We start from the raw sequence: 110615 nt of genomic DNA on the forward strand, positions 1-110615 counted from the left end.
GAACCTTCTCTTTTGAACATATCCTTTTTCATATCACGTCATCTTCAGTGGACTTCATTCTATTGGTTTTTTTTTTCTGGAAAATATGTTTATCATCACACCAGTTTGTATAACTGTGATGAGTAATAAATATACACTATACTATACTATACTCGTAAAATAGTACATATCATTCAAGAGCTTGTCGCAGATTGCACCACAGAGATAACATCACAAACAGTTTTTTTTTGTATCTATTCTAAAAACAAGTTCTCGTATCGAAAAAGATTAAATCAAAGGGGTAAAAATAAGTTATAAGACGATGCAATATATACCCGAGGATAAGGTGGAGTTTCCGGTTTATTCGATAAGATATTATATAATTGACTACGTAGACGTCTATTTCGGAACGGGTAGAAAGATCAGGGATCGTATATATCGAGTAACCTGTGAAACAGAGCAGACTAATTGCTCACATCAACGATCCGGTTCTCCGCGAACCACTTACAATTAATCCGTTGGTCAGTACGATGGATTTTAAGCCAGCGTATTATCGGCGATTTAAATACACGGGCCTCTTCAACGACGCTCTGTCGTGAAATGTCACCGATAGATTACAATCTAAAACCACGTCTTCAGTGAAGACGACCGGATTATCCTTGTATTACGCCTAACACTTATTCGTCCCCTTATAACACCGCTAGTCAAAAGATGTATATTATGATACTTTTTGAAACGATGTTTGGCGACTTTGCCACACGAATCCGAATAATCTATATGTATGTTCATGGTTTTTGAAGCCGTAAAAACCGTTACAATAATCTTAATATACATTGATGCCTAGTATGCGTTATCTAAGGGGGCTCTGTGTGAATCGATGAGCACTACGTCGTCACCATTGTGTGCATGATTCCAAAACGAAAAACGAGCTTCGCCTGCATGTTTATTTTTGTATTCTCGAGATTTACCAGTGGAACTTGACAACGGAGTCAGTTTGATAAATATAAATTCAATGCATTTTCGGCTTTGTTGCATAAGTAAATAGTATGCGTTCTCGTGAATCAGGAGCCAAACCTACATTTCGCAAGCTTGTTAAGCCTCGTTTTTCATTAAACTGCCTTCGAATAGCGAAGACTTGCACTAGGCTCGAATGGGTAACGCCTTGGTGCTTTGTCGTCCATATCACAATAACGCACTTCATATAATAAGTGGCGTTTCAAAATAACAATAACGATTGTGAATATTGGCCTTTTTGAAATCTAAGATATTTCATAACTGTTATGTCACATTTTGATAAATTTTGATAATCATTTTTGATGAAGTTTGCATTACGTCATCAACATATCGAGGCTAGACTGGTTGCCAGTCAATTCGATATTTAAATCCAAAATAACTTTATCGATTTTTGATATTATGTACTTTGTATCGTACTGTATTGTTTATTGTCGACAATATTGAGCAATATAAGTATCATTTTTCAAGGCGTCAATAAACTTTCAATTTATTTTTTGTTTTGTTTAGGCAACCGGTGATTTCTTTGACTATAGAATCGTGAAACTCGCTCCATTTCCAATTAATCGACCTCTATGGTTTTGACGAGATGAAACTTCAGTTATCTTTCGCCTCTGTATGGCAAAGATTCATTTATGTTTTGTGAATGTTAAGTGCAGTGACCTTCTTCCGATGTTTTCACAATATAAACACAGCGGAAAGACGTTAAACCAACGTAATACGTCATCTGTCAGAGCGTGCGTTGTGTCTTATCTTCCAGAAATACCGGCGACGAAAAACCTAATCAAAAAGTGTTTCCAAACAATGCCGAAAGTTATATTTGATATTTTTAAGTGACAGTCAAAGCGAACCAGCGGCTTTGTTTAATTACGATTCGACGATGCCACTTGCCCTCCGGTTCAAATCGAAAGATGATTCGCGTTGAACTTCTGCCATCAATTTTTAATTGAACACGGTTGAGAGAAGCGAGCGAATAGCGACAACATCGTCGCATAAATACTAGACACCGACTTGAAAGGGGAACAAATTTTCTACGACTCGATATAGCTCTCGATATAGACAGCGCCACCTGTGTGCGCGCGATTCCAAGATGAAAAACGAGCTTCGCCTGCATGTTTATTTTTGTATTCTCGAGATTTACCAGTGGAACTTGACAACGGAGTCAGTTTGATAAATATAAATTCAATGTATTTTCGGCTTTGTTGCATGAGTAAAAAGTATGCATTCTCGTGAATCAGGAGCCAAACCTACATTTCGCAAGCTTGTTAAGCCTCGTTTTTCATTAAACTGCCTTCGAATAGCGAAGACTTGCTCTAGGCTCGAATGGATAACGCCTTGGTGCTTTGTCGTCCATATCACAATAAGGCACTCAATATCATAAGTGGCTTTGGGTTCCATCAACTCTCCAGCTTTTAGATGCACCGAGAAATGGATGCATTAGCAAGTGCTATGGCACTAAACGGCTAACACTTGGTATTCTGGAAACTTCATCTTCTTGCGGACGTATTAAGTTTCTCGAAAACGATAGGCAGATTTGTAAGATTTCACAAATGTAACTGTATACAACAGGTCGAACACAGGTAGACAAAATTCAGGGCGGTGTCGGTTCAAATTGCATTTGATCTGGTCAGAGGATGACGCCCAACTAATTGAGAACCCGTGAACATATTTTCTGCATTCTTTGTACGCGATGAAGAAAGTGGATTTGGTGTTCACCAGTAAACGATGTCGATTTTAAACCACACTTTATTGTCCTTTGGCATAAAATCAACATGGCGGAATAATTTTTTGATTTGATTATATTTTGTATATTCAAATAGCGAATTCAATTGATTTTATATTCGAAACAAAATGTCAATGTATATGGTGTATAAAACGAAATGTATAAGGTGTATCGTCAATTATCTATAGCAATTTTCTTGTATGCATTCAGAATGATAACTGATTTAAAATTCGTAGCGTAGCCGTGTTAACCGGGTGTAGACTAAATACTACGAGACGAGTAGTACTACATTGGTTAACTGTTTTATTTGACGCACGAGCTTTCGCTACTTATGTATATGTAGTAGCTTATCATTCACAATCTCATTCACCTGATGGAGCTACTATACATAAGAAGCGAAAGCTCGTGCGTCAAACAAAATAGTCAGCCTATATAGCACTACATGGCCTCGTTGTTTTAATCAAAATTGAATCACTGTTTCGCTGAATTACGGACTCGGTCACCACGAGGGGGATAACTGTCTGTATTAATCATAGCGCGTTTAAATAATTAACGACGAACCTTGAAAGTTTCCGTAAATCGGGGCCCTTTACCGTTTGCACAATTTGCACTACAGCTCTGTTGAAATCATACGAAAGAAAATGTACAAATTCACCCTCTCGAGGGACGTGAAACATTGTATATTAATTAGCGTCAATTCGTTGCCGGAGTATTACGTTTTGTTTACTTCGATTTAGCCGGTATGGACGGTTCAATTACGACTGTGTATTTGGTCACCGTGATTGTTGTTTGGCTAACGTCCCGTATTGGCGTATGTCTAATTGAGAGAGCGCGCCCTGAGTAATTAAAGATTATGCGACTAATATGAAATCTCGAACTAATCACCGTTAACGCCGCAACTCGTTTGTTGGTTATTGGACGTTTTGATAAGGGCTTCGCGTTGGAGCTCTCAGGATGAGTTCGGTTATCATTCGGATCCGTCACCTCTCACCCCGCCGGATGATCTATTTCTATTTTCTGACGTTATTTCTTCCACCGTAAATGAGTCGTAAATACAGTTATTTTTCTTCTTTACCATCTTTCTACTAAACACAACCAGACAAATGGCACTTTCTATGTTTACTATTTAATCTAATGCACCAGCTTTCACTACTAAGTGTATAGTAGCTCCATTAGGTGAATGAGTCTAATGAAGCCACAATAGTACTATAGCCACTACAGTAGCGAAAGCTCGTGCGTCAAATGAAATAGTTAACCTATAGAGTGCTACTCATCGCGTTATATTCATTCTACACCCGGTTAACACGGCTCATCTTACGAATCGTTCTAGTAACGTTAACAAGTTGTATATGTGCTTCAGAAGCTGGGCATCCGTTCGTTGAATAGATGATAAATACGTCATTTCGAACTTTTTAGCATTTCAGATGAAAGCATTTCCAATTGTACAGTAAAACCTGCATTACTCAGACATAACCAACTCGGATATTTCGCTAACTCGGATCATAACTGAATCTTTTTCTGATTGCCTAACGTATTTTCCGACCTTTAACTATAACTTCGCTTACCGCGGACCAATTTTACCGGTCCTAGTTTGTCCGAGTTGGCCGAGGTTTACTGTATTATACTCGCGATTACGATACTCCCATTTAAAATCGAATGCATCTAACACGAGCTAAAAATGAAGCATCGTCTTTATCGACACGTGCTGGGCCCTGGAATCCGTGAAATGATCAGTAATATGTCGCTAAATCGTCTAGATTCACGAGCTAAATGCTTTCATAATAGAACACAGCAGCTATGTTGGGAATGTCTCCACTATTAATAAAAAAACGACATCAACGGTTTATAGAAACTAGCGCGACTAAGCCGGCGTAGAAAAAGCTAGACGGCGTAAAATATTTCGTTTCATTTTCGGTATCTTATTCCTTAGCGAAGAGAATTTATAAGGCAATTCGTTAATCGGTCATTTTACACAGACTGCTCCGAGATTTTTGCTAAATACTAAGAATGTACGGCTATGTATACTTTGGAGACCTTTTTGCGCGATATACCAGCAATTTCACTCGGTATTGGCACCGATTTGTGAGTACACGGACTTGTTTCAATTTGTTATGTATATTATATGCATCTCTTCGATTCGAGATATTACGCAAAACAATTTCTGAATGCGAATAGATTTTACAATCGCCGGAATCGTGGAGGCGACCACAGATGAGCTTTTTTACGTCTAGGTACATATTGACAATATAGAACGCTTTTACTCTGCCTCTTAGTGCTAATGTCACGGCGGTGCGAAATAAATCGGAAATATCGAGTTTCCAATGTTTGGATTTATCATCGATTTCGAATTTGCTTTATAAATGCGACTGCCGACCCGTCCTCCTCGGCCCGATACAAGCCCCTAATGTATCGTAATTTTCCAAAATCCGCGCGTCTTGGGACTGGCCAACGTCACAGTACGCAAGTAAACATTTAAACGGTCGTAGTTCGACGTGCGCGAGATCGTCTAGTGAGCAGACGACTCTTTCAAACTGAACGCATTAAATCGTTATCAATTACACTTATAAAATTGCTTGTGCTGTCCGGCGAATTGTCTAATGGCCACGAAATCTCAATTTATTGCCACGAATCTCGACGGGATTGAGCTGGCCATTACTTCAACTTTGGTGTCAGAATACCATTATTGCAGCTATTCGAAGTAGTAGCAAGTTGACTGTTTTATGTTTTCGTTTTAGTTTGATTCTGGTGGAATCGTTTCGTACTGTTCGCGTTGTGACGAAGGTTATCGTTACGCATGATCTTCAAAAAAATTCGAAAAAGCAATACAGTCCTACCACTGCCTAAAAATTAGTCATTTCACCAGTTTGGTCGGTCAGTAGATCCCAGATAACGACCATTTTGCGTCGATATACTTCTATAGCCTTTTTCGGACTCTTGGGCCATCGTCTTCCCTATTACCGCTGAAACTACTTTTAATCAGGTTACTAAGTATGTGCGGGGAAAAGTAGATAGTTTACATCGCAGTAAAAATATGAAGGCTAGATTCGTACACGTGTGTGCGCTTTTGGAAATAAAGTAGTTACATCTGCGTGCGGCATCGAGATGAAATGGCTGGGATTAATTCTACAATATGGATGACAAAGTAATCAACAATAACTAACGAAGTCGAATCAATTTGTTGACGAAATTACAACTTCCGAACGGCATTAGCCGAGCTAAATTGAGAAGTGGAAACGGCCATCGAGGACGGCATACGTCAAGGCCCTGTCAACGCGCACTGCAATCATTCTGCGAGTCGAGTTGATAAATAACCCAGAATTAAGTTTACGATTAACACACAAATAACGCGCGCGCGCTACGTCGGACAAGTGATTTCATAATATGTGCCTCGACGACGCGACGTCGCCGTGATTATTAGTTTCAACAAGATGATGTTAAACTTTAATCGCCAACCGACAATTAATTAAGCGCGTAAACCGGTATTTACGAGCTATCCACGCGCGGTAGTTTTTCGTTGATTAAAGTTTCGAATCGCCGTTGAAATTTGCGGTTTCCTTTCGCCGCGTACGTACCTAGATCCGCTATCGCGACAGCGGCGACGATTATCGCGAACGCAAACAGAAATTTCGAGCATAAAATAACCGCCAAACTACTTATTATCGTTGCAACGAGCACCTCGTTCTATTTCTGGGCGTCTTGTGTAATAAACAACCGCTTGGTGAATTCATTAAATTTTGTCGTTTGAAATCCTCTCGGAAAAAGTAATACGACTTAAAACCTACCTGGTAGAAAAAAAAACTGAAGAAACTGTCAGACGATAAACGTTCTGATCATCAACTGTGGGTTTTTACTTATCATGCTTTATACCTATTTGATCATTGTCTGTGTTTGGTGAATGGCTCGGCTAGATAAGAACAAAAAAGGGAAGATTCGAAAAAAGATAAAAGTCAATCGAAAGACATCAGGCAAAACTCAGCTCGATAATGGCAGCATCATCAGCATCACGAGATTCTTTAGTCAAAAGTCAGGGATTAAGATAAAAAATTGAATAGCACTCAATACTGCAAAGCGTAGTGCACAGAGTAGTGAGGCGAATTACCGTAAAAGCGATGTCTGGATTCGTAAAGTCATGTAATGTTGCAGGCCTTTGAGAATTCTTCGGTGACACACTTCACTGTCAAGGACGAAAAAGGACTCATATGCATATAAATACACTGATCAATCACTAACCATATGTCTGGACTGCATGGCCCCGATAACATTGTATATAGGTGAAAACCATCAATCTTAAAATTCATGGTCCATCAGGTTCTCTCTAAGAAATCGTGTGGCCAGATTTCCTTTTTATGAGTTCTATGATTACGTATAAGGGAAAACAAATGCACCAACGACGGCAGTTCGAACCCAGAGAAAATGGCTTCAGTCGGGTCGTTTCGTTATTTGCGAGCTATATCGAAACTTGAAGTAATCAGCCTGTGTTCAGTCTGATTACTCCGAGATTGAAAAAAGGCCAAAAATGATAGCATACGATGTTTTCATTAATTTGATGGACTGCGACGGGGAGTGCAAAAATATGATAACATATATAGTGTTTATGTCTTCAGTGATGATACATGGAAGATTTGAATTAGCGGCCGATTTCATGGTTAATAAGGCTATACATGACAGTATTGTATCATTGTGCCGAATTATCATCTCGGACTTTTTGGAATTTTTAACTACTTTGAAATCGTAAAGAATCTCTCGAGAGCAAGTCATGTTCGAACCTGGGGCCGGTTGCATAGTCATGACTTAGATTTAAGACCAGTTTAAGACCAACTGAGTTCTATAGCCAATCTAACAACTTAAGACCAGTCTTAAGATTTAAGACCACTTTTGGACTTAAGTCACGACTGTGCAACTGGCCCCTGGTCTGGAACATCGAAATTTACGCATTGGAAGGTAAACGCGTTGAATTTTCTGAATTATATTATCGCGTTATTGTGGATACTGGAATAACTGCTCCAACGCGCTTCCCGGCTATTGCAGACTAGGAATTGTTTAATACCATCTTTAAACGTCTGCCTGAACGCCCGCGCATTCAACGCTTCTTTCAAACGTCGTCGAAGAGCGAATACATTTTTAATGTATCTAGAAGTCGGGCATTATCCCGTATTTTCATGATACGGCGCACCGAAATGGCATTGAAAATGGCGTTTGTGTTTGAAATCATTTCCAAACGGCGCTGTGTATATCATTAGAGACCTACAACAATTTCCTAGCGAATTTTAAGATTATAATGGGCCTGCTTTTACCTCATAAAGCCAGGTTTAGCTAATTCAGTTGACTAGATGCTTGCTTAGCAGCCAGCCCGCAAATTAACATTCTTTTCACGATTCTAATTGGCCTATACGTATCTAGTTGAATCAGGTAAAATGTGCTCATGTTATTATTTTTAAGTGCACTTCTTCTTAGAATAAGCATGAGGTGATTTATAACCGGGAATCCCAGTTCTAGAGAGCAGTCGTCTTGAAGCTAAGTGCATATTCAATTAAGTGCATCTCGATTGTTAAAAACCGCAGACTCGGCATCCAGGATACCGTCTAAAGGTCAACAAAGATCAATTATTCATACGAACATAAAATATCTTCTATTTAGCTATGTATATTCTTTGTATAAGAGTGGATATATACGACGATGGCCTTTAGTCTATCGACAGATTGAAAATACCACCTGTACCTCAAACAAAATTAATCACGAGTGTATGTGCGTATTTAAAAAAAGAAGGAAATTCCGCCTGGCGGCAAAAGCAATGAATGCAATTTAAGAGTGGAATATCGTCGATACGACAACACCGTCGGCACCAACACACACACACATATACATATAACGGATAATTGCCAATCTGCGTGAGCAGTACAAAAACTGAGGAGAAATCCTTTTTATTAATTTTGATGAAAACCATTTTAACAGGAGTAAACATAGATGCGGCATCTCGATAACTATACCTGATCCCGATGGCAATTTCACTTAAGAACACGTTTATTTCATTAGGGCGACGAGCTTTGTTGATTCCCGGCGGGTTGAATTTCAGAGGTAACGCCCTAAACATCACACGGATCTGCGCCGGCAGTAGGTTTCCTTTGCACGTAACGCATAGGAAGTTGTTAGCGCACTAATTGTTCCAGCACGCCAGAAACAAAGCGCGTTACTTTTGAGCGAAAGTTCAATTCTGCGCTGACAATGTCCTAAATATGGTGTGACAAATGACAAAAAAAATATCGGCGGAGAAATACTTCGCGCGATGTTGACCGAGAGAGAAAAATTATTGGGCAATTACTCAGTCGGATTGTTCGATCGCGCTGTATAGGAATAGTCAGCGACAAGTCTGTTTGCCGAACGCTTAGTCCGCGTCACGGATTTGACGTGATTTTCCGACGTTTTACGACACGGCAATAAAACGCTTGCCGTCGTCGCGGCGTTACGTGTTGAAACAGCGTGACGATTGCGGACACTTGGCGGACAACGTGGCGGAAATTGTCCGTACGTTGAGAAAACACTCCGGACAATAACGCTATTAAATACGACCGACCCTCGATCCCTATAACGCTACTTGATCCCCGAAGCGTTGGCGTTGACAACGTCGCATAAAACAATGCTGTCGAGGGAAACGGCGTAATGGTCACTCGCTCGGCGTTTCCGTTGGTTTCAACCCACTTCCGGTCAGGTGAACGTTAGATCCTGACACGAAGCGATTACCATATACGGATAAATCGCGTAGTGTTAGAGCTGGACTCCATAATTTGTGGACTGAATTTGATCCTAGGCTAAAATGTCCCATTTTCCGGGATAAAAACGCCAATGGGGTTTTTTTCTACAGCGAAATCGAACGATATCAGTCGTTCAACCAAACCAATTGTCAAAAAACGCCCATCTCTATGTACGAAATTTCGAAAAAGATTGTAAAAATTGGTTTACTCAGTTCATCGTGACGTTTCAACTTTATTGGCTTTATATCTGAACTATACTGAATATACATTTATTTATCTATCTACTTCAGAAATAAATTGCAACAGTTCGTACATGAGGTTGTTATACAGTTGTCTTAGTACATTAGAAGTTAGAAGTTAACTTGACAAGTAATCTGGAGATTGTTCCAACATTTTCGACGAACGTTGTTGAGGCGATGTGTTTTCTTCCAGTTCAGTTTTCCGTCAAACAATAGACATTCAAATGATAGTTTCAATATCATTGGTATATATGCAAATAAGTAAGAAGAAAAAACACATTTGATTAAATATAAGAATATCTTTAAGGTTTAGATTTTAGTGAATCAAAAGTCTTCCCGCATTACTACGAGGGATATGTTCATTTTGATGGATCTCGAGTTTTCACTTTCCATAGCCATTTCAGAGAAAAGAATGCCTGTAGACCGCCCAACACTAAACCGGACAGCCCGAGCAGACACACGCATATAGCTAACATGTATCTGTCGGGACCTTTCTGTTTGTAAAAAACCATCTTTCTAGTAAGCGAATAATTCGATTTAATCCGTTTATGCTGTTCGGCGTTTACACATGCCAAAACGAAGCCAATTAGAATGAGAAACCAGTTCGCGCCAGAAAAGGCGGCCGAAAATCGACGCAGTGGATTCTTGGCTAGTTTCCACGACAAAAGTCCGGCGCCGGCTCCTGCGAACAGGACAACGGCGCACCACCATTGAACTCTGTAATCCGCCTCGTGGAACAGATCTTTGAATACGTTTGTCGAATCCTGGGTTATGGCCTTCCTGTAGCGAACGGTTTCGATCAAAATGGCGACGGCAATCATTCCGCACGCGCAGATCAGTTGCCCTAAGCCCCCGATAAGGATCCAACGGCTAGGATACGCCGGTGCCGGACGTTCCGTCTGCGTTATTGTGGTCCTCCCGTTGATAGGGTTAAAATTGACGACTGGAGCGTTCCTCGCGGATAGTTCCCCGTTGCCCAACATCCTGCTGGAAGTTAAAAAGATATCAAAGTATTAATCATAAACAACACATTTCATTGTTAAGAGCTTTAAGCTGATGTCCATTTGACTCTTCCGAACACTTTCACTACCCATTCATAGGGTTACGTACCAACAAATTCGACATGAAATGCGAAAATATCATGCGATAATGTATTGCAATTCTACGTACCTCTGATCACAAAGTGCCTGGTTTATTTTGAAATGTTCGAATGGTACTGTAAAAGGTTTTACCATCGTGACAATACATATGTATATATATATATATATATATATATATATATATATATATATATATATATATATATATATATATATATATATATATATATATATATATATATATATATATATATATATACATATATATTTATATGCATTTATGAGATCGATTTCAGGGCGAAGTGATGAAAAGCGTTTTAGGATATTCGCACGAAAAGAGCACTTGAGATTAAACGCGTCAACGGTGCCTATTTCCGTGGTACCGACAAGTACGTCGACAATTCCCATGATATCGGGATGAGATTTAATGAACACAATAGATACGTGTTCGGTTACCGAGCACCGGATCACAAGTACATGTATAGAGCGCTTTTATCTTTTACATCGCGTACAAAGTTAACAAAGTCTGTTGCATTTTTTTCTCGCAAAATCCGTAAGATCTGCACGAATATAATGAACACTAGTCGTGATGATGATGGAAACAGGCTCCGGTGAACGATCCCGCATTGAGTGCGCTGACCGAAATGAACTATGTACTAATTGCGGTACGATCACGTAATAGTAAAATGGTCAATCGGAACACATTATAACATGTTTCGGATTTGAAAAATGCAATATGCTTTTTCTATTTTGATTACAGAAGTGAACTAGATGAGGCCATGGTACGCCTACGCCCCAATTCCTCAGTTAACAGTCGGGTAACGCTGTCTACACCAATTGAAAACATCGGTTTATTGTAAAAGAAAGACATTATTTGGTTAGGAATGATCCTCATACTAAATATTATGTCAAACCTATGTACTAAGTTAACGAAAAATCGGTGACGAAATGAAGGCTTTTTCACAATTAACTAACCAATGGTTTTAAAGCAGATATATTCCATTTGCCCATCAGATCCTAACCAACGTCGGAGCAGGGGCATAAAAACAACTCCAGCAATCCTATCTCCACCAATTCTAAATTTACTTAACTTGAATATGTTTATTACTTCAAAAAAAACTTCACTCACTGTTGGAAATTTTACAAATTGAAATGAATTTTGAAATCAGTTCATTTGCGCGAAATGAATAGATTCGAATAATATTTTTCGGATACAAAATATTTGTTTCAGTGACTCGAAGGTACCGTATATGAAAGTTAAAAAAGAAATGACGCTAATTCGTTCTAAAAATGATAAAGAGAATAAGATCGGTATCTATTACATGAATACTGCGTTTATTTCCTGAATTACAGGAAGTGTCAAAGATACGTATATGAATGTATGCGTTCATTTTTGTTACCTTGGCAGTTTTTCATATTTGTACGTGTAATGCGTGACATATCTATCCAATCTATCAAATGATTAGATGGTATATATAAACCGGTCGCTCTCCGATACAAGTTGACAAGGTTCTGACAACTTCCATGATGGGGGCCACGCGATACTTCTTATACGCGTGTCTGTTTTTGGTAATATGGCATACGCAGGTACGTATATAGGGAACGTTTTGTGGCTATTTCACGAATACTACAACGACCCTAAGGATACTTTCGATTTCTGGAGTCTCTGTTCCACGTCCAGTACGCCACTATATACAGATGTGGTGTATCCGTGTAGTTCGAATGAATAAAATCTTAATTCAGTCTCATAAATGTAACTAGTTAGTGCCCACGGTGGATCTAGGATACTTAGAAGGGGTGTGTGTACTTGCAAATTAAAAAGGGCACTTAATTTGAAAAGAACAGATTTGACATTGCGAGGACTGCCAGCAAAGCAATAGTGGGGGTATTACGGCCCTACCACAGGAAATTGGAAAACAAGAATGGGAAAGCAAGATTTCTTAGAGGGCACATTCGAATTTTGTAAGGCCGGGTGGACCAGCCTAATTCCACCTTTGAGTACCTTGTACGTGGATCATGTGCAGTTGCAATATTGATAATTCTTCGGGTCGAGTTGAAAATTAGATTTAAATCAAGCATTCGTAAGTATGTCTGAACATCCTTATGGAATTACAGTATTTACAGCTCTGTTTAGACTCCTGCCATCTGTACGTATTTTCTTAACTTATTTGCAATCAATTACTGATACTGTTACTGATGTATGAAAAATATATACTTGATATTCACGGTGACAAATGAATTACATAAGATTTACATTTCCTATCCTACCGATGAATTAATTTCCGTATAATCACCTTTGTAAAAACCGCATACATAACGAAAATCTAAATCTCTATTTCGACGATTATTTTCAGACTCTCAAAGTCGTTGCAACGAACTCGTTCAAGGCTTCAATTTCTGTTGTCAGTCACAATGATTGTAAGTGTTTGAAAAAAATGATAATAAAAAACGACTAGTCATTGTGAATTGTAGCCGTATGAAGTGTATCTGTCTGTCAGATTCCCATACGGCAGCGTACAGTACATGCATTGAACAAATAACAGTATTCACGAAAAAAATCATTTCCGACGATAAACTATTTGTTAAACCATGATAAATGAAACTTCGTTGTAATGTTTTATTATGCAAGTAAATAAGCAATTTTTCAAAATGTCAGGCTATTATCATAAAATGAATTATGAACATTTTTTTCAGGGGCCATAACAAGAGAATTGAGTAAGTAAGCATGAATTGTATCTAATTTTTAACCGATTTTATATATATATCTTTTTATCCCGACATAATTCATCGACGTCGTTTTCGTAAATCTTCTTATTAGAACCAAAATTCACCGAGGACATCGTCGTCAACGATCTTTATCCAGAAGACGCGAAGACCCGAAAAACGATCGAGTTCACCGCGTTCAACAGAGAATGGACGATCGAAGTTCAAGTGAATCCGCTATTCGTCAGCGACGATACGTCGTTCGACTTCCGGTCGCTAAAGGGTCACGTGATAAGCAGCGAAAAGCCCCCGAGGGATTGTTACTATATCGGGGAAGTACGGGCCGGGCCGACTGAGGTCGGCGAGGCCATCGTGACCACTTGTTACGGAAAGGTTAACGCAATTCAATATTGAATATTTCTACTACCTCATCTATCGACTTACAAGTTGAAATAGTTCTATTTCTCATAAGCATAGAAAACTGGACCATCCTTCCTTTTAACGTTATTTTTTTAGTTTAAAATCCAAAGTCCACGTCCATTACAGGGGCGGATGCAGAGGGCAAACTCGATTGCCTTCCTAGATTTAATAGGGCATATTATTGTAATCATATGAGAAATTGTCTGCACTTGAGTCAGCGAGCCGCGCAGCGGCGACGCCCGAATTCCATCGGAAAACCACCACTTCGTTTTTGAAAGCATGCCAGGGGCAATTTTTTTCTCAGAGTTTAAAGAAAAGAAAAATTTATTACTTTGATTTTTGAGGGAACCTAAAAATTTTGACTGCCTTCCGGAAGGCATGGAAGGCAACCTGGATCCGCCCCTGCATTTCTATCGGTAAACTGTTTTTTTCCGTTTGCAAAAGGATATCCTGATGCGGAGGAGAGACACGTAGGAACGCAAAATTGATCCGTTCCTACATTGTCTCCTTAAAGTCAACCTTGCAGTATAAGTTTTCATGAACCACAGTTATTGGCATCTTCGCTTGCCAGTGTTTGATTGCCACCCTCTGAAGCCGTCAGGACAACACAAACCCTGGTCGCAAACCTTCGTTGGTCTATTACATCGCCCACGATTTTTTGGGCGGACAGGTTCCCGCTCAGCGCCCACCAGTCTATATATATCTAGCCAATCAGATGCGTGGTATTCATAGAACAAACTCGCCGGTAAAAACAATGCATCTGATTGGCTAGATATATAGAAATTCTAAACGGTGTGATAGACCAATGAAGGGTTTGTGGCCAGGGTTTGCGGCGTGAGCTTCGCTGGGTGGTAATCAAACCCTGGCAAGCGAGGATGAGTTATTGGCAAAAAGGAATATCACTAAACGGCTTCGGTTGCTCGGCGGGATAAGGCGTAATGCAAGTGACAAGCGGGTTCGAGTCGTGCTAGCTGCCTACAGTGTGCGGGCAACACTTCAAAGGCCGTTACATCCTGAGGTTAAATGAATAATCCAAAAGGGTTAGTCTTGGGACACCAAGATACGAACGAGGTTAAGCAAGATTTTAAAAAAAACAACATAAACGTATCATATTTGACATTCAATAGTTAGATAGTTAGTGACCAACTTTCGATCATGTCCTGAATTTGTGCCATACCCTTTCATCACTTATATATATGCTATCAACGGTGTAAAACGTAGTTTCCGAGACTTCTCAGTTCATTTCAGTTCCGCGCGATGATGATAACCAATCTGAACGACTACATGATAAATCCACCACTGCCAATAACCACGCCGAGGGAATACAAGAAACGAGACATACCAGATGCTGACCTTCCATCCCATACCGAACACGGACAGCACTCCACACGTGAGTTTATGGCCGCACATTATTATACTGCGACAAATACCCCTACCCCAAATCTGAGAGTATAATCACAATTAACACAGAAGTCATTAGCACGCGGAACAAACCCAGCTCTGTGCGCCGGACCCGATTTCATTGTCCAGACATAGTTAACGATATATATTGAGAAGAATCACAATATCCGTATGAGATGAATACGTAGAAAATTGCAGTTTATGATGTCAGCAAAAGACGGGAAGTTTTTGAGTAAATGAGTATTATTTGGAGCAACTTTTCGGCGAGAAACTAATAGCCATCATCAGGCGTACTTACCGTCTTTTGCCGAAATTATTCTCAGATTTTCTACGTAGGCCATGACCCCATGACCAGAAGAAGAAAATGTTTTCTATTCATTTCATTGAACTGTTAGTCTGGGTCTAACTCAAGTCTTGGTCGGTAGAAGTAAATATCTTCTATTCATTACATTGAACTGTTAGTCCGGGTCTAACTCAAGTCTTGATTGTATTGCTTTATAGAGCTATGACGAAGGTGATAAAACGGAAGCTGCCTTATTTTGACTGCGTGGTTAAATTCCATGCTGCAGAATCTGAGCCGCAATTTTTATTCAAATATTTGCTCGTTTTATCGTCACGTCATTTCCAAAATGGAATTCTTAGTGGCGTGAAGTTTTCAAATCAATTATGATTACCGGTGAAAATTTTCAAAATCCATTTTACAGGGGCCAAGAGGAACTTCCCAGACTTCCCCGAGGATTGGGATATTCACATCGGGCCGTTACCTAGTATTAAAGGCAGGAAAATGAACACCGAAGTCACTCTGATTGTCGACGAGGTAAGATGATTTAGGTTTTGGTTCGGTCTATTTTTCTGTACAAAAGTACATTTGCTTAGAGCACAGCAAAAAAAAAATAAAAATGTATTTATAAATAGTTTACACGGACATATATGGGATGAACATGGATATAAATTACAGCGAGGAGAAGATTCGTAGATGAGCCGTGTTAACCGGGTGTAGACTAAATACACAGAGACAAGTAGCACTACGTAGGTTAACTTGTTTATTTGACGCACGAGCTTTCGCTACTAGTGTATAGTAGCCTCTTCGGGTGAATCATCATCGTACATAAGTAGCGAAAGCTCGAGCGTCAAATGAAATAGTTAACCTATAGAGTACAACTCGTCGCGTTGTATTCATAAATTACAGAATACATTTTTATTTTTTTCATTTCCCTTGCGGACGTACAGTCATAGCGTGATGTTTACAGCTACGCTTGCCCCTTTTCGCGAAATAGCAAGGTTTATCAGGGGTTTCCTATTGCAATCGAAGAGGATGCCCGATTCACGAATCGAATTGTTCTCCATGACGGGCTGTAGCATTTCTGCAATACGCACGCCAGGCGCGTATTGCAGAATGGCTGCAAGATATGACGGAAAACTTTTCTTTTTTCAGACGTTCATAAACGACTATCATCACGCGTTCGGCGGAGAACGACAGGACGTATACGACTACATCTTGAATATGTTTGCTTTCGTAAGTTTTTCAATCACAAAATGAAAAATAGGGTTCGTCTGCGTTGTCAGTATGACCAAAATGCTGTCGATGTTCGATATTTCTCTAGGTGCAACTTTGGTACGTCAATCCCACGTTAGGGTTCCAAAATTGGGTGACGTTGCGTAAGATCATTTTTGTCGAAGATCAGTGGTCGATATACCTAGAGGACGGAACCGTGAGTAGATATGTAGCTCGATTTTTGCACGCAACTTCCAGTTAGAAGTTTCGGAATTAAACCAACCCCCTCCAGTATGAACGATAATAACTGAAACTGAACCTTTCGCTTTTTGATATTCTTATTTTGTCAGAAATATGGGCTGTTAGCGTCCTGTGAGTGGCAAAAACGCGTTTTCAAGGACAGTGGTGAATGGACCGTTGCAGCCATGATATCGGTGTATGTAGCAGAAAAGCTAATGGCCACCTATTTGATAATCTTAATGATTTTAGTATTTTTACTTATTCTAATGTATGTGAATGCTAGTTTCAATTCATTTTCACTTGAACTTTACATTTCAGACAAGACCAAATCTGGGGTGGCATCGGTGGCCTTGGTAAGCTCGTCTCGAAAGTTCAAAAAGAATTGATGATTTTTTTCACCATCGGAAACATATCAATTATTAATTGACGTATCTATTGAATTTCACGTTATAGCTTTTCCCGGTCGGGGGTGTCGTGCCAACAACGGAGGTAGCAACTGTCTAGGTGTAATGCATCAAAGTTTCCAGATAGATACATTAGCTCGTGCACTGGCGCACGAGCTGGCTCATTCGTACGTTTACATCATGTTTTCTCGACGTCTTTTCAATAAGAACAACAACTATTTCAAAAGTAGTAGAACTTTTACTCAGAATTTAGATTGTTCCCATCTATTCTAACAGTCTCGGCGTTCCGGATGATTATGCTCCACCCACCTCAGGTCTCTGCAAAAGCGGTAAGTAAAAGCGGTCGATTCTATACCGATCAAACGCGCCGATGATCGTTACGAAATCAGGATTTTCATCTGGAATCGTGTTTTGCGATATACAGGAATGATGGGTAGCGGTCTATACGAAGATAGAGAATGGTCTTGGTGTACGGTTCAGCGAATGGAGCAATGGCTTCAGTAAGTTAAGACAAACTTTCTGATTGAAATAGATCGTTGCATATTTGCACTCGATCAAAAATTATGACGCGCATAATCAATTAATGAGATACCGGAAACGCTACAGTGGCAAGCGAGGATTCAGTGATATTCCGCAAGGATCGCTAGCGGCGCTGGGTTACCGAGCTTTACAATTTCTTTCAACATTTCAATTCAATTCGAATCAACTTTTCTCATCAGTAAAATCCATATCATAAACCGATTGGGAAATCGTATCTTATACATGTGATGACCCGATTGATCATTTTCAAATTTCGAAGCCTAAAAATCGAGTTCAGATTCCATCGAAAATGAACTGATTTTCACTACGAATGACCCATTGTTTTGTGGCACCATCTAGTGAGTGCTGATATCCCATTATTTAATCATTATTTCAAACCTACTACATACGTAAATTTTTTTACATGACCTTGCTTTTGTCTTCGTTGTTAGTGTGAACGGGAGCGAATGCGTCCATTTCGAAAACTCGCCACGAGCCAATCTTCCTAATCTTCCGGTTTTACCAGGTACGTATCATCTGAATCAGACCCGCGGTGGAACGGGCCCCGGTCGAAAATTATTTCAAATTAGTTTCGTATTTTCCTGCAACGAACATCGAAGCATAGAAAACAATATTCGTGATTGTATGGTCAGTTTCACTGATGAACAACTACTTGCAATATGTTGGGAGGTCAAGCTCAGTTTTGTGAATACAACCACAAATGCCTCAAGTGCGAGATCGATTTCTGTTCTTTTAAACTTATCTTAGATCGACGATGATCCGGCATCGATTAGATAATATAATGTTTATTATTCATACCCATGAACCAAAGACCGAAAATACCTATTTGGTTCACATTGCAAGTTATGAAAAGTTGCTATTTGTTAAGTTTATTGCAAAAAAAAGATTATTTTCAAAGGATTTCTTTTCCTAAATAGTGAATGTCGCGTGGAGAGCGAGAGTAAAACAGAGCAGCACGCAGTTCGACGAAGAGGTTGAATTCGGAGGCTGGAAGGCCACAGACGGTAGCTTAGCACCAATACCATTCCAAGCTAACCCAGACTGTAAGTTTATGAAATTCGATTGAATTAGTGACCTTGACCGTGAAATTGTCTGCATACTTCATTCCTTATTCAAACCCGGAAAGCGCTCAGAACGCACCCAGATACATCTATTTTTTCATAAGGTTCTTTGTAAGGACTATGTTGTCATTACGGGTCACAAACGCATGGTTAATGCGCGTCCCTACGTTTCCCAAAAGCTAGATCCGCCGCTGGCTTACACCGGCGGGAAAAACTTCAAAGGCCGTCGCATATTGAGGTTGAATCATGTATGTATAAACTAGTATATCATACGTCTATGGTTAAATGGTGATAGTCTCGGTAAACAAAGATCCGACGTATACGTTAAAAACGAACAAACACATATTCTTGAATTTAGAAACGAAGTCAGCTTTCCTTGATGCCATAACTTTTGTCTCATAGATGGCGAATTCGTCGTGTTCACGGATTTAGATAGATAGCGATGGAATTTATCGATATCTAGATTTGATCATTATTATTCATTTTTCGCCGTTTTAAATCATTTCATTCATTTGCTTTTCATTCAACTGACACGTCACTCGTTTCTCGTTATTTCACAGCGCTGATCGCTTCGTTCACTCGCACGAAACTACAAAAGGATCCGTGGTTGCTGGTTGAACTGGACGATATTTACAAAGACAACTACGTCGAATCTGTGAGAATCTATAACCGCGTAGATTGCTGTCGTAAGTTTATACCTCGAAATATTGACTCGCAAAAAAGGCTCGCATACATTTTGATCGAATTGATTAAATGACCGAATTTTCGCTTATCGAATCAGGGTCCGTAGCGCGGAAACGCAATGCTACGCAAATACTTTTCATCGTGTAACCGTCGGAGTCGTTGATTTGAGCAAAATGAGATTTGTCTACTTCTAGCCGAACGTCTCCACGATTTCGAGGTCAGAATAGGAAACGACAGAAATTTCCTCTCGAATTCCCTCTGTGCTAAGTTCCAAGGAGGTAAAAGCCTGGATTATTGAAGAATATAGTCGAAATGATTTGCATTTGGAAGTTTTCTAGAGCGCCAGTAACGACGATTTCGATTTTCTAGCTGTACCCGGTGGTAAAAACGGGATGGCCGATATCCAATGCAGCCAGCCAATGAGAGGAAAATATGTCAGCATTCAGATACCGGGTCAACAGGAAATCATATCCGTATCTGAAGTGGCTGTGATGCAATGTGAGCGAACAATTGAATCTATTGAATATTGATTGTTAAACTTGTTTGCCAGCAAAATCGTTATATCGTTTCGAATTGATGGAGAGCGGTGTTCCAAGTTTCGAATCACCTGTTTTGAAAGTCTAACGTTGGTTTCCATAGACTAAAGTCACTGTCTGATATTAATGAAGTAAAAAACGACAATGTAATGAGAATTTGACATTCCGACCCAATTCTACGGGCCATTCTCAAAAACGGTTTTTGAAATTAAATTCTAATGAGCTAATAATGCCTCTAATGCCTTTGGTTTACTGCTGTAGGGCAGCAGTAATTGAGACACACATTTGAAACAATTTAGATACCCGCCCCCTCAACCAGCAACATCCAGTCATACGTAGGTGTACACTGGCCTAGATCGGGTAAAATCAACCAGACAATAATGATATCTCTCCCCTATAGGTCTCTACGAAATAGACCTCCAGTTTCATGGATAGTGGTGCTCGTTAATGACTGTTTCTAATTTCTTCTCAGATATCGACATTGGTTCGGTGAAAAGACATTTTAAATGCATCGATCAGAAGCCTATATGTCAGTATACCAGATACACCCCCGATGCGTGCAACGAATATTGGGGCAAGAAGGATTGTCAACAGACTTGCGGACACTGCAGCCGGGGCCTACCTGTTATACCATTTGATTCGAGCGCGAATGAACCCGGCACCGATGTCGGCATTTTTCCATCGTAAGGAAGAAATTGTTTCTGGTGTCATTTTCTGAAAATTAGGTCACTACCGCACAGTCCTATGAAAATGTATTGTCACTCGCCTTATCGAATGAATATCAATATCATAAAACAATCGTAAAATATTGTCTATATTGTTTTTATATAGACAATACTTTAAGATTCGTGTATGCTTTCGACATTACAGACTTCGTATAGAACTTATAAGTATATTTTGTAGATATGCTATGATTTATCGTTGTAATGTATATACATGTATATTGTTTTCGATTCCACGTTTTCTTTTGTCATTTCAAGCACGAATTATGGAATCCTTTATTCGCGATCACAGTGATGATAAAAGAGCATCCATATTTCAAATAATAAACTTTTGAAAAGCAGATTTCATTCATTCATTCATTCATTCATTCAAATTCAAGTTCAAGTTCATTTATTTCATAGAAAAGTTTGATTTTTTTATAAATGTATATTAAGATGCTGAAATAGATGAATGTTCCGTGACTGTATAATTTTTCTATGAGAGCCAAGCAAAGCCTAAATGCCCGCTAAAGCAAGCCCCCAGGGCCCAGTTGCACAATCGTGACTTAAGTCAAAAAGTGGTCTTAAATCTTAAGGTTGGTCTTAAGTTGTTAGATTGGCTATAGAACTAAGTTGGTCTTAGACTGGTCTTAAGTCTAAGCCATGACTATGCAACTGGCCCCACGATTGAAAGATATATTAGGCTATTTTACAGTGTATTCGATGAGGTCTTTTAGATTCGTTTTTTCACGATATTTGCAGGTGCGTAGACAACAGTAGAGAATGCTGGCACCTGTTGGCGAATAATCGTTGTCACGAGCCTCATATTATGGGTAGATGTCCGCGAAGTTGTGCAGGTTGTGCCGACTGATGAAAGTCTTTCGCTGTACGTTCGGGTGGTTGGAACCGAAATACGAATATAATGACAAATAAAGCTGTATCAAACCACAGCAAAACCTCATTTTTGTCTGTTTATTTTCGCAAGTCGATCGATGTCGGCGATGTCGGTGGATCGAATCATATCGGAAAGTATTTGAATAGATGGTTAGAAAAATATATAGATTTCAATACAAAACAGAGAACCATATCTAAAACAGGTTTTGAAAAAGACTCTTTTGAATCGACGAATAATGCATTTTATGGAAAAACGTGTGAAAATATTCGAAATATATATTCTGTATAGAAATATCATAAACATAATTAAATTCTATCTGGATAAATTACATATTATATGCTTATTAGAAAATTATGATAGGAAAATATAATATTATGTAAACTAATTGAAATATGACGTTTTCAGATTAGGGTATGAGGTATGAGTGAGTGAAATAAAAATTGAATTCATGCCTGCGAAGATTCAATTTTTATTTTATTTTATTCACTCATACTCATACTCATTACTTATTTCAACGCCATTGCTTCTGAAATTATCGCATCTAAATGATCTAGATATCAAAACTTGTTCGTGTTGCTTATTGTATGTATGGTTTAACAGATGTATGGGTGCGACGACTTAAATTTCGTTATCAACCAGATATTACCACCATTTCCCATCATCGCATTGCAATTCGCGCTCTAAGTTGAACTATTCGATCTTAACGTCCTGGCCGTTTGTCTAAGTTCGAGGATGCCACAAGTGTTTTGAAAGAATGATATCGATTGTATCAGCAGAGATGAGTTCTCACATTTCGACCTAGAAACATCTTCCGTACGCGATTTTACAACAATGCGATTTGACATTGCAAAGTCGTAATGTCATTTGAAGGTCATACAATTAATTATATGAAGCAGGTCAATAACAACATATCCTGTTTTCTTTTTAAGTCCTCATTTTCTGTCCATCGATTACAGTAATTTTCGGGTATTCCAATTTCTGAGGTTTTGTTTGTTTTTATCTTGTTAAAGTTAAATTTCTTCCAGCGATGAAGCGACGAAAAGCGTAGTTTTATCGAATGAATCGAAACAAAATAGACGGACGCGAACACTTTGTCAGCTGCGCTTATATTCTAAAAATCAGTCGAATTTATTTCCACCCGAACAAAACAACTACATGAATGAGCCTCGTGACCGTTGGGTCTTCACACTAATTATCCATTTATTGTACTGAAGATTTTGGAAATCATTCGTTAAAATGTATTCGTCGGTGCTGCCAGCAATTCTACTATTTCTCCTCGGTGAGTCTTGACAATTCTTTTTAAAGAACTTTATACAGCTTTTTAACTTAAAAATCGTCTTACTTAATGAAATGAAATAGAAAAATTCTAAAACATAATGACTAACATTTAGTTATCTCAACTATTTATTACAATCAAGCTTCCGTAGAAATTTCTAATAATTGTAAATGAATAAGATCAAATTTTCAATTTTTACTAATGATGTCAAAATCAGCAAAATTTTTATCAATCGTAGATGCATTTTCGTCGATAAATATCTCAACAAAAAGTCAATTCTTTTTATTTTTCGTAAATGGTGTCCTCGGGACGCCTCCGTAATAATAAGATGGATGAAAAAGCAATTATTTTCTTACGTGTGCATTCGCAAAACTAATAAAAAATGACTTTACTTGTGTGCGAACGTCAACGATGTCAAAACCTCAATCATATCAAAACAGATCAGACGATGATTTCTAGAGAGAGTTCGAAACTTGACCACTTTTTACTTTTTGATTTTTCAACAAAGATATTTGTTTTTGGATTTGAACAGAGTGGATTTTAAACTTAAACAGAACAGAGTGGGTTTTTTACTCTATAATCAGTTCTCCGTGTTTGAATGTGGCTTTTCTACTAACCAAACATAGCTTTTCCTTTTAGTTAAGTTTCTATAAACATTATTATCCGGTGGATGATTCTCATATGTCATCTTACATAGATTCGTCGAACTAATTAAGTGATGTGCATAATGCAAAATCATGTCGTTTTCAAAAAATTATTTTCAAGCTATCGCTCAATCGGTGAGAGGACTGAATGATGAAGCTAGATTAATCAAAAGATTGAAAGTAATGTATCCCGATAGGTCGGTGAGACCGGTCGTTAGCTCAACCGACAAGCTGATCGTCAAGGTCGGAGCTTATCTTATGAGAATAAACGAATTAGTAAGTTGAAGATTTCAAAATGCTATTCTAAAAATGTACATGTTTTGCTTCTTCTTTAAGCAATTATCAAACAAACCCCAAAACATCCATGCATCATGGATTCTGTATATTCGTCTATTTTAGAATACCAAGCGTAGTTTATTGTCGTTGAATGTTTGGATGAGATACGTAAGTATATACAGCAAGAAGCTAGGTCTAGCTGAAGCATAACCGTTTTCAAGGTCATGTACGAACATATAAGTCAATTATGCGTATTGTGTAGTCTACAGGACCAAGTTCCACAGTTGTGGGTTGGCGTTAACTCTGAGTTAAAGTTAGTTCATTTTCAAGAGTTAACGCTGAGTTAAATCTTAATTCAGAACTGTGGAACTGCACCCAGTATATTCACAAATAGAAATTAGTTAATCACTTTTATACTAAGAAAACCACGCCTAACCCGGACTTGGACCCGGACCTATCCCGGACCTAACTCAGACTTTTTACTAACTCGGACAAAATGAAATCATTTTCAGACTTCCTAACATATCTTCCTATCCTTAACTCCTAATTCGCCTACCTCGGATTGATTCTGCCGGTCCTAGCTTGTTCGAATTAGGCGAGGTTTACGGTATAGATCTAGTGATGAACATTTACATACGTGTCGTGGACGCGTGACAAATGAATTGTCTTTCAGTCGTTGTTATAGCCAGCGATAATACGAATGTCAATATCTCTAATTATCAGGGATGGCATGATAATTTCTTAACATGGGATCCAGCACGATTTGGTGGAGTAAAGAATATCCGTTTGCCGATTAAGGATATCTGGGTGCACGACGTTATCCTCTATAACGCGTAAGTATCTAAAAATTCTGCAAATTGATGTTCGGTCGTCAGAATACGGCGTAAATTCCGACTAAAACTCAACTAATTTCCTCGTATTCTAAACTGAAACTATGGGGGCGGTTTTTGTTTTTAGAGGTTACACCAAGAATGGTTTGGGAGGTCAAACGTTGGACACGGCGTCGCTTGCGCTCGTCAGCCATAATGGAGATGTCACGTGGATTCCACCCGCTCAATTGAACGCTTTAGTAAATACGACTGTTACGGAAAATGACGAAATAGATTGTGAACTCCGATTTGGGTCATGGACTTATCCCAAAGATTTGGTAAGTCTTGGTATTATATACCTCCAAAGGTTTGCGTGAACTTCGACACAAAACTTAATACATGTTATTAATTTCAAATTTGATGAAAGCGCTTTGGTTGATGAGATTTGATAATTTGCAAATCACTTTTCTCCTTTCTCAGGTGGATGTCGACTTCGTCACAGAAAATCCGGGCATGGAACTAGTGTATTATGCGGAACACCCTAAGTACAAACTGGTGAGCAGCACGGCGGTGAAGGTCGATAAAAAGTACCCCTGTTGCGAAGAGATCTATCCGTATTTGGGCTTCCACCTTAAACTTAAAGACAGGAAGAATTGCGCATCAGATGAAGATGATGCCGATGACGATGAATTGGAGTAACTCGTCACCAATTATACGTACACTATAAACACACCATACACTAATTGTATACAGTTGAATATTTGAATTATCCTAAAATTTCTTATGGAATCTTTTAGAATGGCGCATTATTCACTTACGTATAGTAGTCACATAACCCCGGTTCAATGACAATAGAATTCATTAGAAAATTACCCTGAAACCAGTATTCTTCAGAAAAACCATAGAAGTGCAAGTGAACCTATAACAATAGACGCTGGGTAGAGCGCGGCGCAAAATAATCTTGCAAAATTACATAGACTACAGATACAACGGACACCTAATAAAAGTTCAACGAAAGATATACATAGTCCTTTAATCTTTATTCACTGTCGGCTCAATCTCGTCTGGTGGATACATTCATTTCAACAAAGGCATCAAGCGGCGGTTTTGTAGGTTTCAAGAATTCGATCAGTGGAGTCATAAATACTCTATATGAAGTATTTATATTTCATAGATAATGGTTGTCAGCTTTCCGTAATAATTTTTACATATCCTACCAGTTATTGTTGATTTTGTTGATACTCAGAAATAAGGTTAGCCGAAAAAGGAAAAGCACCGTCGTCACCTTGACAACCAATTATTGCAACACTGTACCTGTTGTCAGGGTGACAACAATCAGCCTCCGAAGCCCCAAGATGTTGTCTTTCCATCAGTACCAAGAAAGTCCGAATGGCTCGCCGATTGAAGAAAATCGATTTTCTAGCCAACTTTTGACAGTCATCTCCCATACTATCAGGCTGGCCGGCCAGTGCATGGCGTCAAAGAAGCAACGACTGTCGAACGCTGCCAGTACACGTATGTTTGAACGGTCAGGGCGGATCCCAGAATTTGTCCAGATTCTAATAGATACGCGGATCAAAAGATTGTTAGAGACGATTGTATTTGCGGTGAGCCCAAGCCCTATGCTCTGTGTCAAACATGTTGAGCAAAGCAAGTGCAGTTCGTCTTGTAGTAACGAACGGTGTTGGACGTGGTTTTCACATTTGCCCCCAAGTCACAGAGAGGACTGTTGTACCCTGTTGGCCTCCTATTCCTAGAGACAGCTTCGAAAAATAGGTATTCCGCCTAAACGAGTGCAGAAGACGCGTTGTCATTTGAGGGGTTCTGGGTCTACTAATTTTCAAAATAACGTCCCCAGAGATACCAAAACATCTCCATTTTTGAAATTTTTTTATCAAAATTAGATCTCTGTTGAATCAATTTTCTGACCATTTTGCCAGAAAGTCGGGGTCCAGTACTATAAAATGCCTCATGGTGGAGATGAATTTCACGGCATTTTCACTTTGTTTTTGTAAGAACATCTTTAAAAAATGTATCCAGTTTTGACTTCAAAGCGTTCTTGTTTTTGAGGGACCGACGGTATCCAGTCTTCTTGAACGTCCCCCAGATCCGCACCCGGTAGGGCCGTACAGGCATTTGTGATAATATAACAGTAGGGAATGTAGGGCATCTTTTGGCGAATATATATTCGTTCTCGCGAGCCTCATATTACGGGTAGATGTCCGCAAAGTTGTGGAGGTTGCGATGACAGATGTCGTTCGTTGTACGTTCGGGTCATTGGAACCAAAGGTACGAAAATTTGATAAACGAAAGCTATCAAACCACAGCAAAACATCGTTTCTATCTTTTTATCTTTGCCAGTCAATCTATATCGGTAATAATGGTTGATCGAATTGAAAAGTGGTGGCACGAATGAATGAATTTGACCTTATTTCCACGCCATTACTTATGATGAAATTATCGCATCTAAATGATCGAATGATTCTCGATTATTACAAAAACTAGTGCGTTTTATTGAATGTGGTTTGATATGTAAGGTGCAATGACTTTAATCCCATTATTAGCTATGAATACTCCCATCATCGCATTGCACTTCGCCCCCGAAGTTGAACTGTTATCGATTGTGGCAGCAGAGATAAATTCTCACATCTTGACCCAGAAACATCTTCCGTACGCGATTATACAACAATGCAATTTGACATTGCAAAGTCGTAATGTCATTTGAAGGTCATAACGATGATAATAAACAAGTCAATGACAACAGATCTTGTTTTCTTTTATCGGTGCTCGTTTTGTATCCATCGAGTACAGGTAGTCTCGTGACCGCGGGGTCATCGCACTATTAATCCCAATTTATTGTTCCGAAGATCGTATGGAAATCATTTCTTAATATGAATTCGTCGGTACTACCAGCTATTTTGCTATCTCTCCTCGGTGAGTCTAAAAAGTTTTTGAAAAATTATCTACAGCTTTTGAATTTAACAGAAATCGATCTTCTTACCTTATGAAATAGAATAGAAAAATTCTTAAACACAATTTAGATTACTCAATTCTAAAACAAAGTTTAAATTATTCATTTAGAAAAATTTGTATAATTGCTGATTCCGTATTGGATAGGTTAAAAAGCAATTATTTTCTTACGTCGGCTTGACTTACTAGTTAGTGCATTCGCGAAACTAAAAAGAACTTCACTTGCATTGACGTCAACGATGTCAAAACCTCCAACACGACATAACAGACTGACGATGAGTTCTAGAGAGAGTTCGAAACGCGTCCTCTCTTATTAATTGTAGATTTTTAAATAAAGACTTTTGTTTTTAGATTTGTACAAAGTGGGTTTCCACTATATAATCTATTCTCCACGTTTGAGTATGGCTCTACTACTCAAACATAACTTTACCAAGTTTCTATAAACATCAGACCCGGTGGTTGATTCGTATATCTTTATGTCATCTAGAAAGAATCGTCGAACTAATGAAGAAATGTACATTTACCATTATGTTCGCTTTTTTGATAATTTCAAGCTATCGCCCAAACGGCGAGAGGACTGAATGATGAAGCTAGATTAATCAAAAGATTGAAATCAGAGTATCCGGATAGGTCGGCAAGGCCGGTCGCTAGCTCTTCCAACAAGGTGGATGTCAAGGTCGGAGCTTATCTTTTCAGGATAAACGAATTAGTAAGTTGAAGATTTCAAAAATTTAAAAGTATTTGCTACATTTCTTACATTTCTCCATTTCCCTATGGAGTGATTACTCCAAGAATAAACCAACCCCCGTCATTATAATCTATGAATCATCTATTCCATATGTGTCTATTTTAGAATACCAAGCGCAATTTCTTGTCGTTGAATGTTTGGATGAGATACGTAAGTACAGCAAGAACCCATAGATCTAGCCGTTTTCCAACGTCTTATACGAATATTCAAACGTTTTAAGTCAATAGTCGTTCTTCGCTGATTAAAGTCTATTGAAAAATATGAATTAGCTTATCACTTATATACGTACTACAGAAAACCTCACCTAACTCGGACATCATAACCAACTCAGACTTTTGACTAACTCGGACATTTTTCTGTTTTCTGAGCACATTTCGCTACCCTTAAGTCGGACTTCGTTTACCTCGGACCGATTTTGCCGGTCCCAATTTATTCGCGTAAGGCGAGCTTTGCTGTATAAATCAGATGGTAAATATCTACGTGTGATGGACGCGTGACAAATGAATTGTCTTGCAGTCGTTGTTATAGCCAGCGACGAATGGCCATATCATTGATCTCTAATTAACAGGGATGGCAGGATGATTTCTTAAAATGGGATCCAGCACAATTTGGAGGAATGAAAAATATCCGTTTGCCGATTAAGGATATCTGGACGCATGACGTTATCCTCTTTAACGCGTAAGTATTGAACTCTGTACAAATTGATATTTATGGCGTAAATTCCGACTGAAATTGCATGCGAGACACTGTGGTCCAATACAAAGTACTAATTTCTTCGTATTCTAAACTGAAACTAGAGGGCAACGATTTTTGTTTTCAGAGGTTACACCAGGAACGGTTTGGGAGGTCAGATGTTGGACATGACGGCGCTGGCGCTCGTCACCCATACTGGATATGTCACGTGGATTCCACCCGCTCAACTGAACGCGTTGGTAAATACGACCGTTACGGAAAATGACGATATAGATTGCGAACTCCGATTTGGATCATGGACTTACAGCAGAAATTTGGTAAGTACCGTAATGATATATATATCTTCAATAATCTGCGTGAACTTCGACATAAATTTCAATACACGCAATTCATTTCTTATTTGATGAAAGCGCGAGTTGGTTAATGAGATTTGATAATTCGCAAATAACTTTTCTCCTTTCTCAGGTGGATGTCAACTTCATCAGCGAAAAACCGGGCATGGAACTGCTGTACTATGTGGAACACCCGAAGTACAAACTGGTGAGCAGCACGGCGGTGAGGATCGAGAAGAAGTACCCCTGCTGCGAAGAGATCTATCCGTCTTTGGGCTTCCACCTTAAACTTAAAGACAGAAAAGATGTTAAGCCAGATGATGATGATGATGTTGACGATCAAATGTAGTAACTCGCGGAAATAGTTGAATATTTGAATTATCCTAGGTCTTCTTACAGCATCTTTTAGAACGGCACTTAAATTCACTTAATTGTCATATTTACCCGATATTTTATGGTTCAATTAGAATAGGATTCATTAGAAAATCGCACTAAAATCTACTCTTTAGAAAACTAGACAATGGGTAGGAAGATTTTATCTTATCCGTATAAAACGCCCGGTAGAAACTACACCTAATAAAACTTTAATAGAAAAATGAATATATGTAGTTTTTTTTTTCATTCACTGTCGGCGCAATCTCCTCTTGCTGATACATTCAACAAACAAATTGCGACATTTTTTATAGGTTCAGCACTCGTTTCAAGAACTAGACATTGTTCAGTGGAGTCAGGCACCGGTCGCCGGTCGCCAGTGGTGTTAAATAGTTCAGTTGTTGGCCCACTGGCCGCCACTCGGGATATGAAAGTGGTGAAAAACGTTTCCTTGAAATTCTCGCCTTAAAACATCCAATATATATATATATATATATATATATATATATATATATATATATATATATATATATATATATATATATATATATATATATATATATATATATATATATATATATATATATATAATAAAGAAAATAAAAGTATCTCAAAGAAAATAAAAGTATCCTCAGGAAGGGGTATACCCACCGAAAATTTGATGTAAATAAATATTTGTCGAATGACTTTTTGAACTGAATTGACGAACTGCACTGAATCGTAGCTATTCATCTATTCATATACTTGTATACTCTAAAACTACATGAAAAAATAAAGAAATCGAAATTCATTTTTCAAATTTTACTTTTATTCGTATTTAATGAAGATACCCGGTATTGTATTGTATAAGAGAAAGCAGGAGACGACGAATAATTAATACTCTGTCCGTCATCTCTCGACCATACAACGGGGCGGCTGCGCATACATTTCATTCATTGTATGTACATGTGTACCCAACAAATCCGAATAAACACAAGCAGAGACGCAAAATACATGTAGCTCGTCGATGACACATCACTGGATGAAATATCAACCGACCCCAGCAGGGCGAATATCGGTTTTCGTAGTTCGTCATTTCAAAAGACGGCCATCTTGCAATTTCAGCGACCCTTTTACTCTTTCGGGACTACGTATACAGTGGATCCTCGTTAATACGTTTCCTGTGGGCAAAAGTGAAATTGTCGTTTTAAACGGGTTTCGTTTTATCTAAAACTTGATTGATATAAACATGTTAGAAAGGGGGAAATGCTGGAGATCATCGTAATAAACGGTTTTCATCTCAAACAGAATCGTATTAACAAGGTTCAACTGTATAAAGAATAGATAGGATCATCGGCTGACTTTTCGTCTGCCGCCGAAACCGAATATTACGCAAAACTGGTCAACATACTAGAATAACGTAAACATGCATCGTCAACGAAGCATATATTTCTCGATTGGAGGTAGGGATCGATATTGTAGTATACTCATCGGTCAGTTCGATACTGTAGTTTTCATCGGTCAGTTCGAACCGATTGGGGTTTTTTTCAATGAGTTAGAACGTTCCTCCAATAAGATTTCTGACCAAAAAACGACGGCATATTCTCCGTACTCATCAATAATAAATACACATAGCTTACATAATATAAACGCAAACTAATAGAAATGACCGCTATGTGTACAAATCGCATCATATATGCAGTTTTTGAGACATACATTTAAACAATGAATATATGCATATTCAACTGCTTCGATAGTATTTGTTATGGACAAAACTTTATCGGAAAGTTATCAGGGGCGGATCCAGCCTAAAGCTGCTGCCACTTGAGCGGTGCTCATGTTTGTAGAAGTAATTAAAATGGCCAATTTAAAATTAATTGAAAAGTGGTCTCATTTCTTTCATGAATGATATTTCCTTAAACAGGTCGAAATGACATATTTTGTGGATGCATAGAAGGATGTATTTGGTGCCTCAAATGTGCTCAGATCGCATTCTCAGAGCCCTAAAAATTCAAAAATTTTCTCGACGTGCCCTTTCACAGCTTAGCAGTACAGGTACTAAGAAACCTAGATCCGCCCCTGGTTATTGATAATAGCAAAAATACTCCTCCTTATGTATTTATGATAAAAGGGAACCCCTACATCATTCGAGTTTTCGTACAACAGAGTCACCCAGGAGCCGGCGCATTGGCTCATTGGTTGAACCATTCGCGGGTCGATCTGCTGATGAAAGGGCTATAAGGGCTTATCATTGGTAAGTAGATTACGTAGACCACAATATAACGTAAGTTGCATCGAGCATGCAAGTAAAACATATATACATACTTTACTAACGTGTGCAACATTGAAAGACTCCTTAAAAACTGAAAGTGTCATCGTTTCCTATACATGCGAGTAAAACTAGCATCTCACGCAATTAGACTTCGTCATTCTAAGAACAAACATATCGTACCATAATTCCATTATTCTAAAATATATTACATTTTTTACGAAGCGAACATTCAACCGGAACTCATCGCTTTAAGGTACATTATCGACAACGGTACATAAGCTAAGCTTTATAAGTATATATATGTATATATATATATATTACGATATAGTTGTATAGTCTTTTAGTCCTAACATATAAATTTGCTTAAATGATAAAAACTCGCGCACTCTCTGGAAGCATAATATAACAACATTTCTACCATATAAAAATGTGTATTATGATGTGTTTCATATACGTAGTGATTGATGTTAACATTTCGTATCAAATATTCATTCTTCAATTCTACTCGTAGTTCACTTAAATGTTCTCTATGATCCGATAAACATGATGAAAAATCATAGAAACGAAACAATTTTTATGAACGTTTTTCCTAACGTAAAACACCATCAGTGTCTATCGCTATGAAACGATAATTTTCCTTACGAAAATGGACCGAACACACGCACACGAATAGTACACCAACTCGAATATAGTCGTATATTATCGTAAGCAGATTTACAAGGCCGATGTCAAAATGTCGAATACGTCAAAAATTATCACGAAATCGTCGATTTCGCATTAGCGTGAAAATACATTTCAGATATACTTTAGGCAACAACATGAGTAAAATACAACACAAGCGGAAATTCAATTGATACGGTAGATTTTGCTCTACTCGGTACAACGTACTAATCTCACGTGCCAGACGCTGAACATTTGGACATCGGCATCATGCAAGTCCATGCACCAACTAAGCAAAGCTTGTCTTGAGACAAGCTTACGTTGGGCTGCGACACGACGGACCCACACATCTGCAATTATCAGCAACTGGCGAGAATTTATTCCGTCCAACTGTTCGGCATTGCAACCCGACTCGACACTAGCGGAATCCTATGAGTTGCCTATGTCCTAGTCGGGTGTATTGCATTCTAGCCAGTCATACATGCGCATATGCATACGACTGTACCGAGTAAAGCAGAGTCTACTAATATACAAAAGTAGGTTCATCGCGTTACTTTATATATATATGGGGCCCTATACTTGATAACATATAAAGATCGAACGAAGGTCGATATCCACCTAGACCGAGATGTCAGAAAAAATAGACACGAGGAAAATAGAAGCACCAGGCTTTTAAGTTCTACCGTCGAGGAACGAACATTTATCAGTTCAATTCCTGTACAAGGTTTTACATGAAGAGACATTAGACGTTTCAATGCATTTAAAAACCTATTTACAATACGTCGTCAGACAAAAAAATCAGAGTCCGGCACAGAGTTTATAGAATTACCATTAACATAATTACGTCTTTTGTTTTTACAAAGCCAACAAATCACAATCAATAAATATCTAGTTATCTTTAATTTCATAAATACTATCATTATCTACTGTTATCATTATCATATCTTTGATAAAGATTCCTCACAAATCAAACTAACCGTACCAACAACAACTAATACATCGTGTAACGAACCGTAGCGCGACGATTTTGCGACGCAAAATGTTTTTCCGTATAAAAACGATCGATAAAATTCCGTCAAATAATATTACTCTCCGCAAATATACAGTTTTGCCTTCTCCATCGTAAATAATCGTCATTGTGATAATACATATCATACTGGTCATTTTAATTGCTGAATACTATAAAGACTGAGAGATCAACATTTATATCTTCCTCTTCTTAACTGGGTTCTCAATAATGATTTGTGCCCATAGATTTTTTGAAGTGATTTCTAATTCATGAGATGAAGGTATAACGATACATTTAGCAAATGACTTGTCCTCGTTGGGTAAGATATCTTTGCCTGTATACAGGAAACATTGATGCAATGTTAATTTTACTTTCTTAAATTTGTAATCATAAATGTAGCCTTTGTGCTTTGCGAGGCCTGCATACGTCATGTTCCGCTTATAAACTATGTTCAAATCCATCATACAAATCAAGACGAGCACCGTAAACTGACCGATTCAGTTATGTTTTGAAGATAAAATTCATCAATGAGAACCCAGCTTAGAACGTAGAACAATACTCAATAACAGGATAGCGTTTTGACGTTGGCGGAAGTCAATCGGACATCGCATTAGATTCGTAACTAATTCCGAGCTGATTAGACCAGTAGACGACTGGTTAAAGATCACATTGTTAACATTGAGAAAAAATACTGGCTTGCATTATCCGTTGAACGGGAACTACACTTAAAAACTAAATACGCCATGACAAAGTTAACACCTGTCATAACGAATCTCTTACCACTGCCCCATTATCAAAACTGGGACATCTAGTTCTAAAGCTTTCGTAAGTCCAGGCAGGGTATGTGTTTCTATACAGTTCGACAATATGTTACAATCTTCCTACACAGCAGACTTCTGAAGTTCTTTTAAGTACGTGAGTTTGCCGAACTTTGCAAACCCATCTCTCACGTATACAATTTCAAGAATTATGTTTTATGTATATGTAAGGGTAAGAAGTGGCTAACGTTTGCCCCCGATGATGTTTTACGTACTTTACGAATGGCCCCCCGAATGTCACGAAATGAAATTCATTGTCGCAATGCGCGCTATGTATCGCTATAAGTAGCACCTTGTAGAATTACTAATTATATGATAATAATATATGCGTGTGGCATGATATTGAAAATTATACTACATGTACATATTCTCAACTATGGCGAGTATTACGCAAGTGAACATTTCAGTAAAATACGTCGTCGCTGAGCCTCCCCGTTTTTTTTCTTTTGCGAATTAAAACATCTGGCAGTTTGAAAGCGATTAATGAAGAGCCACCTGGTGATGTAGATCGAATCATGCATTATATGCGTTGTCTTTTTTTGCGGATGGCGGTGGAAAGCAAGTCTGCAGCAGGCAAGTTTCTGGTCGTACGGGAAAAAAATTCGAAAACAAACTAGAAAAACGCTGCTGTTAGACAGAAGAAAACTGTAAATTTCTGAACGCCAAAATGCCCCTCGATTAATACTGACATATTACTTTCAAACTCTCAGGTGATATATATATATATATTATTTTTCGCTGGCCGGAAATGATAAAAACTTCTTCTTACTGCGGGTTGTACTTTTTAAGAAGACACATCTAGAAGGTACAATGACGACGGTTTATGGCGAACCACCAGGTTCCTCAAGTTTATGTATTGCATGGGTCAATTTCGAATATTCCACAATTGAATAAAGGTACGTTTAGTCGAGCTTACAATCCAACGAGCAACTTTACACCATACAGGCAACTCATGGCTATCGACAGCCTAGAGTTGGTGGGCAGTTCATAGTAGGCCCCTGGTGTGCATTGGTAACTTGCAGCAACTCGCATTTACCCTATCTATCCCTTGTCAAAACCATTTGTTGCACCTAATGGTTTTAACCATGCTATCGTACCTATCCTACAGCAGAAGTAGATAAAGATCGGAACTGATAGCAACAAGTCTTAATATACCGGATATTCTGAAGAATACCTGTCGTAGCCCGAGCAAGCAAACCTAAGCGTACCTTTAGGTCATTTGTATTTATATTCGCGATGTACATAGGAAAATATCGAAATTTAATCTGGTTGTTGTTATTGATTTCAACTGTACAAATGATGATGATACGAGTTTTAAACAACATTATCGATACTGCGATGATGATATATTCAGAGTTGTCAATGGCGTTATACGGCCGACGACGTCGACATTCGTCCGCTGTTCGATTGCTGTTGTTGTTGTTGCGGTTGATACTGGTGCGACCGACGCGGGTCCGGCGACGGATTCGCTGTCGAGCTCGCCTGTGATATGTCTTGATTCGAATGGGCGTCGGCCGTCAGACGATCCCGCGAACGCGACATGGAGCTGTCACGAGATCGCGAACCTTGCTCCGGGCCTGTAAAAAGTAAACTCGCGGTAAATATTTACGCATAAGATCATGGATACAAGGGCCCAGCACTCAATTCTTCTTTTGCAATAACTAAGACAGAGAATCCTCCTTACTCGTTACTGTCCAACTCGTTAAACCAATAAAGTAAATGGGATTTACCAAATTCATTTAGAAAACCTTCAATTTCCCCGATTTACAGTTCTGTGAAATACACATGTAACTATTTTCAGTTTACAGTTGATTAAACAATTTCTCTTACCCTATCTATACTAAACAAATTGGACCTAAATCTATATTTGCATGCTAAACTAAATTTAAGAATGGAAAGAGTTGGAGGCCATATAAAAATTGAAGACAGTATGGAACTAGGATTTTCATGCATGTCTACTAATCTAAGAGGCACACCTTTTCTAACTCTACTGACTCTTTACTAGGAGTATCTGCAAATAATTCAGGTGCATCAAAGTCAAACCAACTTCCTGCTTCGTTTGGGACCTACATGAGTCTCCATCATCTAATAGACAACTTCCAGTTGAGCCTTAGAAGACCAGCCTTCTTTAACTGGGTTAAGATTTGACCCAGCTTAGGTTTGAACTGTGAAAGCTGAACCGGAGGTACTGCCACATTAAAATAGGGATCAACTAATTCAAAAATTCAAAGATATACAGTTGACCTTGCTTAAGTCATCAAATGGTATATTACGCTTTTCAAGGAATTACAAATTGTAAAGAAACACACAGATGACTTTAAGCTACATGTAATGTGATATGACTTAGAAAGGTCAATGAAGAAGGAAATTTTGTTCATGTATCAAATGGATAATTGAGCTAGGACATTTTGCGATTCCGAGTATAAGCAGAGAGGAGGTTTGACACTGGATCCAGTTCCAAAGTGCGTGTACTTGGTTAACTTGACTCCAGAGTTTAGCTCATTTCAGATGTTTTTTACCCATCAGTTCACACAAGACTTAAAGAACTGGATCCCGATGCCTATACGATACTATTGAAATAATCAATATAAAGAATATACACCAATCAACACACACCATTCTTTCTACCTGATTTCCGTCGTTTAAACAGTCGTTTCAAGCTGCTGCCAATTGAACGTGATTTCTGTAGGTTGGAAGTCTGACCAGGAATATCTACATTATCTAAATCTTCTGCAAAAACAAAGAAAAATAACTGAATATAATTTTCCCATTTTACATTCATCATCATCATACACAGGTACTGTCCAATTTCTTGAAGATTTATCTCCGAAATTGGCAGTTGATGCATATCCTATAAAAAGGATGCATGTTTAGAATTCAAGTCTAACGTATTACTGTATAATAGAAAACCGTACATACAGTACAAAATATCAACAAATGAAAAAAATATCAAAATGATTACGGCAAGTGAAATTTGACCCATAGTGATATTTAAAGTTCAACTTTTAGGAGATTTTGTGAAATTTGACCCGCATTGATATCAAAAGTTCAACTTTTTTGAGAAATTGTACCCACAATGTTTCAATATCCAATATGAAGTACTATACATTTCTTGGATATAGGAACTGAAACCAGTTACAACAAATACAATTCAATATCAATTTCATAACACCAGTGTAATTAGTGGTGATGCCCGTTATTTCTAATACATTGTGATCTTTTGTTAAATCTAAACAGTCATTTAGGTGCATCTACTATGCGCTAAACAAATATATTGATAGTTAAATATTTTTGTAAAAAACTGATTTATAAGAATACACAAAGTGATCCGTAAGATGTATCTGAAAAGTAGCAAAGCACTTAAGCCATCCAGCCAGCCACATATGCACTTTAGAACCTTGCACAGCAACTACTTTTTAGTATTTACCCAGCTTTTGGATAATAAAGCTATAGCAAGACTGTTAACGCATCATCCTCCCCCGGCAGGGATTCGAACCTGATGGCATCGAGATTGCCACGGCACGAAACCCTGCCATAATCGACCGTGTGCGCAGATACATGCGCAGTTCAGATGATGTGATTTTTAGCCAATCAGAAATCCCGTTTTATTTTAGCCCGGGTTTTCCCATTTATAGTTCTTCCTTGAAATTTGCCTCAACGATTATACAACGAGCAATCTGATTAGTGCCGCCAGTTTTCGTTCGGAAAGCTGCGCATATACCTGCGCACCCGGTCTACTGATGCAGGGGTTCGTGCCGTGGCTGAGTGTAGCGATGCCATCAGGTTCGAGTCCCGGCAGAGGGAAGATGTTAACGCATGTGCAGCCGGTTTTTTTAGTAGATTTTCCTGCTTTTTCTGATATTGAGTGGGAAGCAGCATGGTAGCAGTTGGCTGAAACTTTCATGCGTGAAGATGCTATGCTACTCTCTTGATACACAGCGCATAGGACAGAGACAGAGAATACGCTAAAGCAGGGTTTTCAGTACCAAAATACGCATTTCATTTAATCGTTGTACACTGGACTTTCCGGCCAATATTGTTCAGAAACAGGTACCTAAGCTGCGAAAGAAGGTGAAATTATGGTGCTAGATTCATCAGTAACCTTTTACACATACTCCGATACATTGGGATATGACTGGTGTAAAGAACCTTATATAAAGTCAGATTTTTTCACGGCATGCTCTGGTTCTCATTTACATTCTACCTTTACCTCTTATGTATATTGGTCCATACTTTTGGGTTATAGATTGAACACGTTTGCCTCCACTGTGATAATACGGTGCCGCACCCCCTCCCCCAATTGCTGCACGAATATACTCGTAGCTTGGCACTGGAGCTATAACATAGTAAGCCTTTGCTCGCAATTGGCCAATGAGAAACAAGGTGCAGTTATTCACATTGCCAGCCAATCAGGAACTGTGTCATTCCCGTGTGCCAGATTGAAAATATCAGTAACCGTAAATCAGAAGAATCAGCTACGAATGTATTCGTAGTGGCACTGCGGTGACAGAACCGAAAGAACAAGTATATTCTTAGCTGGTCAGCGAACGTGTTAAGGCAGACGTTTAGTTGGTGCCATCAGGTTTTCATTTAGATTTGGGTAAGTAGAGGATTATTAAGAGAAGTAACTGAAAACCCTGCGACTAAAAATAGAAATCGATGAGCGTGAAGTAATGAATACACATAGCACTACAGATAAGTGGTACAGCCCAGAAGTGAGGTGCAATTAAATCAAGAGACACAACACATATGTTATGGTTAAGTTCTAGCTGATTAAATCTGGGCAGTACCGTGTATAGGTAACAAAGGTACGTTAAATAGTTATCGCTGTTAGAAATTGCTATGAATATTAATTGCGTAATATATGTATATAGAATCAATGACTTCCATACTTGTCGTCGTCGTTGTGTTAGCCGTCAAATACGATTGGTTAGAAAATGCGGCGCTACTGCACGAACTAATGTCAAAATCGCTGTCGGGGGACGGGGTCACTATCAAAACGGACAGAAAAAAGAAAAACAAGATACTTATATATAACAGCCATCAGCTACATGTTTTATGTATCTCGCCTTTCACAGAGGTGCTGCCTGAAAGAAATGTTTTCTTAATGAACCGCAGATTCCTGGCTGCTAGGACCCAATTCCACAGTTGAGACTTAACAAGTTTGCTCAAAAGTTGGTTAGAGTTAACCAGTGGATAGTTGACATAGTGACAGTTAAAAGTTCATTGTTACAATGAAATTTATTTGCCAGTTATCTAACCAACTTTGAGCAAACGGCCCCAGCTTTTTTATGATAAATTACACCCCATCATTAGTCAATAAAAACCTATAACATGAAATTGCGCTCCTGACAACCATGAAATTATGCGAATGAAATATTTTGCAACGTATCCTCTGCGAAAAGTGAGTAATTTTACATTATTTCACTACAAAAGAAAATTTAGTATCGACCCATGCATGAAATGTGCAATTCGACCGTTTACTGTTTCAATAAGATGCAAAAGAAATATGTCAATAATAAACAATCAAGAAAATGTACTCAAAAAATGTAATGCCGTAATGGATAGCTTTGAAAAGCAAAAAGGCTATCTGGTCCCGAGTGACTATGAACTTTTCAAAAAATGTTAAAGCCCCTTGAATGTTCGAAGCATATGTTTACGCATATTCGCATTCTTTTTGAGTTTTCACATTCATGTCAACACCAATCGCCAGAAAGTTTCTTCATACTTTCCTCGGTGTTACTTCGTTGCCTGACATCCGATAGACATGGCTAGTGTCTTCATTCAAAACAACCACGGCAGCTCAACACAGGGCCAAATTTGTACAAGCGGAAAACATGAATTTCGTGAAACCCTGTGAAAATGGAAACCAGAAACGATTGAAAACTTCAAGGGCTTAATTTACTGATGAGAATAATCAACTAATTCATTGTTTTATGTTGATTATTTCTCTTTTTATCTTTGTATCATTGACAATCATGTAACTTGATTATGACGAACAAAATACTAGTCACACCCATAGTTCATAACCTCTAAACTTTTGAAAACTACACATTCACGGCGGAAAATACAATTCTTCAATACATTACATTAAGTTTGTTTAACAAAATGTGGACTTGTCGCCATTTCGATACCGGTAACGAAAAAGGTTACAGCGTTACAGTGTTCATGCGAAAATATTGCCATTGTAACACAAATTCTTAGGTGAAACATCAAGTATAAGTCAGTGAATGTTCCAGTGAGTTACACAGCCACAATATATCTAAACCACAACCCTGATGTTTGATATATAGATAATTTTTTTTGTGCATTAGATAAAAGTTCATATTTATTTCCAAAAAAAAACCGATGTGAAATGGTGAATAAGGATTTTCCATATTCAATTCAAGGCTAGATATCCGCATGTTAGGTATGGACTTAACTATGTGTGCAAAGCACCCATTTCAATTTTCTTGATGCCAATGAAGCCGTTACAATGTTCATTTATACCAAGTATTAAGGGGTATTAAGGGCGAGTCGATGTGCACTACATCATCAATATTGGCGTTTCAAAATAACAATTATAATTGTGAGTTTTGGCATTCATTTTCTAATCAAATATATTTCATGACTTTTATTCTTATATTTGATAAATCTTTAAAATTTGAGAGGCTGTGCACTACATCATCAATATACCGAGCTAGACTTGTTGCAGTTCAATTCAATTCAATTATTGATATACTTGAATCCAAAATATCTTTATTGATCCTAAATATCATATAGTTTATATCATAATATCTATTGTCAGTATATGTGTTATTTCTCAAGGCATCAATAAACTTTCGAGTTAGTTTCTTTGTTTAGTGGTTGCAAAAACATAGGTTGCGCGAATAAAAAATAAGATATTCAAAGCACAGCAACAGGCTCTCTCTTGGGAGGGCTGCCCCTGATATTTGATATCTTAGTCGAGGCCGGTGAAGTTATTCTTTTCACGCTCAGAACGTGTAGCATGATTAATGTTAATAGCGACATGCGCCACCTAGGTGGTTAAACACACACTAGAATAGAAACAGTCGAACCTTTACTCCGGCGATCTTCACGGTCAGAAATATGAAAAAAAGACGAAACATTAATGATAACAATTACGACCGAAGCCATTCTATGGGCCAGCAGCAACATATTAGTATATTACAAGGTTCAAATGATCTTTTACTTTTTTTGGGCTATCACTGGAATTGTGCATAGGACAGAGAGGAAAAAAAAACAAATACCAATCGACTATGAACTTAGGTCTGCGAGCAGGAAGCAACATTACGACAACATATGAACTGACTTTTCGCGGACTGATTCTACGTTTAATTCACGGATAGTAGTAAAAAATCATAGTAAAACGCAACTATCAAAAGCTTCATGATGATTACATGATTTTATTCACACGTTTCACATCGTTTCAATTGATTTCGACTCGATTCATCCGAGTCCTTTTCAAGAAACAAATACATACAAAAATAGACATAGTATTATATTACTAATTGCTTAGATTATCATATATCAGACTTATGATAATCTAAGCAATTAGTAATAGAATACTACGTATATGTTTGTACCTATTCATTTCTTGGAAAGGACTCGGAAGAATCAAGTCAAAATCGATTGAAACGATGTAAAACATATAAATGAAATTATGTAATGATCATGAATATTTTGATAGTTGCGTTTCTACTACTATTAAACCTCTTTTAGATACTTTTTCCAAACTATAATATACTAACTTTCGTTTTGTACGAGTACATAACTGAAGCGTGCACGAATTACACATCGTCATAGATCAACAAAAAATGAAACAAAAGCATGAAAATGAATGTGGCTTTCCAATACACAAACGACAAAGTATTCAACCTTAGAAAAAATCTATTTCAAACGATCAGAAACTCTCTATATCAGTGTATAACAAAATTAGAGTTTGTCAACGGATGATAATCAAACAGCGTGTGATTGAAAAATTTACTGTTCCAGTTCATACAGTGGAACCTCATTAATACGGATCCTGTGGGCTAAAGTGAAATTGTCATATTAAACAGGTTTCGTATGATCCAAATGTAAATTGATATGAATATGTTAGCTGGGACATGCTGAAAACCATCGTAATAAACGTGTTTCATCTTTAACAGAATCGTATTAACAAGGTACAATTGTATTTGAATTCATATTCTCAACTTTTCCACCTTTCAACATAAAATTAAGCAGCAAATACATTGAGAAATTTCTTTGAATGGTAGGGCCTCGCTTCACAGTAGTGGATCTGACTGGAATATTTTTTCTAATGAATTTGTTTCACCCATGTAGGAATCGAATTAAAACTATAAATGAATCTTGGAAAACAATATCGCCTCAAGTAAATTAGTTCATGTTTTTGTACTATTCGGTGTCTGTATTTCAAGTAAACATACCAGTTGATCTCGAGCCGTACTGATCGGGAGGTCGTAAATGTTGGTCGTCGTGGTAACTGGCACGATCGGCACTTTGAGATCGAGGTTTCTTTTGACGGCTGAACCTCTTCCTGAGTGTGCTGGCTATGGACGAAGATCGTTTCGGTTTGTTTGACTGACGTTCGGCCGCTGAAATTAACGATGAAAATAAACTGTATTCAAAACTATTCTATATAGCAACAACTAACTCCAGCAAGTGCCTGGAGCTGAGATAGACATTGCATACCACTGGAACTAGTGGCAACTGGTATATCAGGTCCGTAGCATGGGGGAGGGGTAAATACTGCGCAGAAACGTTACAACTATTTACTCAGACCTTCCGTATAACAATGGAAATCGCTCTCAAGAGTTTCCTTGGAGGAGGGCACCAGACCCCGTTCAGTTCCAACCAAGCTAAAAATGAACACACACCCTCTTAATCCTCACGCTACCGGCCAGTATAGCGCTGAGATTATGAGATATATCGGAACTGCAAGATATCTTATAGTGGTAACTAACTATGAAATATCTCATAGCAGCAAGTGACTTTGAGATATCTCTCTAAATAAGACGAGAGAAATGTAAGTGAAACAACACTTCCAACCCAGTTCGAGTACCAGTAATTATACTTATAGTACATTGTTCAGCTCGGTTGTCATGGTTTAGTACATGTACCAGCATGCTAATATAATCCAGTACCGGGTAATCAAAATATACTGTACTAGTAAATAATTTTGTTTTACACGGATTAATAAACTCATAATAAGTTCTACAGCCATGAGAAATCTTCCCATACAATGCTTGTAAGGTTCTGATTCTGTTGATACTCATTAAATTCATCACATGGATATAGGAAGAATTTTCTGCAACATTTGTACCACATGCAGTTCATTACACATGAGACCAATCGATGCAATCAATTTCTAATGTAAGTTGTCCAATTAACATTAACCGGGTATGTCATACCAGAAATTGAATTATATTTTTCTATCTGGTTGCACAAGATGACAATCAAATACATGCACGCGGTTAAGAGTCCCAAAAACAATGAAAACGAAGGCATGCAAAATGAAACCAAATGGTAAGTTGATTCGAAAGTGGAGTTATTACATGTTGGGTGAAATGACTGGAAGTACGTGAAGTTTAAAGAGATTAATCTTCAACTTTGAAACTTAAGACAAAACCTGCAAAAAGCCAAGCAAATCAATTTAAAACTTGCTTCATAAATGTCGACTGTCATTCCAGTGTCCAAAACTAGCCCGCTGATACGCAGGTGAGACTAGACCCAGTTAATTATCAGCTTAACCCTTTCAGTGCTGACTTATTAATACTTTAAAGTGCTGGAGATAATTTGAAAATTTTCAAAAATTCCACCCTAGTGTGTTGAATAATGGGAATACCACTATAGTGCGTCTACACCGCGGCGCGGTGTATCGTTAGTTACTAGTATTTCACTATGTTTGACAGGTGCTGCCATTTTTCAATAGAGATAATTACTAATTACTAATACATCAATACACCGCAGTGCGGTGTACTAGCAAAATCCATCACCGATTCATACACCACACTGCGGTGTAGACGCACTGAAAGGGTTAATAGTATGAAGGAAAAATGCACCACGTTGCTAAGTAATCTAACCTTGCTCACTTGATGTTGATGACAAGCGGCCATCATCCTTGAGTTCTTCTGTTGGAGTACTTTGCGTCATCTAAAAGATATCCGTACATGAATATTCATCATAACTTCCCAAACTTTTCGTTTCTGTTCACAGCTACATTTACTTATGGCAACATTTTTGTAATAAATTCAATATCTTTGACACCATTGCATCACATACTCTTGCAAAATACATCCTGCAGCAGTTTGTTTTCATATTTCATCAAATTTAGGTTATCACCGGGTATAAAAAAAGTTAACCTAGCAAATGCAGCCGTGTACAAATAAATAATTATCAATGCGATAGACTACATCAACATTTCAGAGAAATACTGATACATACAGATTATCTTCAATTAATCAATTGGTTTGAAAACGTGAGAAACAAAAGTATAAAAATATGTTATTTCATTCTTAAAAACACATATTAATGAATACAAATGAATTCAACTCTTAGGCAGGTTAATGGGGAGGGGAAAGAATATTGAATTTGAAAAGGCAAAACGAGACAGATCGCACTGTATACGTTACCTTGTTTATTTGAAGTATGAACGTTACTAATGTATAGTAGCTTCATCAAGTGAATGAGTGACAAAGCTACTATACATAAGTAGCGAAAGTACTTCAAATAAACAAGTTAACTATGCAATACAATCTATCTTGTTTTACTTCTTCTACGCCAGATGGCTCCTCTACGAATCTATTAAATTTGAGAAATTTCGATTCGAAACACTCATTGGGCATCATTTCATTACGCAGTATAAATTTTTGAATGAACTAGAAACAGAGGAATAAATTATCATCGCACACATGTATTTGCAAACGTTAGTTTAAAATGTCATCTTTGAAACAGCGGGCAAGGTAGACCTCACAGCGACCATTCAAAATGTTGCCAATTTTTGGGCCCCCTTCATCTTGCATAAAAGTACAGCAAAAGTCGCTTAATCGTCATTGGTTAAGTCATCAGATTACTTATGTTGCCTCTATTTTTAGTTTAAACTTGTATTTGCAATTCAATTTGTCAAGCAGAAGTCATCAATTGGATAAGCCATCAACATGATGATGCGACCAAGGGAATTTTGCTGTTTCTCAAGTATGAAATAGGGCCATGACAATGATTTTGCTATATCCAGTGCTTTGTTAACAGTAACATTAGACTAAACAATTTTGCCTAAACATTTCAGGTACTTCTAGGTTTCTATTGTGTTTTGACTACATTACCAGTAAACCCTGGTACATATTTGAAAGCCACCGTCGATGGCTCAATAAACGAAAGGCCCCGTTAGTTTTTCAAAGTCAGACATCATAAACAGTTGATGCGAGATACCAAAGTACAGATTAACAATCTCACCTTTTTAGACGCTCTTTTCTATGAAAAACAAGTAGTGAACATACCGTAAACAAACACGATAATCATTAAAACGAGTAGAAAAACTTCGTGAAATTGTGTGAAAAATCAAGAACAAACTAAAATCTGACAAAGCTAGAAAAGATTGTGAATTGTCATAAGCGGATAGCATGGTTTTGATAATAGCAGATTTCGGGAACGTAAAAAAGAATTGATTGAAAACCAGACCTCGAGCTATCTACTTATAGAGATTGCGTAATCGAAAACACAAAAATGAACATTTAACTTCGTTTTTAACGAAACTCTACCTTAATTTCTGGAATTCTCACCGGGTCCTGATTGTAAGGAGGCCGCAGAAAAAATATACGTATATATGCGATTATTTATTGAGGGAAAAATGTGCAAATAGATTTATTTCACATGTATTCGATATTGTTGAAAACAATGTTTGAATAATGAAAGCATTAATTGATTCGCTACCTACCGAAAACAATCTTAACAGCATTCGTATTAGTCAATTTAAGAAAATCGGGTACATTATTCTATCGTTAAAATCTATCATTGTTGTTTATCAATACAGATATCAGATCTAATACAACAAGCCGTGTTAAGTTAAAAGCGTTCGGGTTACTTTAGAAGAGGGTTATTACATTGAAAGCATACGGTTCACTACGGAAATTAAATACAGCAAATACCCAAACACCCAACATAAAATGTAGCTACACTACTCATCAAATTACTCATCAGAGGGAAAATGTGATGAAATTGTAGAAAATTTCTTCAGCTGATGATAGAAATTCATCCACGAAGGATTAGTCGGCGCTATTGCATCCGCGTGAAGAATCGAAAAAAGCAACACCAAATGGTTCTTAGTGATCCGAAGATCGAAACTGAAGCAGTTATGTAAATCGCTTCATATCGATGGAATATGGTTAGGATCGGGTGCCCGATTCCAGGATCGATCACTCCAACTCAAACAATTTCGGTGGACGCGTGAGTGTCTCGACTCTGGAACTGGACGCGCATCAAAATCGGCGACTGAAGCGAAATGTTAATATAGATGCCATCGCTCACAAAATGTTAATTTTTCAAATAGAATCACGAAAGTCATAGACGGAACAGTTCTACTGCTCGTGACGAAGAATGTTGGAATAGTTACAGAAATGTTTAGTTTCATACAACATTGATATAGTATTATAGTATTATGATTATTATAGATTTTACGTAATGGTAAAAACATTCGTTACTCCCTGCGTAAATGGCCTCTGGGCAAGAGTCTACAGTGTACGACGGTGGGTCACCAAAACTAGGATGCGGAACCCAGTTTCATGATGAGTAATGAAGACTCCGTAAACGACTGTGGCAAGCGAGGAACTAACAAACAGTGGTAGTCTATGCCAATATGCTGGATTTTTTCTCAAATTGATTCTCAAAATGAATTTCAATTAAATCAATTGGATTATTGAATAAGTCATAATTCAATTAATTGTACGCCTTACATGAACCCAAAAAAATCAATCTGAATTCTACTGGAGACAAGATTTGACTCACTTTCCATGTGGGAGGCTATAAATCTAAGCTACCCCGGTAATAGAAAATGTACCGGTACCAAATTTTGATTTGAGTCGTCCTGTTGTTTTGTGAGTACGCCATCTGACGGGATAGTGGTGGTATTGGGGTCCTCATTCATATCAAATTCAATTGTTTATAGCTCACTGGGAAAAATAATTGAGGAATTTGAGCGCGGACCAGGGAGCAGACGAACACTACTATTTAAGCCGTCCCTGTGGTGTACTTTGCAGACTTTCTTACCCAATGAAGCCAAATGAACACAATTACCAACGAATCAAGACAAAACAACCCGCCTTACCCTTTTGTCACTCTCCCCCGACTTATTGTACGGGGCGGTGGGTGTCTGGGGTTGCTGTTGAATTTCCCGAGAAGTGGAAGAAGTTAACAAGGTATCGTTAGGACGTGGAACACCTCCTGAAACGTGACACAAGCAACAATACATAACAATGAGCAGGATCGGGATAACCATGACAACAAGGTATCTATCTTGTGTGACTGGCAGATGGAATAACGATACAATATCTCGACTCGAATTCAACCAAGATACAAAAACATCCGCTGAACGAATGGAACTAGTGCTCAGCACTCAGAAAGACCATGAAAGAACAAGCCAATTTCTGGTATGAAAATAGAGTATATTGAAATGCTACTGATCATATTGTGTTTTGTATCCTAGCAAAATCAAGTCAAACCCAAGCCAATGTGTAGAAACATAGAACGATTGCAGCTCGTCGCATTTATTCAATGGAGCAGCGGTAAGATCAGCCGCTAAAACAAAGAAAATTTTCGATAGATTTTCTAGAATGGCCAGTCGAATTCCGACGCATTCAGATTTAGAGCCCTCAAGAACAGATCAAAAGATTCATGGGTTTCAATAGACGAATTCAAAGGTATTTGCCCATTTCAATAAACGCAGGCATTTTCGTCGACTCGGGATGGCATGGGACGCTGGTAGACGCTTGGGATCATGGCTGCTGGTCGCAGAGAACCACATTGCTACGTGAGCCTGCCTTTGCATAGTCCTTACATTTTGGCGGCAGCCACCTTTGAATAAGTGCGTGACTATGCAATCACTCAAGCTAATCACATTGGCTTTTCAAATACTGTCCTGAATAGTGAACTGGCCACATAGTCATTGTGGTCGGTGAACTTTTATTTCTTGGTCTTATGGAATTCTCCCCTTGTAGCTATTTGAACTTATTGTCATATGCAACCGGTATGCGTTTCCTGCCTCAGTACAGAAACGGTACTTAGGATCAAAAACATTAAGTTCATATATCTACAAGGGCACGCTGACCTTACGATCCTGGATATACATGTACAATACATATTCGTTGGCACAAAGTGCCATGTTCCGTACCCTCATGACTACCGGTAATCGTTAACGAAATACCCATCGGAAGGTGTTAACTTCGGTCAATGGGAATTTCATAGGTGTATCATACAGTACAGTACAGTACACACACACACAACAAAGTGAATAATAGCCAGAACGATTTAACAACTGGGGTATCAATCAAGAAAGCTCCAAAAAACTCCAATACAACCATGCTCCAAAATTCCGAAAAAGGGCAGTGACAAGGAAAATGCCAATCACCTATATAATAATGATACATAGTACACGAAACCCCTATCATTAGCAGTGAGTGGAAGCGTGGGGCAAACAAGGTGCCCTGGATAACTATACTTACTTGGGAAGGTAAGGTACTGGCTTTAGCTTCCCTACCCGTACGAGGATGAATAAACGGTGGCCATTCCGTTTTCTGTTCTACTGCCACACACAGAAACACAATACAAGATATATTCAGTTATTTTGGTCAAAAAGTTCATACAAATGATATGTGGTAAGTGATAAGAATGACTAAATTGTCCAAATTTAAACCCCTACAGACCGCAAAGCCACATAGCCTTGCATCTAAAGGCAAACCACTATATAGTTGTAAGTAGTGAAATAATGAAGTAAGAGGTTCTTTAACCTTATGTAGGTTCAACATTCTATCAGTTAACAACCGAAGGTACCTCAAAACATGGAACAAATGAGAGGCAATGAAGCAACTTAGCCACCAAAGACACGCCTATCTACATAGGTAATGTTACAGGGTGGCCACTTTTATTTGACTTTTCCCCTGACTATTCCCTGACATTTACGTTGTTTTGCCTGACTCGATCTGCTAAGAATCCAATCAATTAACACAGTCAAGTATGTAAAACATAAATGGAAACTATTTGATCTAGCAATCTCAACAAATTTCCCTGACTATTCCCTGACATTTTAAAGAAATTTCCCCGACTTTTCCCTGATTTCCAGGTAAGTGAAGAGGCCACCCCAAATGTACATAATGAACAGGAATCATAGCCTTTCAGAAATACAGGTCGGGTAATAAATATATTGGTGAAGTCTAGAAAAATATTCAAAACCAAGTTTCACCGTCAGGGTATCAAAATAGGTAAATATTATCAACAAAATTATCGTCAGGAATTATTTCTTTTTAAGAAAATTCAGTAGAATCATTTCTATTGCGGATGGAAACTAGAGGGCATGCTGTACGTACCAGTTGGACTAGGAACAGTTCTGCGACTGCTGTGAGGTGATGAATCGACAGAGCTCAGTGGCTTCGCGAAGTCACTCGTCAAGTCAACCCGATCGGTACGGTTTGGCGATTCTACAAAACGCAAAAACACTCCCTATCAGCCATTAGCGATTTACGGTTCACGGAAAGAAAATACTGAATTTACAGAAACAAAAAAATGTTCAGTTCGCGTAACGAGAAACATTGTTTTTATTGCCGCACGCAACGCGAGTCTAGCTAATCAAGAAACACTAACACGATAACTAATCAGTGATGGCAAAGACTGATCGAAATCACCGCCATTTCAATATCTCATGATACCATAACTACTTCTCTCGTCACTGGTTATGCATGCAATAGTGATTTACCTTTTCAGTTTGGATTAATTAATACCCAGGATCCAGTTCCAATGTCATGAGTAAGAGTTAACTCTGAGTTAAAATTAGTTCATTTTCAATGAGTTAACTCTTGACTCACAGCTGTGGAACTGGGTCTAGGAGCGCTGGGTGATAATTTGGAAATTTTGAAAAAATCCACCCCAGTTATGTTAGATAATGGGTATACCATTAAACTGCGGCGTGGTATATCATTAGTTACTAGTATTTCACTATGTTTGATAGGTGCTGCCATTATCATTATAAAGCTAACTAATTACTAATAATATCAATACACCCTGATGCGATGTACAAAGTCAATCGCCCATTTATACACTGCTCTACAGAGTAGACTTACTGAAAGGGTTAAGTTAAATCATCGAAACGCATAAACAAATATCTGTTTCGTGTTTTGAATTTGTTTTCGCTAAACTCAGTGATAAGTCGATAAGCGCAAAGTTCATACGTACCTTGAGGTCTTTCAGTGGTCGTCGTTTGAGTCGTGACGACTAAACCTCCCGGCATTACGGATCGATTCGTTTCGATCCGTCGACGCGGCGACAGATTATCGGCGGCTCCGATCATCAGTTCTCTCTCGTCCGGCTGAATTCCGGTCTGATCGGCGCGTTCCATAAACAAAAACTGAAAAATACAATGACACATCAAAAACAAACCATAGGCAACAACGATTCACGAGTTCGTACTCTGAAATTCCCATGCGTCGGTTCCCATTACACTCGTTGCTGAAAACAGAGTTTTTAGTGCCTAGTTCTACCACTAGGTGGCAGACTGGACCCATTCTTTGCACCGCACAACTAGACCCCCATACTAACATTTTACCCAACTTTCATGAAGATTGACCCACTTTTAACGAAGCTAAGTAGACAGACAGACAAACTGACAGACAGTATAAGAAAAGGGTCACCAGAAAGCCAGAGAACCAATAAATTCACGGAAACAGGACATCTTATAACTATTTTCTTTTTTCAGGTTGGCTCGTGTCTGTAGTATGTATAGATTATTATTTCCATCAAGAAGTAGCATAAGTTTCATCAATGTTGAGAAAAATAAAGGACGTTATTCACTGGCTCAATGCAAATATTAGTAGATTACACCCAATTCAAGTAAAAACTGGTCTAGAAAACGATAAACAATATAATTTTTTTCAAACCCCTGAGCACCACTTCTTTTTGTTCTTTTTCCCGATTGAGAAGGCACAAGGGGTAAAAGTTGAAACTTCAACCAGGAAACTCTGCTGCAAATCATGAACCCTGCATCCATGAAACCAGTGACCGTTGGCATAAATCACTCCACCACAATGCCTCTCAGACTTAGGATGTCAGATTTTCTTTCTGACAGGTGAGTCGACTATGTTAGTAAGTTTCATCAGATACCACCATTAGAAATTAAATGAATGTTAATGGTTGAATAATAGACATTCCCTGGCAAATAGTGGATATAATTAAGGTTGTACCCTTTTATGGCGTCTGAAACCTCCATCCGAAATCTCTGGTTGGCTCAACAAAAAATCTGAATCACACCACCTCGACAGAACGGAGGTTTTGGACTCTCCATAAGGTCATGTGACCAATAATAGAGTACGATTGGCAGCAAACGGACTCTCCGATCTGATAAAAGCTCAAGAGTTACATCTCTTAAAGACAAATTTCGAGTCCAGCAACAAAGACAGGCCAAAAAGTGACAAAACGAGTACAAAGCTACTAACAGTTCTGCTAGTGGGTGTATGCTTCGGCCTTGCTATCCCTGGAGTTATGCAAAGACGAAGGTAGTTTTTCGTACATTGAATCGCGATATAAACTACCCACCACCCACGAGTCATATACTAATTACCTCGACGGTTATATTTCCTCCTTTTCCGGTACCCGGAGAACGTCCAGCCAGCGGGATAATCTGACGACTGCTCGGATTCTTGCACAATTCGTCGACGCTTACGACGGCCATACCGAGGAAATCATCTGCATAATAAAAACAAAATAAATATATTTCGAGACTTTTCGTTTAATAGTCTACCTAACAGAGGCAAGACTTGCTTATTGACTAGAGTATCACGCTTGTTACGCAGGTATCATTCTGAACAAACCTCCTGAATATAGTATGATTATATTATGACTGATGCCTGGCATATCACTTTACGCCCATTTTCAAATCCCGTGAGTTACCCTGATTTTTCCATGTGAAAACACAAAATTCCCTGAGTGAATCACAGAAATTTCTAGGTTAAAACTGTTATAATCCATTCATTTTTCATTGAATTGTATACTGAAACAGGTGGTCCCGAGTTTTCCAGGTTTTTGATAGAATGCGTCAAATTCACTGAGTTTTCCCTGATTTTTCTTGCTGATTCCCTGAGTTTTCCAGGTTTTCCAGGTCAGTGGCCACCCTACATTTGTAATCAATTCTACATTTCATTTTCAATCAAAAATCTCCGAAATAAGTGAGGACCCTACCACGGCTGAAGCCGATAAAGAATGATATGCGCTTTATTTGCTTCATGAACTCCATAACAGAATGCAGTTTTGCAGTTATGAGTCTGTTTACTATATTTCCAAATATTTTCACTTTTCATAAAGTCAATAGTAGAATTCTAAATCAAAGGGATTTTTAGAACATGTTGAAGACATATACACTTACCGCCGGGAGGTTTCTCTCGATCGAATACCTCAAATATCAACTCTTTAGAATGCGAATTCAAGTCACTGAAACGTGAAACGATGATTTAAGAATTGATTGACATTACTCGTCACGATTCACTGTAAACCCGGAATATCAATACTTACAATAGGAAATGCTCATCCCAGAACGGATTGACAGTGTTCTTTACGACGCTTGTGCTGTGTTTCTGAACCGGGTCATCCATTTCGACCATGCAATACGGTTCACTGCAGCCTGACAATTCAGAAATCAAAAATTTCAGCCAATAACGTTTTGGGCCGATTGTTTCTAAAACATCAATTACCGTCTAAACACAGAATTCCTCTGTAATCGTGCTAACGACGTGAAGAAAGTCAAGTCCATAATCACAGAAAATCATCTTACCAAATGATAATTATCTCAAGATTATTTAGATGTGGCATCTTTTGACTTTTCCACAGCATGGGAATCATCAATTGGTCCACTGATTAACATAAATCCCCCATTAACCCATTATTAAGCTTTAAAATCATTTAAAGGCTGATGATCCCTGATATAGTTTACGGTGTATATTGCGATTTCAGTTTCGACTATTCGTATGCATTCATTACCGAAGTCTTTCGAGCCAAGGCCACTTGCTTTCAGTATTTTCACCAGCAGCCGTTTATCTTGTCGGTTGAAAACATCAGAGACGCGGAGGGTACGCGACTGACCCGCTGGCAACTGAAAAATCATTGAATATTCAAGAAAATGATGAATACAAATAAGCAGGTACTGCCTGATTACAGGTATGCTAAAATTTCACACAAATCTCTACGAATTAACAGACGAAATTCTTCTTAACACCAAATGAACTAATGTAGCTTGAAATTCAATGAATACTGGGAATAATTCTCAAACAGCAAGTAGGAAAACATTTTCTTAAAAGAATAATCTTCCTCAATTCTTCACTCTTCCCTGGCAGGGATTCGAACCTGATGGTATCGAGTCGCCACCGTACAAAATCTGCCGCGCTAGACAAGGTGTGCAGCTACATGGGCAGCTAAAATGATGCCAATCAGAAATCCCATTTGTTTCCATTTATAGTTTATCCGCAAAATTTGCCTCAGTGATTAAACAACGGCGGCAATTTGGGCATGTAACTGCGCACCCGGTCTAGTGCGACAGTGTCGTGGCTGAGTCTAGAGATACCATCACGTTTGAATCCCTGCCTGGGGAGGATGCTATCCACTAACATATGAGTGAAAACATGAAAACAAGACAATTAAAAAGCATCTAAAGAGTATTTCATATACCAATAATGTTTTAAAAGCTGAAAAATATCTTTAAAAACATCTTGATAAAGCTATTTGTAGCATCTGAAGAATGTGAGACAGTACAACAAGGTATAAATAAAGCCACGCCCAAAATATATCAATTAATACAAAGTTTACAAGAATCTTAATTGACTCTGAATATTTCAATGGGAATTCAGATAAGCAATTGCCAGATACCTCTGAATCTGAGAACTAAATATTGGAAGTAACAGAAGACAGAAATAGCCCCAGAACGTATATCAGATATCTGAATGGATAGATGAAGAGCCCCCACCTAGTCCGCAATCTCCTTTCAAGAGGGGAAATCATAATACGTCTGCGAGTGATCTTATTACACAAACATCACGCTGTTGTCCAGAAACCATAGCAGAAACTGATTAACGAAAACTAGAGAATGGCAAGCAGTATATAACCTTGGTGTAATCATTGAATCACTCCGAAGTACAACCCTGTCTACTTTTCTATCTCCACAGTCCGCTCGTTTTCTCTCCGCTGCATGTCCATCCACTTACAATCCTTGTCGCCCAACTCCCGAGCTCTGTGTATCTGTCGCTCCCTGTCACCGTCTCATCCCGGGCTCAAATATGACTTATCTTAGGATTCGAACGTGTGTTTTAGAGTTCATAACCGGGATCAAACGTAGACGATTTGGCCTGGGCCAAATTGGCGCGGATCAGGCTTAATTAGAGAGCGCGTTCAACCACGCGTTCGATACAAAACAATGCTTAAACAAAGCTCTGTAAGTAATTAACGGAACCAGTTGCAATTCACATGCCCAATTTTACCCGTTCCAAAATTCTGACCCAGGACAAACAGCCACGGGCCCATTTGGCACCTGTGTGAACGGTCGTTCTGGGCCAAATTTTGTCGCTTGGGCCAAAAACGCTCGAGGAACCAGACCCAGGTATTCACTAAAGTTCTACAACGCTAGATAAACAATTGTACAACAATTAGGCAAAACTTCGTGAAGAACTGAGTGCTAGATAAACGAAACGCGCAATATTTTATCAACTGTGTTTATAATGCTCTTTATGTGAAGAATTTGAGCATATATTTGCAAACGTTCTCAGTTACAAGAGGCGTAAATATGTAATATGGCAAAGATTACAGGTTTTTCTCAAGAGAAAGTGATAATTCTATATAGACCAGAGGTGTAGATATTTATAGAATTGTATGCATATATACCTAATACTTATCAGATGGCTTTGTGGAGATTTTCTCTTGGGGAGCATCCTACCGCGGCAAACGAGCGCATGAAAAATTGTAAAAAACGCTTTGCCACGCGATCGGGCTAACCAAATAACAAAACTCAAAAGTCGAAGTTCAGAAATAAGAATGCTAAAAATCATGCGATTGCAAAATTCCTGATTTGGTTAGATTCCAATGAGTAAGGAAAATTGAAAGGGTTTTAAAGGAGTTTTAGTCATTTTGCTTAAATCGAAGGCATTTCAGGCACCTTTAAGAGCATTTTCTGTTTATGAGTTTTTTTAGGAATCAAGGAGTCGCAAGAACCCCGAAATTTATGTCGGTTAAACGCTTAAACGTTGCAATAAAACTATCCAGACACCTCGGTAGGTTTTAAGGCCATGCAGCAATTTCATTTCTAGTGCCGCGCAGTAATTTGATTTGATTTGATTTGCGGCAAAGCGCGTCGTGCGCCGGAAAATGTGAAAAATCACTCGCATAAATTGACGCCCAGACGCGTTGTCTGGTCTTTCCATCAGACTAAGATGTCTTCTCGGCGGCGCGCGACGAGCAACGTTTCAACACTACATGTCCACGACAACGATGATCGTCGGGTATGAGATAAGCGTTTATCAATCGGTCACCATGGCGATGACGATGATGCAAAAGGTTACAAAGACGAACGTTTGTCCTCCGTCTGCACGTAGCAAATATCACTCATTGAGAGAAACCCGCGCGATATCAATTTAAACAACTGTCACAATTTCAACAATCACTACGTATATTGTCCGGATTATAGAATGACGTTATAGTATGAACAACTCACTCGCGGAGCCTTATATGTAGATCATAATCAGGACGGAAACTGATCCAGATTAAGTGATCAATATTATGGAGGTTTTGATTGACGGTAGACGACATTGCGGAGTGGTGTGGGCGAGTGGTTAGAGCGTTTGAGTTTTTGGGAAGTCAGGTCGTGGGTTTGAAACCTGTACATTACAATAGTGTAATGTAGTGTAACCCCCTCCCCCCCCCTGGGCAAGACACTCATCCCCATTTGTCTCTCTCCACCCAGGAGTGAGCAGGTACCTGGCGTGATAGATGACTCCTACGCGCCTAGCAGCTGCTCGGATGTTACTTCTCCCCAGGGAGAGATGGCTGATACATGGTTTGAGATATAGGCTAGGGGTAATAATACCAACTAATGAAAGCACTGTTGAATATTGTATCATAGTGAAAAAAATTGTTTTACTATTATATACATATTATTATTCATTATTATTATCAATTATTATTATTCTTTATTATTCTTATCTATTATTATTATTATTATTGTAGTCATTATCATTATCATTATTTATTATGATTATAATCTTAATCATCGTTATTATTATTATCATTACTATGACTACAATCAGGGGCTATCGTGTGTGCGAATAGAAATCAGGATTTAACCGATCCGGATTACGCACGTTTAGCGAATAAGGAGCATCTATTCTCTATTCGCAGTAGTTATCATTACTTCACTATCAATAACGACGACGGCCGCGACTCCAGAGATGGATTAGCGTCGCTTTCATCGACGGTTCAACGCCATGAAATCTGAACTCCGGAGACTGGAACGAATCCGATACGTAATTCATACGGGCGCAAAAAAGCCAATACGTATCGCTACGTCGACGTCGCTCGCCGAAACCGAAATTAACACCGTTACACGTTCCGTATACAATGTCAAACGAACATAAAAAATTAACGACGTCGGCAGCTAAGCGTTTAGCGATGCGGATTACACGGTTTTCGTTACAGACGAAATCAATGAGACTCTATCGACTATAGCTATGAACACACGCGACTACTGGGAAGAAGATAACCCGTACTATGATATGCGAAAGATTGAAAAGAGGCGGTGGTGTGCGTGGGTACTAATTCTATGCCAAAGCCCGGCGTACATCGACGAAATCATTGGCGACAACTAAAAAGGCAGATTTTCGGCATATGGGAAGAACTGGCTGGGTCAGTTGCTTGAATGAGTCAATGTGCACGAGCTTGCGATCTATCTCCAGTTCCGACAAGTTGTTCATGTTCTACTTTTGAGCAACTGGTTGTACTCAAGATTCACCGATATTCGCGCTACATAATCCACAACGCATGGTGCAACTGACTTAAACAAAGCAAAATGAGACGTAACTTTGGGATGTCCTCTAGAATATTTGCTAGACAACACATCCCAGTTATCGTCAGAAACTGGTCTGTGAGGGTTGTTGGAATAGGGTTTCTTACTATCAACTCAACGGGATCCATGCAATGAGCCGCTAAGTCGTGACTGGACCTGTAGACTACGCCCTGCAATATGAAACCCGCACATAAATGTTTTAGGCGCCTCATTGTCATTGCTTTCACGCGAAAATACATAGCAAACACGAAAAAAAAGAACATAAAACAAGTTTTTAGGTATAAATTCGGTAAGCAAACTAGCACGAGATCCATCTAGAAAAAAAGTAACTAAAATAAAACGTGCAAGTTTTTAGTTAACGACCGGTGAGCAAACAAACACGATGCAGAATAATACGCAATCCTCGCCTGCCAGGGCTGGAATGGATCATACGCGACTCGGGCAAGCGAGGAGGGCTTTATATAACATCAACAATTGTGAGTCAGTATAAATAACAACCATATATTTATGAATGAACAAATTCATTAGAAAATACATCAAGCTACAGATAACAGAGGAATAGATGGATTATAGATAGATAGGGGACAAGATCGTGAACCCTGACAAATTTCGGTATCAATCCACAGAACGGATGATGATCGTTACTTCATCCGCCGCTTGAAGAGTCGTGATCAATTTGATATTTTCGATATGTTCTAAACAGTTGTACGATAAATGCGTGCCGAATAAAGAGATTCGTCGTATTAACGAACATGATGTGTAGAGCTTACATAATAGTTCTTTCTCCCCGCTTGCCAGGGACTCTTTCCTTTCTGCGAATGTTATGCCACGAATGAATTTCCTCGATGTATTCTCGATGATACAATGATCTGCAGTCCCTTCGCCCAGTTAGAACGCGAGTAGTGTCCGTAGCTGAATCGAGCTCCGATACGCGCACCCATGCTCCTAACGACAAGGGACTGCTGATCTCCATACATAAGCCGCGATCACACGGAGACGATTTGGCCCGAGCCAAATTGGCACGCATCAGGTTCCCAAGTCAAATTTAGGTCGTGCCTAATTAGAGTGCGTGTTCACACTTAAACCACTCACTCGATATCAAACATTCCTTAAGCAAAGCGAAGTGAGCGGAACTAGTTAGCATTCACATTCAGCGATTTAACCCGCGCTTAGATTTAGCACGGGCCTGCTTCGAATTTTTTTACCCGGGTCTAATAGGCACTGGCACCCGCGTGAATGGGCCTAATCTGGCACGGGCATGAAAAAATGTTTGCGCAATCGCGGCTATAAGGTTGAGAGAAAGATCTTGATTACCGGGTATTCAAAACTGTGACATACACTCTGCGCAAGGACAGAACGCTGGATTTGCTTGATTTGCTCGTTTCATTATGAACCCTCTCCACTTCTGCATGATTAAGTTAGGAAACGTCTAAACGTTACCCATTGTTTTACCATTTAGAAGTCAGGTCCATATATTTTTCGCTGGCAAGCGAGGATTGTATTCGAACAAAAGACCAAACAAAGATTTCCGTTTAAAAATATCATATATATATATATATATAAAATCTGACACCGAATACTTTCGATAGTATAGAGAGACAATACTCACAATTTGTTGGGTCTTTAAATGGCGGGGCGTTTTTTCCGGCACATCACGTTTCGACGGCGTTATTTCGATAAAGCTTTGATTTTCGAACAGCTCTAGAACGTCGGGTTTCTGCGTCTGCGAAGGATCAGAGATTTGGATTTTGTTGATTTCAGAAGAAGGGGCACGGCGGGATGAGGTAAGCGGGATAGGTGACGACGACCCGTCGAAACTACCGGCGTCGGGGTCGGGCGTCGAATTCTCAACGTCCGCGCGTCGAGGTGAAAAATCGTCACCGTTCTCCCGAACCGGACCACGTCTTGCACTTTCACCTTTTACCTGAACCTGAACGAACTGACCGACGGAGGCGAAATTTTCAACTCGAGCGGGCGCCGTCGAATTTTCTGAGGCCCGATCCCGAACTACAGCGGGTGCATTTTCATCGCCGGGGAGATCGTGCGAGAAATTATCATTATCAGGCGCGTTAGCGTCATAGGACATAGGGGTAGTAGCATTAGAATCGACAATAACGATACCGGGTACACCTGATTTTTTATTCAGATTATCATCATCAGCCGCGAAAGCGGGAAAATCATCGCCGCGATTTCGATCGACGACGCGAACCCCTTCGACATCGTCGACCGAATCGTCGCGCTTATTTTTAGAATCTACGACTATTTCTTCGACGGAAATCAAACTTACGGGATGATGCTGATCGTAGTCGCGAGGCGGCGCCACCGCCAACGAGCCGTACGAGCCCGTGATGCATGCGTTCATTATCGGTTCCTCGGTGAACAGCGGCGCTATCGCGACGCCGGCTGACGGCGGCTTGGCGCCGCCGTACGTCGCGGCATCGGCTCGCCGGTTACCAAAACTCCGATCGGAGCGCTCCGCCCTATTGCTGCTCATGATCGATCCGTTCGTTTTCAATTTGGACGGCGACGGCTGTTCGGTTACGTGGACTGATTGGTGCGTATGATTGCGGGCGGAGGTGGTAGTCGAAACGAAATCATCGCGTTCGAAATCATCCGCATCACCGGGAGGAGGGCCCGCAACCGAGGACGATACGTTATTCGCAGGTGCAGAAAGGTCGGAATGAAACGGGGTCGAGGAGGACGGGTGATCCTGGGTAGATCATCGGATAACATAGGGTCGGAGGAGTAGATTGAAGGGAGAAGGAAAAAAAGAAAAAAAGTATATAATATTTAAGCATGCAGTTATTCAGGAACAACTCAAAAACAATACAGAACAATAGTTGCAACAATGACCTGGAGAGTCTACTACTAATTAATACCATTCTACCACTGCCTTGGTTTCATTGCAGACAATGCTCCATTGAAATCATAAATTGGACTCAATTTCTAACTTAATATGTTAAGCATTTTGCTGCAATTCAATATTAAGAGTTGACATACGTGCTATTCTCCAGTCCTTAATCTGCGGTCTATCAAGCCCAATGCACACGACACAGGAAAACACAAAAACATGTGACAGGAATGTGTTTCCAAGCATTTCCCTGTGTCATGTACGTTTAGGTGAAATGAGAAACATGGTATGGGAAACGATGTTTCCACGATCAAACAGGTTTGATTTTGTGCTTCCATGTTTTCCTACATTATGCGCAACTTGCCCCACGACTGAACTTGTCATTAGTATTCATCAACTCTCCAGGCAAAACAATATTTCTATTACTGAGGCCAGGAACTCAATGCTAACCGGTTCAATGGTATTTCACTGTTTTACCGTGGTATCTCAACACCATTTCCACAACACTAGAATCAACTAATTTTCAAATTGAATCAAATTCTAACTTTAAACAGAAGACATTCAACCACCGCTAGATAAACAACCTACCCTATAAAAGGACTTATCAAATCTTGGTTTACTGAAAATGATGCTATTCAATACCCTGTGAAAACCTTATGACAAAAGCTTAAAATTTAATTCTTTTTTATTGATAAACCGTGTCCTGGCCCCAGGATTTTCACTACATTTTACATGACAATAGCATTAAATTTACAGCCTTCAAGTCCACGATATCTGATTAATCGGTCTCGAGTTAATAGTTATTACTGACTCTTCAAAGGACATGACATTGTTACAACATGCTGCTGATTAAACGGTATTCCGATCGAATCGGGTTTAGAATGGGAACTGCCGAGAAATTGATTCGGTACAAACACAAAACGCAAAATGGTATTTTTGATTAGAATGCGATAAAATCTCTCGTTATCTCTACAACAACTCTGCTCCGTTGTGTACGAATCCAATTCGCACGCTTTCGACAATCGAAATTCGAATCCGGTTTTTCGTTTATTGAGATATTTCCGCCGTTGCTATAGTAACAGTCCCTCGACGTGCGGGGAAATGAATTTTATTTTACGAAAATAATGAGGCTTCCATTGTGCAAACCGAGTCCTTCGAGCTCAAAGCGTCAAATTCGATTGATAGAAATTTCATATCATTTTTAAAGAGACACTATCCGCTCATGTTGTTTATGATGACGACGACGTGCAGGCTGTTCATTTAGAGAAATTGAATCTGTGCTGTAAATTGAGATTTACGTACATCAGTGTGTAAAGAACGGCTTTGAAAATCTGTATTCAATAGCGGGCCTATGTATTGCAGTAAAACAATAGCAAAATAAACATGAAACATTGTTCTTGCCTATTTCAGGGTGGCCACTTAAAATGACTTGCTTATATTGTGACATGCACGTCGTTTTCTACTGGACTAGATCAGCTAAAGCCTAGCACACATCGACACTGCGATTGGAGACAACTAGTTGCAAGGCAGTTTTCGGCGCATGAAAGGAACTGGCTGGATACGATCAGTTGCTTGAATGTGTCGATGTGAGCGAGCTTACGATTGGTAAGCGTCGATCTATCTCCAGTTCCAGCCAGTTGCCCATGCTCTACTTTTGAGCAACTGGTTGTACTCAATCGCAGTCATATCCGTCGATGTGCGCGCTCTGGATCTCGACGATCGACACGCGCCATGCAGTTGCTGCAACTGACCGGTTGTAACTAGATTTCGATGTGCGCGGGGTAATCGTTCGGTAGCAACTAGTTGTCTCCAATCGCAGTGTCGATGTGCGCTAGGCTTAAGAATCCAATCGATTAACGCAAATCAAATATGTAAGACATAGACGGAACCCGTTTCATTCGCACTCTAGCAATCTCAGCAAATTTGAACCGACATATTCATGATTTTGAGCTCTTTTGCTAATTTTTTTAAGAAAAGAAAATTCCCAGATTTTCCCTGATTTCCAGTTAAGTGGCGCCACCCTGTTATTTCATCACCATGAGCAACGCTGAATGAGGTATCGGCGCTGCTACTGTGGCAAGCGAGGATTCCACAAGGTACGCCGGTAACCGCGCTTCCATTCCTTTTCGCATTTCAATTAAGTTCCGATCAACTTATCTCATTAGTGAAGCGATTTTCGGCGAAATCTATACCATACATTCACCGTAAAACATCCACTAAAATCTTAAATAAATTCGACGCCTCGTTTGATAGCGATAAAATTCCAGTTCTATGTTTATCCAAAAAATGAATTAACTTTCGCTACCCTGGAATTTAATTGCTTCCACATTTCAATTAAGTTCGCATCAACTTTTCTCATTAGTGAAAATTGCTTGAACCATAGCTGTGTGATAGAATTTGGATTTCAGAGCGTAACGAACCAGTTCTGTTGAAATTGAACTAATTTTAATTACCCAGGGCGCGAAAGTATAACCGAAAGTACTGTCGCACACTCTAGTGTGTGCCGATACACCATTTTACAATATTTTCCCTAATCGCCAATTTATCTTAATCTTCTCTGTTCGTAGAAGGTTAGTACGTTTAGTCGGTGTGAATGAGACATTCCACGTATTAGGCGCCGAAAGGGCCATCGCGACGTTAAACTTTCCAAAAGATTTCAACGACATCATGCCGACCAAAGAGGATTAGCATCTCGGGCGACGGAAATTGAGTGCGGCGTAATCCACCGCGATCGTCCCTAAATCGTGTTCACGAATCAGACGAGATCGATTCAAAGAAAAATCTATCGAGTACCAAAAGCGTAACCACAAACATTTCTATACCAAGATCTACAGATGATTATTCTTTTTGCATTATAACACAACGATTAAAAGATGATTTCATTTGCAAAATTTGAAAAGTCAATTTTCGACCTTCCTAGTGGATGCACGACTTACAAAAACCTTACAAAAGGAACCCATGCTACGAGCGATGAATCAGGCAATCCGACTGAAGAAGGCTACCCGGTTCTAAGACAAAACTTTTTTTTCTATTTATTTTGTTTCGTTCGACTATCGTCCGTTCGATACGAATACTATTAGATTATTGAAAGCACAGCGAAAGAACTGAAATTCATCATGAGAACGTACGTAAACTACACACGATATCACGAAAGCGAGTAGGAAAAAAAGGAAAAACGAACGGAATACGTTTATCGATTAAAACGTCGTCGCGAAACAGCCGCTGAAAATACTTACTGGAACGTGGTTTTGCATAGCGGTCATCGATTCTCGCACGATCGAAGGCATTCCGGGAAGACCAGCGATCGCCTGCGTAGACAGCTGAAAGTGTGTCACCGACGCCGTTATGTACCGTCGGATCATGTCTTCCACTTGCTGCGTATTAATCGGTTGCTGGAAAAAGATGAAAATCCATTAAACGTGTCTACACTGCGGTGCGGTGGATAACAGTGATGGACTTTGCTAATACACCGCACCACGGTGTATTGATAGTAATCGGTTATTATCTTCATTGAAAGATGGCAGCAACTGTCTAACATAGTAAAATAACTAACGCTCAACCTTGAGCCAGAATGGGATTCTCATAGCAGGGAGGTGGTGGTAGAAAACCTCGCCGCTCATAGTTCAAAGACCTATGCAGTAATCAAGCAATTCTGTTAATGGCTTCTTACCTGACCCTTGACCGAGTGTGGCTTGACGACCAACACAACCTCTGGAGCACCTTCAAATTTAACAAAAACGTGGACCTCATCTTGAGCTAATCTAACTTCCGACTTCAACTGCAGAAAATAAAGAAAAATTGAGCTGTTTTATGATAGAGCGAATGCTTTTTTCATAGATCAAATCTTATTCCAGTCGGAGTTTCTTGCTAGTCCTCGTGTAAATAAAAGACATTGACAAAAAAAACACCATAGACATCAAACAACGGCTAACATGGAGATATATACTGGTAAAAGCATATATAATTGATCGGGGTCGATGGCAAGGATTGCCGCGATATTACGTCTCTGAAAAACCAATTCGATAGATCATTAAATAATACAGACACACCAAACAGCGGAGGAAAATAATTTATTGACAGTAGGTCTACATTAAACGCGCCAGGCCCAGTTACCCGATATACGTAAGAGAACTACAGAATACGCGAATACTAGTACATAATTAAACCAGTACTGTAGCTTTAGTAGCTTGAATTTGGATGGCTAAAAATTCCGAAATTTGGATATAGAAGAAATGGATTGGTTCCCCGAAGAAAAAATCGAAGGAGCAGAAAATCTAACCAGACATGATAGCCGCGATCACACGAACACGATTTGGCCCGGGCCAAATTGGCACGGATCAGGCTCGGGCCATATTTGGCCCGTGCTTAATTAGAGAGTTGCGTTAATTCACACGCAAACCATTCACTCGATACTAAACAATGCTCAAACAAAGCGAAGTGGGTCATTTCCGGTGCCAGTTGCAATTCAAACGCAATCATTTGTCTGGTGCTAAAATTTGGCTCGGGCCTGGTCCGACATTTTTGGTCGGGTCAAATTTGGCCCGGGCCAAACAGGCTCGGGCCCATTTGGCACCCGTGTGAACAGTTGTTCCTGGCCAAATTTGGCAGAGGCAGGAAAATTCTCGTGTGATCACGGCTGATGATAATATACATCATCCCGTAGACGAATTTCAAATCAGAAATCCGAGATATCCCTCGCCGTATAATCCAACCGAACGTATAAATTCACATCAGGACAATTGCATTTCCTCGAAGTCACGTGAAATGTGCGTCTGGGATATCGCCGTACATCGGTTTTATTTTGTATTCATTTATCAGGATTCCCGAAATGAGCTCGCGGCTAGCTTTCGGCTATTATTATTCATTCCCGTGTATACAAAAGCTCGGAGAGATTGGCTGAGGTTGAGAAAGCGATAATGAACGAATGAGATGTAGTTATTGCCAGGTAATACCAACTACTACCAACACTGTACAACCGTACTACCAGTACAACCGTATTCATGAGATAATTGACACCGAACAATCTCGCTTGCGGTACAATATGGACACAGAGAATTGATTGCTAAATCAAAAGCCACTATATATACAACTTAAAATAAAATTTTTGACGCCATAAAAGCTGTATCAATAATGTTTATATACATCGATACCTAGTATGCGCTGTTTAAGGGGTTCTGTGCGAGTCGATGTGCACTTTGTCATCATTACTGGTGTTCACAAAACATCGACTAAAATTATGAATTTTGGCATTTATTTTATAACTTAATAGGCCTATCATGTCTCTTATTTCCTATTCTATAAATTTCCATGTCTTTTTAATAATCAATTTTGAGTGCGATCGTCATCAATGTTGGGCTAGACTGGTTAGACTGCTTAAACTGCAGGAACACAGTAAGCTACTTGCTTGGTGATGTCGTTATTAGCCAATCGGAGATCCCGTTTTATTTTAGTCCGGGTTTTTAGTTTATCCATGAAATTTGCCCCAGTGTTTATACAAACTGATTTGTCGCAAGTTTTCTTGCGGCAAACCTGGCTATATAGCTATGCACCGGGTCCAGTGTGGCAGTGCTTCGTGCCGTGGCGAGTCTCGATGTCTACTGGTTCAAATCCCTGTCGGGGGGGGGGGGGGAGGATTGGATGGGTGGCTATTGGAAGTTCTGGAGATGTAATCGGCGTGGTTTCATACCTCATGAGCATGCATAGCTTTGACCCGAGCTTTTATATGGTATTAATCCCATAATAGATGGCATGTGGTATACACATCATATGAAACCATGATTAGTAGCTTTTAACCTCTGATGCAAATTGATTCTACGCAAACATTGTACGCATGTAAGAACTTCATTTTCATGTCTTTTTGATAATGAATTTCGAGTGTGGTCGTCATCAATATTGGGCTAGCCTGGTTAGACACGGCTAAACTGCAGGATCACCGTCGGTTACACTGCGCTAATAACTTAACTCCACTTTCGATCGTCTCCAGGTGAAATTCTACTCGGTAAATCATCGGTAAATCTTACTCAAACACTGGCGTATTGTGGCAATCATTTGCAGAGCTTTCGCTGGCGGTAACTGCCATTTATCAGATGTATTCAATAAGAACGCCTGCTACTGCCAGTGAATTACGAGAGAGTATCTCCAGATAATTAATTTGACCATACGTATCATATGTTACCCGAGCTAAATAAGGACAGCGCATAATGAGCCGGTGTACATTGTGACTACAGAAATGTTTGAAATGTAATAATCCTACTAGTAGACAGATATTAATCTCAAAATTCAGAGATCGTTTAAAAATCCATAGAAGAACAAACAGTTTCATTTTTCAAATATCATGTTGAATAAGTCGAACGTTTTCGGGTTAACATATACCCCTTCTCAAGACAAGTCACAAACGATGCGAAACTGCAGTACATTAAGATATGAATTTAACAGAAACAGGTCTATAGTGGTGCTTAAAATAATAATAATAATTATAATTTATTTTCTTATAAAGCCCAAGTCTAAAACATAATCATTGCGCTTGCCATTAAAAAGAAAACATACATAAAATAGAGACACATATTTAAAAAAATAGCGGGAGGTTAGTCAAAAACTTCCTGAAACTGCTGGAATGAATCGTCAAAAATTCATCACCACATGTGGGATTTTCTCAGTAATAATCCTAGTCGCAAAAAGGATAAATAAATGCAATATGGGATGTGAGAAAACTTAGTTGTTTTGTACCCCTGTTGTTTTTATGACCGACCGATGAGCTAGAATGCCTCATTAACGCTCTAATAGAATAGACCTATCGAAACATGGATACTGGACTCTCCGACTCCTGCGCATAGATCCTTCACATTATTTGCAGCCATAACCAACTAGCCTACAAGATAAGTGTAGTTGACTAAATCAGCTACTTCGACAGAATTGGCTCTTAACTCATAAGCCCCAAGACGAAAGTGGTGGATTAGCCACGAATTTAATGCCAGACTTGCCCCGAACATTGAATCGAGAAAGCTCGGTGGAAGAACCGGACAGCTGCTGCTGTGATAAACACACGCGCGTATGTACAGATTTGGTCGAATGCTTTGACAGTATTGAGCGACACGTCTCGGCCCAGGCTGTCACAAATAAGCTGTCACAAGCCGCAATCACACGGAGACAATTTGGCCCAGACCAAATTGGCACAGATCAATGAATTTGGCCAGTACCTAATTAGAGAGCACGTTCACACAAAAACCACTCACTCAATACTAAACAATGCTCAAATAAGCGAGTGCTAAAATTTGGCTGGGTTCATTTGGACATGGAGTGAACAGTTGTTCCGTGCCAAATTTCGCCTGGGCCAAAAATGCTCATGTGATACAAATGCTATTGAGACAGTTCGGTGGAAGGACAGGGCAGCTGTTGTAAAAAACCGAAAGTATACTCGCGCACTATGTACGGATTTGGTCGAATGCTTTGACAGTATCGAGCGACACATGTCTCGACTGTGGCTGTCACAAATAACCGAGTTTCCGTCATATTACGTTAGAAATGGCGATGACACTCTATTAATGGAACATCATGAAATTAATTAGCGAATGCCAGTTCCCAGCTGTCGCAGAGCTGAAGAAACAGTGAAATAATGAACACCGAACAAAATTACGCTACATAGACCTAACAGGCGATGTTCAGCGATGCGGAAGAGTGCAGAGCGACGAATAAAAAATAAGGCCCGTAAATATCAAGTTTGTCAAAACAGAAGCCGTTCCATTAAACCAAAAGTTATTGCTGTAAAACCGCGCGCTTCGGTCGGAAGATAATAAGCCGGTGCTCGAGCTGTCGCGCGTCGTAAGGATGATAATACCGTTGAATCGGAAGTTGCTTAAGCAGTAAAACAAAACGAGCACCGTCGATTAGATAACGCATCATACTGACATCAATGCGTAGTGTACAGAAAAACCCATCAATGATATTTTCCATGATGAGAACATGAAATATGCAGTATTTAGTTAACAACGACCGATACACGTAGCTCATAACCGGTCTATTTGCATCACACTCGTAACTGTACAAACATCGAAAGCGAGCCGATTTTTCTAGTAGCATTAGTAGCAACCGTCACTCGTCTGCTGCGGGAGTATCGGAATAAAAGGTGCGCAGGGACAGCGCGGGCTACACAACTGGTTCAATGAACGAATAGCGCGTCTGCGAGGAGCTGATAAAACGTCCTCCCACATTGTATTAAGAGGTTTACACTCAAATCAGACATCAGCACACGCGCCCGATCAATAGTACTTAAACAACCAACCAGCCTGTCGGAAAAAACCTAGCTCGAGGCACACTTTCCGACTGACTGACTCGGATGAAGAGTACTTTTATACCTTCAAACCGTGTTCACTGTTTTAAGCTCTTGCATACTTGAAAGCGTCAATGCAAAATTGAGGTGGCTACCATCCTACCCTGGCAGGAATTTGAACCTGATAACACGGAGACGCGTATGAAACCCTGCCGCACTGCTACATGCGCAGCTTGGATGATGCCATTATTAGCCAAACAGATATCCCATTTTATTTTAGCCCAGGTTTTATAGTTTATAGTTTATTTATAGTTTATCCTAAAATTTGTCTCAGTGTTTATACAGCAGGCAAACTGATTTGCCGCAAGGCGGCAAACCTGAGCACCAGGTCTAGTGCGGCAGGGTTTCCTACTGTGGTCAGTCTCGATACCATCAGGCTCAAATCCCTGCCAGAGGATGGGTGGCTACATGCACCAGTTCTGGAGATGAAATCAGAGTGGTTGACCAGAGCTTTTATTCGGTATAAACCGCATAAATGATAGCATGGTATCGAATACAAATCATGAAACCATGATTAATAGCTTTTAACCTCTGATGCTAATTGATTCTACGCAAACAATATACCCATATAAGAACATTACGCTGGCAATATTGCGTGTTTGATGTCCATAACATTTTAATTCTACCTAACATGTACTGGAAAACATCTGTACAACAACCACAGTGGTACTTTATTCGACGACGGATCCGAGTCCATGTTTGTACAACTATATCTCAATCAGTTAATGATTAATGTATGTTCTATACCTGCAGCTGTTAGTAGGTATTCCCGACGTTTAGTCACCTATCATAATCAAATATCTATCACTTCGACCATTTCTCGTAATTCACTTTCAGGGCTGATTAACATTGAGAATCACCTTATTACCGCAGTGGTCATAAAGCTATTCTAAGTTATTCTACTTCAGCAAATCTCAGTTTCATCAGTTAGTAGGGTTTAAATCTGGAGACGCATAAAGTTACGTTTTGATACTAATGCTTAAGCATATGGTTGATGACGTCATCAGGTCAACGACTGCATAAGCTCGCTAGATGTTGTAAAAACTGATAACTTAAAATCTTAAAATTGTTCATCGAAGTTTATCGAACACCGCTAAAAATTGCGCGGCATATTATGTGTACAGGGGCGGATCCAGAGCAAAGGGGTCAGGTTGCCCTTCTCCAGGAAAATATTGAAAAAGATACAGATGCCATTTCCGAGATTTGAGCTTGTTTCAACCAAAGAAAAATACATAGGAGCCTTTAGAAGTCGTCAACAGTACCAAATTTTTCACAGGATATGATTTTCCGGGGCCAACTGAAAATCTAGACGGTAGCGACTATTTCCATGGTATATGGTGGAAAATACAGTATTTAAAATTAATTACATAAACGGTTATAAAAGCTTTTAAAAAACTTAATAAGGTAGCACGGGCCCCAGGTGCTACCCCTGGATCTGCGCCTGGTATAGCATGGGCTTTAGTCTGTAAAATGGCCAGGCACTTCTATAGCATCTCCGAACACAGCTTACGTTCCGAATTCCATCCACGCCATAATTTCTATAATAATATAACGGTGACAGCGCTGTTGAGCCTTTATCTAGCCACGCCACTACAGTGACACTCTAGTCCCATTCACGCTTCTCAGAAGATGGCTTAGATCCAGATATCAATACATCACGAGATTCCTGCCACTGCGGAACGCTGCAGACTGTAGTATGGTCCTCCCCCCCCCCCCCCCGTCTCAATTCCTAGACATGACTGTATAAAGATACTCATCGCCCTGTGGAGACATGCCACACAAACCTTCTACGGTGAGTTTTACAAAAGAAATTAACGCTTTAATCAATCTTAATTGATGAATTGATATTGAATATATCTTTTCATATAGAGCGTTTAACTTTTTCGTGAGACTGGGCCCGAGCTGATCATTCAATCATGGGTATCATTACAGTCATTGCCCGTCTCAGACGTCTGGCCAAATATGACTGCAACAGCATGACAAATCTAACACGCAACTGCAATATGCGCACATTGTCCTGCATTGGCGAAGCCCACAAATGGTGACTCTTAACCTAGAATCGTCAATTCCAACTGCATGCTTTTCTAAACCTTTAAATAGGGATGCTTTTCCCTTTATTCATTTGATTTGGTTCTTAGGTTTGATGACCATTACAACCTCACCACATCTGCTGTGAACATTACGAGAGTTTGACTCTGAATCAGAAAACAAAGTACAGATATAGTTGGACTTTACAGATGATATTTCCTAAAATCTCTTAACTTTGAAATAGGGATGCTTGCCCCTTTATTCATTTGATCTGGTTCTTAGGTTTGAGGACCATTACAACCTCACCACATCTGCTGCGAACATTACGAGTTTGATAATTGGGAATTTCAGTTCCGGTTTGTGCTAGCGATCTAGATGGTTTTTTAGGCAACATCGGCCCACGTACCTGGCCGTTATAACCATAAAAAAAACCCACCAGTTATTCATGCAATATCAGACAAACACATGCGGCGCGTAGAACCCGAGGGCAAAACATGCTTCAGCCTCATCTTCCTTAATCTAATCTGTACAACACATAGTGGAACAGTAATTGGTGCCATCGGTCATCTCGCGTTTCATCCGCCACGAAACCCAGCACTGAAGAAGGACATATCATGATAAGTAGAAGATAAACTACTAACAGACAGACATAAACCTACCTACCGAGATAGAAAGAAGGAGCGGACATGAAAGGCTGAAGATAATAAGATCAGTCTCGACTGGGAGCAAATTCAGGGTTATAGAAACAACTGGAAAATTCATTTACGTCCGTTACACTGATCGTATAGATCGGGGAAAAAATTTTGGCGTGTACACTCGATGGCGGTCATGTTTACCGAAACTGAAGATTTAACGGATGAGGCATGGCAAGTAATGAGCCAGATATCGCTACAACCAAGCATCGAGCAGAATCGCCATAAGATCGCATCGATTTCAAATAAACTTACATGGAAACCGACGAAATAAAGCCAGACGACGTGCTTGAGAAGTTAATCTCAATGTTTCGTTTTAGTTGTAAGAAATACTCATACGGGATACACGTCCACTCAATACTGTAGATGAGTTTAGAAAAGTACGCTTCTCCAAATGGAAACTGGATTGGGTAGAAGACTTAAACAGTTTCATGGCTAAAGCAACGCTTGGGGATAGTATTTCAAGCATTAGATAATTCGTTATTCAGCCGAAATAGTTGGTAGCGAGTTTCTGCATACCTCATAATTCTACACAATCGGATTGCTCGGCACAGGCATCGCAAACCATTTCCATGGATAGGAGTAGCCGCTGATAATCAGGGATAGTTGGCAGCAGGTGTCAAACCATGGTTCTAGTATCAGCAAGATTTCTAACAACCTAATAAATAAATCTGAACAGCGCAGCCTAGCAAGCTATACTTAGGACATCGTAACCAGTTTTCCCTGAGAGAAGATGAAAGCTAGGGACAAATCTTTCACCGAGAACCTCTTCTAGAATTCAAAGCCTAAGAAACCCTGCCAAGTGAAAACCAGTTTGAGAAGCTATGTCATCACAAATGGTTATGGCAATAAACCAATTTGTGGTTTTGTAGACCAATAACATTGATTTGATTTAGATGATAAGTGGTTGGTTACCTAGCGTAGATGACCAGTTGTACTGACACACACCTGGTGGACTGACGAGTGCCAAAGGAAGAATCCCCAACTGCCGCAGTAGCCCGCATGCACGCAACATTAAGCACCCATCATATCACCACGACAATAACAGTTGCATGTACATCATCATCAAAACGTATGGAGATAGTTATTGAGAAAGGTATGCAGTGGTTAGAGGACACATTCAGAGTCATCTCCAGTCGGTATTTAGGATGGATGAGCTTATTTCCTGGCGCAGCAACGACAATTTCCGGTGCCGATGATAAAAAGCGTATAGTACAAGTTGTTAAGTCGCAGCCGATACATGCTGCACGCACAGTGGTCAGTCGTATGACAATATGTACTGACAACAAAGAAAATATTTGATGTTACAAGACATTCGTTGCATCAGTTGTAGCTTATAGAATGTTGTCAAGAGTTCTTTTATTCCGAGTTTTTCAGCCGAAGGTAACTGTAATATCCATGTGTCAATGACTTCAACCGTGATTTCGCAGATTTTGATGCATGACACCAAAGGAGCGAGTCACCGCATCCCAACACCAAACCAATGCCACGCAGTGTGTCAGAAAATATAAGTTTAATTCTTAATCAAAAATGAACACAAGGGGGCCAGGTTGTGAAGTCATGGCTTTAACTTAAGACCAGTACAAGACCAACTATAGCCCATCTAACAACTTAAGACTAGTCTTAAGAAGATTTTAAGACCACTTTTGTAAGTCATGACTGTGCAAATTACTGAAGGTTCCTCATCGTTTCAACGAGGACAATTCATGCATAGCCATATCAATCGAAACATTAACCAGACAGGGAGCTCAACAGTTCTGAATGAAATAAACCAATGAAAATTAACCCACAGCTGCGGAACTATAGTTGCCTATTCCTGGAGCCAGGTGTAACAAAAGCATTCAACACTAATTTTACGTTATTCATAGTCGGTTACTTCATATTTTCAGAGCCGAATTATTCCGGGCAAATGGAAGAGAATCTTGTATCATTAATAAGAAGTTTTTGCCATTTGTGACATTATGATATTTTTTCTTCAATTTCATTTTTCTATTGGGTGAATGTGGGCGTGTATAATGTGATTGCCTGATTGAAGCAGTGTGCGCTGAGGAGACCGAAGCATTTTGCTTCCTGGGCACCTTCGATGACATTACAGCTCCTGTAATATGTTCATATATGTATTTGATTAAATATCTATAAAAACACCTGTTGTATCATGTTACAATTTCAATATAAATTAAGATTATTATCATCATTATTTATCACACAAATATATAGCAGACTTCGGATATTTTGTAACCATAAAAATGTGTCCATCTAGAGTCGTATCCGAGATTACGTATTTCATATAGTGCCCGACTGAAAATATTCAAAAACATCTGAGTTGAACGGTTATCCGAGTTGGGTAGGGTCGATCTTATCCGGTTTACAATGGAACGAACTCTTTCTTTCGCTCACGCTCTCACGTAAATAATACCGCAGCAGCGTCTAGGAATAGCAACACGGCGAGAGAATTGATCAGTAACAGAGCGAGATCATTATTCCTCATCTCATCATCGATACACAGACAGATACATCGGTGAATCAGTATTCAGCCACGTACTAAAGACTCCGCTAGCCGACAACTACAACGCATTCTTCGGCTAGGATTCCACCAGCTCCGTTTAGCAGCAGCAGCAGCTCTGATCGAGGTTTACGCTAATAGTCGGTCTGCTACTTTTTACGAGAGTTCATCTGCATACGAGTTCCTCCTATGACTATGCGATTACATACAACCGTTCTAGACTTCATAGTATTACAAAATCACTTGTATCTTAAAAAAACAAGCAAAAATGAGTCCTTTCCATGGCGCATTCCTCTACCGTCTGCATATCAGCCCACCGACCGGTGATCAATTGCAGTCGGAAAGCGAACGACTGTACCTGGGAAGCCGACAGATCATTTTCACGGTAAATACTCCAGCCCAAATTTGACTCGCTGGCTCATTAAACTACCTAGTATCTAGTATTCAGCTCACCAATTGGGAATGAATTTACAATGTAAATCATCTTACAATGAAGCAATTACTCTTGGTTCTGCCAGAGCAGACAATACAGAATGAATGTCTCCCTATGTTTTCCACCAGAGGAGAAACGCTTCTTTATATGCCCTCGATATACTGATTACCAAGTTTTTTGGTGCTTTTATCTGTAATCATGAGTGACTGCCCGACTTTTTTAACTGCTATTTTGGTAGGTTCTTTGTTTAGATCACCTCGATAGCAGCAGCAGCAGCAGCAGCACCACCACCACCACCCCCCCCCCCCCACCACCACCACCACCACCCCCCCACCACCACCACCAGCAACAGCAGCTGCCTCTGGTTTATTACGCTTACAAATAAAACTGTATCAACAGCCAGTTCTCAACAACCAGTTCTCAGTGGTGAAGACATTATGTGTAAGATAACATAGGTGCAAATTACGCAACCTATCACATAAAACAATAATTTTGCAATACCAACTGCAGAATGTTGTCAATATGGGTTTTCCAGTGCAAATGCATATATAGGGTGTCATGAGCTATTAGTTGTAAACTGAGAAATTAGGCTTTAAACACACAAGTTTCGATCGCCAGGACCAGGTTCCACAGGTGTGAGCTAAGATCTGACCCAGAGTTTGAAAATGAACTAATTGTAACTCAAGAATTTATTCTGGACCAGGACTCAATAGATATTGGAGCAAAAATTCAGCATTTGGGAGAGGGGGAATTCTGAATATTGTAAGTAACAAATTTGATGCGCGTAAAATAAGCTAGATGGTACAAAAGAATTGATAATCAAGCCCTGCAGAGTGTCAGTATAATAGATTATGAGAAAGACACGCAACTCCTTTCGCGATCTAGAACTTTCATCATATACAGTCGACATCATACTGGAATAGAACTGAAGTTCAGACAAAGCGGCGAACAACCAGACCTGAAATCCGAGTATTTCTTCAATTGCTCGATTCTGCAATTTTAAACACCTCTCTGTAGCGCCATAAGATGCGATTCGAAACGCGTGTAGGTAGGTGTTCTCGAGCATTAGTCAGGTAGCTGGAATTTGCAGTACATCGATACAAAGTATAGCTTCGCAAATTTCATCGCACCTACAATAACAGAAATTCCCACGAATTTCAAGGATCGGTTTCAAAGTTCTTCGTCGATAAATTCGACTCCGTATCTACATCAGTTCATTTCTTATAACATGGTCCCTACAGATCAGTCATTCCCGGATGTGCAGAGTATTCAAGGAGTTTTAAAGGAGAAAATTTCAAATTTCCAGGAAGCGTCTGCATCACTGAATTGGTTGAGGTTATTAAATCACAATCGTGAAGTCTAACTGTACTGACGTTTCGTGACCCATCAGGACACTTTATCAAAGCTGAATGACGTTGTCATTCAATAGACCACCAACTGGCGTGGTGGTCAACTGCTCGGTCCAGATGTGACTGAGCTCGTTACCCCCCCCCCCCCCTCGCCTCTGTTGATGTTAGGGGTCTTTCGGATCCAGATGGCTTCCTTGATCCACCAAATCAGTTTGCAGTGGATTGCTTTCGAGTCTAACCATCTGCATCACTTACATATCACAATCACAGTGTTTAACTAATCATCTCATTCCGGGGTTTTGTAAGCACATTCTTATCCTATTCACTACCTAAACTTGCTTTCTAATTTCATAAACGCCTAACTTGGTAGAAAAATCCTGGCACCGATTTCTAGGCGTAGTGTACAACTACAAACTAGACAATCATTACTAATTGCTTATTTCCCAAAATTGAAGGAGTTTCGGACATTTCGATTGAATTAAAGCAGTTTCAAGCTCCTTTCAGAGCATTTTCCATTTATGAGGAGGTTTCAAGGAATCGAGGAGTCATAGGGACCCTGAATAAGTCAGCTTTACGGAGCTAAAAATCTCGGTAACCGGGTACGAAAGAATACAAAAAAAAATTTCGTTAATTTCAATTCGATTTGACATTTTCGACGGCGATGAATGGAATCGGCTTAGACGATATTTCCTCTAGCGATCTGGGATGACAAAACGTTGCCGGAAATGTCACGACTTTGTCAACCTTGTATTTCTCCGAGGAATGATTAGAACGCTTGTACGACAGATAATCAATACATCAATTGCAAACAAAATTCAGCACGCGATCAGCCGATCCGCGATCAAACGAAATTCTGCAGCGTCAAGCGTTATCGTGGGTAAGTAACGGCGTAGAACTGGATTCTAGACGACCAGGTCGGATTCTGGCCGACCAGGTCTACATCCCGGAGGCGAGGTATATACAACCTTTAATGCTGACGGACCAGTTACACAGCAACGGCTATGATCTAACACCGGTCTAAGACAACTTTAGTTCAATCTAACAAATTTAGAATGGCAGTCATAATATTTCAAAAAATTAAAATTAAAATTTTATAAACCTTTGGACTTGAGTCACAACAGTGCAACTGGGCCCAGAGAAAATCATTATGGCGAGTAAAGTCATGGTGTAGACCTGGATTCTGGACCACCAGGGCCAGTTGTACAGTCATGGCTTAGACTTAAGACCAGTCCATAAGACCATCCTTATTCTATAGCCAATCTAACAGTCTTAAGATTCAAGACCACTTAAGACTTAAGTCATGACTGTGCAATTGGCCCCAGGAAATGGATATTTAGGATGATCATGAATATCATTATGGCGAGTAAAGTAATGGTGTAGACCTGGATTCTGGACCGGATCTACATCCCAGAGGCAAGGTATTCACAATCCTCTCTATACCAAGGGATCAGTTATACAGTAACAGCTAAGATCTTAGACCTATCTTAGACTGTCTTCTTAGTTCTTTAGCCAATCTAAAAACTAAAGAATCACAGTCTTAAGTTTTCAGAAAACTTGTGACACAATGACGCAACTGGGCACTGGAGAAAATGTACATCGGGTCGCGATCTTCTCGCGTTGTGCCTAAGCCATCTAATTGAGTTTTACTAATCGAGTTTTAACAGTTCAAATGTCAAATTTAGGTCGACATCATTGGATAGCTTCGAAAATGCTGGCTTAAGCGATAGTAGTAGTCGCCGGCTGAAATTTATTCTGTTTGGCGACGAACGCAAACTTAACCATCATCGTAGATATATCTTATCTGACATCTTCGGCGAATCAAATCGATCCGCGCGTCGAAGGAATCATTAATTGATCGGGACGAATCCGACAACATTCCCGACATACTGACTCGTCTTAATTGAACCCATACACGAAAATCTAATTTGACACTTGTGTTCAATCGACGATGTCGGAGAGGAGCGCTCGAACGAATAGGAAATGATGATCGCGACTATCTAAGGCAAACTAATTGATGACCTGTTAAAACCAGTTCAATAAGACTCAAACCATCGGTCAATTATCGATCGTTTAGGCGAGCGGAGTTCGATTTCTTACACACACGGCAGAATTCTTATTCCCGGGATGATGACGTTTAATTCCTGAATGGTGCATTAGCCATGAATCGGTGGCCAGGGCCGATGATGATGGCTGAGGGAATACGTCTAAACGGCCAGATTTTGATATTTAACCCCTTAATGTCTACTATCATAGATGAATGCAAACATAATGCGTTGAAACAATTGCAAGAACTACTATCATTTCCAGATAAATTTCCAGAACGCCTAGATGCAAATATCGTCTTTTCTAGGAAAGAAATAGTAAACACCATTGTTCTTGCGTGAAAACAGCAACAAATCAGCGTACTCAACCAGAGGTTTTAGATGGTGACCATCACTGTCCACAGTAGTAAGTTTATGTGATGGATAGCAGCAAATTCTACCAAAAACACATGCTCAATTTTCAATATATTGGAAAATAAAAGCTTTGTGACTAGCATCTGGCATCGACAATGTCGCTAATAAAGAATGAATGTAGCCCCTCTAAAAATCAGCATTAAGAAGAACACAACAAGACCAAATACATTCATGTCAAATCTTTCATCGATCACCCCGCCAGAGGCCACTCAGGAATTCAAAGAATCATCCCCTGATTAAGGGGGCAGAGGGCAGAGAAGAAACCTTCAACCAAGAACCTCAAACCACCACCAGGGTTTCGAACCCAAGAACCCGGGAATGCTGACCTTTAACGGCTCAGCCAATACACCTCGTTATTTACCCTTTAAGTGTGTCTACACCACAGTGCAGTGTATACATCAGTGATGGACTTTGCTAGTACACCGCATCAGGGTGTATTGGTGTTAATAGTAACTAGTTTTTTTCGCTAATGAAAGATGGCAGCACCTGTCAAACATAGTGGAGGAATATTTGTCACTAGCAATACATAGCGATACACCGCGCCACGGTGTAGATACATTAAAGTGATGTGTCTGTGATTTAGAACACTGGGGAGGGATTTTCTTTAAATTTCAAATCTCCAGCACTTTTGGATATTTTTTTAGTCAACACTGAAAGGGATTTGTTTTTAAAAATCTAAATTAGTCCTTCTAATTCTGATTTATACCTTTATGTTATTACAATATAATACAATAACGTTTAGAACGAATATTACATCTGTTACAAAAGCTTGCAAAAAATTTAACGATCAACATCGAAGCAAAAACAAAAGCAGCCACAAATATTATACACATATAGACGAACATTCATTGTGACAACGATGATTATGTGCTTACCGTGACTTGAATCTGGCGATGTGAAGCGTGTTAAAATGATACAGGAAAATAGAAATATCTTTACGCGAATCGAATAATGGAAATATCCAGACGACGTTTATTTATTGATTATCTCGATTTTTAAGAAACCGATTACGACGAGGCACGACTGTATAAATCGTAAAATATGAAGTACGTAAACATGTTCGCACGGAATTCGTCGCCGAAATCGATGACAACAGCTTGCGCGTACGCGATGGCTGTAATCAACGGTTGTACGGGTGTATAACGTCTCATAACTGGGCCGATTATCGGTGATCTTAAAAACTGCTCCGATGACTTAGTAATCATCAGCGACGACATCTCGTAGAGAAATTCGATTTCTCGCTATAAGACTTGATGATTTCAATGCTCGCGAGTTTTTGTCGATCGCTTCACAAGCAATCCGCGTACTTAATATTAATAATTCTTGTGGAGTGCTTTAATTTGACGCCACAAAGAGATCCAGCAACTCAGAAGAGCTGCATATTGTTCTTGAATACGGGGAAAGGGGAAGCCCTTAAATCTGCACAGTTTTCTTCATAAGCCGCAATCACGTGGAGACGGTTCGACCCTTGGCTCAGGCCTTGTCTGACATTTTTGCTCGCGTCAAACAGGCACGACCCCTTTGGCACCGGTGTGAATGGTTTTTCCAAGCCTAATTTGGCACGGGCCAAAAACGCTAGTGTGATCGCGCCTATTCGCATTTATCTTAATAATGCATCGATACGTGTCCGTGGGTGATATGCTACCATGACCATGGACTCCCCGAGTTAGACTCTATCCATGCACTTGCCGCAATTCAAAATTTTGTATTTTCATTGAGGTTTCAATTTTTAAAAGTAATCATTCAAGTCAAGAAATAGGCTACTGAATTGAAATTTATACGCACGTTGCTGATGAAAATTCGATCTACTATACGCGAAAGCCGATTTATTTGTCTGTCTCTGCTCTGTCAGTCGATCTACTCAGACTCCGCCAGCAGCAGCGCGTTGAACTGGGTTAATTATCCAATTTGTCGGTTGTCAACTTTTCTTTCAATTTATAGAAATCACGCAGACAACGCGACACAGGCCTAGTCAGTTTAATCACTAGAATCTAACCATTTCAGTGTGTCTACACCGCAGTGCGGCGTACTAATGGCTGATAGATTTAGCTAGTACACTGCACTGTGACGTATTGATATAATTACTAATTAGTTATTATCTCTAATGAAAGATGGCAGTACCTGTCAAATGAGGTTAAATATGAATAACTAATGATACACCGTAGAGCAGTGTAGATGCATTATAGCGGTATGCCTACTATAAGATGCACTGGGGTGTATTTTCTAAATTTTCAAATAATTTCCCAGCTCCTTAGGGTATTAATTAGTCAGTACTGAACGCGTTAAAGCGTTTCAAAAATGCCATTAGCAGCGTGGGCATTTTCTAGGTCTATACGTGAGTTGACACACCCACAGATCAAAATCCATTACCCAAAATCCCAGGATCCGAGGTCATTTCTGACCTACTGCTGTAACAAATGTCGCAGGCACAATGCCAAAGTTTATTCCACTAAAAATTTTGGTAAATCGAAATTTCTCGATATTTTCCTTGGCTTACCCCCTTTCACCTTCAAGAGGGTGGTCATAAAAAAACTACTCATGCGAAATCAGAACTTTCATTTTTCAGTTTTTTTAGGGTATTGAATTTCCTGATGCCGAGTTGAGATATTCCAGGGCCGGTTCCATAGTCATGGCTTAGACTTAAGCCAGTCTAAGACTATCTTAGTTATATAGCTTATCTAACAGCTCAAGACCAGTCTTAAGATTTAAAACGACTTTTGGACTTAAGTCCCAACTATGGAACCGCCACTAGAGCGTAAGTTCTACAATTTCATAGTGCTCTCAGAGTGCTGAAACCCGTTCTCCTGAAACAAAGTAAATTGAGTAATTCGGCTCGCTACTTTAAACGGAAGCGACTGAGCCTGCTTAAAACGTCAGCGCAGCTGAGGTAACAATTCGATCTCTCGATACCCTCGCGGCGGCGCTAATTAAACAGTATATTCTCACTTGCAGCGAACAAGAGACGAGGGAGTCCACCATCGACCCATATGATTTATTGATGATTAATAGTGGGTGGATGCGCGGTGATTAATAAAACCGTTCCGGAAAATGTGTGTGCTCTCATTCGCGCTCCTGATAGATGAGTAAACGAGAAAAATGTTTCGTAATGCTCTCTCTCGCCCTCCCTCTCTCTCACACACTCTCTCTCTGCTTTGATAATAGCACGATCTATCACACCCCCGCCCAGCAGTTCGTCTGTGCACATACACAGACCAGCTGTCGTATCGAAGTGAGTTTAGCTCACAACAATCAATTAGATATCGACCAGTCATCGAACATCTAGTGAGAATTGTATACACGCAGCATGATATTTTTACGCCATTTCACTATATTCTAAATTAAATTCTAAAGATAAGGGCGGCCGTGTTTTTTTCCGGTCGATAAGAGCGCATGCACCTGTAGCGATCAAATCGAAGTTCCCAGTGGCGTTGGAACCGTAGCGACTGCAACAATTTACTGGATGACATTGTTTTTCTTTCTCTATGACGAAATTGAAGTACACAATAAAAGTAATAAGAAAAACGTGTCAAAAATTGGCCGCGGCATTCAAAAATTGCTTCCAATGCACCTGGTTCCAACAGCGTACGCACCACTTATAGTGGAAGAGTTAACATTACATATTATGAAAATCCCACAATATATAAGAAAAAAAAAAGACCAAAAATGTTTCCTTAAGCTGGTTGTTTTATTCAACGTTTCGACTATAAACCAACAGTGGTCTTCAGGAATACTGAGATACAACAGAAATTGTGAAAAATATATACAATCCAGAACAAAGAGAAAGAACGAAGTCTCTTAGTTCTGGAACGTATATATTTTACACAATTTTTCTGTTGTATCGCAGTATTCCTGAAGGTGACTACCAGTTTATAAAGTCGAAACGTTGAATAAAACTACCAGCTTACGCAAACATTTCCTCATCAATGGTAAACATATCACATGATATCAACGAAGCATCCTATTGGTCGATAAAAATCAATCACTGGCAGATTCACAGGCGACCCGATTGCCGACGTAGATAATTGGTCGAAAATGTGTCAAACACGTTCGATACGGGTGATTTTTCCATGCGATTGGGTCGGCCGAATATGTCGGTTGCCTGAGCACACGGACGGATTTTTAGGGCAATTCATGAATGTTGTTACGCGATTGGGCGAAAGAATATGCACGCGTGTCCCTACCTTTAGATATTAATAGGACCGCCGCATGTTTCGAGCTATTTTTCGGAAAAATTTCTCTCGAGATAGGAGAGAAAATGTTCTAGTTGATCAGAGCGATGATAAGAGCCACAGCAACATCTTTCATCAATCAAATCAGTATGTCTCGCGATAAAATGATGACAAAATATGGAAAATCGCGAACGGTTGTCAGTTCCGATAGTCAACCATAGTCATAGATGATTAAATTAAGTCATTCGTGTTAACAGCTGCAAGTACGCTACATATCAACGCATAACGGCAGACACTACGGTCCTTTTGAAAACACTAAGTCAATATCTAAAGCCGCCTGCACACTAACGAGTATTGCGTACCGAAAGTTCGTACGGATTTAGCGTAGAATGTACGAGCCAAAAAATGCGTTCCGACAAGGGAGCTGTGGCAAGCGTGTATGCATTGTACGAGCATATTCAGCTCATATCTGCAACATTTACAAGCCCCATTTCATAGGACTTGTAAACATTGCAGATACATCATGAATATAGTTGTTATGCATGCCGCACATTTGCCACAATTCTATCCCCCTTGTCGCGCTTATTTGGATGCAAATGAATTCTTCGGTTGCTTTTACTTCTCCCCTTCGCGAAAATCCCGATTGCAAGGGTCTTGCACCAGGAGTATTTTCTATTAATTCTAGTAGGCCCATATTATGCAGAAAGTGAGAATCAATGACTTTCTTTTCCGAAATCGATATGCTAGCCGCTTTCATCAGTTTTTGTGTTATCATGCATATGCATATCAATGTCGAAAGCGCCGGAAAGTGCGCAGAATTCCCCGCACATCTGAGCGTACTTTGCGCCACGTCGAGAATTATCAAAAATGTTAGATACGTATCTGGCGACGGGCAAAATATGCTAGAAAATCACCCGCCACACACTCGATATTCGTACGGGAGCCTTGAAAAAAAACTACCGGTAAACTTCAACCCTACAGCCGTTTAAGCGTAATTCCAACAGATCAATCGAACCGTCATTAAATGAAGGAACGCACGACGTAAAATTGAATTAAATTTTACGCGCCACGAAATTCAATCATCAATTCCTGAAACTCATCCATTTTCGTAACCGGCTCAACTCCCCGCGGATAGAAAAACAAGACTAGGAGACGATCGCGACACTGCACGTGCAAAATCGATTTTCGGAACACCGACGGGCTCAGAAGATTATCGCGAATTATCAAAACTGAAAAAAATTCTTGTTTTTATCGCGCGTCGACTTACCGGTCCGCGTAGTAGTTTGACATTTACGTCGCAATTAGTTAGTTCAACTTTAGTAGGCGTTTCCTGCGACACGAGAACCTGGAATGCCAGCTCTGATGAATCTATTATTCCGTGTATCACCTGGAACGGGTAAAAACAGTTTCGACTGAACCAACGGATGAGATAATAACTGGATGCATCATAGAAGTAAAGTCTGTACTATATCTTGTTGAAATAATTGGATGCATCATAGAAGCAAAGTCTCTAATACAAGTTGCTGCAATAATTGAGCTATTATTTTTAAAGTAATGTATGGCGTTCTAGCTTTGTAAAATGGTGTTCTTTGTTAACAGCAGTTAGCTGTTGCTATCATCTGAAGAATTTACAGAATCTTGAAAGTTTGCATAATACAGACCTACAAGTACACTGGATGAACTTTATTATATTGACTTGAGGCTGTTAGCATGAAAAAATATGGCGGTAAAACTCTATCTTATCTTGAAATACAGATATTTAAGGTAGTTGAGTATAAAATTTGGGTCCCTTAAAGAGTTGTTTAAGAAAAAGTGGTCATCTGTCTACCATCAATTTTTAGGCGTATTGAATGAGACATAATTCTTGATATCAAGTAATGATACCACTCTATATCTGCTGCGTTTTTTAAATGTACATGTAACAAGTTCAAATTCGGTGATGCGTAACCTGACACTCAAAAAATATTACAATTTTATAAAGCCTTATACCAGATTTATTGAAATCAGAGAAACGTCGTGTAGAAAAAATGGATTTCTTTGTGGTGCTAAGGACTAGTCTTTATCGGCGATCACATAGACACCGATGTTCAAACAGTGAATTCAATAACCACAACATAAACAAGATGAACTTACACTGATAATGACAAATACAAGGTCGGACAAATTGTCATGATAAGTTATCTAGCTGATAAAAAAGGTGAAATAAAATTCACATTCAAGCCTACCCGAATATAGAAATGTAGTAGGCCTATGCTCATATAAGGCATGTATATGGAATTGCAGTAGCGATTACAATATTATCATATGAAGAGGATAAGTGTTATCCGAGTGGATGAATATACTTACAAATGTTTCTTTAGACGCTACTTCCGTATGAACATTAGTAACTCTTGGGGGGAGACTGCCAGCTAGTATCCGATCGAAACGCACCGACAGAGAGCTCTACAAAAATTTTAAAAAAAAACAGATTTTGAGCCGAAGAATTCCATCATTCACATTTATAAAGTCTACTTCTAGTAACCCAGAATATTTCTAACTCTTCTTCGTCAACAGACTGGGGTTCAGTGTCAGAGTCCCTACAGATCAGTCATTCCTGGATATAAGGAGTTTCCAAGGAGTTTTAAAGGAAAAAGTTTCAAATTTCGAGGAAGCAACTGCTTCACTTTCATATCCCAATTACTGTAGACGCCTCCTAAATCGTTACTGTTTAAACATGTTAATTTGGTGGTTTTGTAAGCAAACTTTTTATCCCATACACTACTAAACTTTCTAATTCTGTAACCTCCTAAAAAGATCCTGGTTCCAGCTATAGGGGTTGTCTACTGTATAACTACAACCAAGACAAACATTTCTAATGGCCTATTTCTCAAAATTGACAGGAGTTTTGGGTATTTTGCTCGAATTAAAGGAGTTTCATGCGCTTTTAAAAGGATTTGGTTCAGAAGAAGTTTTCATGGAATCAAGGAGTCGTAGGGCCCTGAGTGTGTTGGCTTCCATCTTGTCAAATCTTCTGATAAAACCAGCCCAAATTAGTTAATTAGTTACTTTGCAATAGCATTAATCTAAATAAAAGGCATATCATAAATCAAATTCAAGCTAAAAAGACAGAAAAGAATGTTTCTTAGACTTTACATGTGAATCGAAAGGGAGGGAGTCGAAAGGGAGGGGGTGTGAAGGATCTTGAGTTCTACATCAAACCTAAATCATGACAAGAATCTATTCTTTCAAAATCTTCACAATTTTCATTTTCAATGAAAAATTCTATCCAAACTGCAAACTGAGAACAATCTAGGATAAAATGTTGTTCAAAATCGTGCTTCTCGACAGGCAGACACAGTCAGCGAGCGTTGAATCAGATAAGTTAAGTGTGCATTTCTAAGAATAAATCGACCTCTACTAATGCTAAGCAGTACATAAACAACAGATCTAGTTCTCCATTTTTTAATGACCGACGTCTTGTTCTCGATTTTTTATAAGAACGGAAAAATCAATGACCAAAAAGACAATGCATCATTATACGATTCAATCCATCAACAATATCGCTTTTACTCGTTTATGATGAGAGGCTACCGATGGATTCTAAGAAGCTATAGTTTTGGCGCCGTAAAATAGTGAAGGATAAGAGGGTGGTGGGTGAAGTTAGGCTACATTCAATTGAGGAACATAACAAATTTGAAAGTATCCTATCCAAAGTCAGATAAACAGCAGCATTAGACATTATTCATAGACTGTTAATCTGAGTATTTCAGATTTCATGAGCAAAAACCCACGGTTGATAATTTGACAATCTATTCATTTATTAATGCTTCTCTGAAGTTTAGTTAAAACTAGTCATAAAGGAAAATATCAGAATAATTAGTTAAATCATGAACCGTGGTTTTTGCTCATCAAAGCCGCAGTTGGATCATTCGAGAAGGGTCATCCTTATTACCGAGATGATGTATTTTACCGAGATGAACCGAGATGAAATTAAATATAACATATCTATTTATTCCTTATCGATTTTAACACTTGAAATCACGTTATATCAGTAATAAATACCTCCTAGAGTCATATTTTACATATTTTTTTATTTAAAAAAATTTTGACTCAAAAAACGTAAACTCGGTTAGCAATAAAATTTCATTGAATTTGATTGATCGACGATCTCATCTCGGTAAAGTTAAAAGTTATTTTTCCAAAAATATCCGACAAAATATATAAAATATGAACCCAGCAGGCATTTATTACTGATATAATATGATTTCAATGGTTAAAATCGATATGGAATAAATAAATATGTTATATTTAATTTCATCTCGGTTCATCTCGGTTCATCTCAGTAAAATACATCATCTCGGTAATAAGGATGACCGTTTGAGAACAATGAAATTAAGCTAGTTTACGAAAATCAGGATCAAACACCCTATTTTTCAGGATTATATCAAAATCCGAATGAAAGCATAGTCTATCAGATAGTTGCCTCATCTTTGGGGTTTAACTTTTATAACGGATGAGGCTTAAATACATATACATCTCGGCCCAATTGCACAGTTAGGATTTTTAAGTCCGTAAGCGGTCTCAAATGATAAGACGGGTCTTAGAATCAGGGTGGTCTAAGACGTGTCTTTAATCTAAAACTTTTTGAAATGACTGCGCCTTGGACTGGTTTCCGTGGTTCGATCATGAACACAAATCCAGTTGCTGGATATTCCACATTTATAACTGATGCCAAATTCAAAACTATTCTAAAAAAAATCTTACCTGTGACTTTTTAGCTTCATCATTCAACGCGGCTAACCAGTTCTGAATAAATCCCGGCGTTGTAGAATAGTTCAAGTAAATCCAATTTATTGCTGAATTAAGCCACTGACAGCTCTCTGTAGCGTAATGTATACCCGGACGACTAGCAACACCCGAGGAAGATGGGGACGAGCCGCCGGCTCGTTGTTGCCGCCTAGAATCTTGCGAATTTTTCGGCTTCCCCGCGAAAATCTTTAAATACAATTGCAGCGTCCCGACGACGACGCAGGCAAACACGATCCAACCGACGAAAAACATGTCGACAATATCCACTCGACGTATGTCAAAGGTTCGATACCATTCTAAAAATCTCCCATACCGGTCGGCCATGTTAGACCGAGTCTCCCCGAGCTTGTACCAAATTAACTTTAACGTTATATCAGCCATGGTTGCACGGCGCCCAATCAACGAGCTAGTTAAATAAAACTATTCCATAAACGGTCTACTTACCGCCTCTCGCACTCTCAGTACTATATACCTTCACACGCCGGTAAAAAGGTAATTCGATACCGCCCGAGTATGCTGCACATTATTTACATCACTTTCTCCCCAGTTCCGTCGAAAGGGGTTTCCTAGTTCCGCCTTGTTGACGTCATTATGAGTGATGGAATTCCCAAATGAAATTGAGAACTTACGCACGCCACGACGGCGTCAAAGCGGCGGGCGGAGCCGTCCTCATTGTTAATGTGTACTTCGTTTACGTTTAAAATCAATATCCGTGCTAAAATCAATCGATGGATGAATATAAATAAATGGATATCTATCGCATCGTTCGTTCTTGCAATAAAACGGAAGTTTTTTTAGAGTGCCTGCTGCCTCGGTGTTTCCTTTTGTTCGGGTAATTTGACTAGACAGTAATGGCCATAAGAATTTTCGTGAAAATATATCTAAACAGGCCGCGTGTGTGTGGGAAGACATAATTCAGTTTACCTAAATGAACTTAATATATGGATAACGAATTCTCCACCTGGTCCCGATAACTGGAATTCCAGTTTTGCGTGGAAATGTCGAGTCAATTCAAAGCCATCGGTTCATGCGATTGTTACTAAAACTTGAGTTGAGTGTGTGTATGTGACTGGTAACTCCATGGCAACGTTGTGTCATGGCCGACGGTGACAGTATTGTAAACACTGAAACACTTAGTGTTAGGCAGACAACTATTCGTGTCGTTTTGTAGAGAACGCGAGCGTTATAGAAATTGTTTCGAAATCGTGCGTTCAAATACTCATTCTCGTCATCATCATGAGTCAGTTCGAATACGAAAAAGACCCTCCGTTTCGAGAGATGGTTCGGGCATCGGGACAGGCTGAGGTTTGGACTCATACTCACGACGAACTGAAATTCACGCAGTTCGGCTGGCGAAGTACAACGAAGGATACCGCCTACGGAACTCCGACTTTGATCGGGAATTGGAACGAAAAACGATTCGATATAGGAGAATTGAAAAAGAGCAAGAGATTGCCGTCACAGGTAAAAAAGGAAATCGATATCTTATCAATTTTTGGAGTTTAATTCTAATCAAATGTTTATTCTTCAAACAACGGTTTTTAAAATAGAAAAAAAAACAAATCTTGAGTTTTTTTTCCAAGAAACTATCTATACCAGTAAGTTCTTTCCAAGAAACAATCCATATCATGGGGTCCACAAAAAATATTTCTTTCCATTTGATTAATTATTAATCTGATTTCGGCAGCCCTGTGTTAGAGTTAAATTTTTTATCCGTGAATTTTCAGGAGTTCCACAGTGAATAAAAGTAATAATCGAAATCTATAATAACGCATCCATTTTTTCTTTCTGAAATAAATTTATCATTGCCATTTTATTCATTGCCAATTTCCTGTCTATCAGCCGACCATAGACGGGACTAGTACTTTCGTAATGTAAAAAAAGATAGAAAAATGTCGGAAAGTTTAATCTGTTTTTTACAATCTTTTTTTACATTGATACATTTTCAGTACGACCATTATTTCGAAACAACTTACAAAAATAGCTACAATCTTGGACCGCACCAAGTTCCAGAGGAGTTAAAGCACCTTAAAGGTATTTTTTCGAGAGGTTGATATTGAAATTAAAATCAACGTTTGATATTTCATCGAGGCATTTTTTTGTAATTGCAGCTCGCCATCCGCATGCACATCCGGCTCACCAACCAGAATTAGACAGCAAAGAACTGAAAAGCATTTATAACAGTTTCGAAACCACTCAACGTGCATCGTACATGCATCCAACGGTCAGAAAAACTCCGTTGAGTAAATGATACCATGTACGTGTCCGTTTGGACCAGAGCAAGATCTTAGAATAAGATCCCTAATGTGTGCGATTTCCAGTGTGTGACTTTGGGTGCTATTTTTAGTTTAGGTGTAAATAAAAAGTATTATCTAACGTGATCTTGTTTGTTTTCCGGCTCCGTAACTTCTTTAAACACTATCCTATTTATTGGATAAAAGCTTATTATTGCGTCATCGGCTCTTCACTCGCGGTTGGACGCGACCAAGCCCTGGCAAGCAAGGATGATTGAAATTGCACACCACACGTCAAAGCGAGCGATGTTAGAGTGCTGTAGGAAATATTTTTACAGGAAATTATTCTTTTTCACAGTAGAGTGTCTGCCCTTCCGTTGTTTGCTCCGTCACTGGCGACCGGCCGAAATGCACTAAAACAAATCTGCAACACTTGAAACGATAAAACATCCGGCGCAATATATTTAGAATATTTTTATTTAGAACATTTTTAAATCACTTACTGGCAGACGGCTATCCAATCGATGTTCATTTTGACTTACATAGTTCAACGTGTCCGGGAAATGAAATAGGGCTACTGAAATAAAATCGAACGGGGTTTGCATTCTACTGAAACGATTCGTTAATGATTAGTTTATGTTGCAGTTAGCGCCAAATGTCATAACTAAAGCTGAATATTTTGTGGAGTGAATGTAGTTTGTTTTTAAATAGAAATAAATTAATAAGTCCGGTGTCACCTTAGTCAGGCTTACAGTGCATTATCTCACGGCTTTCCCTGAACCGGCAAACGATTCAGAGGGGTTTGTCAGTTGGGAGGCCCGGCCGGTTTATAGATTATAATGAATCACCATTCCCGGTACTGAACAAGATAGAAATGTAGATCTATCGATACATTATAATACAAAGTTACTTGATTAAAGTGTAAAAATAAAAAACGACGATATCTATTTCAGAATTCACTCATCGGCATGTGAGGATCTTCCTGAGGAGTACTCCGACCGTAATCGGGAGCATTGCGGTTAGATTCAGATGCTACACACGAGAGAGGGCAGCACTTTGTTTACTAACAACCATGGCAGCCACGACGGTTGTCAATTTGGGTATGCCCAGAGAAACTACCGAGTTTTCGGGCTCGTCGCAGGAAGATGTGGTGCACGCAAAAAATTTCTGGCAATCGTTGCAACTTCATCCACCGATGGAATCGCGTCTGGTGTCGAGCGATATCCGACAAAGATTGAAGAAAGCACCTGTGGGCCGCCAACGTAAGATCTCTGTCGTCGACTCTCTGCGACTCCTGTCCTGACCCTTATTATCCTCCTCGACCTCAGCAGTCAGTCAATCAAAATTATTTCTAATTGAATGCAAACTTCTGCAACCTACACCCATTCATTTTCTTCGTGACAGTTGCCACAATTGTCAAGAACGTTGTAAATTCAACATAGCCAAAAAGCACGGCCGGTTGCTCAAAAGTTGGTTAGAGTTAACCAGTGGATAGTTGATATGGTGACAATTGAAATTTCATTGTTACTATGGTATTTAACGGCCGGTTATCTTAAACCAACTTTTGAGCAACTGGCCCCTGGTTTTCAAGAGTCGCTTTTTAGCACAATTTCTCAGCCCTGCAATATGGTTTCCTGCAGAAACAGCAATTTTCACTGTACCGGTAGTTCTCATTAGGGAATCGCTTCTGAAAACGCATGTCATTGATTTTGAATTCTATTGACCTGGTACACATGTGCTTGATTTGCAATTAGCCACTCTTGGCTTTTCTCATGTAGCAAAAAGCTTCCTGAAACCAGCCTTAAATCAGGAGTGGATCTTTTTCGGAAAATGGGAAGATGGCAGCCTCAAGTTACAATATGTTCCCAAAAGTCCTTAAGGGCCCGACAAACAGTGATCCATTATTATAGCATTCCTACTTGTAATTCTTTCAAGCTGCGCCATCTCATAATAATAATCTAACTTCATTGTTCCATTTTAGCCAAGAATTATGTCTATGTTCCGATACAAGAAGATGAAAGTAAGTGGCCCGATCTCCAAACAAATTTGAAATACGGTATAGAATACCGATCTAAAACTAATAGGAATTCACTTGGGTTTCAGAATTAAAAAACTTTTTACTGAAAGCTAAACACGAGGAACACCAGGTTCAAATGAAACGAATCAGAGAATTGGCGCTAAAAAAACAGGAGACTAGATCTTTGCTATCAGCTCAACGGGTTCATAGAATGCAGGTAAACTGAATGAAAGATTCAGACTATTTTCAGCCTACTCGAGCTTATCCTTGTCAGTTATTGATTAGACTGTGTATAACTACTGTGGTTTTGTCAGTAACTGGACTATTAACGATGCAGTCATCAAACAGACTAGTCACTAAGTCAGTAACCGAACTCTGATGAAGTTAGTAATTGGACTATGGCTCAGTCAGTAAAGCAAACTTAGTAACTTGATCGCGTAAGAAGTTAGTGACTGGACTGATGTATTTTCTCGATATTTTCAAAAGGTTTCAGTTTATAATATATCAAAACCTTCATGCCAATGAAAGATACTACCATACCTAGGCAACTCATCAATAATCAACATCCTCAGGCTTTTTAGAATAACTGATTTCCATTTTACAAAAATTAAGATATATTTCTTAAATCCACTTTAAAATGCATTTCTTCAATCCTGTGGCCGTAATTTTACTATTTCGGTGAATGTATAAATTTAAATCGGATGATCTTAATTTTGTAGCAAGAACTGATTTCGAATCACGTCGGTTTGAAACCGATCGATCCACCACGGTCGGGACCAGCTCGAGTAACGCCGACCGACGAAATCAATCCGCAAGATTGCCTTAAACAACTCGACGAATTCGATGAAAACAGAACGTTAGAAAATACGAATAAAATCAGTAGTTGATGTCTATACTCAGTAAATCCTAGCGACGACTAAAATTTGATTATCACTTAACTGATCATTCGTTTGGGGTCATGTATGAAATATGTGCACTTTACTTTCTAACCCTATCCTACATATTACCCAACATCTAATCGGCTTGCAGATTATAGGCCTAGTGGAACCTTGTTAGAACGATTCTGTTAGACTCGTTTATTACGATGATTTCCGGCATGTCCCAGCTAAGATGTTTAAGCTTAGGATACTATGAAACCGGTTAGATACGGCAATTTCCCATTGGCCCACTCGTATCGAGGTTCCGCTGTATTTGGTGATAAAATATATGTGTATTTGTGGAGAAAGTAGTTGAGGTTGCCAGGGGAATTCTTTAAATATCCTAAGTACCAATATATCAATTGAATATAAGATTAAGGTTACCGTTTTACACTGCATTTTTTAGAAAAATGTAAAGCCTCCAAAGCAATGATGTGGAAATGATATGAAGCAGGTTCAGTCTTTAATTGAGTGTGCACATATTTCAAAGATACCCGTCATGTCGAAATTCAACTGTTCTTGCTCCAGAGCGCTGAATGTGATGTACATAACACTTTCCTTTGAAAATAAATTTTTAATTTTTTGTAACGAATAAACCGGCTTCTTTCTTGTATGAAAATGTCAGCTGTGAATATCAACCCAGAAATGAGAACAAAAAATACATCACAACGTTCTTAATATCAATATAAAAGACATATATTACCATAGTATATAAATACATTATACAGGACACGCACATGGTATTACTAATGAGAATATAGGCTTACAGTAAAAATCTGCCTCATCCAGAACAATGACATCATATTTTACGTAAATGGTACATTCATGTAAACAGGGAGGTAACTGAATTGTTACCAGATTTAATAAACAGATACCGATGAAGCGGGATCAACTGTTAGTTCAAAATGGCTTTGAGATGCTTAAAACTACGTACACATATCTACATTGTCGCAAAAAAGGCTAACTTTACTACTTTAAAGCTACTTAGATGTTTTGAACTATTTTTAGATTGCACGTACTGCTAATATGAGTAAAGTATCTGATTAATTCGCAGATTCATCTACAGGTAAGCACTGACTGACTTTTGTAAACCGATGGACGAGGATTTTTCACCCAGACTTTTGGACAATATCCAGATTTCGTACTATGGATGAATATAGGCATCGAGCATTACTATATTTCTAACACTGAAATATTTTGAATCGCGAGTTAAGTGAACTTGACTTGCAGTTGACATAACCAAGACCAGTAAACTAACGTTGAAATATCTTTCGATCCAGTTATTCCAAATAACCGTAAATGCAAATTTTCTTTCAGCTTTATCTCGATATAGCTAGGCTTTCGGCGAATCGGCGATGACTTGTTCCGCCGTGGCAGAGGGCGCTGGTGGCGGCGGAGTGTCAGCCATTGCTTCGGCGGTTGTTTCCAGAACGGGTTGAGGGGTGGAAGCAGCTGGCTGTTGTCCGACCGGCATACCGACTAAAAATTAAAAGAAAAAGAAATCTTTCATTCATTGGTAACAATTAATTCCCGATCCAAGCATTTGCGTGACGAATGTACAGTACACTCCTCTCAATCCGGTCAGTTGAATACATTGCATGATAATATCAATCGAACTTCCATCGTCTAACTCAAATTGTCTTATTACTTCAAAGTAAATTACTAATCAAAATTGATCCGAGTTAGGAGTGAACAGTATGTTATGAGTTACAGTTTTACAGATCAAGTTTTCACTTTTACCCTCGGTTTAACCCAATTGCTGAATTAATCCTAGGATTATTTCAGGTATCAATCTGCAGCCCTCTTCAGAAATGCGCCATTTCAGTGTGTGTAGGCGAAGCCATCACTTTTTCGCGACAAAATGAATAATGTCTAGTGTATGCAAACCATTTGTTAGTTCATTAATTGGAGAATGGTGATAGTGTATAGAATGTCTTGAGGGGAGCAGACTGATACATATATAGAACTTGAACTGCTGTGTATTTCAGCATATATAAGTTAATCTGACTCTCTCTGCCAAGTTTGTGGAACACATACCTGTAGATTGGTCGAGAATTGGTACACCCTGTTGTTTTTGTTCCGCGGCTAATTGTTGAGCCGCGACCTGGCGAGCGCGAAACTCTGCCGCTCGCAGTTGTTCCATATGGAATTGCTGGCGTTCCTGCAGCAACTGTTGCCTTTGATATTCCAGCTGAAACGACGCATGAAACAATTTGTCATCAGAAGCAATTTCATTCAAAAACATGACTGAAGTTTGGTTAATAGAGTAGAACTTGCTTAATTCAGATATTTCAATCCGGGTTTTCACTTAATTCGGATTTTTGGTCCATTTATCCAGGAACCATGTAAGCTATTATTCGTAACTCAGATTTTACTCAATTAGACGATATCTGGACATCCTGAAGTCATCAGAATTAAGTGAGTTCTACTGTATTTGGAATTCATTTCAAGGATTTTGATAACCCCAAAATTCAATTACCAGATATTCGAGATTCTAAGTGGTTACCACTTCATAGTACAAGTAAGTAAAACACAATTATTCAGACCAGATTATCAACTAGAAATACAAAGCCTAGCAATGGTGGATATTGATCAATAACTCACCGCTTCTCGCTCGCGATCCATTGTGCTTTCCAATTCATTGAAATGTCGCAATTTGATTTCGAGTTTTTTCATCTGAGTTTCCACGAGCATAGCAACTAGACTTCGAATCTTGCGTTCTTCCACGGCAGCCAAATGCTGAAATAATACAAGGTCGAAACAGGTAATCTTTTTTTCTCATGATTTCAACTCGAGGACTAACTCGATAAGCCATAGGCTATCTTTTAATGCAATTATGTAGTCGACCTTGCACAAGTCATCGTGTGATATATGATCACATTACTTAATTTGCGTCTTAATTACTATTAAAGATTAAGTTCTCAACATGATGGTCTTGTCAATGATAATGACAAGTTGGAAAATTATTAGAAAACAATGGCCGCCTGACATTGTTAGCCCCCTTTTTTACAAACCTGTTACTAAAAGGGGTTAATTAAAGTGAACTGTATTGATGTGCCTATATCATCTATTTTTGTATTCAGAGAGCACGAATAAAATCAATTTTCAAAGTTATTTTGACCCGATTTTGAACCCGCAACAGGTGAAGTAGAATGTTGAATCTGATTTCTTAAATCATTACCTTAGCTTTCACAGCTGCCGCTGCAAGGGCCGATGCAGCAGCTGTAGATATCGCTGCCTCGTCGATCACTTTCTCTCGTGCCGGGTCCAATTTCTCGGCGGGATCGTCCGTTTTACCACTCGATTCTCCATCTTTATTGTCAGTTTCGCCTTCAGTTTTCTCCTACGAAAAATATGACACAAAGCAAAATAAACACCATACTTTCTTTCAACATAATATTCACACCTATAACGTGTTTTCCTACAATTTCACCATGGAACTTTCATGTGGAACACTGCTGCCGAAAAGTTTTCAGTCTGCACTGGCTTGGATAAAGGCGCCTAACACATTTACCATAGTTTATCATACAGACATGCTGTGTGGGGTCTTGAAATCATTAGATGCAGCCAAGTTAATTATCTCCAAGACATCATAATTGACAAATCCAACTAGATAATTTAAGTGTGCTGAATATAACTTCCCCTGACTTGACTGAAGGTAGGAGGCCCCCAATGACTTCATTGGAGGTCTATTTTCCTGAGGAATTCTTCCACACGTAAGAAACGAAATTCGTTTTTACAGTACTCATTGAAAGAGCCCTCATATAAATATAAGTAAGAGCAAAATTCTCGTACCTTAGTTTCATCAGTTTTCTCGGCTGATTCTTTTTCTTTCGCATCTTCCGTCTCCATTTTCTCTTCGCCGCTGGTTTCCTCCTTCTTTCCCTCTTTACTCTCATCGGTTTCCATCGTTTCCTGTAGTGAAATCAATATCCAATGAATCGCCCGAATAACTCGATGAAAATGTACGTGAATTCAGTCAACTTAAGTCGCATAACCGTTAAACTTGGATAGTTGTTGAAATATATTTCTGGCCTTATGTTTAAACCATTACACTCAGATATCATTGCTCAAATCGGACAAATTTTCATTGCCCAAAAAGATTCATTTGTCGCGGTTCTTGAATTATGTAATGTTTCGTTTCGATTCCCAGATGAATTTTACCTCCTTTTTCACTTCTGAAGCTGCCTCATCTTTTTTCTCATCCGAAGCTGGTTTTTCAGCGCCATTTTCCGTTTTTTCGCCTGTACTTTCTCCTTCTATCAATGTAGGTAAACGCAGAATACAGTTAATCGAGTCATCTATTTACTGGTCACTTCAAACGAACGTATCATCTATTCTTCTTCTAACGGAAACCTACCTTGTTTTTCGGTCTTCTCCTCTTGTTCCTGTTCCGGCTCTGTTCCGGCTATGCCACTTTTTTGAAGTCCGAATTCTGTGTTCACTTCCTTTCCATCTTTGACGGCGGTTTCCACGTTCTTTATATGAGCTTTCACGAGCGCGTCCGGGACTTCATCTCGCATTTTCGCAAACTCCTCTGCAGGGGAAAAACAAATAAGGTATTGAACTTATTATTGCATTCTATTGAACCCTCAAACGTTAATTGAATATTGACTTCAAAACTATCATCACCATCCAAATTAATCATAAAGTTCTTATGAAAAACATCTGTAAAAATTTTTCAGTACATAAAATGTTGAAAATCTAGTAATGTTCTCCTCAGTTTTTAAAAAATTCTGCCTATCTTTTACCATGAACCACTAGCCAAAATATGTTGGAGACGCTTTGTCCATAAAAACTAGGGGTCCAGGGACACCATGCCCACTTGGGAAGTGGTTTCAAATGCTCAACAATCTAACAATTTCAATATTCAACGCCCCCTGGTGGCCATATACGAAATCCAATTACCTTGAAACTCACCACAATCATAGAACACGTTATGAGCTACAACTTTCTAATTGATTGTGGTAGCAAAATACGCTTAGGTATCAATATAATGTGGAAAAACTTTTTCCAACTTACGAATGAGTACTGGTGACACCAAGATGGCCGCCAATTGCGTCATAATTGGCTGATGAAAAAAATGATGATAAAACATCCCTTTCCAAAGAATACCCATCACAAATTGTAATGAGAAATGGCAAACCAGTAGGAAGCTACAGGACTCAGAATTCGGGCCAAAATTAACATTTTTGGGCACTAAAAAGGTCATAGGACGGCCATCTTGAGTCCGACCGACCCAATTTTTGTTATGTTGATGGGCCCTGGGGGGATTTACATATATCCGAAAGATCAAGGTAATTGATCGAAGCGTCTTCAAAATTTCCCTCAAAAAGTTCAAAAATGTGTAAAAAGTGCTGATTTTGGTGAACAACAATGGCTGCCAGTCGGCCATCTTGATTCTGACAGGGCCAGTTTTTGGGGCTGAAGATGTGTCTAGGGTAGATACATGTGTAACCCAAATATCAAGACATTACCTTGAAGCGTCTTCAAAACTTCCCAAAATAACTGGATTTCCGTCTACGGACGGATGGACGGACGGACGAAAAGTGAACGCAATAGCCCGCTGGGACTAAAGTCCCAAGTGGGCTAAAAAAAACCAGCCTTATCTTCATTCGGGTCAGAGTCATACGCGGTACTTGAATCTTACCTAATGCAGCTTTGGCGGCCGAACTTGATACACGAGGATCAACAACCGAAGCGAGGAAGGCGACCGTCGACATGATCGGGTTACCGCTCTGTGAGAATGGGGTTGGCTGATAGGCCAGCGGACCTGCAATCAACAGTATCAAAAGTAAAGTTCCACATAAACACAAGATGCATAGTACATGCAGTACATTTTAGCAAGGATCCAGTAATGCATTCCCCTGAACACAAATTTTTTAAGAGTCATCTCTCAGTTCTCCACATACAGATTTTACATTGTAGAGTACAAGATTTACTTGGACATGGCCGATTTGGGACTTTCGACTAACTTGGCCAAAAACGAAATAATTCATTAATTAACTCATTAATTAGTGAGTTAAGATAAGTTAATTCTCAAGTTTAAAAATGTGGAAAATCATCGTGGCAATGCATCTACTTACCCATATGACCCTTGCTCTCTTCCAGGTACGGGTCTTCAATGGGTAACCGAAGGAAGTGAAGGATACACTCGTCTTGCGTACGACTACCGACATGTTCGCAAACCTTATTCCAATCATCTTTGTACATTTCTAACGCCTCAAGCAGCAACAGTGTTTCCTGATCGGTCCATTCGCGAGCTCGCGCCGCGGCACTGCGATCCTGTAGCAAAACACCACAAGTGAATATCAATTGTAAGCACTTTCCACCCATTTACGAAGCTGCTGGGGCCAGTTTTACACACTGGTATTTACTTTAACCCAAAGACTAACTCAATTCACATTCAATTGCATAAGCTCAAGGATAGAATTTATACTAGTCTATAAAATCCGGGGCCCCAAGTTTCCCTGATTCTTCCAGGTGATGACACAAAATTTGACGAGTGAATCCGAGAAATTTCTTGGTTTAAAACATTACAATTTATTCTTTTTCTATTGAATCACATACTGATAATTCCCTTAGTTTTCCAGGGTCCAGTTTAAAAGACATTTAACCCCGGTGTAAATCCAATTCATTATCAATTGAGTTAGCCCCTGGGATAAAGGTAATACCGGTCTATAAAACACACTTTTCTGATTCCCAAGATATTCCAGGTTTTTCGGGTCAGTGACCAACTGGTAAGGGTTCGACGTAGTAATTCGCAAGCATCGAACGCGTGATATTACCTTAACGATTTTCTTGCCGTAAAGATCCGTTCGCAAACCGAAATTCTGGTCGAGGCCTTTATCGTCCATTCCAGTTGTTTTGTTCATATCGAAATTTGCGATCTGTTGAGCAGCGGAGGGCTATAAAATAGAAAGGCAGCGATGCACTATAAATTCCCCCGGAACACTTAAGTCAGGTAGTAAACTGCACCATTTGAAGGTACCGTATACCCGAGGTGAGAACCTGAACTAAAAAATCAAACCTCAATGATCAAGGATTTTAAGTACAGTAAAACGTGGCCTTACTTGGACATGGCCAACTCAGACTAGACAAACTTGGACCAAAATGAAATCATTTACGAACTTCCTAATGTTTTTTATATCCTTAACTCGGATTTCGTTTACGTCGGACCAATTTTGCCGGTCAGAGTTGGACAAGGTTTACGGTATATGTATGTCTAGGTAGGCAGTACCAAGGCCAGTGAGAGTTTGACACTACTGAGTAAGAAAGAGTTCATCTATAGCCAATGGCGGAGCCGAGTCCAGACCTAGTGTTAAGCTGGATTGAGGAAAGTTCACCGCATTACGTAGCACGGTTGTTCGTATTTTACCTGTTGCGTTTTTGGAGGATTAATCGGCTGCAGTCCGGATGGCGTATCGGCTAACACGTGGAAATGAGAAGTCGACGGAGGTCCCATCGGATTCGGTCGATTCTCGGCATCTACCTGATAGTTCACCAAGCCCCACTGTTCCAAAAATGCGTGTAACCTGTCAATGAAGGATGTAACACATTGATTTTAGCGCGGATGGCAAAGCTACTGCAGTGATCGATGGATCCACCAGCAGCACTTAAAATAGATATGATCTATAGGTGAAGAATGAAACGCATAACGTATAGTCAAATTCATTCAAAATGTATCAAATAAAAGCAATTATGAATACCATATACGCCAAAAATGGGCTTGAAATTTTGGTTAAATGTGTCACACGATGATAGTTTTGGACTTTCGCTTAACTCAGACCAATGACGCTTGTCCAAGTTTGTGAACTGATCACAAATTTTATCGCATTTGACAAAATAACCCGGCCGATTAGGAGAAACGAGGCTTTCATTTTTTTCTCAGCCTTAGTTAAGGTTTCACAGTATCTTCAGGCAAGATTCTTGATAGCATAAATAAAAACAAGAATTTCACGAAATCTTATAACATGTCTGAATTTTTCCAGCCAAAGTGAAAACATGTCTCACAGACTGACCTCATGATGGCGCACACATCTCCGGCTAAGTTTCGTCGACAAGCCGTACTAGTGAGATATTCCTGCGGATTCAATCTGTATGTGTCTAGCATGAAGTTTCGATAAGCCAAATACCTGAAAAACGATTCAAGAAAGGCATTCATTAATATCTCAAACCGAATAAGTTTTCCCAACATCTTATATATGAGGCGGGTTGAAATTCTCATGTTCATAATTCAAAATTCCCCAAAGTCGTTTTTTCAATGTTCACACCATAACATCCCAGAAATATGATACACGAAGTGTAAGATAAATTTCCCAAATAATTCCCCGATAAAAAGAATTTATCGAATTCCCAAATATTTCCGAACCAGGTAATACGAAATTTACAAAACTACCGATGAGAAATAACAGGATGGCCATTTTCATTTGAATTCGCCCGACTATTTCCCGATATGCACATTGTTTTTTCTATGCTTCGATCTGCTAAGAATCCAATCAATTAACACAGGCAACTACGTAAGAAGTAGACGGAAAACTGTTTGATTTTACGCCCAATTTAGCAATCTCAACAAATTTCCCTGACTTTTAGCATTCATTTTTAACTAAATTCCCCGACTTTTCTAAATAAGAGAATATTCTCTGATTTCCAGGTAAGTGGCCGCACCCTGAATAACCGACAACTTACACTTCGGGATTTTTCGACTTGTTTTTGCCGTTAAAATATTCGGGCAAAGCGCGACGCTCGATCGCGTGCACCGAGTTGTAATCGAACCACGCCGTATAACTGGGAATGATGATATGATGCGTCTGTTCGGTGACGTTATCGTCGTCGTCCTTCTTTTTCGTCGTTTCCTCTTCGTTCTCTTGGCTGCGGTCGTCGGCTTGGTTGTCGTCCTCTTCCATATCGATCAGGCTGCCGCCTTTAATCGGCAACATTTCGTTGTCCTTGCGACTGCGCGTGTCGGTAACTACGAATAAAGGGTTCGAAATACGTAATTGCTGATCGAAATTCGCCGCTTATCACTTTGAACAAATTTTCAAGACTATTCTTCAACTTAAAATAAGGGATTGACATCATCATTGATATCATCAATTTACTACATTTCCGGTTTCTAATTGCTGTAATGAGCCCAGTTAAGAGTTATAGTCAATCATTAACACTATTCCCCGATCGAATGAATAGATTATCCCGTATTAGGAAGTCGTTACCATTTTTAGGAAGTTGAACTTCTTGTATGTTCGTTTCGGGAGTTGGATCGTCCATGTCTTTCGTTAAATCCTCGGCTTCGTCTTCACCGCCGCGTCGCCGTTTCGAGGAAGCGACCGCCGGGCTTCGACCGCTAAATTGTAAACAAGAAAACTAACATGAAAGTTTATCAACCACTTGAAACACACATACTGCTTAACCAGGGTAGCTACAGATCAGTCATTCCGGGATATAAGGAGTTTTCAAGGAGAAAATTTCATATTTCAAGCAAGTGCCTGTATCAATCACTTTTATATACCATTTACAGTAGACCCCATCTGAAGCGGTAAACCGTAACTTCGATGGGTCCAGTTCCACAGTTTGGAGTTAAGATTTGACCCCGAGTTAACTCATCGAAAATGAACTAATTTTAACTCAGAGTTAACTCTAACCCACAACTGTGGAACTGGGTCATGGTTTATAAGTAAATTTTTATCCTTGACACTATTATAGGGGTTATTGAGTTTTTATCTCTATCTACGATTTTTTCTTTCTATACTTTTTTTTGACGAAATTGAAGTAAATTTGCCCTGGCTGTCATAAATTGGCAATTGGCCGCAGCAAAATTGCTTCCAACGCGCCTGGATAGCTGGACCCAGTTCCACAGTTGTGAGTTAGAGTTAACTCTGAGTTAAAATCAGTTCATTTTCAATGAATTAACTCAGAGTCACATCTTAACTGACAACTGTGCAACTGGACCCTGGTGACGAGATGCTCAATATAGGTAGATTATGTACAAAATACTTCTTTTTTACAATCCAGTCACTGGGCACATCCTTATTAATGACATAGGGAATGATAGGATATACGATTGAAGATGAAAAAGAACCATTTTCTCAATACCTTTTACGTTTTTTTGTCGAAGTCGGAGATGGTGAACGTTTCCGTTTGTTTTTCTTATCTCGTCTGGCGGCTTCACCCGATGCTATCAACTACGGACGAACACAAAAATTTCAAATCAATCGAACGCAACTCTAGTTATATGCGACATCGAAAATCGATATCGTCAAACTCGCAGTAAGTCGTCGTCGTCAGGATCATCATCATGATGAAAGCTTATCCAAACGACAACTTAAACGTAATGAATTGAATAGGAAATACGAATTGGAGGCGGGGACCTGGAGATCCCATGTGAATGTACAGCCTTTATGGCTCTGTCCAGGTCCCTGTCATCAATGCTTGTTTTTTTTTATAAGTATTATATTAAGTAATGTGTAATTTGAATTTTGATGACAAAATAGATAATGTAAAATAATGATAGTAATAACAATAATTGGGGAATCATAGAGGGCATAAGCCTTGTGAGACAACTTTCAGTACTTTTGACTTTTAGTACCGGCAGCTTTAGTGCTGGAAATAGGATGCAAACTTACCTCTTCCATGGTCATTCGTGATTTACCCTTCTTTCCCTTTTTGCCGACGCTACCATCAGACTGAAATACGCGTAATAAGAATAATTCATATATCCGTTATCAGGTGGTTATCTACAGTGTATACACGGATTAGAGTGTTTATTCGACTACTAAGGATAATTCAGTCAAATTAGAATCGAAGATCTAGTTTCAAGATTAACGTTGACGGTGATTTTCTATTCTGATCGATTCGTTTCTTACCCCGGCGTCTTCATCGACGAGGTAATCCTCTTCGTTCATCCATTCGTTGAACTCGTCGAGATCGAGCAGCCACCGGGCGTTCACCTCCCATTGGTCGCGCTCCGGACGTTCGTCTAGTTCCTCGATATGCAAATCGGTCACCCAACAGTCGTAACTGGAGAAAATCACACAAACAGGTCATTTTAGTCAGGAGAAAATCAGGTCCGTAGCATAAGAAACATGCACGGTTCGGGTTCATTATTTCACTTGGTTGGAACTGAACGAGGTCTGATTTTGAAAAATCAACGCTCAGATATAATATTGCCTATGAGCGATTCCCATTAATATAACGAAGGTTTAATTAATGAACAAATTAAACAAATCTCATATACATTAATCGCGTGTTAAAAGTTGAATATAATGAACACACTACGTATAATGTTGTAAGTGTAGGGTCTTCGCAAAAAGATTTCTATGCCACGGGTGCTTATAAATCTACCCAATAACTGTAGATGAACGAAGATTTGTTGATTTTTCGTTGCTATGAGAGAAATAATGCTTCGAATATGAAAACACCTGAAGTCGCACAACTAAGCGCACCATTCAAAACTACCGAAATAAGATTGAGCTTTATCTTACCTGTCGGGGAAGAACCATCGATGAATCATGACTGCATTTTCTCGTCGCATCACTGGTCTAACGTAATCCTCGTCTGAAAATGATAGAACGTTCTATATATAATCATATTGTACTGGCGTCGTCGCTTGCACAGTATATAACATAGCACGAGAAGCTTGGTCGTCATAACATTTTAGTCCGACTAAGTATGGTTTCAAAATGATAACCAGTAACCATTTCATGCAATCTTAGACTTTCACAGGATAACTCGACAATGTGGTTTATCATAATATAATCCAGGACACAATGTAATTCCTAAATTTTATGAAAATTCAACGTTCAAGGTGAACTATATAGGCTTATACATTTTGAAACCGCGAGTCGATTGTTTATAAAAACAATGTCCACACAAAATGAAAACCTGCATTTGCAACTGATCTCGATCCAGTTCCAATTTCTAAGTCATAGGCAATAATACCCAAGGCCTGTTTTATAGATCTGAACAGTCCGTTATAAACCAAACCCGAAGGTTAACTGAGTTGGGGTAACTATCGGGTTCTAGTGAAAACTGCGTTTATTTAAAGCAACGCCTGGGCCCAGTTTTATTGGGGACCAACTCAATGCGATTTTCATTGAGTTTACCCTGGGTAAAAGTTGATGATACCAGTATCTGAATTTCAAGCATGTTTTAGGGCGACATCCACTTACCGTCGTCAGCATTCGGAGGCAAGGGATAAACCATGTGAGTAGCCTCATCGACGTTATCGGTGAGCGTTCCTTGGTGGCGTTTGACGATATCTTTCAGTTTGCCGATGACGCATTTTTCGACTTCGGCGCAAATGTAAACGCACGGCATTTGCAGACACTTGTTCTGCACGAGGTTCTTCTCGATTTGCATGAACATCTCGACATTGCGGTCCATTCGCGAGGGTGACTGGAAGTCGAATCTTCGCCTAAAAAGAGTGAATTTCGTACCGTACAGCGCTATTCCGAATATTTCATCATTCAGCAATAGAAATTTCAGCGAAAACAACATTCTTTCTAGGCCTATTAAGTTTCAGTGCCCCCCCCCCCCAGCAATTGCCACTACAAGTATGTTTAGGTTGGCAAGTGGAGCTGTTAGCCTTTGTTCAAAATTGAGCGATGAGCATTCAGAATGAAGCCCAGTTTATTCACATTGCCAGCAAATCGAGGACTGTGTCATGAGTGCACGTATCCAACTGTTAATATGAAGAATCAGCTAGGTGAATATTTTCTTAGTGGCACTGGTAACAGAACTGGAAGTACGAGTATATTCTTAGCCAGCAGCTTATGTGTTTAAACTGGAATTAGCCCAGTTTGTTGAAGAGTTTTGGTATTCTGCGCTAACGATTTCTTTTACATTTCAATAATTAGGTAATAACCAAAAACAGGATGGAAACATTCCAAAACTAATTGAAGAAGCAAATCTTATGTTGCTTAATGGTCATAACAGGTTGAAGTCAATGGCAATTCAAATTCTTTCAATCAGATAAGAATGAATGAGCACTAATTAACGCAATCTGGAAGGGCAGCATTTCCTTACTCTTACTGCTTGGTTTACATGAAGGAATCTCAAATCTCTCCCATTTATTTTAACAATTGTCATCAATTCACTTACCAGCCTTGGTCCGATTTGAATTTGAAAACGGACATGAATATGTGACTCAAAGCACCGCCCGGTTTGAAGTCCGTAAAGCATTTCATCTACATCATAGAAATAGACAAACACATATTAAGGGTATTTCTAAAGCATTTCATAGATTAATAAGGAAAGGCTACACCTAGAAGTCCTTGAAGTTTGAGTGACCCTCAACTGCCAGAGCACAACTCAGGGGTGACACATAAGCAGGTTTGAGGTTTCTCTTTCTCGCTATAGAGGTCGTGCCAATATTGTCAATGACATATTTACAAATTGACATATTCCCAAAAATATGTAAACTGCCAGATAATCTTTAGTCAAACGCTGATCGTCTAGAAACAATCTTTGACTTCATGCACATGATCTCTGTTGACCGGAGGAAGCCAAAAAGAGACCTTTCTGTACAAGGAACTCACCCACTAGCGGGATTTAAATCCATGAAACCCATCCTCCCCTCAGCAAGGATTCGAACCTGATGGCATAGCTAAACTCAAGTCACAGAACAAAACCCTGGTACTAAAGGTTTAGAGAAAGGCATCTTACTTACCGGCAGTTTAGTCAAAGCCGGCCTGTTCACCTGCTTGCCGAAAGCATCCTCTTGGAATTGTAGAAGTTGAACGACGAGAGCGGCCAACGATTTATTATTTGGAGGATCAGCTTGAACGTACTGTAAATTAAATAGAATTGATATAGGGCCTACCATACCAAGTCCGGGAGGACAAACCAGCTTTCCAATGGGTTAACCCAGTCAGAATTAAGTTAGTTTTAATCTTCAATCAATTTCCATCCACCAACCGTCAGATTTTAACACTGGGGCTCGAATTTGAGGTGTGGGGGTGAAGACCATCCAATATCCCAACCGGCAATAATGATGCAAGCCTCTTTACTTATGTTTACCCCCTCGGCCTCAATTCATAGGTTCATAAGTTCTTCATAATAGGGTAAGAAGAGCTGACCTGGATATTAGTTGACCCGGGTAAGATATTACCTGCTACCCAAGGCAAACTATCCATTTCCTCATTCAAATCAAATTACATCGGGACAAAAAAGTCAAGATCAATAAACATGGTTCCCACAGTTAAATGAATTCAAAATTCCCAAGTTTTTCCCAAGTATTTCATGGGTGATTTTTCAATTTTCCCAAATGCAAATGAACACATATCGTCATGCTACAGTCAACATTTTAGCCATGACTGGTTGATAAAGGTAATTTTCAAGAGAAATCGCCGAGAAAAGTTGCCCTTGGCAAATGCAATATGTGAAATGTAATGAATTTCCCAAATATTGCCCTGATTTGAGGACAATTTTTCAAATTCCCAAATATTTCCAAACCGGGAATTATTATCTCAAAATTCCCAAGTTTTTCCCAATTTCCCTGTTCTGTGGGAACCATGAATAAAGTTACGATTGAATTGAAGTTGAATCGTTAATTTTCGCCGGCTCGTCTCCCGAGTATTACGTCCCAGTTCTGCAGCGATCTGATAACAGTATACCGTCCTGAAAAACTAACCTTTTTAGCATTCTTCAGGAGCCACGTTCGAACTGGTTCGAACAGAGAAACCGTTTCAGATGATTCATAAAATTTCACATTCGGGCCGCCGTCTTTCTTCTTCAGCTGCGCCATTTTGTATTTCGCTGCATATCGCCGGAGCCATCCTTGTTAGGCGCCGTAGGTGCAATCGACAGACTCCGCATGACTCCGATCACTTTGATCAGCCGTCTCATAATCATTCCAAATGCCTAATGTTTGCCATGAAATGCAAGTTGATATTTTCATCGAATTATATATTAAACTAAATAAGTGCAAACCTTGTTCAAGGTCTTTTCTATCTTTTTCCTTAATCTTGAAATATACCGGTGTCATTGTTTCCTTTTGTAATTCGTTAATTCGTAGTCCATGCCCATAAGAAAATGTCGGCGTTTGAAATGAGATTACACTATTTTGATCATTTTACGATGCTTGAGAAGTCTGTTCAATAGATAAGAGGTGCCAATATTCGTGTTAAGGTTAAAACTTTGTCGAATCGGGTATCTGACAGAGGTGTCTATATCGGATATTGCTTTTTCGCCATGCGGTTCTCTCTTTGAATTCGTGGAGCACTTCAATCGTATATTTTACTCATGAAGTACTCTTTTGTATTGTTTCGTCGTCAATTACTTCCAAACTATCTCGTATTTTCTCTGATACCGCGATACAACGCTTCCTAAGTCGACCACTCAAGCTGCCGATATAAATAAAAACGTGAATCTACATGAAATAATCGTATTCCACGTATTAACGCTGAATGAAGCTCACGCGAAAATGGTTTCGTCTTTTGTGAGAATATCAGCGATTGTTATGTTATTATTTTCTGCGAAAATAAACGCAAACTCTAAAGCCCGACGCAATTTCATCTCGGTGCCGAAGTTACCTGGAAATGAATACTACCAATGTCCAGACGAAGAGACATTGGAAATCAACTGCGCCGGAAAATGCACAAGGCTTGGAAACAAAGATTGTGTGGGATTCTTTTTTAGTGACCAGAAATCATCCGGTGTTCGGTGCTTTCTGATAATGGAAAGAAAAGAAGATTGTAGCAGAGCACAACAACTAGAAAACGTCAAAGGTTCCATCTACGTCAATGTTGGTATGTATGTTAAACAGTTATATTAATTCCTTCAAGTAAAGTCGCCGTACATTAGAAACAAATCAGATAATCCTTTATTTCACCTTATATTAGTTGAGATTTATTCTGAAATATACACGTAGACCTACATGTAGGATGGAAATTGTTCTGTTTCATTGCCGCCAATCTAACTATCCCAGTATTTTTAGTGCCGTTTTTTTCATTAGTTCGATTACGGAAACACCGACGAACTTTTCCGATTGCTAGGCATAAAAAAAAAAATTTAATTTTCATTTCCCCCCCGCCCCTCATTATTAAACGTAGATATGAACATAGAAATAAACAGCTATAACTTTTTCCACTGCCACATAATCCTTTGACATCACGCACAAAAATTGCAGTGGACAATGGTGTTCTAATGGTAATATATATTTGTTGGGTTCGTTCAGTGAATAGCGTCTCTTGTAAAATGACGGCGTCAGTTATGTGTGTAGGCAATAAACAGACAATATTCGGGTATCAAGACGACCTCAAAATTAAGCAAATTTTTATTCATTTTTCAAATTCCACTCCCCGATCACTTCATTCATTCTCCTTTTATTGTTTTTCTTTTATTGCGCATCCTTTTTGTTTTTGTCTGTTTGTTGTTATTGTTGTTTTCTTCATTTACAATCTTATACTTTTGATCTATGAGGAATAAATTGAAATTGGATTTGTTTAAAGAAATATTTTTCTTTTTGATTAAACTCCAAAGTCCACCAAATCCGTAATCCAACTTAAAATGTGAAAAATTACGTCCCAAGGATAATAAACGAGTAATTGTACGGCTCCAAACTATGTATGTACATCATGGTTTGTGCATATTCCAAAGCGCGAGTGTAGACTATAAATTATTATATTACTTCCGTTGATATGCGGTGTCGTCTTTTTTCAGATATCGCATACAACATGTCATTGTTAACAGAAGTAACCCCTCAAACAACTACTCATGTTGGTGCAGGCTCTAGTCTAATGACAACAGAACCTACTGCATCAAAGACTGAATTGACTAGAGGAGCTAGCATCGGAACAGCAACAACCGTAAGAACAACTTCTACACCTCGAGCTGAATTGACTAGTGGAGCCAGCATGGGAACAGCAACAACTGTAAGAGCGACTTCCACATCTCAGACTGAATCGACTAGTGGAGCTAGCATCGGAACAACTACAACTGTAAGAACAACTTCTACACCTCAAGCTGAATCGACTAGAGGGGCTAGCATGGGAACAGCAACAACTGTAAAAACACCTTCCACATCTCAAGCTGAATCGACGAGTGGCGTCAGCGTAGGAACAGCAACAACTGTAAGAACAACTTCTACACCTCAAGCTGAATCGACTAGTGGAGCCAGCATCGGAACAGCAACAACTGTAAGAGCGACTTCCACATCTCAGACTGAATCGACTAGTGGAGCTAGCATCGGAACAACTACAACTGTAAGAACAACTTCTACACCTCAAGCTGAATCGACTAGAGGGGCTAGCATGGGAACAGCAACAACTGTAAAAACACCTTCCACATCTCAAGCTGAATCGACGAGTGGCGTCAGCGTAGGAACAGCAACAACTGTAAGAACAACTTCTACACCTCAAGCTGAATCGACTAGTGGAGCCAGCATCGGAACAGCAACAACTGTAAGAGCGACTTCCACATCTCAGACTGAATCGACTAGTGGAGCTAGCATCGGAACAACTACAACTGTAAGAACAACTTCTACACCTCAAGCTGAATCGACTAGAGGGGCTAGCATGGGAACAGCAACAACTGTAAAAACACCTTCCACATCTCAAGCTGAATCGACGAGTGGCGTCAGCGTAGGAACAGCAACAACTGTAAGAACAACTTCTACACCTCAAGCTGAATCGACTAGTGGAGCCAGCATCGGAACAGCAACAACTGTAAGAGCGACTTCCGCATCTCAGACTGAATCGACCAGCAGAGCTAGTATAAGAACAGCAACAACTGTAAGAACAACTTCCACATCTCAGACCGAATCGATTGGTGGAACAAGCATAGGAACAACTACACGTTTAGAAGCAACTTCCAACTCTCAAC

At 39.3% G+C, this 110615-nt stretch overlaps 7 protein-coding genes across 23 annotated transcripts; 5 read left to right on the forward strand and 2 right to left on the reverse strand.

Moving 5' to 3' along the window:
* Positions 1-12315: 12315 nt before the first annotated feature.
* Positions 12316-21942, forward strand: LOC141907512 (uncharacterized). Its single transcript, XM_074797176.1, has 20 exons — positions 12316-12388; positions 13156-13219; positions 13496-13516; positions 13620-13897; positions 15173-15314; positions 16030-16142; positions 16761-16841; positions 16930-17037; positions 17171-17256; positions 17379-17413; positions 17514-17631; positions 17741-17793; positions 17889-17964; positions 18436-18509; positions 18922-19047; positions 19626-19751; positions 19944-20027; positions 20119-20247; positions 20758-20968; positions 21749-21942. Exons 1-20 carry the CDS (start codon positions 12326-12328, stop codon positions 21855-21857), a joined length of 2097 nt encoding a protein of 698 aa, XP_074653277.1. The 5' UTR covers positions 12316-12325; the 3' UTR covers positions 21858-21942.
* Positions 21943-22914: 972 nt separating this feature from the next.
* LOC141907299 (acetylcholine receptor subunit alpha-L1-like) lies at positions 22915-25899 on the forward strand. 2 transcript variants are annotated; one of them, XM_074796903.1, is made up of 6 exons: positions 22915-23160; positions 23923-24077; positions 24201-24245; positions 24801-24910; positions 25035-25224; positions 25367-25899. In XM_074796903.1, exons 1-6 carry the CDS (start codon positions 23118-23120, stop codon positions 25583-25585), a joined length of 762 nt encoding a protein of 253 aa, XP_074653004.1. In that variant the 5' UTR covers positions 22915-23117; the 3' UTR covers positions 25586-25899. The 2 variants fall into 2 exon arrangements, with proteins under 2 accessions (XP_074653004.1, XP_074653005.1); XM_074796904.1 differs by lacking the exon at positions 22915-23160 and adding an exon at positions 23779-23795.
* A 1701-nt stretch (positions 25900-27600) lies between these two features.
* LOC141907715 (acetylcholine receptor subunit alpha-like 2) lies at positions 27601-29978 on the forward strand. Its single transcript, XM_074797453.1, has 6 exons — positions 27601-27697; positions 28411-28565; positions 28710-28754; positions 29173-29282; positions 29425-29614; positions 29763-29978. Exons 1-6 carry the CDS (start codon positions 27601-27603, stop codon positions 29976-29978), a joined length of 813 nt encoding a protein of 270 aa, XP_074653554.1.
* Positions 29979-31454: 1476 nt separating this feature from the next.
* On the reverse strand, positions 31455-88190 carry LOC141907058 (uncharacterized). 16 transcript variants are annotated; one of them, XM_074796621.1, is made up of 21 exons: positions 87583-88190; positions 85186-85281; positions 84107-84226; positions 64554-64661; positions 64120-64275; positions 60320-60742; positions 59642-59755; positions 53970-54081; positions 53505-53613; positions 53359-53423; positions 52558-52682; positions 51177-51348; positions 50315-50425; positions 48061-48176; positions 46194-46211; positions 44825-44894; positions 43169-43336; positions 41798-41812; positions 39632-39730; positions 37356-37469; positions 31455-36316 (listed from the first exon to the last, which is right to left on the reverse strand). In XM_074796621.1, the coding sequence occupies exons 1-21, from the start codon at positions 88006-88008 to the stop codon at positions 36108-36110; spliced, it is 2946 nt and encodes a 981-aa protein (XP_074652722.1). In that variant the 5' UTR covers positions 88009-88190; the 3' UTR covers positions 31455-36107. The 16 variants fall into 16 exon arrangements, 15 of the variants coding, with proteins under 15 accessions (XP_074652722.1, XP_074652724.1, XP_074652711.1 ...); XM_074796623.1 differs by lacking the exon at positions 60320-60742; XM_074796610.1 differs by having other exon boundaries at positions 44834-44894; positions 59642-60742.
* A 280-nt stretch (positions 88191-88470) lies between these two features.
* Positions 88471-90002, forward strand: LOC141907387 (cilia- and flagella-associated protein 68-like). Its single transcript, XM_074797009.1, has 3 exons — positions 88471-89091; positions 89577-89661; positions 89739-90002. The coding sequence occupies exons 1-3, from the start codon at positions 88864-88866 to the stop codon at positions 89876-89878; spliced, it is 453 nt and encodes a 150-aa protein (XP_074653110.1). The 5' UTR covers positions 88471-88863; the 3' UTR covers positions 89879-90002.
* Positions 90003-90871: 869 nt separating this feature from the next.
* LOC141907373 (cilia- and flagella-associated protein HOATZ-like) lies at positions 90872-93375 on the forward strand. Its single transcript, XM_074796992.1, has 4 exons — positions 90872-91123; positions 91843-91881; positions 91965-92095; positions 92598-93375. Exons 1-4 carry the CDS (start codon positions 90934-90936, stop codon positions 92763-92765), a joined length of 528 nt encoding a protein of 175 aa, XP_074653093.1. The 5' UTR covers positions 90872-90933; the 3' UTR covers positions 92766-93375.
* A 127-nt stretch (positions 93376-93502) lies between these two features.
* On the reverse strand, positions 93503-107539 carry LOC141907050 (SWI/SNF complex subunit SMARCC2-like). Its single transcript, XM_074796600.1, has 22 exons — positions 107425-107539; positions 106462-106581; positions 105894-105979; positions 104963-105207; positions 104276-104348; positions 103658-103811; positions 103418-103477; positions 102888-102976; positions 102008-102138; positions 101484-101766; positions 100817-100930; positions 100174-100330; positions 99584-99703; positions 98882-99080; positions 98446-98568; positions 97156-97332; positions 96960-97054; positions 96591-96710; positions 95977-96138; positions 95400-95534; positions 94833-94986; positions 93503-94274 (listed from the first exon to the last, which is right to left on the reverse strand). Exons 1-22 carry the CDS (start codon positions 107536-107538, stop codon positions 94129-94131), a joined length of 3057 nt encoding a protein of 1018 aa, XP_074652701.1. The 5' UTR covers position 107539; the 3' UTR covers positions 93503-94128.
* Between the last annotated feature and the right edge of the window lie 3076 nt (positions 107540-110615).

Source organism: Tubulanus polymorphus, chromosome 6 (genome assembly GCF_964204645.1).
Source record: "Tubulanus polymorphus chromosome 6, tnTubPoly1.2, whole genome shotgun sequence".
Taxonomy (NCBI): Eukaryota; Metazoa; Nemertea; class Palaeonemertea; order Tubulaniformes; family Tubulanidae; genus Tubulanus; species Tubulanus polymorphus.

Coding starts and splice junctions, on each gene's coding strand:
- LOC141907512 (XM_074797176.1), top strand. CDS start 12,326: ATGATGGGGGCCACGCGATACTTCTTATACGCGTGTCTGTTTTTGGTA. Junction 17,794..17,888: donor CTCAGGTCTCTGCAAAAGCG/GTAAGTAAAAGC, acceptor TGCGATATACAG/GAATGATGGGTAGCGGTCTA. Junction 20,969..21,748: donor GATGTCGGCATTTTTCCATC/GTAAGGAAGAAA, acceptor CGATATTTGCAG/GTGCGTAGACAACAGTAGAG.
- LOC141907299 (XM_074796903.1), top strand. CDS start 23,118: ATGTATTCGTCGGTGCTGCCAGCAATTCTACTATTTCTCCTCG. Junction 23,161..23,922: donor AATTCTACTATTTCTCCTCG/GTGAGTCTTGAC, acceptor ATTATTTTCAAG/CTATCGCTCAATCGGTGAGA. Junction 24,246..24,800: donor TGAATGTTTGGATGAGATAC/GTAAGTATATAC, acceptor TCTAATTATCAG/GGATGGCATGATAATTTCTT.
- LOC141907715 (XM_074797453.1), top strand. CDS start 27,601: ATGTCATTTGAAGGTCATAACGATGATAATAAACAAGTCAATGACAAC. Junction 27,698..28,410: donor TTTGTATCCATCGAGTACAG/GTAGTCTCGTGA, acceptor GATAATTTCAAG/CTATCGCCCAAACGGCGAGA. Junction 29,615..29,762: donor GGACTTACAGCAGAAATTTG/GTAAGTACCGTA, acceptor CTCCTTTCTCAG/GTGGATGTCAACTTCATCAG.
- LOC141907058 (XM_074796609.1), bottom strand. CDS start 88,008: ATGGCTGATATAACGTTAAAGTTAATTTGGTACAAGCTCGGGGAGACT. Junction 85,282..87,582: donor ATGAAGCTAAAAAGTCACAG/GTAAGATTTTTT, acceptor AAATTTTTGTAG/AGCTCTCTGTCGGTGCGTTT. Junction 60,743..64,119: donor CTATGCAAAACCACGTTCCA/GTAAGTATTTTC, acceptor TGATCTACCCAG/GATCACCCGTCCTCCTCGAC.
- LOC141907387 (XM_074797009.1), top strand. CDS start 88,864: ATGAGTCAGTTCGAATACGAAAAAGACCCTCCGTTTCGAGAGATGGTT. Junction 89,092..89,576: donor GCAAGAGATTGCCGTCACAG/GTAAAAAAGGAA, acceptor ATACATTTTCAG/TACGACCATTATTTCGAAAC. Junction 89,662..89,738: donor GGAGTTAAAGCACCTTAAAG/GTATTTTTTCGA, acceptor TTGTAATTGCAG/CTCGCCATCCGCATGCACAT.
- LOC141907373 (XM_074796992.1), top strand. CDS start 90,934: ATGGCAGCCACGACGGTTGTCAATTTGGGTATGCCCAGAGAAACTACC. Junction 91,124..91,842: donor AGCACCTGTGGGCCGCCAAC/GTAAGATCTCTG, acceptor GTTCCATTTTAG/CCAAGAATTATGTCTATGTT. Junction 92,096..92,597: donor AACGGGTTCATAGAATGCAG/GTAAACTGAATG, acceptor TTAATTTTGTAG/CAAGAACTGATTTCGAATCA.
- LOC141907050 (XM_074796600.1), bottom strand. CDS start 107,538: ATGGCGCAGCTGAAGAAGAAAGACGGCGGCCCGAATGTGAAATTTTAT. Junction 103,478..103,657: donor TCGTCGATGAAGACGCCGGG/GTAAGAAACGAA, acceptor CGCGTATTTCAG/TCTGATGGTAGCGTCGGCAA. Junction 94,987..95,399: donor TGGATCGCGAGCGAGAAGCG/GTGAGTTATTGA, acceptor GCGTCGTTTCAG/CTGGAATATCAAAGGCAACA.